The sequence below is a fragment of the Diadema antillarum genome, unplaced genomic scaffold (genome assembly GCF_040938485.1).
Source record: "Diadema antillarum isolate AM-2024a unplaced genomic scaffold, OU_Dant_1.0 seq00001584_RagTag, whole genome shotgun sequence".
NCBI lineage: Eukaryota > Metazoa > Echinodermata > Echinoidea > Diadematoida > Diadematidae > Diadema > Diadema antillarum.
This window is the reverse complement of record NW_027272302.1, coordinates 996,001-1,118,477: the sequence shown is the minus strand read 5'-3', so window position 1 is coordinate 1,118,477 and position 122,477 is coordinate 996,001. Positions and strand designations below refer to the sequence as shown.

Sequence of the window (122,477 nt, the reverse complement as noted above, 5' to 3'; positions counted from 1 at the left end):
AGTCTTACCCAAAGAATGATCTTTCCTTGATCTTCTGCCATTTAAATGCCGTTACCATGGCAACGCAGCTTCCGACACGTCCGAAAAATATGTCTTGCACATCTTCCCACCAAGACTATTGTGTGTGCCACATTTCATAAGCTTTTGTCAAAAACTGAGGAAGTAGTTCAATCCACAAGATCTTTCCTTGATCTTCCGCAATTAATATGCCGTTACCATGGCAACGCAGCTTCCGACACGTCCAAAAAATATGTCTTGCACATCTTCCCACCAAGACCAATGTGTGTGCCACATTTCATGAGCTTCAGTCGAATACAAAGTAGTTCAATCCGCAAGATCTTTCCTTGATCTTCTGCCATTTATATGCCGTTACCATGGCAACGCAGCTTCCGACACCTCCGAAAAATATGTCTTCCACATCTTCCCACCAAGATCAAGGTGTGTGCCACATTTCATAAGCTTTGGTCAAAAAACTGAGGAAGTAGTTAAATCCGCAAGATCTTTCCTTGATCTTCTGCCATTAATATGCCGTTACCATGGCAACGTACTTTCGGGTACTGTCGAAAAATGCGTCTTGCACATCTACAACCAAAGGCACACATCTGTACCAAGTTTCATGGAAATTGGGCAAAAACTGAGGAAGTAGTTTGCAACACAAAATTTTCCATCATTTTGGTTCATAATATGTGAGCTGTTACCATGGCAATATACTTTTTGTCACTGTCAAGAAATGTGTCATGCTGACCTATATCCTAAGACAAACATTCAATATGAATTCCATGAGAATTGGAAGAACACTGATGAAGCAGTTTTGCCATGAAGCATTTTGCCCTATATTTTACCAATAACATGCCGTTACCATGGCAACGCACTTTTTGCCACTGCAGAATATGTGTCTTGCACATTAACATATTCAGATGAACATCTGTACCTAATTTCATAAAAATTGATCAAAAACTGTGGGAGGAGTTCGCGACGCAAGATTTGTACCCATTTTTGCCCATAATATGCCGTTACCATGGCAACGTACTTTTGGGTACTGTCAAAAAATACGTCTTGCACATCTACAACCCAAGGCACACATCTGTGCCAAGTTTTATGGGAATCGGTTGAAAACTGAGGAAGTAGTTCGCGACGCAAGATTTGCAACGGACCGACCGCCCGACCGCCCGACCGCCCGACCGTCCGCTGATTCCTATATACCCCCTTCAAACTTCGTTTGACGGGGGTATAAATATGGCTACTCCTCTAAAAGGATCACTGGAATTTGACAATGTGAAATTCACCGTTTCCTTCATTGAGTAGATGTTGGCAAGGTAAGAAACCTCTAGGTGCTTAAGGGTTTAAAATAGCAAAGTTAGCAACAATCACCTTTATATGTTTATACTGACAACATATTTGGCAAGTGTAATCCAGCCATGCACTGATAATGGATGAGACAGAGAGAAAGAAAAAAAATGGCTCTACTGCTCTCCATGTAACAAAACACATAATTGCTTATTGATATCAGAATAGTTTAACAGAGGTTTTCATTTCAAATCATCACCAGTGAGGAAAAAAATTCCGCAGATAAGTACTCACCTGGTCTTCTCTGCTGGACCCCTTCTTTGCTATACTCTTCTTCATGGCTTTAAACTTCTTCTTCTGCGCATGGAACTCAGACAGCTCATCTCCACCCTGCGATTTGCTTTCGTCTGCAAAAAAATCCAAGAATTCCACAATTCTTTTTGAGCATCTGATTATTGTTTCATCAGTCCTGAATTATCCAGTCCTCTTTTAAATTCCTACAAAACACACGATTGCTATAGCAGACCCAAATAATCCAGATGTTAAGATAATTTTGCTTGGGAGAGTCAGCTCAAAGAAAAGAGGAGACCTCAAACTGCAGATCAGTAGCTTTGATGTTGGAATCATTATAATATGATGAGAAAGACTTCAAAGAATGTCTGAACCACAAAATAGTCATCATGGTCATGCAAGCAGGATGGCACTTATACCATAATTTCTATTTGTTTGTCTGAAAGAAAGAAAATTTCAGAGAAATCAGTAAACTACACAGAAATTTATCTACACTGTAATTCTTAACCCGTTGAGGACGGACTGATTTTGATACAACACGCATTTAACGTACACACTTGCCAGTCACCCGTGTTTACTCGGGACTCATTGTCAAAGGGTTAATATCAGTCAAGATATCAGACAGGGTGAAATCTCTTACGGCTAAAATGTCTCAGGAGTAAATTTCTTATTTTAAAAAAAGTAAATTTAATACACTGCACAAAAGTAGATGTTCAGTGTACTTTGGACTGGCATATGGGATATATTGTACAGTAGTGTTACAAATACTCCATACCAAATACACACAGCTATACTAGTATTTGATGGGTGACTGTTGGCTACAATGTATGTTATCTCCAAAATGACTTCTAAGAATATATTTAGATACCATTCTCCTCTTTGTCATTGTCTTCCTTCTTGCCATTCGCTTCTCTCTCCTTCCTCTTTTTCCCCTCCCTCAACTCTTTCTGAAGTCTTCTGGATTCTTCCTTCAGCTCTTCTCTGTCGGTGAAATTGAGAAGAAAATAAATCAACTAAAACCGTCAAGTTAAGGCAAGCTCCTCCTACTAGTGAGCAGGTCAAAAAGAAAGAAAAGTTTTGACACAGAAGAAAAGAGCCAAAGAAAAGGTCAGGAAGGCTGATATGGTAATGTAATTGTATCCATCTCCTGATGGAGGATTACAATTCTAAAACAAAAAGTTTATACAGCTTGTGACTCTTCTCTTTTTTCCCCCCTTCTTCTTCTGGTTATTATAATTTCATTATTATCACCAGCAGCTGCTTCAAAATCACTATCATGACAGCAGCATCATTGTTATTATTGAATAATGGAGCTTACAGAGGTAGTTCACAATTCTGGATTTCTTCTTCTACTAACATCAATGTCTACACATTACAGTCAATTTTCTTGCATACATGTAATGTGATCATGTACAACTGTATATAAACGTATACATGATGCCATGCAGATATTATATGATATATGTTGGCTGGGTACAGCGTACATCAAAGTCATTTCACTTTATTTTCATTATTGGTGTCATCATCACCACCACCACCAACATCACCACAACCACCATCATCATCATCATCACCATCATCACCATCATCATCAATAATATCACACTAAAACAAATATCATTGAAAACACAGACACACCAAAAACTATGAAGATTATCTAGCAAACCAAACCCACTTTCTGGACATCATCTGATCCCTGGGCGTGGCAGACTCTTGCTCTTTTTTAGAGTCCTTCTTGTCCTCGGAGAGCCTAGCTCGGACCCTGTCTGCCATCTCCTTGGACTCCTTCTTTGCTCCTCTTTTTCTTTATCCTCCTTCAGATGGGATTTCTCTGTCTTCTTACTCCCTCTAAATGGCATTAAAAAAAAATAGAAAAGAGGAGGTATGTTTCTTGAAGCACAAAACACAATGATAATTCAATTCAATCCAATTCAATTTATTTTCATATTTCTCAATGAAGGAATGTACATCAAATTGGTAGATGGGTTGCTAGCATCAGCAAAGTGACATTACGCTAAAGACTATCAGTTAAAATCCCCCCCCCCCCCCAACAAAAACAAAGTATACATATATTCAAGTGTTAAGAAGTATGTACACACCTAGCTTAATTGCTCCAGATGTGGTTACAGCCATGAATTTGTAATTTCCTGTGCTCAGTTAGCACAAGAAATAGAAGGCAATACAAAGATAAAAAACATACTACATGTGACCCTTTAAAATGATTTTGTTTTACCCGCCATCTCGCAAGGCCCCACTGAGTCTGTTATTCTTCAAGGTTTCAAATACCACCAATCCCCTGCTGGCATCAAACTCACTGTTCCTGCTCCACGGCTGGCACCGAGCTCAGCCTGGGGTCATCCACCAGGTCATGCATACTCTTGCTCTTATTCTTCATGGCCTGGCTGGCCACAGAGATCTCTTCCTCATTCTCCTCCGCCTCCTCCCCAAAGGACAGCAGGCTGAAGTTCCTGGGTGGGTGGAGGATGGATTTCAGGAGGACTTATTACTACTTGCAATTTTCAGGCATGGGACGAAATAACTTTTGGAGGCATAACATACAACTGTATATAAATTAGAAATGACAGAGGTGAAACAGTGGGTAGCATTAGATTCTGAAGTGAGAATATCCCTGTTACGAAATGTAAAAGGCTTGCATTGGGAGGTTACGCAGACAGTGTCCTCGTCTGTAAAATGAAGTGGCATCTGTGAGAGTTGGCTAGAGAATGGAGTAAAATCAGATACCTAAAAAAACAAACCTGCATCCACTGAAATGTCTTTGCATCATCCAACACAAAATCCTTTGGTCACCTCATAAGTGCCACATTAAGTATTAAATCATAAGACATGTAACCTTTCAAGCACAATGAATAAACCATATCTGAGGCCTTCTCAGTCGTACACTGTGAGCTATGCTTGAAAACAAGACTGAGCTGGTGACATTTCTTTCCACGTTAGTGGTATTCTTCTTCTTCTCAAACAACAATGACATAATAACGTAATTCTATTCACGTCTTGTGCTAAACATGCTTGGACTTACTTTGTAGCCTTTGACTTGCTCTTCGCTTTCTTCTCCTCCTTATCATTTTTTGATTTCTTCAGCTGACGAGGTTCAATATCATCAAAGGGGTTTGCTAGGACCTGGAGAGATAATTGGATGTGGTGAATCAATATGGGAATGTGGCACATTGACTATGTCACACTTGGTGATGTCTAATTTCCTGTTAGAGTATGACACGATGATGTAATTTTATCCCGTTGAGGACGAGTACTGAGTATCCCGAGTATACTCGGGCAAGTATCTATGGGCAATATGTGTTGTAGCAAAATCAGCCCATCCTCAAAAGGGTTAACTTCACCTGAAACAATATTTTAATGAAATCTGATGGCACTTCAGTCGCATAAAAGTGACCAACATTCTGAGCAACAACTCTAAATTATATGGTAAATTGTTAATTTTGATAACAGCATTGTAGTTTCATTAATTTCACATTTGTCCAAAAGCATAACTGGGAATCAGAAGATTAAGCTTACCTCTAGGGGTACGGAGAAAAACTAGAGTTTAGGACTTTTTATTTGAATTCATATACATTTGAGAAGGTGATGATTTTGGCATGAAATAGGGGATGAAACAATACAAGACTGGTAGACTAACCTGGACCCTGTTTCATAAAGCTGTTCATAAAGTTATGCATGACTTTACTTTACAAACGACTGGACTATGAAGTGCCAATATGTGTGCCCAGTTTTTTTTTTCCTTACGTTTTAACAAAGTAAGACTAAATTAATGTCAATACGTCATCTAAATTGAGGCCAAAATACTTTTTCAACTAAAAATGTGTGTTAAAATGTAAGAATAATCATTATCATCTGAAATTTAAACTTTAGCTATTGAAATAAAAAAAAAATGATTGGGAAACCTACTTGGCCTGCCATATTCAAGTCATTTGTAATGTCATGCGTAACTTTACGAACAGCTATATGGACTCACTGAGTGAGAAAGAGAGGAAGAAAGGGAATGTAGTTCACTTCACATACCTGTGCGGATTTGATCTGTGGTGGATAGAGCGGCCTGTCATCTTCCCCAATCTCAACCTCTCCAAGCTTCATAGCATTGAAGAGAGTGTCACCTGCAATCTGTACGTCATTGGTGTAAAGGCGTTTTAGTACACTGGGAATACACTACTCTGAACACCATGCACAACACCCTAGAAGTTACACTCCTCATCTGTGCATCATCATACGCACCTTGTACACTGGGAATTACACCACTGTGAATGCCATGTGCCACATCCCTAAGGTATCTATGACTGTCTCATTCACAAGTTTAGTCTTTGGGGTACTTTCATGGCAGAGGGGATATATATGTAAGGACATACGAAAATTTGGAAATGGTAATCATTGTCTAAGTATACATATACACATGACAGAGCTACAAACTTGTCTGCAATAAAATCAATGAGACTGAACTACAAATGTAAAGAACTCGATATTCACAAGTACTGTAAAGTCTAAAAATTTATAGGCTATATATTTGAACACATATTGCAAGGCAGGCATGCTATCCTCCTGAAAGATAGTTAAATTGCAATTTGAGTTAGGTATTTTTACACAGTCGGCCCTAAATAAAATCTATAAACTGGTTACCTTGCCAAATAAGGTGTGCTTGTTCCGCAGGTGTTCACAGGGACCGAGTGTGATGAAGAACTGGCTGCCATTGTCATTGGGACCAGCATTTGCCATGGCGATGAGGCCTCGCCTCACAAACCTCAGTCTGGAGTGGAACTCATCCTAACAGCACATGGATTAAAGTGTGAGGATAAAGAGTTTACAATTTATGTGTCTTGAGGTTGCTACATGGAGTCCCAACACCACAGTGCACCAATGGCTACAGGGCTACCAACAACAACAAAAAAGAAAAAGACATTTTGACGGCACAAATGATATGTTAATACTAAACATGCTATAATCCATATTTCTCATATCAAAATCTAATTTGCTGTTAATCTCTGATGAAGAAAAAAAAATATCATAAAAACATATAAGCTGGCAGCTTTCCAATTATCCAATATCAGATGTGACTCAGTACAGTAGAAAGGAGAGCAAGTTACAGCTGTAGCTCAGTGAACAGCATGTCTACTTTATAATCAAGATGTTCAAGGCTTATTGAGGTTAGTTAGGACAGTATTGTGTATCTTTAAATTTATGAGGCACTGTCAGTAAAACATACAATTGTAAATGTATATCATACACACACAGCCTCTTCTCTAAATGGGTAGATAATGCCCAGGCCAAATCACATTCCATTCTTCTTTTTCTTCCCAATATGTGAAGAAATTCCCTATGAAAGGTCCTTATCTTACATCCTATCTTGACAAAACTTCTACCATTCTGTTAATTTGTATACAAGTACTCTGTTTGTTTTTTTTTTTTTTTTTCAAAGGCAACTGAAATATCTGTCTGGTCTTTGAGGGATCCTGTTACTGTACATCTCATGCATGCAAACAATTCACCAACTTTGTGTGAAGAGCAGGATGCAAACCAAGCAAAGTGGTATTCCAGTGCACAATAAACAAGTGAACTATACTAACTTTTGGAGGCTCACTCAAGAAGAAAAAGAAGAAGAAGAGAGAGAGAAAAAAAAAGAAAAAGAAGGAGAAGAAGAAGATGATGAAGAAGGAACAAAAGCAGGAAGGAATATGTCATAAATGTTCAATGACAAAAAAACAACAACAACAACACACACACACACACAAGAAATTGTACTCTTTTACATCTGTGTTCCGTGGCTAAAACCATCCTTTGCTGTATAGTGTGATTTGATAATTGATCTGCTCCCTATTATAGGATTTTATATGAGCAATACCTTGAAAGGATGCCCATAGATAGACTCTCCTCCCTCTCCCGTCCCCGTAGGGTCTCCACACTGGGCCATAAAGTCCTTGATGATGCGGTGGAAGATGGTCCCATCGTAGTAACCCTCCATACACAGCTGCACAAAGTTTCTGCATGCCTTGGGAGTCTCCTTGGACCACAGCTCAATGTCAATGTCACCACAGGTGGTCTTCAGTAGAACCTGGGTTCATAATGCAAAGTTCATGGGATATTCATTAAAAAACAAATGCAGGATCGATGCACTGATTTGCATCAATTCGGTCACAACTGATACATTGTCTACTTCCCTCGATCCCCCTTTCCCCGGGGCCTTTGCCAGTGTTGAAATGCATTGATCTTCCGTACCACAATGTCCACATGAACTGATTATCTTGCTTGCGTGTATGTACATCTTTAGATTTCTCTGCTTCTTTTTTACTTGCTCTGTTTAACATTAACAAAAACAAACAGTAATTTGATAAAGACCGAATGCCTAAAGTGATATTCCATCATATAATCATAAGTTCCAAACAATCACAAGTGAAGTGGGCCATGGGAGTCCTAACAAGGTTACAATGACTGTATGCTTAATGCTATGACATGAGGTGTATGACTATGAGTACGAGTATAGCCAGGTGCCCGCACCTCGTCAGGGGCCCGAATACCGTCACCCCGCTTAAAATCGTTTTGAGCGCACTGAACAAAAATGTATGCCCGGGACTGTGTTCTGTACGCTTGAAACTTGGTAGGACTACCACAACCAAGCAAATTGTGGTGAAAACCGAACAGTTTTTCGCGAAAATCTGAAATTTTAATAGGGCTATAGGAATACGTGTTACATGTCACCCGCACGCATCTTTTACGTGTATGTCTATGGGAACATCACGGTCACCCGCACACGTCTTTTACGTGCTAAGTCTATGGGAGAGCGGGTGACGAGTTGCGGGTCCCTTCCTTAGCGCGCAACTTTTTCGCATCGTTCGCCTTTGACGACGATAGCTGCAAATTTTCAATATCGATCAGTGAACTTGTGATTCCATTGGAATTTTCAGCATTTTTCCTGTATGTGAGTTGGATTTCAAAGAATTTCAGTGGCGAAATGTGATTCAATCATGGGCAAACATTAACTATGACGAGGTGCGGGTCACCCAAGTATACTGCACACGGATAGGAGCCAGTTCTTGCAATACAAAATATAGTCACATAATACTAGTAAATAGGTTTAGAATCTATGTGCATTACACTGCAGAGCTCTGCACTGCACTGTAGCTAATCATACCTTAACTACACGCAGCCGCTGTCATGTCGCGAAGCGACGCGGCTGCACCTGTATTCCTTCGCAGACGTTGTCATTTTTCAGTAGGGTTGTGCGACTCCTTCATGAATATCTTTATTAATCATGGAAAACTAAAATACAAGGAATTATCGTAATCTATGATAATCATTCAATAATCGGTATGCGATTTTTTGTTTAATTACGTCAAAAACTCACCGAAATCTGTGGCTGAAATCAGGTCTGTAAACGTCCTTATTGCTTCACTCCTCATCTGCGTGTTATTTGAATAGCATTCACTCTCGTATACTACAACGTACAACGTAGGTAGTCGGAGAGCTAGAGGGCGCCTCTCCGACTACCTACGTTGTACGTTGTAGTATACGAGAGTGAATGCCATTCATAATAACACGCAGATGAGGAGTGAAGCAATAAGGACGTTTACAGACCTGATTTCAGCCACAGATTTCGGTGAGTTTTTGACGTAATTAAACAAAAAATCGCATACCGATTATTGAATGATTATCATAGATTACGATAATTCCTTGTATTTTAGTTTTCCATGATTAATAAAGATATTCATGAAGGAGTCGCACAACCACACTGAAAAATGACAACGTCTGCGAAGGAATACAGGTGCAGCCGTTGTCTCTACAGCGGCTGCGTGTAGCTAATTATACCTATACAGTCAAACCTGTCTATAGCGGCCACACAAGGGATACGGAAAAAGTGGCCGTTATAGACAGGTGGCCGCTATAGACAGGTGATCCAACTTTGTGTGCATTGCCTACATGTACATGTATGTGTGTACGTAGAACTCTATGCACACGTGTGTATCATGCATAGAACAATGCCGGTGTTTATGAAATTGTCGCACAGTAGTAGACCTCTAGCTCTAGATACATGTAGCATGTGCACAGTCATGAAGAAAGCTTAACACTAGTGCATTATTGTGACTGAATAAGTGATGAATGCAGCGGTAGCGATCACTGAACGCTGCCCAGTAATGACTGGCACGGCTAAAAAGCAGAAAAACACGCTGAATTATCGGCTCGGCTACGGCTCCATCGGGTTTTGGGCCGCTATAGACAGGTTAAAATCTACCGCGGGAAACAAAATTTGTGGCCGCTGGCCGCGTTAGACAGGTGGCCGATATACACAGGGTCTTTAACATGGCTTTTCTCTCGGGGGGATTTTTCAGTGGCCGCTGTAGACAGGTGGCCGCTATAGAGAGGTGGCCGCTAAGGCAGGTTTGACTGTACTAGCTAGATCTAGATGGTGGGGATATGATTCCTGTGCAGCTGTGCAGTCCAATCCAACACATATTTCACCGTATGGGACACGCTGTTTAAACTCCTCGTATCATAGGTCATTTTTTATGTTATTTTTCGAGCAATCAAGATAATACTTGAATGATTTGATATCGAACCTACCTTTCCATTAGTGGGAGGTTCTTGAATATAGATATTGCTCATGTCAAACTTGTTTACTTGAGACAAACTTGGAGGACATCCACTCAGTAATCAGCAATTTCCAAGGCACCAAATTCCAAACAGTGGAAGCACGCAGAACATAAATCCTACCCTGCTGAATCAGTTTAAGCAGTGACGTCATCTAATGCATATGCATGACCCTGCGGTCGAGCAGCGTGAACTTGCTAGCTGAGCCGCTAGAAATGACATGCAAGAAATTATAGAGCGAAACATGAAAGCAGGAGCGAACGAAATGATAATTTCCAAAAGTACATGACCATTTTACATTAACCCGAAACTTTATAAATTTTACAGGAAGGGGAAAAGTTATCATTTTGCATGTTGCGATTCATCAAAATCTTCCAGACATATTTTCTGCTTATTATACTGTATTTCCAACATGATTTTGAAATGGTAAGATGACACCATATTTGGGGTCTAGAGCAATTACCCCCTGAGCAATTACCCCGGACCCTTCCCCTGGCCCTAATCCTAACCCTAACCCAAACTCCTAACCCTAAACCTAACCCTAATCTATACTCTAACCTTACCACTAACCATAATTTAGCCGGGGGGTAATTGCCCTCTGTAGGGGTAATTGCCCGGATACGCATATTTGAACTGGAAAGTTCAGAGGGGAAACACTTTTATATTTTTCATAGTTGATGTATCATCAGCGATTGTTGGCTATTTTATGTATTTAGAATACAACAAACCTTATTAAGGCAAACGATGAAACAAATATAATAGTAAGAAGAATATAGTCTTCATTTTGTCGTTGTTGGTCAAACAGTTATCCAGTCACATCTTTAGCATTGACTGTAATCATCTACTCGAATAAAAAAAAAAGAAAAAAAAACGGAAATCATGGAGAAGTAAATGTCACCTGTTTTGATTTTCGCTCTTGTTAAAAAAAAAAAAAAGAAGCCTGTCATGTCACTGCATGCCCGTGATTGAATATCATGCATGATTAAATGAGAGATGATATAGACTTAGCTATCATTCTAGCCTATAATGTGAATCAAGAGGAAGATCTAAAAAAGAGTCTTGACACTATTTTAGTACCTGACTTTTCCCAATAAAAAATAAATAAAAATAAGTGACAAATGATAATCATAAGCCTAAATTTGTTTGTGACTCCGCTGTTTGTTACAATCCATGCACACATCCGGGGTTGAAAAGGAGAAATACAAGGCTGCTGAAATACATAAGTAAGAATGGCTCAATATGAATTTAGGGAAAATCAGGACCAGTTGACAGTTAGTCTGAAGAGAAAGTACAATTTTACACTACGATGTACAAAATTGAAAATTGATTCAAAATCGAGTAGAAATTAGGGAAATCATGAAATTTCATGACTACTTTTTTTTCTCTTTTTTTTAAACAAAATCATTTCTTGAACAGTCAAAATAAATATGCAAATGACGTGATGATGTCATCGCCTAACAACTTGTCATATTTCTTGTACATAAAATCTTGAAATTTCCATTGTTGTTTTTTTTTTCAACGCAATAATACTGTTGTGCCCATTCATCTCAGATCTGAATATCTCTTGCTGATAATTATCTTGAAGTGGACACACTATGAATAACAATAGCCCTATGTTTTAATGGTAGAAGAATTGAATTTTCGTCAGTTATTTTGTATGCGATAGAAAAAAAATATGCGAGGTGATGGTGACATCAGCTTACTCATTATACCATTTTAGAACTGATTTACTAAAAAAAGAAAAAATCTTGTTAATCCTATTTTTACAACAAAAAAAAAAATAATCTCTGTGCTTACATATTTTTTGATCAAGTTAATTCTAGTCAAGAATTGTCCTAAAAGATTGCAACTGCATTGTATTAGCACAGCATACTACCAAAATATCCTTACAAGAAAAACGGCAAGAGAAGAATAGGCCTGGGCCTATGGTCCCAATGTCAATGTGTGAAGGGGAAGGTGGTTTGCAAAAGTTGTCTCTTGGGTTTATATGATTTAGGCCTTCGAAATGAAAGTAACCATTCCTTTGATTTCACACCCATTTTGTATTTTCACCACAAGTAATATAATTTTCTGTTTGTATTACTAGTATGTTGAATTGCCAAACTGATAATATAAGATGATGATGATCATATTAACATAATAATAATAATAATAATAATGATAATAATAATAATGATAATAATGATAATAATTAATTAATTAATTGATAAAAATAACAAAATAGAGGCAACCTCACAGCTAGAGAAATTAATATTAATTTAATGACGTCTGAACCCATTCTGATTTTGCTCGTCAGGAACTACGATAGTACAGCCTGCAAGCAGGCCCACTCCGCGGGTAACACGTAAACTTTACTGCACTGCACTGGTCTAGACTGTAGTGGGGAAATAAGACGAGAGGGAGCGTGTTCTCACCGCATTGTGGCACCGTCCTTTTCCATATTTTGAAAACTATTAGTAATTGAATCAGTGAGGAGAGGGTTTCTGATCACTTTCCTACCGAATTCTGTGGTCTGTTTATGTTATTTTACAAGCATAGACGTCATATGCTGGCCCTCCATCGAAAGAGTTAAGGTAAGTCCCACATATGTCAACTGGTGTAAGTCGACACCAAGCATCGCACATTTTCATTTCTGAATTAATTTTTCAGTAGGCCTACTCAGAGTAAATCCCAATTAATACATCCTAGTATGGCTTTGTAAGTGAGCTTAAGGGATTGGATTAGGGGGCCGAAATCAATTTACTTCCTACCTGAACATTGTCTGTTCGGGCATGAAATTGCTTGTTGAAGTTTTCTAAATAAATTTAGATTTAATTTACAAAGACTTCTTCTTTTCTTTTCTATTTTTAAAGAACAATCATGACCTAAATTTAATTGAATGTAAGATACATCGTTATTTAAGCAATTGTATTGATTTTATTCATCTTTTTTTTTTTGGGGGGGGGGGATCGAATTAATTGAAGAACTTAAGAAGCTAACATTAAAAAGCTAGTTTAAGGTGCATTGTACTTTGTACTGTACTACAGGTACCGGTAGTACATGTAATATTTCTCTTTGTAGGGTCTAAATGTCATTAGATTGTTATTTTCTCACAATAGAATGTAACTGTAATGTTGTTTTACAGAATGTAAATAAAAGCAAATCCATTTTGAATCTCGGTTGCCCGATCAGGCCACCAAAAGATAAATGTGGTGGCCCGACGTCAATTTGTAGTGACCTCCAGCCACCGGGCAACCGCTAATATCGAGCCCTATACTGGTGAGCTGATTATCGGAGTAATGTGACTCTTTTTCTTGTTTATTCTTCATTCATATTTTCTTCCATAGTATCTGGCGGTGATGACTCAAGCACGCACCCTAATCCTTGTCGTCTGTGTGGTTGGAGAATTCCTTGGCTTTGCCATCTTTCTGAAGGGCTTTTTCCCACTCACGACAGCCCGCTATGGCCATGCCACATTCAAGCACCTCCCTCCCGAGCCAACTGCCAAAGCTGCCGATAACTGGTCGAGAAAGGAGCTTGACAGTAATGATATTGGGGATGACTTCCTGAGACCTGACGTCGACCTCAACGAGGATGAGCAGACTGATGCGGGGGCGGAGGAAAATGCAGAGATGGCCCCGCCCATTCCGCCCAAGTTTGGCCAACTTGTCATCATGCTGATTGACGGTTTCAGAGCAGACTTTGTTCTTGGGGATAGAGGTCCAACCCTGATGCCTTACACCAGGGAGTTGATTGACAAAGGGGAGACCAAGAGCTTTGTGGCAAAAGCTCATGTTCCCACTGTGACAATGCCAAGGATAAAGGTTGGTATCTTGTTTGTTACATGATGTAACTTGTTTGAATATCAACCCGTTGAGGATGGACTGATTTTGCTACAACATGCATTTCCCATAGACACCTGCCCAAGTATACTTGGGACTCGTCCTCAATGGGTTAAGTCTTTCAGACACGCAACTTATGAGAAAGCTTTCTTGATAATTACTTGGTATCTGTAAAAAATGCTTCCTGCCATTGAATACCTGTTTTTAACTTTTCCTGTTTTAGTCAAAGTCAGCAATAAAAACAATCTTGCTTCGACTAGGAAAATGAGTATAATTATTCATTGTGTTGATATGTTCTTGCTAGATGCTGGTTGAGATATATATATGTTACTACGGCACAGGAGCAATTGTAACTATAACACGAGTCCATGAATACTCTTTTTTTTTCATCATCACCTTGAGTGCTCCAAGTGGTAGTCCTTTGATGGCTTTATCAAATTTTTAGATTTTTATTTGGCTGACTATTATATAATGTGATATTCCTGCATTTTTTTATTTTGATGCACACATGTACAAATTCATATTGACAGGAGTATCGAAAGTCTGGCTAAAAGAATATGATGCATGGCGAGTGAGATAGATTGGCTGGCATGGCGTGTTCAAAGAACTACGCTGATTGGTACTTGCATATTTGTTCTCAGCCACACATGTTCTCCACTTCCATTTTTTTTTTTTGTATACGGTTTCTTTGTTTTTTCTAACAAGGCCATTACAACAGGAACAGTGCCAGGGTTCATTGACTTCGTCATCAACTTGGACTCCAAGGCGATCCACGAGGACAACATCCTCCTCCAGATGTACCTTAGCCAGAAGAGGATCCATCTCTATGGCGACGACACCTGGCTGCGTATGTTCCCGGGTCACTTCCACAAGTCTGACGGCACAACGTCCTTCTTTGTTACAGACTACACTGAGGTTAGTTTGTCAGACTACACATTATGAATGCATGCTGGAAATGTGAATATAAAATTCAAGAAAATGTTCACATTATTTCCATTGCCTTAGTTTTTGTTTTCATAGAGCAGAAAGAGAGTTTTCTCAATGCATAGTAGACATTGTGGGCATATTTAAGATTACAAAGTGCATGTGAGAAATAGATTGATTGATTGATCAATTGGAAACGAAGTGATTTCATTACATTAGTTACTGTCAACATGTTTAGAAGGTAATGATAAGGAAAAAAAATCCTTGTTCTTTCGTAGCTCTTAAACTAAGAAGACTACTACCTCGCATCAAAATATTTCTCTGATTTTCTGTCCTCATGCAATTTGTAGAAATGCATGTCTTTCTCTCATTTCATCTCATATATTTTCTGAATCCTTGAGGGATCTTCTTGTTGCTACGATATAAAAATTTTAAACCTACAATGTACCGTGGCAATTTTAATAGCATGATGACCACAAGCCCAAATGCCACAATGCTTTTACCAGACAGTTACCTTGTACCAGACAAGTAACAACTACCCGGCAGTATGAAATGGTCCTGTCCTCAACTTTTTTCTAATGTGAAGTGGGGCGCTGTTTCATTGTGGGCGAGATTCTTGACCTCCAATTGGAGGTCCCAAGTTCAAATCCCATCAAGTTCCTATGCATCCCTGGACAAGAAGTTTTCACCTATAATGCTCTCTTGACCCAAGTGTTTAAATCTATACCCGGCAATGCTGGGATTATAATAACGGCAGGGTCCTCTGGAAGAACAGTGGCAACACTGAAGAGGCTACCCTGGATAAAGAAGACTTTATTGTTATCATTATTATGAGTATCATTGTGATGCATTTGCTCTGATCACAGGTTGACAATAATGTGACCAGGAATGTGGAACCGGCCCTTAAGAGTTCAGACTGGGACACCATCATCCTCCACTACCTTGGCCTGGACCACATCGGTCACCTGGGTGGACCTTACAGCCCACTGGTCCAGCCCAAGCTGAAGGAGATGGACCTGATAGTCAAGACCATCCACCAAACCCTTGTCCAGCAGGTTAGGAAATTTTACCCTTGTAAGTCCCCAAATAGATTTATTGAATGAATGGTATGTACTTTGGTACCATTAATAATAAATTAATAGTTGTCTGCACTTAGCTGCGATACATTGCAGTAGTTTTTCTCCGACATTGGTGTTGGGCGTCCGCGTGGAATCTTGCAAAACTGGCTGCCACAGAATTAAAATCATGTTACCATTTTCTAAAACAAGTAATGTCCATTACATGGTCGGACTTTTGTAGAATTATCCACCCACCATATCCTTTGAATAGTCCATAACACATTCGGCATCATCTTTACTATGAATTTTTGACTGTTCTGAAGTTATTGTCCGGTGGACGATTCTTATTTACTGATGCCCTTCATAATTCACATTGTATACTGATGTTTGTATGCAGAGAGGAAATATGAAACAGTCTGTCCACCGTGTACCAGAAAATATGACGTTGAGCCAGCTACAAGCAGCTGTTGCTTAACCCCTCTGAGTACTCTTGTATGTTTGGCAGGACTTGGACAACACCCTCCCCTCCCTGCTGGTCCTGTGTGGTGACCATGGAATGAGTGAGGGTGGTAGTCATGGAGGGGCCTCACAGGGGGAGGTCCTTACCCCTCTGGTCTTCATCAGCTCTGCCTACTCAGAGGGTCGAGGTATGATGTGTTCTCCTTTGCTGTGACCTCCAGGAAAATTAGCTTTGAAGCAAACAAATGAACAAAAGGAAGAATTGCTTTAATGTAAAAGCTTCATGGTTGACATTATAATTAAGAAGAAATTAATCTTTCATCTTTCTGGCACAATAAAAAACAGGAGTCATATCTTTTTTTTTCTCTCTTACATGTACCTTGTTGAGAACGAGCTGATTTGCCAAAATGCACATTTCCAAGAGACACCTGGCCATGTATACTCAGAATTAGTCTTCAAAGGGTGAAACACTGTAAATCTGTTGTGCCCTGCTCATCTTCAATTGCCTTTTTGTTTAATTTTCTGAACAAGGACTTTATTGTATCACTGGTAATAATCTGTTGTAGATACAGTAACAAATGAAGGTTTACAAACACAGTGATAGTAAAACTAACACTTTTGTGTCAATCATTTACACAGTGCAGCTACAGATTTCTAGGTCACTCTACTCATCAGCTGATATCTGGTTTGATGAATGTGTAGGAGAGTTTACAAAAATAACCATTTAAAGTGTAGCCATTAGTATTTGGCTGCACGACATATCCTGCCAAAACATCCCTGATTTACCTCTACCTCCAATATTTTACTAATTTGATCATTTCCCCTTTATATCAGGAATGCTAGAGGCGAATCTCCAAGTGCAGCAGATTGACTTTGCCCCAACCATCTCTCTCCTCCTGGGCCATCCCATCCCCCAGAACAGCCTGGGGTGCGTCATTCCGCAGGCCCTCGATGGCAGCCTGGCAATGCAAGAGCAGTTGAGGGCGCTGCAGCTGAACGGGTATCAGCTGATGGCTGTGCACCAGATAAATTCAGGCAGGGTTGATGAAGGTGAGAGGTCAGCAAATGGGCAAAGTAAACAAATGAAACAAACAAAATTAAAATTAACCCGTTCCTTATGGGAACCTGGTATACCAGGTTCCTGTGGGAGCAACTGATATACGGGAACCTGGTATACCAGGTTCCCAAGATAAAGACAAGAGTGCCTGCTTTTGTGGCCTAAATTCATGTTTTTTTGTGTGTGTGTTAAAATGCCGAGAAATGTTGGTTTGATAAAAAGATCAGAGTTCATTCTATCAGCATTTGTTCTCCTTCTGTTTGAAAAGTGCATATTCCACCGTATTATTACCTTTTTTTCTGATTTAGTTGGTGCTTGTTCTGCTGTAAACTCGTACGAACATGTACATAGCGATCACTGGCACATGTAGTTGACTGTGGAAAGGGGGATACAATGTACAGCTTGACTGCTTTCACACAGGTGGATTACCGACCTGTCTGCCTTTTCTGTCAATGGGCAAAAAGAATCTCGTTTGGAGGCATTAAAGGCACTCAGAGAATTGTGGAAGGAATGGGTTAAATGATGCAGCAATTCCCCCTGAAACCACTGTGTCACGCTAGTGAAGAATTAAAAGAAGACATAAGTGTTTTAAAAGAATACTGCAAGATGGAAAAGATCATTTTCTGTTTCACACGTTGAAACTAGCGTATTGTGAAAACAAGAAAAGTATCTGAAATGTTGTGATAACTAGAATGTTGGATGTTTGTTGCTTTTGCTTTCATGGCATTTTTTATTTGTCAACCAACCCTGAAATGTCAAAATTTAAAGTTTCATTTTCAACAACTCACTATGGATACTACTGAATAGTGTGGTCTACTGCAAAGGGAATCATGCATACAAAAACTTTGATGAGAAACATGATAGGTTATTAAATTAACGTGTGAGTACAATGCATTACTTTTCTCCCTCAAAGACGCCAAGCTACAGTTGATGCAGGCTGTCCGTCTGCACGCCAAGTGGCTGCAAGTAGAGACTGGTGTCACATCTCAGGTCCACCGTGACCTCGGGGAGAGAGCCGTGGAGCAGTATATGAAAGCACTACACACCATGCGAGATAGGATCATGGCATCACTCTCCCAGTATGATATGCATGCAATTATCTCTGGCATCCTACTACTGTGGGTGGTGAGTCCGCTTTCTGATTCTTTAGAGCTTACGGCAAAGTCTGCAAGCGATTAGTTTTCTTCACCTGGGAACTTTTTAGATACAGCATTCTGATCTTGTGTGAGCAGCAAAGCTTAAAAAAACCCCAGAAAGATGGCTTGCATTTGTTATAGATTTTTCGGGGGGGGGGGGGGGGGGGGGGGGGGGGGGGGGGGCGTGGTGTGGGTAGCCACTTGACACATGATTGCTAGCAGGTAAGACAATGGATTGCCCAACTGTGTTGTAAAATTATGCAGAGTGGCTTCTGTTTACATATGGATGAAAAAGAAATTTAAAAATTCCAAAATTGACTTTGTTACCATAAATTCAAGTTGTTTGTGGAGGAGGAATGGATTTAAAAATACTTACCCAAAACTCACCAACTCCTTTTCCTTTTGGACAGAATCTTTCAAATTTCTGTTATGTGAACAATGATGCACATTTACATTTCTAATTTGCTCAAAGATGCATGACTTGGTTATGGAAATAGAAAAAGGAGCTCTTCTCTGATGTAAATGTGTATTAAAATCTCTCATTCTCATTTCAGTTTTTATTTGCAATCTATTATTTCCTTTTGCTGTTTTTCTTTTCTTTTTTTATCTGTCAGGTTTTCTTTGTGTTGATCCTTGAAATGGCATCCTCCCAGGCCAATAGACCCAGCTCTCACCTCACCAATATGGCCGCCGTCTTCATGGTTTGTTGCCTGGTAACCGGGGTCGTCCAGGTCGGGCTGTGTGGTGGTGTGGGGGGCACCCACAGAGACGTACTGTGCTCGTCATCTGGAACTTCCATCTTTTTGCTGGTCGGCTTTGTGGCGACGTTTGGTTTTGTAGCCTCACTTTTAGTGTCCTCCCCGCCCACTGTCTACACCCACCTCATTGCCATGTGCAAGGTTTGTCATTCTCCATCTTCTCATTTGTGTTTTCTCAGAAGTCTGTTTCATTCTTAGAATTACATTAAGAGTAGTTAAGGTATCTCTTCATTCTCAATGTGATGGAGATACACAAAGGTCAAAGCAAACAAAAATTCACATTGTCTTTTTTGTAGTCTGTGGAACTCTCTACCAGTCCAGCTTCGGAATTGCAACAGCCTCAATACCTTCAAGTCTGAACTGAAGACTTATCTTTTCCAGCAACTTTGTGAATGATGTGTGACACTTTGTGAGAGCTGGGCGCCTTTGAATGTTTCTACAGATAAATGGCGCTATATAAATGCTGTCATCATCATCATCATTATTATAGTCTTCCCAATTTTCCGTTAATACGGATATTGTTGTTGTTGTTGTTGCTGTTTGTATTGGGCCTATAAATTATATGCATGTAATTACAATTGAGGTGTATGACCTTTCATAATACGGCGACAAATTATAGTAATTGTTGTGCAAAGACACAAGTAATGATGTAATGAGTACATGTTTGAACATTTGATAGAAACGAGGTCTCTGTTTGGGAAAGAAAATGTTTCCATAATTGTCTATTGGTTTCAAATTTGATGTTTCACTAATATGTCAATCTCCAATGGGAACAGTTAAAAACTTTTTTTCTTTTGGTGCATGCAAAGCAGTTAGCAAACTGAATGTGCCTACCCTGTATTTTTCTCAGAAAACATGAATGAATAAATGAATAAATATATCAAATGAAACCATAGCCATATATGTAAACGATTGTTCCTTTATGTTTCAAAATCTTCTGTCAGTACCCCACACAGACTGGCACGGAAATCTTTTTCATATTGGGGAGTGTGCTCCACACGTACAGCCTTGCATCCAGCAGTTTTGTGGAGGAGGAACACCAGACGTGGTACTTCCTGACTACTACCCTGATGCTTGGGGTTTGCGTGTCTGGCTGTATTTCCTGGCAGCCAAGTCTAGTTGGGGGTGCCCTGGCTTGTGCCGTCCTGCTGAGGTTACTGAGAGGTTGGAACCAAACAGGGGTGGAGTGGATCAATGAACCAGACATAGGGGACTGGTTTGTCAGGTTGGTTACTATTCTAAAGACAATATATTTCACAGAGATTATTTTAACAAATTTGGTGATTTTGTAGATTGAAATTCATTGATTGCTTCTTAGCAATAGTGACAAAGCAAGAAAATATTGCCTCCCATAATGGAAATGTAATGTGTATAGCCTTCAAGGTGAGAAATAGCTCAAGATTCTCTATAAACGGACAATAGCGTTTTCTTATATGAATATAATTGCAGTGGTTCTTGAATGCATATTCAGCCTCTTGTGACATTGTCTTAAGAGTCTGGAAATGTTTGTATGCTCACAAACATATATGGTGAATACAGTATTTGATTCTTTCAAGCCAGTGTTAACAGGAATCTGGCTTCATGTTAGGGTGCTGTGGTCTTGTGGTTTGCACATATCAATAAGGTCCTGGATTCAGTCCCTGCCACAGCAGTGCTGTTCTTGAGAAAGACATGTAATTTACGATGCTCATTTCTACCAAAATGTGTATGCGGTATGATACTGAATGGTATTCAGTGTGGTTGAGTCTAGCATGTGGCCACTTGGCTAGAATAAGGTGGAGTCGTGTGAGACATTATTGATGTATTGTAAAGCATTCTAAACCTGGTACACACTTCCTGTAAGGAACGGGTTAATGACACAAACTTGAAGAGCACAGCCCCAATCAGCATTCAACTGTTAGTTTTTTAACCCGTTGAGGACAGACCGATTTTGCTATTGCGTGCATTTCCCATAGACATCTGCCCGAGTATACTCGGGACTCGTCTTCAACAGATTAAATCAGATAATTTCTTAGGCATATTGACCATGGCGCGATTGTTTTAGAGAGGCAATTGTCCAGTCAGTAGCCATTCAAGCTGTGTTATTGTGAGATGGGAATTTGTTTTCCACAGAACGAGTTACACTGTAAGAGTGATTTTGACTCTATCTCACAGTATATTCATTTGCTTTGTTTATTCCAGGCCAGAGAACAAGATGTACCTAACTCTCCTCTTGGTGATATCACTGACTATCATCTACGTAATGACTGCTCTGGACAGGGGCAGACAACAGCCATTCCTGGCAGCATCGCTGGTGGGAACACTCCTCTACAGGAATGCTGTGGGCACAGTTGCCTTGCCCATCACTCTCCCATCGTCACCCAAGTAAGATCATGATTTTATATAACTCTGTATATTAATAAGCACTCCAGTGAGATATAAAGAGAGGTTTTAGCTGGTTTTTTTTTCCCCAGAGTTATCCCATATGATAAATCTCTCTGTTTACTAAAACAGTAAAGGAGTTAAATGCAAAAAACAAAATAAAAAAAACAACAATTGGATTTCTTTATTTGTGTGTTTGTGTATGAGTCACAGTATGACTTGATATAGTCAACTTCTGTTCCACATAACATTTTTGTGAGCAGAGTTGTAAAGAGTAGAATGAAGATATCTTAAAGTGTTCTTTACTACCCATAACATCAGATTTTACCATTAACTATGAGAGAAATACATGTACATGATCTTCATATGTAATAACAAAAATTAAGTGATTTAGTAATAAACGTTTAGCAGTAGATGTTGTGGTTGTATTCCAAAGAAACAAAAACTAGGTCCAGGGTCAGCAAACCCATAAACTCCTCAGAACTCAAAACAAGTAACAGGTGTTTCTGTGTCTAAATATATCTACATCCATGAACTTACCCTTTTGTCCCTCCTCAAAACTGTAAACAGGCAACAGGTGTTCTGTGTGTATGTGTTTGTGTAAAACAAAAGAAACAGATCCCCAGACCCTGCCATTGTTTCTTTTGATTTTTTTTTTTTCAAAAAAAAAAATCCCCAAACAATAGAAGTCACAGGTGTCTTCACCAAGTTATGATCTCTATCTAAAATTATGACCACAATTTCCATGCAGCTGCTAAGGAATCAACAGAAAATCAATACCTTACCTGTCCATCAAAGCCAAACACAATTAGATATTGATTTTCTTTTGTTCCTGCCAGTCAAACTGAGCTAAGAAATGAACATTGTTTTCTTGACATATTTGACAAACAAGTGTAAGCAGGCTTGTTTTTGTTTTGTTCTTTTTGTTTGATTTTACAACTACATGATTACATCTATATGGGATTCTGACAGACTTTCAAAACAAATCTACTAAGTTTGTCAACCTTTTAACCTCTTCAAAAGCAGGATCTCTTGCATGATCTCTTGAACTGATTCTTAACCCTAAAAAGACTGGGGGGGGGGCCTAAAAGGCCCCCCCCCCTCGACATTTCGCGCGATTACTCAGCAACACGCAATGCTCTCGCCGCGATGCTCTATGACTTTTTTCTTTCGAGTTTCCCGCACATTTTGACATGAAATTTGTGACGCCCGGGGGTACGGTTCTGAAGTTACATAACTTTTTGTACATGCATGTGAGACCGAAAATGGCTCAAAAATGTGATATTGTGTACAAAGTCAATACAAATTGAGTTTTATCACATGGTTCATATAAATATGCTTATTTTTACTCTCAATGGCTAAAATCAATTTGTTTTAGTAGTATTATGCTTCAAAAAGGGTCTGCCACAAATTTTGCTGAAAAAAACAACAAAAACAAAAGGTCAAAAAAACAGAGAAATACATAAGAAATTCATAAAACAATAAAATTAAAAAGAAATTAATTTTGATACCAAATTTTTTTTCAAGTACATTTGCTAAGAATGCTACAAAGAATATCTAGACCAAAAATGAGCACTTTTGGAGCTTTATTTACTGATTTAGATAAAAAAGTCTGATTTCTCGCATAAATTAGCATGATTAATCAAAATAAAATAAAAGAAGACTATTTTGGAAAATTAAAATATGCGATCTTGTAGATTACATCGCACACTACCATTGTGCAAATTTCCGCGGCGATCGCGCGATCCACGGCCGAGATCTTAAGGGGGGGCCCTTTAGGCCCCCCCCCCCCAGTCTTTCGAGCTACCAAAATAGCCCAGTCTTTTTAGGGTTAAGCAACATGATTTTACCTACTTTTGACACATTTATCCATTTCTGTGCAGACATGGATATGATCTGTATATATCATGTCATGCTGTAATGATAAATATGCTTAGCATTTTCAAACTTATCCCTTTATTCATCTGTGGTGTCAAGTACGTGTAGAACATACACTACTCAATATTCTTAGATTATTATTCTTATATTTGGCATTCATGATGCAATTTTTTCTGAATTCATCATATTTATATCCAAGTATTCGCGCATTTTGGAGCTTCTTTCACCTTCCACAAATTGAACATTGCTACCGTTAATATGAAATCATCCTTATTCTGTGTTTCTCACTTTAATTCACCCTGCAGTGGAATCTTAGAAGCATGGTTTACCTACGCTGTGATCATATTATCACTGGTGGTCAGTGTCGTAAACTGTGGTAGGATCTTTGTGTCGAGTCCCCTCGCCCCTCGGACACACGCTGACCGCCTGAGAGGGTTTCTTGACTCAGAAACCCCGCCCCCATCAGGGTTGGATGTTGCTAGTATTCCAACACTTCTCCTTGGCGATTTCCACATGGCCCTGACAATGCTTGCTGCCCTCATACTGCGGCCGCACAACAGTGCTGTACTGGCCATCTTGGTTCTACTGCAGTACGCTGTCCATTGTTACCTGTTGCCACGGTTACAGTGGAAATTGTGGGTGGTGACACTGCTGCATGTTTGGATGGGGCAAGCTGCTTTCTATGGACAGGTATGTCTTTGTCTCCATATTTGGCTATTTTGAATCTTCCATAGCTGTTGATGACTAAGTGGCGTATGTCACTCGAGCAATAATTGCTGATTTCACGGCTGTGTGTGTCAACTTAACATTGCGTAGTAGCAAAGTTGAAATGAAAGTGACCACCATGTAGATACTCTGATTAAAGTAAGCTTGCATTTTGAGTAAGAATGAAAAGCAAACATAAATACAAACAAAATTAATTATAACAAAATTGTAGTCAATTTACATTATTTGAAGAAGAGAGTACTGGATGTATAAAAAAAAAAAAAAAAAAAAAAAAGAAAGAAATTTAGCTTTGCGATCTGCCTTTTCCAGTGTTCTTTTTTTTTTCAGACACACTGAATAAATATTCCTGTGGGGTTTTTTTTTCCCCTTGTTCTGTGATTTTACCAGGGCAACCCTACTTGTTTATTATGTAAGTACAGAGTACTGGTATTAAAGAATAAACCCCTAGTTTTGTGATATGTTTTTTGTTTCCAGACAAACTGAATAAATCTTCCTGTGTTTGTTTTCTCCATGTTCCATAATCCTACCAGGGCAACTCTAATAATGCAGCCACCATGGATATATCAGCTGGATATGTTGGTCTGGAAGGCTATAACCTGATGTTGGCCAGTGGTCTCACTTTTATTGCTACCTACTCTGGTCCTCTGTTGTGGTTGATGAGGCTAGCTGTGTATGTGGTCACTCAACACCTAGATAGGTAAGGGTCACTCTCTATGCGTGCATCAGTGGTAATTCATTTCTCGGCAGAAACGTATTTGTCAGCAGAAGTGTATTTGTGTTTTAAATGTTGCAGGACACTTTTAGAGTTGTGGCTAAGTACAAAGTACCTAATATTCGCAGTAATTCTAGTTTTGTGGCTTCAAAACAATTGAAACTCTCTCGATTGTCCACTTTGGCACAGCCCCTTATGTGCCCTTGTACGAAGCCCTGGCTTGACGAAGGTGTTTTGTTGGCATTTTTGCCTTAATTCCCTCCCAACCATGGCAGTAATGTAAGGTAGACACACCAAGTTAAGTTAAAAAAATAAGAGAAAAATGAGATCGGGCTGGTATTTGCCAAATTCACAGTATGCTAATATATTTCTTCTCGCAATCCAAGTGCCATGTACAAGTGTGTATATCATTGCCAAGGTGGGAATTTGTTATTTGTGTGACTTGAAAAAAAAAAATGCTGATTGCTCTTTCTTTTGCTGCGTTTTTTAATTGCAAATGTAGCCATGCATGAAATTGTCTAACAATTTCCATTTCATGAAATTTGCTCACAACATGTGTAGCATCCTCATTAGTGTGTGAAGCAAAGTATGAATGAACACAAAGAAGTGTATGACAATGCTCTTGATTGGTGGGATAGACCAACAATAGGACTCTTTTTGTGTATGTGTCCATCTACAGACTGTCCAGTGCTGTGGAGGAATCATGTTTCACCCTGGCCTTGAGTAGGGCCCTTCCCGTGGCCTCCTACACCGTCCTAGCAACCGTCCAGCGATACCACCTGTTCGTCTGGAGTGTGTTCTCTCCAAAGCTCCTCTACGATGGCGTGCACACAAGCCTCGTGTGCGTCTCGATATTGGTGTCCGTTCTCTTCTGTACGTTACTGGAGAGAGTGGGGATACTGCGGACTTTCAAGAGTGACCTACATTCCAGATGAGAGTGACTGTAGAGGTGGTTGAAAGCCAAGATTAAGTGTCACATGGTGGTGGTTATTTAACCTGTTGAGGACAGACTGATTTTGCTATATAAACACACATTTCCCATAGACAATTGCCAGAGTATTCTCAGGTCTTGTCTTCTTCAACGGGTTGAAAAGAAACCACAAATACTGAAAACATTACTGTGTGTATGTGAGTGTATGTGTGTGTGGGGGGGTGTGTGAAACAGAGTTGCAATAATATGTTATAGAATGATCTGTTGACTTTCAGTGAATTCACCATGTTTTCATTCCAAATTTTACTACATTTATCCTTAATACAAAGAGTAATGTTGCAATAGTTCCTCATACTTGTTTATTTCACATTTCTTTTACAAATAATTTATTTATGCTTGGTTGGTTAGTGTTTACTTCCATCATGGTGGAGAAGAACAGAAACTTGGTTTTTTTTGTATTTCCTTTACCTATGGGGAACACAAAGGACCTTTGATCCTTTCCCCATCAGTATCAGTCAAAATTAATTTCTTGTTTTTATCCTTCTGACATTGCAACAATCTTGAAACCAAGACAGGATTTAATCACACAGAATCAGTAAGAATGATTTCACTCTCTTTCAGCATTCATTTATTTATCTAATTTCTGTCTGTTTGACATCCATTGCATGGAGAGTTGAGGTCAAATAGCATGATGTACAACTTGAGTGAAACCAGCTTGTGTTTCATTGCAACTCTCACAGTCCATTATAATTTATACAGTGCACTTCCATTATAACAAACACAGTCATAATGAAATTCTCCATACAACAAAGTAAAAACTAAGGTCCCAAAAGTATCATCTACAATGTATGTACTGTATAATGAAATTTTGATGTAAGGAAAGAAAACTGGCAGTCCCAAAGACTTTGTTGTAATGAGAGTGCTCTGTACTTGAAACCGCCATGAGATGGGACATTTGTGCAAATACAGCATGGCTGGTTGTACCATAACAAGGTCACACAACATTGAACATTCTAATGCCAGTTACATGATCGAACTATGAAGAGAAATCAGTAGTCACACTTGTCTTTCAGCACACTGTAAGTAATCAGTGGAAATACAGGTAATGATGTTGCTGTGCATAATATTCAGATAAAACTGCAACATAAAAGAAAGCAATTGTGAACTTTTAGTTTCTCAGTTTGTCCTACCAGAAAAATCAACTTAGTTCTATATTAGTTAGTTGCACATGCTTGGCTCAAATTATGTTTCACATTGATATTTAATACTTTGATTTCATGGGAAAGTTCGCCATTTAAGCTGTACCTCCAGAACTATTCTTTTTGTTTTACATCACTTTGATACACCACAACTTAAGCCAAATACTACAGTCACGTATTTTGTTTTTATTACAAGTCCTCTTACTTTATCACAAATAATTTCACATGTAGACAGCTGTATCACAAAAGCCAAGCTTTTGATATGTTCCTTGAATCTAAAGAGAGAAATAATTTGATGTTTTAATTTTAATTTTGGGTACACAGGATGCCACACTATGATGAATTGATTGATCATCTTGTTTATGATTTAAAATGAATTCAGAATAACAAATATATCTGTTTCAACAGCAGTATAATTATTGACTTATTGATTGATTTATCATTATGATTATTTTACAGTTGTGATGATTCAATGGCGGCAATCACTATTTGAATGGAATCATAGTTGAAATATTGACCAAACAATAATTCTTGTACACAATAAACCAATGGGAGAGTTGCAAAACCATGTCATCAGGTAATCTAACCTAATCTGTATATCACATGATGGTGGTACAGTATTACTGTTTCATACAAGCATATGAAAAGTTGTAATAATTTTGCACCTGTCTCATTCATTTGTTCCATTTAGTTAGAACTCTTACTGCTATGTTCATTTAAGTTCACTGCTTGTAAGAGGAGATCAACATGCCATGGAGTTAGCATGTAGTGTCACAGTACACCAAATTACTGCTCAACGGAATACATTATGTACGTAGCCTCTTTCCAGCCACAAAGCTAATTGGTCTTCTGTCCAAAGTAGCTTGCAGGTTTGGTTGTACATGTACCACTTAATAGCCAAGATGTCATCTTGGTTCTGACTCCTGTTATGTGATTGAGAGAATATTTGGACACATTCCAGTGTGCATTTCCTTTGAAATTTGATGTACATGTACAGCTGTAATTAAAATTCTGGGGACATGTGCACTTCAAAAATGGTGCTAGGCCTATTTAATAGTTTATGTATATTTTTGTTGATTTGCAGAGGTGCCTTGTAGAGTATGATTTAAATATTGCGCTTTATAAGTGAATTAAAGGCATTACTTCCAAATCGTGAGTCTGTTTTAAAAGTTGCCCTTTATTTACAATGTACTTCTGTACCTAACCCATTCCGTACGGGAACCTGGTGGCCTGTGTATTAAGTCTATGGGCATTTCAGAATTCAGTATGGAATGAGTTTATTTAAAAGAAATGAGACAAATGGTTGCACACTCCCGAGAACCCATCAATAAATTGTTTCGCTTTCCTTTGCCCAATAAAATGTGTGAATAAAAGGTCATATCCAGGTAGATGAAAGATACATTTTATATCCAACAACTCATGATGTCTCCAAAATTAGTACAGAAGAGTTCCACGCTTAGCACTGATTTGGGCAATACACATATATTTGTTGCACATACACAATATTTAATTGCATCTTCATACAAAATTTCGTCAAATAAGCACCAACGGATGTTTTATGGTCACAGGTGCAATATCTCTGTATGCTCTACATTTTGTCTATTCTTTTTCCCACTGCTACAAAAACAAACACTGAAAACTAGTTTACCTTGGCTGATGCTTGAACAAGGCAGAGTTCAGCTACTGCTTATAGTGACAACTTGTCTAAGGAAGCAAGGAACATACTTTAAAACGAGGAATGTTCGCATGCATTTTAATTTCACGAGCGCTAAAATTCGCAAAATTAAAATGCACGCGGAAGTTCTTGCCTGACACAATATGCATTGGATGCCAGTGGCAATTCATGAAAATTTCATGCTGCGAGAAAGGCCATCGGCTCCAATTCGCAAAATTTTCATGCTGCGAGTATATCGTGTTTTACAGTATCTTTGCCTTTGGTTGTTGCGATTGTGACAAAAGGGAGTAACACGCCTTGACTGATACATTTTAATTTACTCTGTACATGCACAGCATGCATTTTTTTGGCTAGCTCAAGTACGAATCTAAATGAATGATGTCAATGCACCCTGTGCCAAACTAACAAACATCCAATCATATCATTTCTCTCTTTCTGCTATTAGAACATATACATGTTTGAATTAAGCTTGTATCAAAGGGCTATGAACTCAGGATTATAAAATGATACCAAAGCAGACATACTCCACTAAGTGACGATGCTTATGACTGCTAAAATAAACCAAATGGACTATCTAGTAGAATGCTGCCGGGGATTTCCAGTGATTATGAGTTATGTGCCGCAATAAACCTTTAGCAGTCAAAACTGGAGCTCAGAAAAGGAGAACAACATTTGCAATGACTGTGTACTGCTAGACAAGCATGACCACTCATTGATGAATGGAGTGCCATTCTTTGAAAACTGTACTAATTATGGCATGACATAGATTTAGACATATAATTCCATAACTATGATGTGATATCATGAAATAGCATCACTCTGTAAATTCACTTCTAGACAGAAGTACGGCAATTTTCACGGAATGGAGAATTTAAATGCTTGGCCCTCCATGAATTCTTTAACTTATGTATGATAAGATGATTTTAAGCTGGTCCACTTCCGAGGATAAAAGCCACAAAGTCTTTTGATTTTCATAGTAAATGGCTCAAAATGAATCATATCATCCTCAAATTGCATCATCCTCAAGTCCTGCTGCCACTTGATTACAATCTGTCACAATGTTCTTCTGCCCATTAACAAAATGAGAAGTCACACATGTGAGCTCAATGTATCTGCACAGTTTTTTGAAGCAAATATTTGCCATCCATGCCACAGAGGTGTGTCCCTGCAATCCTCCAATCAGAGAGAAGGTGGGCGGGGCTTCATTCATCCCATGGACTCATGTCAGTGTCAATGGCTACACAGTTGTAGGCAGCATACCGCAGCTTTTCCTCAGTTATCTTTGCACTGAAGACAGAAGGAAACAAAAAAAAAAAAATTGCATTGCTAACGTTAAACTTCAGACCCTAACACCCCTCGGGCAATAAACAATGTAAGACTTGAAAATAGATGAATATGAAATGTATCCCTCACAAAAAAGAACAAACAAAGAAAAAGACAAAGGAAAAAGGGATGACATGCATTAATTTTTTCATCAAAAGTTATTTTTGAATGATGTGATAGAGTTCACTGTACTGCTATACCTGCTATAACTTGACTACTTTTGAATATGTATTCTTCACTATTTACCATTCATTTCTCAAATATGGCTTGAAAATATCATAACAGCAACAATTTCAACTTGAAGACACCGCCTATACATTTTTAGCATTTTGGAAACAGCAAGCAATTATATGAACAATTACCTTGAATATACTGGCAAGAATAAGGTGTTGGAGCAAGTTGAAGATTCTGGTAGGGCATCAACCTTATCCCTGCACAAGAGAGAGAGAGAGGGAGGCAATTACAAGTATACTGTAAAATTCATCGAAGCTTTTCATAGTCTCATACCCATTTCAAAGATCTTACATTTGAGTATATACCTCACAGCACACAAATCCACCTAAATATCTTACTTCTCATCCTAATATTGTGATCTTTACACTTTTCCCTACCAACAAAATACCCAGTGTTTACTACTTTCCAGATTGTGAACTAAGAATGTCACAGATATTGCTAACATGTAGAGAGTTTGCTGATGGAAAAAAAAAAGAGAGTAAATGCTGGTATGTTCTGCCAAACACTTCTTTGTGGCTTTCAAGGCCTCAGTTCCACATCTAATACTGATGATAATACCATCTATTATTAATAAAGCACAAATTTCAATAAAGTCTTTAAGTGCTTTAAATAAGAGGAGGTAAGCAATTCAAAGAAATGAAAGCTTAGAGTAGAGAAAGTACATAGATTTGCAAAACATGTCACATAGAGTGAAAAGAAGAAAACAAGAAATAGAAATAGAGTAAACAACCCAGTTTGCGGTAGGGTGCCTATTTCTGGCAGGGGCACTTTCATTCATCAATAAAACAGCTAACGAACATCATGTGTGCTTAGTCCCACTTTAAAACACAAGCAGGAGTTACTCGCAAGTGTTCAAGGAAGTGACACCTGATTGGGCCTTTTCATCAATGAATAAAACGGCCCCTCCCGCAAATAGGCACCCTATACATAGCCTGCGGCAAACGGGGTGTTTTACTCCAGAACAAAAGAAAATGAACATTAGATTCTAGACGATTTATTTGCAGGTGCCTAACATGATTGCCAATTTCAGCACACATACGTAAAGCATAAAGTATATCTGGAATTACTTCAGATTGTTTTCTTGACATTTTGAGTAATATCAACTTCATAACGTCTGCCAAGAAACATTGCTTCGAAGAACTTTTTTTTCCCCCCATGTGTTGCTCTAATTTTGGAAAGTCAGATTGTGACTTTTAACTAGAGTAAATATAAAAGCAGTAAATATAAAAGCAGTAAATTGTGTGTCACAGCCCACCGATGTACCTGACATTTGTGGTTTGATGTGATAACATTCACTGCTCCTAAAGCTATGTGAAAGGCACACTGGGAAATATTAGACAAAATGATCTCAAGATGACAAAAAATCCACATAAACCATATTTGTAGACTCGTTTTCAAATAATCACTTTACATGTGCCAAATGTTATGGAAATATGTAATGAAAATTTCAAATATATAGCAAGGAACATAAACAGAAAATCAAGTTTTAAGACAGTTCCCATTGACTGTGGACACATGTCCAAAATCTGATTAATTCACAAAAGGGTGTTTTTGAATGACTAATCAGGCAGAGGCCAGTGTTTATTATAAAGTTATCATAAAAAGCAAGACACAAGGAGTATAAAGACACTCAGGATGAGAACCCAAATGCCTCAGTGCAAAGATATACATGTATACCACCAATGAGATATTGAGACATTGCAAAGCACAGAAAATCACGAGCAAGAACTCACCCTCTGTCTGGGCAGATATAAAGAGGAGCTGGAAGACGTCTTCTACCAGTGACAAACCTCAGGAAACGACTCCTGTCCTCTGTGAGGAATAAAGATAATGGGATTTCCAATCTTCTTTGGAGTTTCCTCATATACAAAACATTTAGAACTCTTTGGTGTGTGCTTGCTGGCTTGCTTCATTTCATTTTTTTTTCTTTTACTCATATATTTCTTTCTAATCACAATAGAATCCTCTGAAGAATAAATAGCAATGATTCGTATTGCTACAGAATAAATGAGAAGAGTCTTTTCATAATACAAAATATCAATTAATGATGACAATGCTGATTTTCTGCTTTGTACAAATATCACATTTACATAAACATTGTTATACCAGAGACTCCAACTCTCCCGCTTTCGACGGGAGATCTCCCGCCGAAAGCCCATTTTTGTAAAATCTCCTGTTCTCCTGCTCGAGATTTGATTTCTCCCGCTTGAAATGATTTCTTACTTAGTGTCATCGTATGTTGAAAAATAAGACTCAGATAGCACGAGGTAACATCTAAAACCCTAAAGCTGGACCCCGGCCACAAGGAACTTTGTGCTTCGCGCACATCAAGTTGGAGTCTCCCGTTTGCTAGGGGTTTCAGGCGGGAGAATCTACAGATCAGAAGGTGCTTGGGGTTGGAGTCTCTGTTATACTTTTATGCCACATTGCATCATGGATTCAATGACCATTGCATTTTGCATGCCAATAGTGTCCTTGGTGCCTGCAAAGTAATTCAGAGAATGAATGCAAAGGTGCTATTTTCCAAATGTATTCATACTATCTTCTGAATTACAACATTGAGATTATGACAAACTCACCGTGAGTGAAATTACCGAGTGCCTCCCACAGATACTGAACTCTGATATCTGACTCTTCAATGTCTTCATAGAAAGCTGCAAATAATGAATTTGAAAAGAAAAGAAAACAAACATACATTCAGCAATTGACAGTCATCAAATATCTTATTTCTCCAGGTGACTCTCCTAATCAATTTCATATTACTATTGCATTTTCATTGCATCTACTTATCAATGAAACTTTGCCTGTTCCATTATACATACATTGTACATGTAATTACGTGTATCCTTTGGTTATGCTACCATGATATGCTTTGTCTGCTTGGAGCCATCTTCTTTTGTGGGAAAAGCTATATGGTGCTATCAATATCAGGCATACTGTTGAATACAATATGATCTTCTTTCCATGAAAAAGCTATTCAAACTGTAGTAAAAATACAGAACACAATACTTGGATGATATGCAATTATACTTTTTTTTTCCTCTCTCTAGTACTCAAGTGGCGCTCCATTACATGAATTCTTGTATAACTTGTTGAGGACGAGTCCTGACTGTACTCGGGCAAGAGTCTATGGGAAATGCATGTTGTAGCAAAATCAAACCGTCCTTGAACAACAGGTTAAATTAGTGGTTTGGAGAAAATTGTTGTTGTTGTTGTTGTTGTTGTTGTTGTTGTTGTTGTTGTTGTTGTTGTTGTTGTTGTTGTTGTTGTTGTTGTTGTTGATGTTGTTGTTGATGATGAGAAGTAGAGCCAATGATGGACTATAAACTCACTTGTCTTCTTGAGGTCCTCCACAGTGATCTCTGGGTCACCACATATCCTTCTCTCTAGCTCCTGCCAGGTCAAGAGGTCAAGGACTGCTTGAGGGATGACCTTGAGTAAACCCTGTCGCAGCGACTCTACCTGTGGTCAACACATGTGCCAAGTACTGTTACAGAATCACAATAACAAACTCAGTGCATAGCTGATACTTTGCATGTACAAGTGAATTACACTCATAAAATGTTACTGACAGATATGCACTTTTTTGGTTATTTTTTGAGGGGAAAGGGTAAGAGGTGTAATAGTCATTGCATGAGAGACCACTTTCAAAAACACACTGCCCATGTACTGCATGAGCTGAAATTTTTGCTTTCAGATGATTGCTACTCATCAGTTATTCTCGCATGTAATTAATTTCATGGTTGTGAGGGTTTAGTGATTGTTACTTCACCTTTCATGAAATATATAAGAATGAGTAGCAATCGACAATACTAATGCTGAATGTTTCTACCTGGTGATTTTCTGTACATGGACAGGTGAGGAAGTAGTATGCTCTGCATTTGAAGTACTAGCGTGTTGCTGTGCCCCGATACTGTATACGCCATATATTGTGCGAATCGGGAATTCCCCACGATTTCGCGAGTGGTTAAATTCGCGATTGTGGAGTCCCGTACTGAACGGAGAAGTGTACACGCATACGTCACATTCACATCGGGATCAGAGCCAATATTTTTGCGTGTCTTTAATTTCGAAAATAGCACCTGACTCGCGAAATTCGCAAAAATAAAAGCCTCGCGAAATATTCGGCGTATACAGTAAATTATGCTCATGCAGCGTGCTATACCTCCAGTAGTTACTAGTTGCGCACAATCCAGCTGTGAGTACAGCCATGGCTTTTTTTTTTTTTTTAAAAGAAATGATATTTTCACGTATTGTTATTTTTGCTGCTCAAATGCAATTCGCAAAATTCACAAAAATAAAACAGGAGCAAAAATTTCAGCTCATACAGTATCTATCCCTTTACAAGGGGAATGTAATCAGCCATTGTGGATACTCATGACAATGAACTTTCCTGTTCCATGCACTCAGACATCCTAGCCTCTTTCACCAGCCTGCAGTACTCCAGCCTGTCCTCATACTGCACGTGGGTGTCAGTGCAGCCATCCTTGAGGGGTACAATTGTCTGGTCACTGAGGCTAGTTGTGTAGGTCAGTTCACCAGCAAATGAAGCTTCAAATGTCTCCCTGTCCATTGATTCTATCAGCTCTATCATTTTCACCTGTGGAATATATCAAATATATTTTGCATATTTTATATTTTCACTGTCACATAAACTATTGTAACACCAGAAACATTCACGAATTGGAGCCGACAGCCTCTTTTGCAGCATGAAACTTTTGCCAATTGCCACTGGCATTCAATGTATTGTGTAGACAAGAACACTCGCAAGCATTTTACTTTCGCCAAACTTGGCTCCTCGCAAAATTAACATAAGTTTCACGCACATGAAAATTTCTGGTTTCACAGTATATAACAAAGAGAAAAACATGGCATGTATATAAATACAAATGACCCAAAAGAAGATTCATAGAATTGACGACTGGATTTCAGAATCTTGGATGCTTGGATCCAAGATGCTTAAATGCTTGGATGCTTGGATGTTCCCAAGCTATTAAAAAAGTACGGTAATGATTTATGTTAAATGCTTGTAGGAATGGGCAGGTATATGGCAGAAGTAAAGAGAAGCATCCACAGGAAGTATTATGGTACTTTGGCTGAAATTGGAAATGCTTTATGAGCTACAAAAGCCCTTTCATTCCATTCTTGAGTCTTGATTCAGTTTGATTTTTCTGTTTCTTTGAATGCCTGGGAAACACAAATTCACATCTGTCTGTACTATCACAAAAATTCACAAATTAAAGAAGCTTCATATATGGCAACCCTCATGCACAAATTATGCTGAAAACTAGGAATGACAAATCCATGTCACCTATTCAAATAATATCACCTGTCACACAATCATGTATTTTTGCACTGAACAACAAAATAGACATCTACTCAATTTCTGATAACAGATAGATCACTTGTTTGCTTTTGTAGGCATTCTCTTATCCTGGCTTTATATACAGAGAATAAATATCAGAAACAAAATTGCAGTTTATGGAAGAAATAAGGGTACTCACAGCTGCGGCATCAACTGTCTTGTAATCTCTGGACCAAGTCACATGCTCTCGCCCCAGCAACTTCCACATGAATGCTGGAAGGGAGAGCACCTAGAATTGTAAAATAAATAAAGTCAGAGACAAAATCTTGCCCTATCAAAACAGAGGCTCTGTGTCTGGTTGAACAAGAGTGAAAGGGGCCCGGGTGAATGTGAATGGTTGGTGGTGTTGGTAATCTAGAAAGTTGTGTAGGAATATGTTGAGCGACAGAGTGTATGCTGTCACACAATAAACACAGGGCAGATGGGGCTGGTACATAAGAGTTGTGAAAAGAATGAAAGGACAAAATTTACAATCCTCAAATAATGTTATCAGCACTATAATATCTAAGGAAAACCGTTTTCCCCATCATCAATTGCTGTGAAAGAAATATACAGTAAACCTCGCATGAGTCGAAGCTCTCGGGACTGACAAAAATGCGTCGACTTAAGTGAAATTCGACTCTCGCGAGAGTCGATTTTTTTTCGACTCACAGTTATGTACATGTATTATAGTACATTTGCATGCATGTGTGCATGTGTGTGTGTGTGCGTGCGTGTGTGTGTTTGCATTCAAATTTGTCTGTTCTTGAAGATAATGTTCTTATTTTGTTCTGAATTGAACATGAAATTTGTATCAATACTAGTAGTTAAACGTAGTTCTGAGAATGTCTGCGCTAATGTGGCAATGTGCATGTGCTATGTCTATGGTGCAACATAAGTAGCCATCTCTGTCAACCTACCCTGAGACAAACACTCTCCCAGGTCCATCCCACCTCCATTGAACAAAACTATACAGCCAGCCGGGCACGCACAAACAAGCTCCGCCCACTTGGCCTGTCACTAAAATATTAAAGCAGTGATTGGTTGACCAAGGAGTTCTGGCTTGACATGGATAAAGTATGGATGTGCTGTGTGTATGGATAAAGTATGTGGATCGATGTGCTGTGTGTATACATGTATACATGTGTATGTATTCGACATGCGTGCAGAGCGGTACGGTGAGTGTGCATGCTTACCTGCAGCAGGCCAGGGACGGGGTTCTGCGACATGCCGATTTTTTTGTTCTCCTCTAAATGTAATGAGAATGCAAGACAAACCTTCTTCGGCTCAAGTGATGTAAACTACGTGTATTTTGTACAAAAGGCACTGAATGTTTTACTTCGACACAGCCGAAATTCGACTCTCGTGCTTCGGCTTATCCAAATATTTCTTAGAGAAAATACATAGGGAAAAATCGGGACTTTTTATTTTGCTTCGAGTTAAGTGATTTTCGACTCACTCGACGTCGACTTATCCGAGGTTTACTGTATATTTCTCATTCAATTCACAAACATGAAAATATTGGGATATTTAAACATCATAACAAGAAAGCCATTAGATTTCATTTATGCGTCCCACTCTTTTTTCCCCTACAGTTATGGGGCCAATGAGATTTGACAAAGAAATGAGATCTCCCCCCCCCCCCCTCTCTCTCTCTTACCAGATGTTCCCTGCTTCTAAGACAAGCACCCATCAGCATCCCGATCCACTCGTACTTGGCAAACTGCCGACATGATGGGTTGGGAAGGTACACATCTCGGTTGATGTTGGAGTCATCATTGTTCTACAACCCAAGAAGAAATGAAAGAGACATGCATCCATTTGTTTTCTTTGCCCAACAGTCCTTAAAATTATGGGTTCAAAGCCCACAAGACACAATGATTGTATCTTCTTCCAACATGCCTCATTAGAATGTCGTTCCATTTCTCATAACGCATAAGGGTAGAGATAGGTTTCCTGAGCCAGTCTTTTTTTGCTAGTTGTAGTAGACCAATTCCAGATTTAGCACAGAAATGGTATCATCAGCAATTCTGGTCTTCCTCTTTGACCTTCACTAGATATACCCTCAAATAATTTACTATGTTGTAGATTATTCTTTTGTAAAATCAAATTTGACCGAGCAATTCTTACGCTTTCATGCAGGTAATGCATGTCCATTGTTTGATCTTTCCTTGTGACATTTGGGTTTACTGTCTCCAAATCCAATCAATTCAAGTTTGTATGGCCAGTCATCTTGAAGTTACAGTCTTTAGAGAATCAATGATAATGGGAAAAAACAATGGCATCAATGAATGATAAACTGCTTTTATTATTTCATGACTTACTGGTTTGTCTATTTTCCTTCATTTCTATACTTTCCTTCCTTCAATGTGCATTAGAGTCTTTAATTTATTTTCTGTGATATGTGCTCTATAAAACTGGTTTAACATCATTACAATTATACCACTAGCGACAAACACCACCTGATTTTTGCCTATCCAAACACACACCATGCTTGGTGGGTAGACTACGGCGCCCTCACCTGGTTTGGAGACCTGATAAAGAAGGGAAGAGGGATGGGGTCGTCACCTCCAGTGGGGCAAAGCTCCTCTGCGATGTCAGCCAGACTGTCTCTGAATCCACCTCCTTCATGTCAAGCAATTAGAAAGTGTACAGGAGCAGTTAATTCAAATCAATGAATTCTTGTTTTATTGCCACTGATTGACAAATTACCCTTCATCGACATACAGTATGAAGAAGCACTGATTATTTACATGTAGTGTTTTAGTAGTAGCCACAACAGAGAACTATGCGCATACAGCTGTACATACCTTGGGCTGGATTTGAGCCAACAATCTCCTCATTACCAGGCAAAAGTCGTACCCTCTAGACTACAGAGCTGCAGCCTTACAGCCAGTGCTGGGTTTAATCCCTACAGCATGCAGCAGGTACACTGGTACTGCGTATTTAATCAAACCACTTAACACAAGTCATAATGCAGTACCCGCTGTGCTGCATGCTTACTTACATACCTCAATGAAGGGCAATTTGTCTTTCAGTGGAAATGAACAGTTATTCTATTTACTGGCTTGCTTACTTGCAAAAAGAAAATGCCATCCTTACAGTGTGTATCAATTTTCCCATTTTCAATGAATAGTAAAAACATATTGTATATTCCAAAATAAGAAAAAAAAAATCTTCAGAGGCACAGATGGTTCTCAGTTAATATGCAGTTAAGGTATTTTCATGTAATATCCAATGCTTCCAAACACCTAGTCAATAAATTGTTAAACTATTGTAAATATTTTGTTTTTTCATTCATCAATATCCAACACACTCACTCTCATCTTCATTTTGCAACTACATGTACCTTTAGTTCTCTAACAAACAGAATATTTGTGTACTGCCCAAACAGAAACACACCACGTGTGCTCTTTCAGTTAAGACATGTGCAGCATCCCAAACCAAACAAATGATGCATGGAATTATCCTTTCATGAACCTCACCCTGGTCGATGATTCCCTCTGAGAGAAACTTGCATTCCCACCACTGGTCGTACTGCTGTGGCCACCTGAAGTCCAGCGGCTTCTCATACTTGTCCTTGGGTTTCAGCCCCTCATACATCTTTAACAGTGAGAGAAGTAGAAGTGGTGTTCAGCATATATTTCTTATTATCCATGTGACCAAGGCATTTACAAGATCAACAACAGAATTGTTCAATTAAAGTAACTTGCAAAATGATTCACATGCATTTTTATCAAAGATACAATCAGTACATACCTCTTCATCTAATTTATAATTTTTGTTTCAATGTACTGATACTGTCCACTACACAAGGAATAAAAGAAGAATGTAGAAGCAGTCATTCATAATTACATGTAAATTCATCATTTTGAATGCAAAAAAAGTAAGATAAAGCAATCTATCATCCACATCGGTATGTATGCTACAAACATTCCACTCAAGTACAAGTATGCAATGTAATTTTTTTACAAAAGTTTGTTTACAAATCAGATCCTGTACATGAAGCCTTTTCAAGGTGCCCTGTGCTGGATCTAAAACATGTTCACACAACCATACATTTTCAGATATAACAAAAATAGACTACATAAAATAGCATCAACAAAATGAGCAAAACTTCATATATCCATATTTTCACCTGAGAGAAGATTGCATTCTTAGCTGAGGGGTCCTTAGATGGATCTACCCTGTGATCCGCTGCACTTCTTCGATTGATATACAGCTTGGGCATCCTAGAGGGTCTCCTACAACAAGTAAACAATGCAATAACATTGAAAGTATGCTACCAGACCACACCATATTTCCCCTGCACTGGATTTTTGTCTTTTACCTGTTATTAAGAATAAAATTACGTATTGAGAAACGAAAAACATTGTGCATTTCATTAAAAAGTCCCCCCCCCCCCCCCCCCACTTAATGCTCACAAGGTCCAACAATCATTACATCAAGGCCCCATTTGATGAAGAACGTTCCTATTGCAGCCTAACCGAGGTTGATATGGCAGCAGCATGGCAGGAACTGAACAACCACAAGAATTCTAATCACTGCCATGGCATGTCAGTGGAATCTTGGCAACTGACGATAATTGAAACCCTCTTTACAGTATTGACCAGTGGCATCTGACTGAATGTGTGCTCTATTATCCACAAACCGAAGCTGTCAGTGTGCATCATACGTGCATCTGTCAGAGCACTCCTCATTTCATGCTAACAAAGAGGAAGCTGCCCCAAGAAATAACCAGAAAATGCATTGTAAATGATAGCAATACTAGAGAAAATCATAAGTACGAAAACAGGACTGAAGGGCGAATATCAATCACCACTGTAGTCTTGGCCAGCATAGGACTTTAAAAAATTTGTTTGAATGCATCAAGTTAAAAAAAAAATTGTGACAATCAGAAATACTAACCCTACCCAACACTCTTATTTCCATCTAGATGAGGGAAAAGTGTCAGTTTATTGAATTGGCCTTACCCAGTCTCAGACTGACTCAGAAAGTGGTAGATGAGACCGTTCCTCTTCTTAGAGAGTGGCAGGAACTGACGGACCACCTCCAGGGAGCGGAACGACCCCACGGAGTATTCCCAGGCTGGCACGATGAAATGGATGACGCTGTCCAGCAGCTTTATGAATCTGTGAATGATGACCATCACATGCAACAAGGGTCAGCTATGACTATGACCTTCATTTAGGAACAAAAAGGACAAAGCTTCCATTTACATTCCATCATTCTTTCCTACTTTTGACTGGTGAAAAATAGCAATATTTACAGGGAAACAGGAGATTGACAGATTACATTGGAAAAGCAATCTATTTTCCTTCAAATGGGAAATTACATTTCCAGTTTATCACATGATACTGAAAATATGGATCACTGTGATAGTTATGATGATGATAATTCTAATAATCATCATCATCAATATCCTCATCATCATCATAATCATCATCATTATCATCAAATATTCACAGTATAAGATAATAACAGATGTCATCAATTATTATCAACAAAACCAACTAACATGAACAATTGTGATCATCATAAAACGGTTTCACAATTATAGATGTACCTTTGTAGTACTAGTGCTCTTCTGTATAGCTTCTCCTTGTCCACAAGCTCTAATCTTGGGTACCTGTGGGAATCAGAATCAAAACAGGGAAAGTGTGATAACATGCCATCAAGGAACACAAAATGGGTTAAAAGAAAAGAGATGGATGGATCATTTCCAGCGAAGACTGAGGTTTTTTGGTTTTCTGAAATTGACTGCATGTCACTTATACACATTTGTTCCTAATGACAGTGGAAATTATCGTGATATTATAGTTATTGGCAGCATGTCATAACTGGTAATGAAAATCAAAAGAAATCTTTTCTTGCCACGTATCACTAACCTCACTAGCTCCTTCTTGTCAAAGAGATCAATGTTGAGACCAAGATCTCTCTCCTTCAGTGACTTTATCTTGATGCCATGTATTCTTGTATCAACGCCATCGTCTGTGGTACAAAGAATGCATACATCGCAAAGGATTTATTGGAACTCTATACACAGTCACAAATATTCATATAATAGTATTACATTGCTTACATCTTTACATTATCATGCTACATCTATTGATATTGTCGTCCAATTAACAGAAGGAGTTGCAAAGAATGAAAGAGGATGCAGTGTGATAGTTAGAGGGATGTTGTGTTTCAAAGGACACATTATGACGGTCATACAACAAATACACAAAACAGTGATAACAATGATACTGAAGATAGTGATGATCAAAATGATAATAATAATGACATTAAACATCATCATCATCATCATCATCATCATCAACATCATCATCAATGTTTTCAATCATGTTTTCAAGTTTGTTGAGTGTGTGCTTTAATTGAACACTGATGTCTGGCTGCAATAACTGCTACGTCAATTATGACAAAATCTACTTTTACCTCAGTGCTAGTTCCAAAAGTGCCCTCTGGTGGTATTGTAAATACTATGATAATTTCTGCTCTTCTCCTCTCCACCTTCTTCTTTCCTTCTTTTGTACCTACTGTGCTTGCCACAAATTACTCATTCTAACAAGTGTCCATATCTGGTCGCTACTGCTCTACACCCTATGCAGCCAGAAGGCTGTGAAAAACACTTGACCACTATCTCCCTCCCCTGTGAATGGAAGTTGATAGCTTTAATATACAGCTAAAATTAAGCCATCGTATCGCTGTCTTACCTTTGCACGCCTTTATTCTGATTTCAATCGTAGAGTAGAACTGTGTCATGTCCTCTAGTATACACATGTCGCCAGAGAAGGTCCTGCATAGGGTAAGATGAGATGCCACAAGGAGTGTGAGTACATGCCATCAAAATTCCTTCAATCTTAAACTTCCTACCATCACTTGATCTTTTGTCTAAAGCAATCCTGCCAACCCAGCCTCTTCCCACCCCCAACTCCACCTCCCCCCCCCCCAAAAAAAAAGAAAGAAAGGGGAAATGCCACATTTTCTGTTAGAAAACAATATATCATATATTCATTTCAGTATCTTTATCCTCAAACTATTATCTGATACTGTCAGATAGTGAATTCATCCCTGAACATTCAAAATGGGTTGAACAATAATGTTGAAAGTCATTGACATCACGCAGTGTTTTTTGAGTACCAGTACTAGCACCAATGCCAGGGTGTCCAACTAGAAATTTTCACTAGTTGGTGAATATCTTTTCTGCCTACACACTATGAATACAGGCAGGAACAATAACAATGAAACTGATGATTATTATGACAAAAATGGTGAAAATATCAATAACAATAATCATCATCATTGCCCACATTATCAGAACAATGACAACAATAACAATTATCATAACTGTAATCACAATTTTCATCAATTATCGTAAGTTCTTCCACTGCAGCTACCCTGTGCCTCCAACAGAACCATCAGTAACTTCTACGATGATATCATCAAGCACAATTCTGTTGATATTTTCTGCTGATATTTTCTACTGTGCTCTGCAACAATGAGGAGAGACCCTTACTGTTCTATGGTGATGTCGCTCAGCTTCATCAGGTTTTCCACCTCACCCGCCATCACCACCACGTGGGTAGGCATGTAGTTATCGTCATGGGCGTTGACCGTGATGTACAGCTTCCTGTGTTCAGATGAATGATGAAGAAGATGGACACAGAGGTAACACAGACTTCATTCTGAAGATATGAGTTTGCTTGGGTCAGTCAAGAAGCCATTTCAAATGCTGCTCTTTATTCAGTGAAATGATGTTACCACACAAGCACAATCTATCTCTTATGGTGTATAGAGAGTTTGGGGAATTGAAATGAGTTTGTGCCAGTAACAGTCTGCTGTTTGCTTAAACAAAAGTTCGAACAAACAAAAATCCTCTTTTGAATCATGGAAACCAGGCTGGGCCAGACTTTAGCAAGACTGACAAAATTTTAGTTATTTAGTTCATCCATTTATATTGCTATTGCTATCGTACAACATACCAAGAAAAAACAACAACAACAACAAACAAGAAATGAAAACCCCTGACAACCATAATTAAACATTACAGTAGGTTCGGGACCAGTAGAAATACTCAAGAAGAATAGCAACAAAATGCATCTTGTTAATGCATACAGTGCAAATGAAGTGGAGAAACTACTCAGTGTGATATGCATACCACCCATGCTACTGTGCATCATGTAAAGAGCCTGCAAGAGCAGCTCTGTGTTTGTTCATCATTTTTGGATTGAGAATCCCACTTGAGACACTCACTTGATGATGGTTCCTCTTCTCATCCTGAGTCGTATCCAGTGCTGGCCTTGCCTCCCGTCACTCTCCCAGTACGTCGTCGGCTCTCCATCTGTCAGACATGATGCACTCTCATCATCCTGTTGTCAAGGTAACAGAGGTACAGTCAGCTAGGTGTGTCATAAGAGTCAACCTTACATTACTCTCCAGCACAGCTACAGCTGTAACTTAGAGGTCCCATCAACAACAAATGAACAAGGACAGATATGCATATAAAACTCTCCCATATTTTGGATTAATATTCGACTTGTGCACTGTCAACAGGAAGCCTATTGATTTGGTCCTGCTACATTTGACTTTGGCAACATCATCCACAGAACATGCAAATGAATCTGGGCAAAAGCAAGCCTGTAACTGCTTCTAAAACAAACTCAAGGTTCAAATGTGCGAGCTTAGGCACCTACAGTGCCTAAGTGCAAAGCCCAGAAAAGTTACACAATATTGTCAAATACCCTTCACTTGTTTAAATCTACTTGTATGTAATGTACAGCTTCAAATTCAATGAAACATTTTCTTCTTCATGTGGCATGGTTTATAAAATCAGTAGCATGATGCATCAGAACACCTGTCTCACTACAGATGAGAGTCCATGTAAAAACATAACATAGTCTATAAGAACATCTACTTGTCATGGAATTACTGCAATTTGTCAAACAGTTTTTTTAATACATTAGCAATGTGTGTGTCCAACTCAATTACAGCAAAAAGAATTGTACATCGGCCACCATTTTGGAAGTTGAGAGTGAGAGATGTGGTAATCTTGTCAGTGGCACATGCCAAATTCCTCCAGGAACTCTTATACGAACCCAGCTAGACGATACATCCACAGCCTCCACGTACTGCTTGACGCTTCCAAGCTTTTCATTCTCGTGGTCTGTGTGTTCCCCGAGGAAGCGCGCCAGCTCCTCGTCACATTCCAGGCTCCAGTTTGGCGGCACAGCCCGGAGATCCTCCACACCATCCTTATAGACCGGCCGGATCTCTGGCAGCTTGCCGATGCGGAGGCTGTAGCTCACCTCGATTACTTCTTCCCAACTGAGATGGGTGGAAAACGTATTAAAGGGTAATGGGAAACAAAAAGGAAAATCACTGCTGTAATGAATCAACCTCTTTTTTTTTTCTTCAATTCATTTAAAATGCAAAAATGGGGAAACTTCTGTAATCACCTAATGATTTCAGCACATCAGACCACACAAGAACAAAACATCATAGGGATTCTAATTAACTATTGAGAACTTGTTTATTCTGAACTTCAGGTCATTTCATTCACTTTGTTTAATGCTTTCAACAAGCTATAATACTATCTAGTATAGTGTATATAAGGTGAAAAGACATCATGCTACCTCAAAATGGTGTTAGCAAAATACATGACTTTGAGTTTCAAGTTCAATGTGGTTCAAACCATCAGTCTGTCAGATTAATAACTAACATTTCTTAAATGTCACTATTCCCACTAAAAATAAAAACCAAACAAATCTCAGTCAAGTTTACCCATTGTTTATGGGATCAAGGTGAACCAAGTGTTATCCCCACTGATAATTCCAAATTTAAATTTTAATGGGTTAATTGTTGGCAAAGACTTTTGACACTTGTAAAGACGCCATACTCACTCATCGATGGGTTTTGCTCTCTTCCCAAAGAGCAGCTGGGCTGCTTCACTTGTTGGATCAGGTTCCACTGCCTGCAGTGATGGTGGGTCTTCTTGACTGGCTTTGCTGTCGTACAACAGCACCCAGCCTTCCACGGGACTCTGGAGAGTGCATTATCCATTCCATGAAAATTAGATTTCAGCTCAGTCATGTACTCAACTGGTTAACATTTCTAGGTTTGGATAGTTCCTACTGTACCTGTACATTTACACTTTTTCTACTGCAGTGTCCTCTATCATCCTAACATTTGTTTTCAATCAAATACATTCTCTTTCCATCTTACTAATATTTCTGTTTGAGATCACAGTTCAAGCAGTAGTGGAATAAGGTTGCTTTTACTTGTATTGAAATCCTTACACAAAACCTCCACTTAGGTTGGTTGTTAACTACGTACATGCATAAGGTCCTACCAAATTTGTAAACTCTTCAAAATGAGTTTCAAAGATTAAGTTAGAAATGCTTGTTTACAGGCATTTATTGATTATAACGCAATTCTAAGAACACAATTAATATCCCAGATTCAGGTATTGTGTGACATTGATTCAATTACCAATTCAGAACCACTAAACAGATATGGATGTACAAGACTAGTTGACTAATTAATGCTTATTCAATTGTGTAATACAATACCAACAACTGTACATACTGTACGATACAGTCGCTAGTCTATTTGTCTCTGCCCCAGAATTCCTGTTTTTCCACAGATCTACTCCCTGTATATGATATGATGTGCCTCCGCCTGTCTGTTTGTCAGTGTCTTTATGCGTTCATGTGCGGTGCTCGAGGAAGCCTCAACTGACTTTATTCAACTTGCCATAAATCATTCTTACTTAACCCCTTTAGCTCCCAGGTAGTCTAGAGATATTGATTATTATGAATGACGCATTATAAAAATGGCCATGGCTATAAAACTACATCGTGCATGTGTAGGTCTGCTGTAAGTTTCATATTGTGCACACAGAGCAAATCACGATCACTTGTAAAGAGTGAGATGTTATGAGTGATGTCATGAAAGTTGATATCAATATCGACATTATCCCATGGTCATATACATGTATAGGGCCAATTTACATGAGCGACTGGAAATAAGCTCTAGACTAGTGAGAAGTATTTCCTGCATTTGACGATTGTGGAAAATGAGCTATCAGTATCATACAAACTTAACCCGTTCCTTACAGGAACCTGGTATACCAGGTTCCCGTGGGAGCAACTGATGTACAGATGAAGACAAGAGTGCCTGCTTTAGTGGCCTAAATTCATGTTTCTTTGTGTTAATATGCCCACAAAAGTGGGTTTGATAAAAAGATCAGAGTTTATTCTATCAGCATTCGTTCTCCTGTTTGAAAAATACGTATTTCACAGTATTATGTACCTTTTTCCTGATTTAGTTTTTGCTTGTTCTGCTGTAAACTCGTAAGAACATGTTGTATGTACATAGCGATCAAGGCCGAGATCGGTTAGATATCTGTGTTCGCTGACCCCAGTCACCCCATTCAGGTACCTGGTTTTGTATAGAACAAAAGATTTTGTGAGCTCATCAGCGCATGCTCTATTTATACCTTACACCCGATCGATATTTCCATTGACATTGTTCACTGGTACATGTAGCTGACCTTGGAAAGAGGATACATGTACTAGTGCCTCCTGACTGCCTTCACAGAGGTGAATTACCAACCTGTCTGCCTCTCTGTTGACAGGCAAAAAGAATCTCGTTTGGGGGCATTAAAGGCACTCAGAGAATTGCGGAAGGAATGGGTTAATCTAGCCAGGGACAGCAGGGTCTAGACACTAAATCTGTAGACATGGTAGAAGTATGTATTGTTATATATGCAAGGACGTAGTCATTTGCGCCAGCCCGTAAACACGGTAAATACCCATAAATTTACCAATATAGATATGTGTAAATTTTGATGTATAATATGAAAAGTTGGAGTATAGTAATTGGTATCATTGAAACTATCAACCTATCAATCAATGCCAGGAAACTGCCCCTACACGCAAAGGCAATGGCACAGCACATTAGCAGTAGCCATTGACCACTGTTTTGGTGGTATCGAATTGGGTGTGTGCTGTTAGTTGGGCGCGTCGAGAATAATGTAGTCCCACCTATTCATTGTCATGATACCATCACGACTTTTGCTGTGTCACCGTTTGTAGCTGATTGGGGATAAATTTACATTACCTCAAGCTTCAGCCATTGTCCTTGGGTATTGCACATCGACACTCCTGACGCAAGAACTACACTGTCCTTGTAATTTGCCGCCAACAAATTCGCAATGCATTCTGCATGTTTATCTGGTTGGGTGTACACGTTCAGAGTCAACGAGGGAGATGCAGCCTCCTGCGAGTGACGAGGTGGGGGAACGCGAAGCTCGGCGGCGGCAGCGGCGGCGGCAGCCCAGCTTCCAGCAACATAGGACGGAGGTAATCCCTGCTGCTGCTGCTGTTGCTGATCCTGCGATGGTGTTATCGTGTATTCCAACTTACTTGGTACATAACAGAGGGCTTCCGGTAAATGTTTCGCATCCCGAAAGCATTCGACACATTCTTGTAGACATCGTATTCGGGCTAAAGTTGCCCTAGTTGGTGTGTAAACTGGAGAAAACATGATCTCCTCCAACAAATTCGCGTGTGTTTAGTAATTTCGTGAGATGACCACCTGTCGTTGATGCGTCAAGAGAGGGCGGAGTACCGCATACTACTGAGTAGTTCAGTGGAGTTCGGACTTCAGAGCGGGTGATTAATGTCCAGATCACTAAGTCAATGTCCGCGCGGTGGCAGGAAAACAAAATCATGTTTAGCATGATTACCTTTACATAATGCTATTTAAAGCCGAGCGCATGGTCATGAAAACGCTGATGCTCATGTTTTGTGCGTTCACAAAATGATTCTCCTTCCACAGATAGTCAAGTATCATAATACCCTGGCACAGGTCAACACTGAAAAAAGTATAATAATCGTTGAATCTAACGTCACATCTTTGGATTCTCTGTAGACTCTGTTTGTTTGCTTGTTTGTTTTCGGGAAGGGGGTAACATTTAATGCAATACCTGGTAATGTTGTACACAATGATATATGATCCATTCTTGCAGGGAATGAAGACACATCTTTCCATAATAATAATAATGATTACATGTTTTGTTTTTAGATGTTTTTTTATTATAATGCGATGATTATTACAGACCGATATGGACAAAAACTCAAGTAACCTACGGGCTACAATAGGCCTACTGACCAATGATAATAGGGCTTAACCTCCGATGACAGTATGGTATCAGGGGAAATTACCGACTCTTTGAGATAAATGCATTTAAGTTTTTTTTTTTTTTTGAGCGATCATAGTCTGGGTGCAAAATCATATTTTGGGCCTATAACCGCGTTTTATCATCCCGCTGATGTTTTTCATGGTTTTACCTTAATTTCGAGGATACTGAATCACGAGTCTCGATATTGTGCACTATTCTTAATCCTTGAGGATTTTGAGAGAATCAAGGTGGCTGCCAAAATCTAAAATTCATACATAATTCATTTCCTTACAAATGGTGAAAAAAAAAATGACAATCCACTTCCCCTATTCCGACGTGTTGAATCTGAATCTAGCCGATTGAATATTCATCCTTGAAATGTTGAGAATATTGAAAATGGCCACCAATATAATTGCAAAGGATGGCCGCTAAGATGTGACTGACGATTGAAAAAAAGAAAGTTGGCTTTCAAAATGACCGCCAATAAGTACAGACTTATAGAGAATTCTCATCACTCAAGTCCGATGAAGTCCGTCACTTTTCATTTATTCTTCTCCATACTACTTCTACTCCATGTAACTCACTGTATTGCCTATGACTGATCTTTACAACCACGGCTACAATACCTCTTAGTCTATGCAAAATCACAGGTCCACAACGGAAAATGCCCCATGTTAACGTCACTATGTCATTCTAGTCTAAGGCCTCCCAAACTATTTTGGGAGGCAAAACGAGTTTTTGCCCCCCCCCCCCCCAGTGCCCCCTGTAACAAATATTAATTAAACAATTATTCAAAGACCAAAATGAACAATAAAGGCACTTTTCATGTCTAAAAGATTTCAATTTCATAACTGAAAATGCGATTTTTTTTTCACGATGTTTAATTTCCTAGAAATTTGCTTTTAAATGCTCTATAAACGCGACTTTTGTACTCTGTTTTTGCAAAAAGTCCCTACTGTGGGAGGGGGTATCCTCCTCCCACACCCTTGCCGAGGATCTCACACCGTCACATAATGTGCCCCCGTCGAAATTTTGCCCCCCACAAAAAAAGAACACAAACAAACACAACAACAACAAACAAAAAAAAAAAAAAACAGAAGTGCTCCGGCGCGCTTGGAAACATGCTTTGCGTGTGTGTGTGTGTGTGTGTGTGTGTGTGTGTGTGTATGTGTGTGTGTGTGTGTGTGTGTGTGTGTGTGTGTGTTTGAATAATTCGTGGGTTCACATGTTGGTCAATGTAAAATGTTTTGCTTTGTTTTTGTGAATGTGAATTTTGTGGCATTGAACAAAATTCGAAATAAAGAATATAAAAAAAGTGTTGGTCAAATAATATTATCAATATTAGAATAAAACTCCAGAAATGGACATGAATCATATTTTCAATACTAACACTTTATTTAAAGAACACCAAATAATGTTTGGGCTACCTGCCGTTTAAGTGATTATAATTCTGATCGAGAGAACAATCATTTCAGACATTAATAATTGGGATATATACTTATATATTTTTTTGTTGTTAAAACAAAAAGATTTATGATTGGAGATTTATGATTGTAGAAGCCATTTTGGATACCATTTTTGTTGATTTGACAAATTCGCTCAACTGAACTGTTGTAAATGAAATGGTAATTATTCAGGTTCCATGACTCGAATCACTTTAAAGGAAAAGATTTTTGCAGCAGCTATCTTGAGGATCTCAAAACCTTAGGCAAGGATACATCATGGGTTGCATCATCCAGATTTAGATTCAGCTTCCTCGAAAAAGGGTTAAAAATAATCATAATTTTGTTCTAGTTTTCAACATTTACAAATATGAAGGAATTTCAAATATTGGCTCCGCTTAGCCCACCAATTTCACGGGTGATCAGAGTAGGCGGTCATCTTGAGTATCTCAAAATATTTAAGAATGAAAGAGCTAGCAGCATCATCCAGATTGCTTTGAATTTTAACCAAGTAGGCCTATAAGGAATATTATGGAATTTTGGTTTTTGACAGTTTTTGACAGCATTGAGCTTTTAACCGTTTTTTTTTGTGAGATATTGAGAAAACACATATGAAATATGTGTTTTCTACACTACACTTAACAAACTCGCTTTTAAGTAGGTTCGTATTTCTTTAGCGTTATCCATAGAGCCAAATCTACGAAGATTGACCGCTTTGTTTTATATTATGTTTACATTAATTTACTGTGCATCCAAGCCGGATATTATGATCCACTTCATTTTATCATATTTGATGTACATTCCTTCATTGAGAAATATGAAAATAAATTGAATTGAATTCAGTGAATTGAAATGTTTGAGAGCATAGGCCTACAATTCTGAGAAAAAACACATTTTTAAAAGGCTGCTATCCAAAAACAAATTAAAACAAAGTGGTCCTATTTAAAGGTGGGCTTCTACCTTTTCTTGAGATCCCTGGGATATCTCAGTCATTTCAAAACCAGGGCCCTGTTGCATAAAACCCTTACCGCTGGATTTACCGCTCCTTTCTATATAGCGACAAGTCTTCAAATTAGTGGTAAATTTTATAATCCTTGATGCTGATTGGCTGTGACGCCTAATTTTGACAGTAGTTACCATTGAAATTCAATGGTAAGTTTTATACAACGGGCCCCTGTTTTCATCAAATAAACTTTGAATCCATCTAGAGTTACATGTTCTTTCATACTTCGTATGGGGTTTTTCGATCATTATCTAAAAAAGTTGGAAACCTGAAGCCCCAACTCAACCCTATCTTTTCCCTATCTTTTCCTCGGGCCGGCCATCTTGTCAATCAATGCTTATAATGGCGGCCCTCTGCATAATCGCTTCTTAACTACAATTGTTATTGTAATCCCTGCTGCATAGACATGCATACTGTATAATAATAATTAATTTCCTTTTATATCGTTATTTATGCAAGTGAAACGACTCTGTGTTAAAGTTACTTTGTATATTTCCTATATGTTCATGATTATGTAACTTATGTATATCGTTGTTTATGCAAGTCAAACGACTCTGCGTTGAATTTACTTTGTATATTCCCTACATGTTCATGATTATGTAACTTATGTATTTTGATTTGCAGAAAATAAAGTATCTATCAAACAAACAACCCTTATCATGAGGCCCTTCAACCTATCCCTTTAATTTTTCTTCCAAACTTGCCAAACATCGTTATTAACATCGCAACATACAAAGATGACGCAGGTCCTCAACTCCATTTTCTATTTTAAAAAAAAAAAAAAAAAAAAAAAAAAATGAATAGATGCAGTCACCGTGTTTACCCTCCATACTGCCCCAAGAAAATCAAACAAAACATAATCAATTTTGAATTTATGGGAAGATTATGATGAAGGGCAATTTATTGAACGCAACTATCTGACACAACTGTGTTGCTAACAAGTATTACTTGTAGCAGACGTAGTACACTGTACCGGTATTTATGAAAGATTAGTGAGTCTAAATATCCCACGTGTTATTGCTGAACAGTTTGTATTCGAACATCGATCATGCTCTGCCCCCGGCCGCGACCCCGCCCATTCCACCCTGTTTGATAAACAAAAGCAAAAGAGCTAGACTCTTGAGTACAATAAGTACATGAACATGCGATGTACTCGGAAATCGAGAATGGGGTGTTCCACCATACACCTGTTACTGACAGTACCCAATAAAGAGCTATGTATGTGTACACACAATTCAGCATTAAATGAGGAGTCATGTGAAAAAAAAAAGTGATCTTACAACATCAACCAAACGCATCATAATTGGCATTGACAGTCCTCTCAAAATAGTTTGATAATTAATTAGGATCTTCTGCCGATAGTATCATAGTATCGATGTATCTATCGTGGGTTCGCTGTGTTACACGTCGGGGTGGTGGGATTCGGCGATCGCTACCGACCGGTGTCCACTTGTCTGTCGCCACCCTTCCAGCCAGGACGTCCAGCAGGTGCTCCGCTCGCCGGTTATCCTCCACATTTTGGTATACCAGAAATCCGTGCCTTTTCTCCTTCATACTACCGACCAGACTCAGCTCTACAATGGCGTCTGATCTTCAGCGAGTTTTTGTTGTCGGTGTTGGTATGACCAAGGTGAAAACTTATCTTTGCATGTAGGCCTAGACGTAGTTCTAGACTAGATTGGTTTTAGATGCGAGCAGCAAAATGGTGTAGACACTAACGTTAGTCCAACCTGTTCAAATATGTGTTGGTAAAATGTTTTTACTCTAACCCACGTCCACCTCAAGGCCTAAAGGCTAAACAATGATGATGGATAGGGAGGGCGAGGGGTTCTGTGTAACGTTAGACAATAGCTACAAACGTACAACATAATTTGCAGGAGTTCCTTAAATAAGTGATACCTTACCCTGGATTCCACCCTAGCGAGAGTAATACCGTCGCACTTAGTCCATAGAGTTCGTACCGGTATCGCGTAACGCGGTATAAACTCTATCATAGAGTAACAGATTTGTATTTCTAACAAGAATGGAAGAAAAGGTCACACTAACACTAATGTTAGATCTAACAGCAACGCGAATGGCGAGAACATGATCCACAATTTCTGTAAAAATTTAATTGTTATTTGTATTGTTTAGACCATTGGAAATGCAGACATTGATTTCTTACTTTTTGGATCAAAAGACAGCCGTACCGGCCATCGGCCATCTAACCAGTACCAGTAAATCTACCCTACCAGTAATTTAAATCTAGTTCTAGTCATTGTTGTGATGTTGTAATATGATTTGATGATGATGAGGCAATCATAAACATTATCATAGCAAGACTTCTATACAATACAATGCTGTTGTTTATACAAAACTTCTACCCTATCTGATAGCCATTTTGCAGATCTGCAGTGGAAAACTCCCATCAGATCATAATTTTGAGACATCTTAAAGGACAAGTCCACCTTCATATACATTGTACATCTTGGATTGAGTGAATGCATCAATATTAGTAGAACACATCAGTGAAAGTTTGCGGAAAATTGAGCAATCTGTTCAAAAGTAATGCATTTTACCTGCACAGTCGCTCCTGGATGAGAAGACTACTACAACCCAAGTATAGTGACATGCTTACAACAATATAAGTAGGAAATATAGAAGTCTAAAGAGAATTATACAATTTTTTTTTCCAAAAAAGCGCACATTTCCTTGACTTGAAACTGAAGTACATTGTATGTTAAGGGTATATCATTCAACCTGCTTTCTTTAGGAGGCAAGTCAAGCGTTCTGTTATTATGCGAAAAAAGTGAAAATATGTCAAATTTTCTTTATATTTTCTTTATGTTGTACAGTTGTACACATGTGATATCACAAGCTGTTAGTAGTCTTCTCATCCAGCAGTGACTGAGCAGAAACTTCAAAAAAACTTTTGAATGGATTGTCTGATTTTCCTCAAACTCTCACTGATGTGTTCTACTAATATTGCTGCATTTACTCAATCCACATGTCTATGAAGGTGGACTTGTCCTTTAAATATGCTAGGTAAATCTAATAGGTCTCTAATTTACTTGAAGTATGTACATTGTCACAACGAACCGTTTATTTTATGATGGCTATATAGACTACCTAGCATTCAAGAGTGTTGCTGATCCATGTGCTAAAATCCAGGGTGAATATTGTATTGTAACAGTTCTTCAAGCCAGGTAAGGCAGACGGGGACTACTACGAGCTTGCCACACAGGCTGGGAATGCAGCGCTGAAAGATGCTGGGCTCTCCTTTGGTGCAGTGGAACAAGCCGTGTGTGGCTACGTGTATGGAGACACCACCTCTGGCCAGAGGGCAATCTACGAGCTGGGTATGACTGGTATACCCATCTACAATGTGAGTGATTCAGCTCCTTCAATTGTGCTCATATATAGTACTTTTCCATGAGTGGCCATTTCAAAACTGATGTGCTTTCTGCCCTTTGTACATTATAGTAAAGAGTTTACTGAGCACTAGGTTTCTCTGTTGGTCATCTTTGTGTGAATGGTATGTACTGAGCTCTTCACATGTGGCTAATTTGTTTACAATTACTACAAGACATTGTGTCGATGTGGGGCAATTTGTCAATTAGTTGCAATTAAAAACAACTTGACGGAAGAATTTCATAAATTTTAATACTACATGACAATTATTCATGCTAAGGTGAGAAAATCCAAAATCTTATGCTTTAGTCCCTTTGATTCAGGTCGCACTAAATGTCGCATTTGCTGGATGTGTGATCATTAAAAAATCTGTGAAAATCATTGTTCAAATAGACACTGAGTATTGTGATGACAGTATTATGGCGATTGTGTGAAAAAGATATTTATAACAAAACATATCAGGGCAAGTCCAAGATAAGGTCCCCTCAGAAGGCAAAATTTCATCTTTGCTCAATATTGACATGTTTGGTATCATTTTGAAGCTTATGAGTTGAAGTTTTGATTTCCATGGAGGAAAATATGATATTACGTAAGTTTATGCAAATTTCAAGGGCTTCATTTGCATAAATGTGAAACACAGCGTTACGTATGGGACATTTATAAAAATTCATATTAATTCAAAGGAAAGCAAATTATATTTGATTAATATGTGGACATAAGAAGTTCATCAAATAGTTTAACTTGGTATAAAAATTTAGGGATTATGCAAATGATTATGCAAATTAGCTCGTGTCCTATCATGAGATGTCCCATACGTAACAAATTGAGGTCTTTTTTTTAGGTTTTTTCTAAAATTGCTAAGGATATTTTAATGCCCTTTTGGAAAGTTCTAATTTATTGTTTAGAGAAATTAAATACCAAAGAAAAAAGAAAAAACAGTAAAAGAAATATATTCTATTAGGCATTGAAATAATGTTACGTATGGGACAAATGCGTTACGTATGGGACATCCTCATACATATTGCATGTGAATGCATGTAGCTAGCTGGGAAGGGCTCTCAGTACACAAATGGTAAATCATCCTGAAGAAAGCATCCCAATATTGTATCTACTTTATGAATTTTAGACACTTGAAACAATGCATGCACTTGACTGAACAATTTTCAGAAAGGGGGAGGGGAAAATGGCAAAATACAAAATGAAATATCAGCATTAAAGGGATGGTATAGTTTTTGTAGAAATGGGGATTCAGTTTTCAACATTTAATGAGATGATTGGAAACCAATTATATGAATTACTAAAGAGCATACAATCCTAAGACTGGAGGAATTCAAAGTTTATGTGACGGAGATCCAATTTGAAATGATTGTGATATATACAAAAAAAAATATATAAAGTAAAATGATTCCTTTTTATTGCAAGTGATACACAAATTGCCCTTATTCAGTTTCAATAGTACACACAACAAAATTCATGGGTATACATACTGAGGTGTGACTCAAATCAATGACCTGACTGCTAGACAGACATCATATATCTACTTGATCGCTGGGGTTCCACGCAGCTGGTATTGCTTATTTATTAAAATTATTATTTCTTGTGTCAAGTCATTTTTTATTGAAACTAAATGGCAAACTGCCCTTCATCAATGGAAGTAAACACTTTAAACTATTCAATTTTTCAGTAGTAACTATCCTGATAAAAATAGGGCATACATACTCAGGTTGGTCATAAAAAAAATATAGAATATGATTAAATATGATTATGATGGTAAATATATGGGGAATATTGTTCCCTTGTCAATCTGGAACAGCATTTGAGTAATTTCAACTGATTCTACCTCAATGATTATGCAAAAACTTGTTTATGGGTATTTTGTAAAATTATTTTGCAAAATACCCATATAAACTTGGTTCTCCACACACTAAACGAATGGGGGACAAAGGGCATGCATACTCAGGTTGGTCATGAAAATATGAAAATATGATTGAATATGATTATGATGGTGAATATTTGGGGAATAATGTTTCCTTGACAATCTGGATCAGTATTTGAGTAGTTTCAACTGATTTTACTACAATAATTATGCAAAATACCCATAAACATGGTTCTTCACACACTAAATGAATGGGGGACAAACTGTCCCATACGTAACTGTCCCATACGTAACACGTCATGTCTGTCTTTAATTAGAACCTGTAATTAGAACTTTTTGCCTAATGACATGAAACTTAGCTGTGATAATCTTGAGTGTTGTGACTTTCATCATAGTGAGTTACAAGTTGTAGAATGAAATACTTTCAGAGAGTTTTGAGGTTGAAAAAAATGTTCAAAAAAACAAAAGTTTTCTGGTCCCATACGTAACGGCACATATTTTATCTTCTAGAATATAATTGTCAAGGTCATTTTTCTCAATTTTTTACATGTTTATACTTCTCCTAGATATCAATCACCATGATGAAGTTCAATATGATCAAAGGCCATTAACACTATTTTTCAGGTCATAAAAGTCTCTGAATGTCCCATACGTAACGCGCGCATTATCTTGGACTTGCCCATCAGATATTTATCCTCTAAGTGGCATGACTTATGACTGAGGCCTAGAATGAAAGTATGCAATGAAATTCTGGGAATAGATTCATTATCATTGTATAGACCGCTACTACACTTGCAGTCAGTCAGAACATACAATTTTGCAGATTATTGTGAGTAGCATCTACATCTTAACCCATTGAGAGCGAGTCCCGAGTATACTCGCGCAGGTGTCTAGGGAAAATACGTGTTCACTGTTGTAGCAAAATCAGTCCATCTTCAACGGGTTAAATTTTTGTAAATTCGGAAGGCTAAATAGAGAAAAGCTATGTTCTTCATCATTCAAAAGAAATCTCACTGTCATAACATTGGTATAAAAAAGAATGTCAGAGTTACCGACTTACCAGTATGTTCATAATGTTCAAAAGATCTACTTCAACAGGTTGTTATGGGGGGAAAAAAAATCAATCATAAATCAATTGATATTCAACTATTTATTCCCAAACTAAATTTGATGTAACTTAGGATTTCACTGAAACTTCAAGAAAAAGCATTGAGATTTTGAAGGCTTATGATACAAATGAAAACCAGATAGTTGCAACTTAGTTATATGTGGCAGTGCCTTAACTCTTTGATGCAGACAAAATAGATGAAATAAAGAGCTACATTGTATGTATATTAGGTTGCCCCTTTCTATTGTCATAGGTGAATAATGCCTGTGCTACTGGATCTACAGCGCTCTTCCTAGCCAAGCAGCTGATAGAAGGTGGAAGAGCCAACTGTGTGCTTGCCCTTGGGTTTGAAAAGATGCAGCGAGGATCTCTCTCATCCACTGTAAGCATGTTTACTTCTTCCTCTACTGTAAAACCACAAATTTTGGCGTGCATGAAACTTGTTCAAATTTCGTGAGGAGCCAAGATTTGGAAAAGTAAAATGCATGCAAAATCTCTTGTCTACACAATGTATTAAATGCCAGCAGCAATTCTCATAAACTTTCATGCAGTGAAAAAGACCATTGGCTCCAATTATTCCCCAAAGTTTGGTGCTGCGAATGTTTGTGGTTTTTACAGTAATTATCATGTGTTTTTATGTTGTATTGCAAATTTAAATGCCATGTTCTTGTGTGTGTGTGTTTTTTTTTTGTAGCAGTTTAGTCAATTAGTTTTTATTTTCATTGATGGAATGGTTTTGTTTTACTGCTTATCTTCAAATATAATCCTCTCCCATCAAAGTGTGTTATTGCAGAACCATTATTTGGTATCTTTATATAATTATTTTATGCAGTTGATATATTGACTACAAAGCATTTTCAACATTGTGTAATTTGGCATATGAATATATGAGACAATTGAAATGATATGTATTGTGTATATTTCAAACTTCAGCGCATCAGTGATGTTCTACTGGATTTACAAGCATTGTTGTACTGTACTTCCTGTGCATACAATATAAGTAATGTGTTTTGCTGATGACGGCTCTCTGGATGATTGATATGACAGGCATGCTTGCAATGGGATTCTCATTATTAATATTTCCTTCATGTGTGTAAGTGCCTTGCATGAATGCCTCCCAATTTAACATTGTTACCATCAGAAATCAAAGGCATAATGCACCATGATAAGTGAACTACCTGTAAATGAAGTTCATGAAGAATTGTGGAATGATAATTATTCAAAAGTGAAAAAAAAAAAATTTCTCCTGCAAATTGTCTCCTTCTTTAACAGTGAAATCATAAAATAACAGTTGTGAAGAATTTCTTTTTTTGGAGCTACTACCTGTAGGGGTAACCAGCCAATGTAAATGAATACTGTAAATGCGTACATCCAATACTGGCCCCAAGAAATCTGTAAATATACAACAGGTGGATTTTTAAAACAAGTTTTTGTCTGCCTGATTTTGTCATTTGTTGCTGAAACTCTCTTCCCAATCACATACCACATACACCCGCGTACTCGCGCAGACATGCACACATACGTATACACATCATGACATGCACACAAAAGTACCCCTCCAGATGTAGATTGTTAAAGTTTACAAGTTTTTTATCATGTATTCATATCAGCAGATCATGCAGTCTTGTTCTGGGTCAACCTCCACTCCTCTTACATCGCACCATTGTTTGTGTGTTGATACCATATATTTCTTTCTTTCTTTCTTTTGGCGAGGGGAGGGGGAGGGTTTTTTAAAGCGTGGTTTAACCCGTTGAGGACGAGTCCCAAGTTTACTTGGGCAAGTGTCTATGGGAAATGCGTGTTGTAGCAAAATCAAACCGTCCTCAACAGGTTAAGAGTATGATTATTTCATCATTTCTTGTGAACAGTACACGGATCGCTCCAACCCCATGGAGAAATTTATTGAAGTGATGTCGGAGACCCACGAGATCACAGCGTCCCCATTGACAGCCCAGATGTTTGGGAATGCAGGGAGGGAGCACATGGAGAAATATGGTATGAACATACTCTCCCCAACATGATGCAACATATATTCCCTGTCTTGTTCTCTATCAGTCTCGCTCTCTCCCCCTGTGTCTCTGCATGTGTGTTTTTCTGTTCTTCTCACTCCTCTGTCTGTTGGCGATAGAGTGACGAAAAAAAAGAAGATGATTGATACACATTTTTCCTAAGCTTGTAAGCTAAATTGTGATTTGGGTTTGTAAGCATTAGATAAACTATGAAATAGGATGCTGAATAGAGGACTTTATTGGCAAGGTTTGTAAAAGAAAAACACAAAATATGTTATGTGCAATAAAAAAAAAATAATAGTACATTGAAAGTACCTGGAACAATGGGGATATTTGGTTGGGTCAATGTAACTTTACACCTCTTCCCCTCTCTTTTCCTATCATCTCTTCTGCAAACTGCAGGAATTTTATTTCTAATTTCTTCTAAAATGGAACAGAACTCAAACAAAAAATGTGATTTAGTTTGGCTATTAAAGGATTTTATTTCTAATATCTCCTAAAATGAAACAGAACTAAAAAGAAATGTGATTTAGGTATTAAGGGATTTTATTTCTAATTTCTTCCAAAATGAAACAACTCAAAAAAAAAAAAAAAGATTTAGTTTGGCTTAAAGTGTCAAAAGGGGCTTATCCATGCTTCCTATAATGCACTTTGCTCACGAAACCATTGCTCTTCCTGTATGGGATGTCATCATGTCAAAAGGTGAATGATTAGCCCATTAGTTTGACTAGAACCCAATTGCAACTGGCTTGATTTATAACATTTTGAAAAAAAAAAGTAATGGAGGAAATGTGATGTTGAGAACATAAGATGTGATCAGACCCAGACCATGAGGACACACTGTTACAATAATAAGTTTAACACCTCGCAGTCAACAGACCAACATGTTCCTTTTTTTACCATTGGTCTTTACCTGTCATTACAGTGATTGCATGGCGTACCAGTAAAATGTATTTATCAAGGTGTCAGTTTAGCACTTAGATGTGCACAAAGAGTCATGGCTGTTTGGCATGACTGTGTCCAAATGTCCTGGTATATTGTGCTTTTATCTTTGCCTCCGTACCAGTGCATTAATTCAAATCCTCTTGCCCAGACTTTTTAATCAACCTCTCGTTTCTCTTTGTTTGTCTGTTTGTTTAATAGTTTGTTGTAAACTTGTATTTGCCAAATGTGTTAACCAATACATATTGCACAGATGAAACTCATCACACTTTATTTTATACATATCATATACCACTGAAGGTTCAAACTAGTGCCAGCTTGGCATTGAATAGCAGGCTTGCAAAGCTGTAGATTTACATATGACAAGTCTTTTTAGCACTTCAGGCATTTAATCCGCTCTGCTGCTTTTCATCCCGGAGTGAATACATAATACGTTTGTGTAAAATTAAAACAGTCAAAGTGCAAAACAGAGTGTGGGGTGTTAATGGGCCATGACATCTTCGTTATGTTTCTACATGACACAACATTGTATATTGGCAGGCAAACTTAATAAACTGTACACAAGTGAGAAAAAAGTACCCGTAATTGTTTTATGCAATTCTTTAGCGTCTATCATGCTGTGTTGACTTTATTACCTACATGCTTGTACTTGAAAGGTCAAGTATCACGTGCCTGCGTATCTTGTGCACTCTAAGTGGTCAAAGTGCATGTACAGATGGATAAGGTGTACTGAAATATATGCCGTATCAAAGATATCCAAGATAACTACGTGTTTACAATCCAGTGGATGGGTTTCAAAGATTGTTATTGTGTGGTGATCATCACCAAGTAGTATACAAAGTATACATGTAAATTTGAAACATAGGCTGTTGTTATGCTTTGTTTTTAAACCTCTTTCATTTGTTACTCTTACTAAATTAAATGCTGACCATAGATTGCAGCTAGAAGATTTATGCTTCCACTCCTCAACCTTGAATATCACTGCTAGATAAGAGTGGTAAAACAATCCATACAATAGCTTTCAAAATAGAACCAAGTCTGGGCATTGTGGATGAAAACAGACAACAGACATAAGTTGCCTGACCTCAATCAAAGGCCAACATAGACACACCACATTTAATGTACATAGGATCTGCCTAGTTTTGTTGATTAGGAATAAGTACCAGTTGACACAAGCTAGTATTCTGAAATACACATGCCTGTGATTCTAATCTTTTTTTTTCTCTCTTTTTTTTTTTAAATTACTGCATGTCTCCATCTAAGACATTCTTGTCTGTAAACAATTCTATCATGTGGAAGATTCCGACATGAACACATAAAATGTGAACGTCTTGTCATTTTATTTCTCGTGTTCTAAACGAACATTTCGGTTGCATCCTCATTCACTGTCCCTCTGATGCATGATACGTTTTCTAGTTACTTTTGATTATGTTCTTACAAGGCATGTGATACTGTAAAAGTGGAAATTTTTGCGGTGTTGTAATTTTCGCGCATTTCGCGCAACCAAAAACTAGCGCGAAAATAAAAGGAAGCAAATATTTTTGCTTGCCATATGTTCCTGTGCGTGATTTCTTGATTCTGCGGAATTAAAAACACGTGAAAGTCTTCTTACTGGGCCAAGTGTGAAAAATTAGTCACGCGAAAATATTCACTTTTACAGTATGTGATCCAGACACTAATCCTTAGAACCATGTTTTAGTAGCAGGAATTCGAGTGTCTGGTCAGTTTGTATCAGATTCACAACCTTATTTCTTTTATGGCCAAACTATAAAGATTCAGATTTCCATGAATATATTCAAATATTTCATGATAGAGCCACCAAAGAGCTTATAGTCTTGGATACAAGGTGTATGTTATTCTGTCCTAGTTCCAAGTTGATATGCAATCTTCCTTCCCCAGTATAGAGATATTCAGAGACATATAACTTTTTTGTTTAGAAAAAACACGGAAATCCCTACAACCTGTCTTTGACTTGTGTGAACATTTTTCTTGATTTCTTGATTTCTTTATCTCATTGAATAGGAACCAAGCCAGAGCACTTTGCCAAGATTGCGTACAAGAATCATAAGCACTCAACCAACAACCCGTAAGTTGATTCTGCTCTTCAAAACAGCCATGACCATATACAATATGTGCATCAGAGAGCCCTAACCAATTTAAAGTGTGCTTGTTTGATTCAGCCTAAAGAAAAAGATAAAAAACAACAATGTTCGTCTGGTATTTAGAAAACTGACAAAAAGTCTCAATCTTCCCATCATAGTTATTCATCATATTGACAAATGAAAACTGATGGGAAAGGAGAATTATGGGAGGAAATTGTATTGTCTGTCCTTCTGTATACATCCAGTGAGCAGACCAGATGTTGACTGACGAGTGAAGTTATAGTGTTTCACGTACAATTTGGGGTAATAAATTCTGTGGAATGGTGGTATTAATTCGTTTTTGCTGTATATTAAAACTAGAGGCTGACTAATTTTCTGACAACAAATTTGCTATGCCAGACAATGTTGCACAATATATTACCTAATATCACACAATATTACCTCAGAATTGAATTAAATTGAATTGAATTAAAGTGGTATTTGCTATATTGCTTCTTTGTCCAACAAAATGTCTACAAGATCATATGGATTTTGCTGTAATATTACATTTCACAATGCTAGTCCAGATGGAATTGCATTATGCAACAAAGCATGCTTTAAGACGGAACTATGACAACCGGATAGCTGGGAAAGCTTACCTTGTCTTTTTTGTTATGTTGTGATCACTTACTAAAGTTACGCAACCAAAGTTTCAGGAAATGGGTTTTATATTTGACACATACCAAACGAGTTTAAGCTTATACATATTGCCAAGTGATGATGCATGTTTAACTACTGTATGTGTACTGTTTGCTGACAGTCTCAACATCGCAAGGCCAATATTGTAATAATGTCGCTTGTCTCTCTTTTTCTTCTATAATCTCAGGAACTCCCAATTCCAGAAAGAGTACAGCATGGATGAAATCCTGAATTCTCCCCAAATCTATGATCCTTTGACCAAGCTCCAGTGTTGGTAAATCCTGTGAACATGAAATATTCAGCAGTGTGGTACTTTTCACCAATTCCGCACTCTACTTAACTAGCATGATATGAACAAGCAAATATTTTTGCAATATAAACTGTGTTGAAATACACTTTCCCATGGATTAGTAGGTATTATAAAGCACTTATAGGTCACTGTAATTGGCTCAACATGAAATAAATCATGCAAAAGTTTCCTCTTTTATAGTAGAAATGGAGGACATGAATTTGATTTTTTGAACCCACCACTACAATTTCAACATTTAAGGACTATTCATGTATGTGTCATTCAAGCAAACTTCTGCCACTTATTCTGTGCAGAGCCATTACAAATTGTCATCAGTTTGCGTAAATGTAGGTTTTGAAGCCTCCCATGTAATTCATTTTGAGACTTGTAGGGCATGTGTTTACAGTCTGTCAAAGGAAAAGGGAAGGGGGGGGGGAGGATAAGATTTGAGGATAAACAGAAAGTGTCCTTGAATATTTGTTGTCAGTGTAGAGTAAAATGGAACATTTTGGCATACAGTCTAGCATACAGTGTACAGTGTAATTCAAGAATATGATTGAACTTGTGTGAAACAAAGGTGATTTTTAAAAATATTTATCTATTGCCAGTACTTTGGTGATCGCTGCGATGTAAATGTACTTGTGTACTGTAAAACATGATATATTCGCGGCACGAATTTTTTGCGAATTGAAGCTGACGGCCTTTTATGCGGCATGAAATTTTTGCGAGCTGCTACTGGCATTCGATGTATATAGTGTAGACAAGAACTTTCGTGTGCATTTTAATTTCGCAAATCTTGGCGCTCTCGAAATTCACGAAATTAAAATGCACGCTAACATTCCTTGTTTTACAGTATTCATTCTGTTGTTTGATTTAAAAGCTGCATGTTCAGTTTACAAATATGTTTTAATGAATGCTTACCATTTCTTTCCCTTTCAATGCACAACTGGTCATCTTACCACCATGACTGCTCACCATTAGCCCCACATCTGATGGGTCAGCAGCAGCCATCCTGTGCAACGAAGACTTTGTCATCCGGCACGGTTTGCAGAGCAGGGCAGTGGAGATCGTCGGCATGTCGATGATGACCGACAAGCCCAACACCTTTGATGAGAAGAGCTCCATGAAGCTGGTACATGCAGCTTGATTATTGAAATTCCTCTAACTTTTCGACCATACTTTATTTCCATGTAGCAAAAAGGTCATTCATAATGCAAAGTATACATTTGACAAATGTACCAATTTGTAAGTAGTACAAGTATAAAACAAAATATAATATGTACGAATGAAAACAATAAAACCTGCCTTAGCGGCCACCTGTCTATAGCGGCCACTGAAAAATCCCCCCGAGAGAAAAGCCCTGTTAACGCTAACTAGGCCGGGGGGGGCCTCCGAGGCCCCCCCCCTCGACGTTCCGCGCGATGTATCGCAATTGCAAAAAGCTATCGCCGCGATGTTTCGTGACTTTTTTCTTTGGAGTCTCCCGCATCTTTTGACACCAAATTTGCGACGCCCGGGTGCGTGGTTCTGAAGTTACGCATAAATATGTACATGCATGTCAGACCAAAAATTGCTCAAAAACGTGAATTCGTGTACAATTTGAATGCTAACTGTGCTTACAGGCAAATTTCATAAAAGCATGATTATTTTGGTGTTTTATTGATTAGAATCAATGAATAACATATTTTCTTGTTCGGAGCGATGTCGCGGACAAATTTCATCGAAAAAACAATGGAAAACATAAAGTCGAAAAAACAAAGAAATACATAAGAAATTCAAAAACAATAAAATACTTAAGAATTTTTTTCTGATATCACAATCTTTTTTTATTACATTTGCTAAGGACACTAAAAAGAATATTTACACAAAAAAACGTGCCTGTTTTGAGCTTTATTTTGTGATTTATATCAGATTGTCTGATTTCATGCATCATTATGCATAAATTAGCATAATTTAGCATAAATGATAATTTTTTGAAAAATTAACTTCGAGGTATTTTAGATTACATCATAGGCAATGTGTGTGCCAATTTTCGTCGCGATCGCGCGGTCGACGGCCGAGATCTGGAGGGGGGGCCTGGGAGGCCCCCCCCCCGGCTCTATCAACTACCTAAATAGCCCGGCCTAGTTAGGGTTAAAGACCCTGTGTATAGCGGCCACCTGTCGAACACGGCCAGCTGCCACAAATTTTGTTTCCTGCAGTAGATTTTAACCTGTCTATAGCGGCCACAGAGCTGATAATTCAGCGTGTTTTTCTGCTTCTTTGCGTAGTAGCCGTGCCAGTCATTCATGGGCAACGTTCAGTGATTGCAACCGCTGCATTCATTGCTCATTCAGTATAAAGCTTTCTTTATGACTGTACACATGCTACTGTGCAACAATAATTATTTCAAGAACACTGGCATTGTTCAATACGTGAAACACACATGTGCATACGTACACACATATATGTACATGTAAGTGTCCCGTACTTATAGATGTATACAACGCTGATACATGTACATGTAGGCAATGCACACAAAGTTGGATAACCTGTCTATAACGGCCACCTGTCTATAACAGCCACTTTTTTCGTCTCCCTTGGGTGGCTGCTATAGACAGGGTTGACTATATGAAAGACACCAGCTGAAGTAATACAAATGTAGCTGTGCTCTATTTTTTGATTCATCAAGACTTTCTTCTCCACTCCCTCCCCCCCCCCCCCCCCCATCAATCCCTTACCTGCAATGTTTTTGTACAAATTAATGCAGATCATCATGAGACTGAACTTCAGTGTAGAGTTACTAACGCCCATCAATGAGTATATAGATTGATTAAATATATTTGAGAGCTACTGACTTAGATTATTAAATCATTACACTTTCATGTATGGGGGTTTGCTTGTGTAGGTGACAATCCTTGAGAAATATTTGAATTAAAGCCTTTTATGTGTTCAGTTACAAAAAAAACCCATGCCAGCCGGGACTTGATTTTTTTTTTCTAAACAATGTGAAAATTGTGTATTTATTCATTCATTTATTCAAGCATATGGCACAATTTGCCTGGTTGATTCCATTTGCTGTCTATAGCTAGTCACCTGGGGCGAACCACTAGGGGTGATGATAGTATATACATCGTATGGTGTGGTTTAGCTTACACAAATGTGAAAAATTTGTAACTCCTTCATAGTTTAACCCATTGAGGATGGACTGATTTTGCTACAACATGCATTTCCCATGTAGATGCCTGCCCAAGTATACTTGGAACTCATCCTCAATGGGTTAACCTGTTGAAGACTAGTCCCCAAGTATACCCATGCAGGTGTCTATCATGGGAAATGCATGCTAAAGCTAAATCAGCCTGTCCTCAGTGGGTAAAGTACTGTAGGTCTACCCCTTTTCCTGTGTTTTCCAAGTCCCTCAAAGCAAGTCAAAATAATATGACCCCCAAAAGAGAGCAAAAAGGAAACAACTCCTAGATATTTACTTTTGCGTATTGCAGGTTGGCTACGACATGACCAAGAGGGCTGCTGACGCCCTCTTTGGCAAGACTGGTGTCAAGGTTGAGAACGTGGATGTTGTGGAACTCCATGACTGCTTTGCTGCCAATGAGCTTATCACCTACGAAGCCCTGGGACTTTGTTCTCCCGGTGAGTACTGTTTGGATTTCTGGATGAGGTGACCCATTAGTTGTTATGGAACAAGTGGATGCTATTCAGATTAAATTAATTGCATTGGGCAGTCTTTCTGTATGAATGCATGTAACTGTTTCCTTCGTTATTCTGAAATTCACAAAGACTCTACGTAGAACCCACCAGTTTCCCATAGGCAGTGGGATCAGAAATGCATTTGCCATTTTATATGTGTTTTGTTTGCTTTTAATTGTTGTTCATGTGTCTGTGTGATAGACACCCCAAACCAATCTGTTTATGTGTTTTTGATATTTTCCTAATCCCATGTTTAGATATTGTATCTATTTGCTGGTATTTCATTCACTTGTTTGTTTATTTCTTTTATTGGGGCAGAGACTTAAGTCATGATTTACGTCACATCTTAATGCAGCACTGAGGAAATATCAAGAAAATTTGTATGTATTCATGGACAATCAATGGAGTTTCTGTAATATATGCTGTGATGGGCTTACGCCTGACAGGCACAGCATACTTTATTGACAAACTTTCAATTTTTCTTTTCATTTCAGGTGAGGCAGGCAACTTCATTGACAGGGGAGATAACACTTACGGAGGAAAGTTTGTTGTGAATCCCAGTGGAGGTCTAATCTCTAAAGGCCATCCACTAGGAGCTACAGGTGGGACTAAGACTTTATCAGTTAATTCTCAAGGGAGGTCTATGGCATTCAGAGATACATTATACTATACTTCCTGTATGACTAACTCATTGAGGACGGTTTGATTTTGCTACAACACACATTTCCCATAGACAATTGCCTGAGTATACTCGGGACTTGTCCTCACTGGGTCAATCAATGCAGTAAATACATATACCCCAAGAGAGCTGCTTGTTTGATATGGATGGATTGTTTTTGACATAATGATTCCACAAAGTTCTTGAGCTCAGTTTTCACCCTTACTCTGCCCTCTCACACCTGTATTGCAGACCTTCCCAAACATTCTGAATTTGAAGGAAAGACTCTGAAGTTTCACTTTTCCCAGTTCTTGTTTCAATAAGAGTTTCCTGTTTTTCATGAAAATTTTACTACACACTGATATTTTTTCTTTCCCACTCTTGAGCCAAATCATCCCTATTTTTCAGTCAAAAAGGTTGGGAGGTCTGATACGTTCATTTTCTGGTATTGATGCCCCCTGAACCCTCACCTAAAGCTGTTTAACACCCATTTCCTCCTCCTTTAAACACCCAAGGTTTTCAGTGTGGAACACAGTGTTCCTTTCCCACTCTCTCACCTCTTCATTCCCATACCATTCCTCTTTCTCTCTCTCTTTTGCACCCCCTCGCTCTCTTCTTCTTCTCGTGCCCACTTTCTTGCCCCCCCGTTTTTTGCTCCACAGCTCTCAAAATCTATTCTCCAACCTAGCAAACTTAACCCTCCCCCTTGCACTATGCTCCACACCTCTAGCACCTAGCATACCTCTTTTCACACACCTCAACTTTCACTCTTTCCTGACACTCTCCCTCTTCCCTCATGACTTCCCCTAATCTCAAACAATTTGTCTCCTCCCTTCTCACACCCTCATTCTACCCCTTCATGCTTTCTCACTTACCTTCACACTCCTCTCCCAGAGTGTGTTCAATCACAGATTTCACTATTGATCTATGGTTAATAATCAACCTCTATCGTTGGTTTACACACTTTGTTCTTGATTAGATTAAGCACTTGTAGGGTCCACACAGCCAACAAGAACTTTTGGGGTTTGCTGCAACATAAAATTTGATGTGCTATTTTCATCCTTTTGTGTATTAACAAGTCTAATGATGTACAGCTGCCGAACATCCTGTCATGTAAAAGTATGAGGAACAATAAATAATTTCAACACCTGACATTGATAATACTCAGTTATATTTTACAAATTATGTATAAAAGTGATGCACCATTTCAGGCTAGTCCAAAAGGCAATGCCCAGTTTTGATACGAAGTGCCTATTCCATGGCATCTTTAGGGTACGGAGGGATTATCTCCTCAGTTATCGAGGGACTTCATGTAGCTTCCTAAAGATCAAAGGTCATTCCCAATTGTTTGCTAAGACAAGGTTTTGGATATTGAGCCACTCAATGAAGCTCAAGTTAAGTTCATGTAGTAGCACCTGCTGTAACCGATACTAGCTGTAGACTGTGATTCACCACATGTGAGTTTGAATTTGCTGAGGTGAGAAGTAACCAAAATTTTTGTGTGCTTGCCAGTGCGCTATGTCTTGTTTTGTTTTTCTTTTATCTAATGTCAATTTCTGCTGCATGTTGCCTTACATCATGACTATGTGCCATGGTAATTTTTATCACAAAGATTATCGTTTGAAGTCTTCATAAACTCATCGTAGTCAAGATTCTCATGACTGTTATCAGAGGAGGATTGCTCCTTTTTTACTCTTTCAGTGCAGTTATCAAGTAAATGCTTCAGATAAAATTTTGTTTTCTTGAGGTTCAAGCCACAAACTTGCCTTTAATTACTTGCCTTGATAAAGAATGTTTGTGGCAATTACCCTATTGTGATGAGAAATATTGGCTGGACACTCATAGCAATGTGTGTGTGATATGAGAGCCAAATCTACCAGGTCATTGACAACAACAACAACTACAACAAAATGATTGCAAAAGGTGTGAAGAATCCAAGCTCTTCTCTCAACCATAAAATCATGTGTGCATAGGAGCTTCTTTTGTTGTTGTTGTTGTTATTGTTGCCCTTTACTCGTCTCTTTTCTTCTCAACTTACATCCGTTCTTCAACAAGGAAGTTTGGTAACGTTAAATCTATGGAAACTTTTGTGTGGTGATGAGAGTAAATTGAAATTCTTACACCTGTTTTGTACTTTTTATGAATCTTTTTTTAAAACGGTCTGAACCAATTTATAGTCATTACTGTGGGTAGCTGTTGCTAGTTAGGAAAAGGACATGTTTTCTGGCAGCTGAAGAACTTCTTTTGTTCTTATAGTAAAATCTTAATGCAATGCACTGCACGCTTTCCTAGTCTGAAGATTCCTGCAGTGTATGTGCATTAGAGATTGCATTGTGACCCTGTGCCAGTGTACCTTGGTCTCACCCTCCACCATCTACAGCAGATTCTTGTTTAACCCGTTGAGGACGGTTTGATTTTGCTACAACACGCATTTCCCATAGACACCTGCCCGAGTATACTCGGGACTCGTCCTCAACGGGTCAAGGACTTTGTTGGTATAGCTTTCATTGATGGGATCCATGCATGCAGCATGATATGTTCCATTGATTCTGAATACCAGCTATTCAGCAGTTCTGCCATTCAGTCTTTTGCATTTTTGAATGTTTCTCACAACACTGTGCTTAACATTATTGTCTATTATTGTTTCACCATGCTTTCATCTGCCTTTTCATGTCTGTGTCTGCACCTTCCAGGCTTGGCCCAGTGTGCAGAGCTGTGTTGGCAGGTTCGTGGTGAGGCAGGCAAGCGACAGGTCCCCGGAGCCAAGCTAGCCCTTCAGCATAACATTGGTCTTGGTGGAGCTGTGGTCTGTGCACTGTACAGGATGGGCTTCCCACAGCGCAATCAGCCTAGGTACAGTCTATATTATTTAAAGCCCCCCTTAGAAAAGACAAAGACAAGAAAACAAAAAGCCATTACAATATTACAAATCTGCATTTATTGATGATATAATGAATAAATGTCAAGAAACTGTTAAATTGTGACCCGCCACAACAAAAGGATCCGAAAGTGGCTTACGGCTGAGCCGAGAAAATCAAGCTTGAAGTCAGATCTTCAAAATTGGTCAAAACCAAGAAATTTCAGTTTTTTGGCATAATGTTGCAGTCTCATAATCATCTATCATCTGCCAAATTTCAAAGCTAAATGATCACAGGAAAGGTAAGAAATTAGCATTTTTCTGGTCCATGATTTTCCAACTTTCAACAGAACAGAAACGTGTCCAAAGATTTATCCCCGCAACTGGGTACTTTTATGAGTCATGTTATATATCAAATTAAAGCAGAAGGTTGAGGGAAAAATGTCATGTCATTTTCAGAAAATCGACCTCCCTTGACTTTCGGATCCTTTTGTTGTAGCTGGTCACAATTGTTCCTTATGGGAAGTGGACATGTTTTGTATGAAACATGACAAATTACTCTATCTTGGAGGCAATGTTTTAAAGAATTAAATGTGGTTCAGTGGGTGCATTTCTTAAGGAGTTGCCAATTTTCTGACTATGTCAAAAGTGTCAATCAGTACTTGAGCTTTCAAGGGTCTGCGTTCACAATCTGTGAGATCTGAATGGAATTCCAATACATGTTGCTATGATGCAGGTACAACCTCCAGGCTAACCTGACAGCTGCCGAAGAGTTCAAGAGTGAAGCAGTCTTCAGGGAGATTGAGAATGCCCTCAAAGACGTGAGTTCTAATGTCGTGGAAGTGAAAAGTCATATCAAGCTTTTTGCATGCAGCTGGGCTGAACCTGAAGTGGGGAATGAAGAATATCTATTTATGTGTACATTACTTTTCTTGAATCTGTTACATATGTATTACATAACCAGTATAAAATAACTTTGCTATCATTTCATATCACATAGATTCAAGTCTTGAATGGAGGATTACCTGGAGTCTCAAAGATACAAAATTTCATGATGATGAAAAATGAAAGGGCATATCAATACTTTTGATGAGGAAATCCTATTATTTTATGTTTTATATTGTTTACAAGTAATCCTACAACACACTGTAGCATGAATTCAGTAGAATTTACATTCCTCTAGTACCAGATGCAATAAGCTGAATGACTATAGGTATTGTTGCATGTACAGTGTAGTAATCAGCTTTGACAAGGCATGGTACCCTGGTAGTTAACTAGTATTTATTTTCATCCAAGTGTTCAGTGTGTCTATTGAATCACATCAATTAGAATGTCTTGTTATTTTATTGTACTCTCTAGATATACTTAAATAGCCCAGAATGTACAAACCTGCACACTAATAAAAGGGAAAATTCCTGCATAGTGACTTTAAAGTAAGAAAAAAAAATGGAGAAATACTTACCATTGGTAAATGTGTATTACTTTGAAGCAGAATAATAATATGCTCCTCATGATTCTCAAGAGTGTTTCTGTGAGTAAAACAAAGACCAAGAAGTCATTACATTTTTCAAATTCCTTTTGGCAGTCTTGGGTTTCAGTACACAGCGATTCATGAGTGCAGTATAGTAGCATTTTCTTTCAAAGGAATAACTCACCAAACTGTGTACTAGTATATATAAAACACTTTCACAAGCACTTTGTCAGGGCTAAACACTAGTATGTTTCTCTGGTGGCCCGTTTGGGGCTACCAAAATCTTTAAATTTGAAATTTTGGTGGCCTGACAAAGAAATGTATTGGCCCAAAATTAAAGGAAACATAAGAATCCATTTTGAATCTTAGTTGCCTGATCAGTCCACCAAAAGATAACCCTTTTTAAAATTTGGTGGCCTGATATAAATTTTTAGTGGCCTAGGGCCACAGCTAATAATGAACCCTGACTTTCAATTATGACAACAGTGCAAATTAGCATGTATGCATTGGTATTGTCTGAGGGAAACAGAAATGATACTCTCACACTAGGCGCAGTCAGACTGGCAAAAGATCGAGAAGTTCAAGATCGTGATCTTTAAAATCTTGGAAGTTTTGCCAGTGTGACTGCAAACTTCCCACGAAACTTCCCACCCCAACTACAGATATTTCCCCCGATGCCACCCCTGCCAAACTTCTCGATCTTTTGCCAGTGTGACCAGATGACAAAAGCAAAAGATTGCGAAGACTTCGCAATCTTAAACTTCTCGATCTTTTGCCAGTCTGCCACGCCTATTGATGAAAATATAAAGCTGCAGGAGGGTTAGTAAAATACAAATGCATGTGAAGTATACTTCCATAATGCTTCAAATGTATGAGTGACTTTTCATTGCCACCCACTGCTATTGAAGGTGAGAGCTATTACAAGACTATTGCAAATGGTGTGCCTGTCATCAAACTCATATGAAAATAAACAAATAAACACAACAATAACAACAAAACTTGGATACTAGTACCTGTTGTATAGATAGATAGATAGATAGATAGATAGATAGATAGATAGATACATGTAGATAAATAGATAGGCAGATAGATAGATAGATAGATAGATATATAGATAGATATAGATATAAATAGATAGATATATAGAGGTAGATTGGTTGATAGATAGATAGATAGATAGAGAGATAGGTTGATTGGGTCAAAAGAGAGAGAAATATATGCATCTCTTAAAGATATGATGTGTTCTGTTTCTCTGACAGCAAGGACCAGAGATGGTGAAGAAGATCAAGGCTGTGTATGGCTTCAAGGTGTCTGGAGGACCAGGGGGAAAGTCTTGTACCTGGGTTGTGGACGTCAAGAATGGCAAAGGCAGCGTGGAGAAAAATTCTTCAAGTATGTCCCCCATAATTTTTTTCATGTACCCATGACATGATGCTTGTCTAATGAATGTGCTATGGCAAATTTTTTCCTGAATCCTGTGCACTTACAAACGTGGGGATATGTCATCTTAGAGAACCTTTCACCTAACCAAGAAGTTCACATCATGTGATACAAGTGTTCCTAAGACCTTTTTCTCGGGGCTGAAGCAGTTACAGGAGGGAGAAACATTTCTCAAATGTTTCATACAGAATCTTTCACATGCACAAGATTAATGGTCTGTAATCAAACTTTCAACTTTTTTTCAGTCTTCCATTATCAATTTGGAGAAGACTTCCTCAATTACACCTCACACAATTTGTAAAGGGCCCAGTATGACATGAGATTACAGTGTGACTTTTTTTTCAGTGTCCATTGCTAGTATAATATAATCTAAATTTGGATTTTGCCTTACATATCTATCTCCTCCTACTTGAGGAGCCCTTTTTAACATCTGTTCTCTTCTCAGCTCATGATAGAGCTGAACTTTGTTAAGATATTTTCTTTATCACGATAATTTTCATTAATGCGGATACCACGTCTTTACTGATAAGGCAATAAGGGAGTGATGCGCGAGTCAACTACCATAGGTCTGCTGCTCGGTGTGACTTCATCTATACCGGCAGTGTTTGTATTCAAACAAATGGATTGCTGAATTATGTAGTATTGTGAAAATACAGGAATGGTTTTTGAATTTTAGGTTTACTGTTGACTCTTGGTATGCTCTTTGGGAAGATTTTGTTTTTGTTTGGTTTTTGTAAATCGCGATATTTTTCATATTAATGGGGTAAAACAATGAAATACAAGGAAATTTTGATTCTCACGATGAAGCAAAAGATACTTTATTTATATTGACCGATTCGGGTTCGTTGAGGGCAGCAGACATTTCATGGCACTGGGCGCAGCCATAGTGGGTGTCTTAGCTGACCCCCCTGCTCTCCCCCACCCCAGGCAACATGTTTATCACGCACTTGTAACAAAGGATCGCGCACTAAGCAAGCATTCGCGCACTCAGTACGAGACGCCCATTGGCTAAAGCAGTTTTCATTCTGCGCGCTAGGGAGAGGGGTGGGGAGTGGGAAGGGGGGGTCGGCTAAGACACCCACTATGGCTGCGCCCATGCCAAAAATACACATAGCGCGTCACAGAATCGGTCAATAAGATTTTGTTGTATCAGTGTTCTGAGATCCTGCTTTATATCAGGGCTTATCCTGGATCATAACATTTCTTTTTTTTTATGTGGGGGGGGGGGGGGAGTGGATGGGGTTATTCATTAATTGTTTTGCAACAAAAGAGGTGTTGTGTTTGTATTTTCTCGCACACTTCAATATACCCTTCTCTCCTCCCCCCCCCCAAAAAAAAAAATAAATAAATAAATAAATAAATAAAATGAAAAAAAAAACCAGTGAAAATCTTCTAAATGAATGTGCCCTACCCACTTCCTCCTTCCCCCTGCCTCCCCACAAACAAACAAACAAGCAAACAAACAAACAAACACACAAATTTTACTGTGTATAAGAAAAGAAAAGTTCTTTTACTGTGTAGGATAATCATATACATGCATTCATCTGTGGATGAAGCTCTCCTTTTATTCTGTTTTCTTTTTCTTATCACTTACCTCATATCATCAACAGAGAAGGCCGACTGCACATTTACCATGAAGGATGCTGACCTGGTTGACTTAATGATGGGGAAACTGAACCCTCAGAATGTGAGTGGTGAAATTTGGCCAAGTTTTGATACCACAGTGTTATCTTTTCATTTTTTTGTTGTTGTCTTGTCTTGTTTTGTTTTTACATAATTTTGTAGAGATAATACATTAGAAATGTGTGCCAAGTTGAAAGGTTTGAAGTTCAATAGGAGATTTAGGCTTCTACCAACCTGTAGTGATTTGCTGGCTAGCTTTCGTCCACTCCTGTGGACTTCTTCAGGCAAAGTGATGGAACTGTTCCTCTGACACTGCCTGCTTGTTTCTTGATCATTGGACCAAAGATTGGCGATCTTAAAGCTGTATCAAGAATCCCTATTTAGTGTGGGTTTGATTCTGTTTATCCAGATGGACTCTTTCACTTTTCTTAGCCAAAAGTTTCTTTCAAATGCTAATATTGTTGCATCACTCCATCCAATATTATGTCCTGTGTTAAGGGCGTGTTCAGCTAAGGCTGAATGAGAGGGATTGTTTAAACTAAGGGCTCTTTTGTGCTCCTTTAGTTGATCTTGCAGAGTTTGCCAGTTTCGCCAGATTTGAAGTTAATTGTTGTTAGCTAGAGAGACTATGGCATCGACTTGGAGGATTGTAGTCAGGGTTTAAACCATAATGGCTTTAGCCCATCAAAGTCTGATAAATGGCTTTTAATCTGACCTCTGATTCTACTCAGACCTCTGTTTTAGTTGTATTGTGAGAGTGTGAAATACAGGGTGCGAGACAAGGGAAAATAATTAATCTGTATTTAGCTCAGTATGAATTCTGTTCACTGATAATTTGTTAGTACATTGTAGATTAATGTTGCAAAAGTGTTTTCATCAAATCTTTGTGAATCATATGTTGTGTAAGATGATAACTGTTTTCCTTCTCTCTCCATCTCCTTTCCCTATTCCCATGGATCTCTGTTTGAACCCTCAGGCCTTCTTCTCTGGCAAGTTGAAGATCACAGGCAACATGGGCCTTGCCATGAAGTTGCAGCAACTGAAGCCACCCACACCCAAGGCAAAGTTATAAAGAGTGGCAGCAACGCACCTCCCTGCCACATGACCATTCCAAGACGTCCCACTTCAAATGTCTTTTCTCTTGAAACACTAACTTTTTCCTAATATGAAATGAAGAGAATACTTAAAAAAAAAAATTTGATAAGAAAAACAGTATTGGAAGGAAAGGAATCTCTTTTTTTTTTCTTCTTGTTTGCAAGGGAATTTCCAAACTGGATTGCTCAAGGAAAAAGCAACATGTGCAACTGTAAGTTGTGATCAACAAAAATACAAATGCAATACCAGTATGTATATTGAGACAATGTAAAAGAATAACATTCTCCATGTATTCACTCCATTGAAACTGCAAAGGAGCTGGTAATAGTACAGAACATTATCCACTGATGTGAGGGGAGTTGAGTTGGATTGTTGTGCAATCTGCCAAGGAAGCTTCAACTCCTAGTTGTACAATATCTATTTCAAGTCCACTCGAATGACTTGATGGACTTCTGAGCGATGGTAACTTGCACACAAACATAGTTTGTCCTCAAATTGTATGCAATTGTGACTAAAGTGTATGTTAAATGTGAGTTTGTATGATACAGTCAGACCATTATGTTATGTTACTCCCGCACGCAGTGCGCACGGGGCTGCTTCGTGCGGTTTCGCACGGGTGCGTGCGGCTCCGTGCCATTTCGTACGGCCTCGTGCGGGTGCGTGCGCTTCTGTACGCCCCCGTGCGACCCCGTGCGACCTCGTGCGCCTTCGTGCGCCCTCGTGCGCCTCCGTGCGGCTGCGTGCCAGTCAGTGCGCCTCCGTGCAGCTGCGTGCCACCGTCGAGTGCGTGGCACGGTACCGTGCGAGGTGTTGGCACGGTACCGTGCGTGGTGTTGGCACGCTACCGTGCGAATCCGTGCGAATCCAGCATCCTGCTAGTCCCGATGCGGGACTCTTTTCTTTTTTCTCATTCTCTCATACGCCATCATTGGCGGTAGCGCGAGGTCTTCTCGATCGCGACAGTCCTCGCATCGCGCGAGTCCACTAAGGCCCCCCCCCCCCCAAAAAAAAAAAAAAAAGAGAGAGAGAGAGAGAGAGAGAGAGAGAGAGAAAAGTTGTATTGGCGTAACATGAGATTTTCAAATAGGGTCGGGCGGGCTGATTTTTTTTTTACGTGCATTTTACGTGTACAACTCGTGCTCAGTAAACAGTCACAACTGCCGCACCGAATGTGCTGCGTTCCTCTATTCTACAAATCATTTATGGGGCCGATTTTACTGGAATTATACCCCTTCACAGAATTAAAAGATGTTGAAATCCCTATCCTGAATGTTATCACTTCATATTTTACTATTTTGAATGAGATAAGATAGGTGCAAATTGACCTCATGTGTACGATCTTTTCATCGCACACGGCGATCTCTATACAGTCCCACATATAGAGATGCGCGTAAGTTCTCCACAGAAGAACCTATGGCGAAACGCTGCACAATACTAGTACATTGCAGTCTGAATGCAAAGTATACACTGTATAAATCTTGATAGAACTAGCAGCACCCGTGGAAAACCACGGGTCTTAGGGGTTTTATTATTTGTTCCCCTCATAATAAGGATTATATACGATTTTGGACATTTCTATTGATGAAATAAAAGAAAAGTTTTCTCATCCTTTCGTTGGTAAAGTGTGCTCTCTTCTACCCATGACCACCACCCCCACACACACATTTCCACCCCCCCCCCCCCGAACAAAATACAAAAACAAATATTCAGAGAAAAATAACCAAAACGACAAAAGCAAAACGGTATAGCTGAGCTGAGCAGGACCTCATATATAGACCCCTAGTGTTTTTGTTGCTATTGTACTGAGAGAAATAAAATATATTCGTCTTCATTTGCTCTCTTCTTTTTGTTTTTATCACCAAACCTTGGTTTAATAGATCATAGAACACCCCCCTTTTTTCCCCACGTCCGCACATGTCTTATGAATATGTATGTCTACATATTCTAACCCGTTTATCTCCTTCACCCTGTACATTATCATTACTGTAATTATTATTATTATTGTTACGATTTATATTATTATTATTGTTGTTATTATTATCATTATTGTTATTATTATTATTATTGTTATTATTATTATTATTATTATTATTATTATTATAATAGCAGCACCCGTGGAAATCCTCGGGTCTGAGTGGTTTTATTCTTTTTTCTCATGATACAATTTTGTACATTTTTATTGAAGAAATTGAAAAAGGAAAGTTTTCTCATTTCGTTAATTGTGACGCGCTGTCCTCTAAATGACCACCCTTCCCAAAAATTTAATATTACATTTGTAGTACGTGCCCTGCGATCCAGTCCATTGGTTGGGATCGTTCCCGCCATCATTATCATAGTTATCATTATTATTATTATTGTTCTTGTTATTGCTATTGTTATTTTGTGGGAGGGGAGATCATAGTCATTCGGTTTTATCATTTTATATTATTCATTGACATGGGGATGAATCAAGGGAATTAAGGAAAAAAGTTTATCGGTCAAGGATAGTGAATATCTTTTTTTCCGTCATGTCAAGGTTACTCTACGACTGATATACATTTCAAATAGCTTCATTATCATTGCAAATTCATTTTAAACATCAAAACAATCCTGTACCTGTTTGTGTCTCTTCCGCCCACCCTTAAGTTATAGATCATAGCATCCCCTCCCCATTCATTTGCATTGGCCTATTGTTTTATCATCATTATTTCAGTGTATTATTGTCATTGTTATTATCATTATTATTACTAAAATTATTAATATTATTTAGGAGAGAGGAGAGAGTAGACAGATGGTAGAGTCATAACATAGGAATGATCAACCAAAGGAGGCGGAAATGTTAATTTGTTAAGAATTGTAAAAATCTGTATCCCCCATTTTTCTGCTCTTGATAAAAAGCTTTTCTGAAGACAGTCCTGCGCAAACTGTCCAAAACTGCTCACTGCACTAACATACGTAATCTTGTGCTGAGGACTACTTCATATATAGACCCCTAGTGTTTTTGTTACTATTGTGCTGAGAGAAATGAAATATTTTCGTCTTCGTTTGCTCTCTTCTTTTTGTTTTTATCACCAAACCTTTGTTTGATGGATCATAGAACCACCCGCGTATCTGCTTCAGACTGTACATTTTTGTTATCATTATTATCATAATCATGAATGTCCTTCTTCTTCTGCTTCAGACTGTACATTATCATCATTATTATCATCATTATTGTTATTATTAGTATTATAACTATCACTATTATCATTTTTTTTTATTATTATGATAATTATCATCATTATAATCATCATTGTTATATTTGAGGAGGGAGAGATCATTGTCATTGGAATCCGTGGGTCTCAGGGCCTCATATTTTTTCTTTAATATTTCTTTTCCCACGTTATGGGAGAAAGAAGAATATTTTTGTCGTCATTTGCTCCCTCTTTTTTATTTTTGTCACCAAAACTTGGTTTGATGCACCATAGAACCACACATTTGATGTCCACTTGTAACTTCAAAAATTGGCGGTCAGCAAAGCGAGGGTTTCCCCCGCGTCCGCTTGTCTCATGAATATTCATGTTTACAGCAGCCATGCATGCATGCTGTGCAGTAAACGAAAGAACAGCGGCGCGTGTACTCTGATATGGAAGGGTACGATCGGCAAGGACAAAATTTAAGTGGATATTTAGCCGTCCTGAACAGTCTGAGTACAATGATACCCGACTTGAGAGTGAACAAAATGACATACCTGAGCTGCATAGTATCCTGCAGTTGTGCAAAATACAATAAAATAACAGCGTTCGTTGTTTTCATTTGGGCACGCCAATAATGGCGAACGTCGCTGTACGTAAATGCCCTTGTACTTGTATGACCGCGCCGTGTATTATACCATAATGAGTGTACATATCACGCGCACCCAGATAGTGTTTCGTGTGACCATCGTCAATACATACACAGGCGCAGGCCACACACTGGCATACCGTACCCACCCGAGAGTACATTGTGTGCATGCCTGCGTGTCCGCCGGAAGATGTCAGAAATTTCGCTGCACCCATTATCTTTAGTATCCCACTGTCTCTGCAAGCTAAAAGATGCACTACTGTGTATCGAGAAAGTAGGAGTCCAGCGCAGGATTGGTGAATATTAAAACATTCGGCTCTTTCGTCACGCACAAAAATGCATTATGCATCTATCTGATTAATTTTTCTTTTTCATCCTCGACGTCGACACGGAGGCTGAGAGGGGACGAAACCCGCGCCATTCGATGCAGGATACTCTCCTGCGGCCGACGGCACCGGTCGCAGCTGCCCGGAGCCGACGGCTCGGGAGGAGATAGACAAACCAGCAACGCCGGAATAAAACAGGAAATACAATGTACATAAGGTCGCGACAACAACAACAACTTCGCGTATTATATATATAGATACGCGTCCGTGTGGGAAACAGATGACATACTAGTACTTAGTACTGATCAAGCGAGGCTATGCGAGTCGAGTCGCAAGCTAGATCTCTTCCTCGTACATCCGATGTCCCCAGAGCCTTTTCCACTTCCGGGTTTTTGCGATCGTGATCGCAATCAACAAGATACTTGATATCGATAGCAAAAAAAAATAATAATAAAGAAAGTAGGGTCGGGTGTGTTACGCCAATACAACAATTTTTTTTTTTTTTTTTTTTTTTTTTTTTGGGGGGGGGGGGGGCCTAATTGCTGCCCTCGAAAAAAAAAAGATCTGCACGGGGTCTCTCCTTATACTACACGCCCTCAACGACGGTATTTCCGTGTGCGATATTGCTCATACCATACACACCATACTAGTACACACCGTATACGAAGGCAGTCCAGGTACTGGTAGTGGACTAGCATCCTGCGTGCGAATCCATTGGGGGCCGTGCGTGCATGCATTGTACATAAATATCCCCTTTGTAAGTGTGTGCTCATGATCATGACTACTACTACTAATAATAATAATAATAGTGGCTACTTGTATAGCGCACAGGTCCACTTTTCAGTGCTCATGGCGCTTCAAAAATGAAAAGATATCATATATTTACATGCATATACATATTCAAACATTTCAACAAATAAGAAAATGGTAAACAAAAACAATCCCATATATACCAAATAAAGAATACAACATATACCAATTAAAAATACAATATTGATCCAATATTAATGACATACAGCAATTACAGTCCTCAGTATGAAAGGAACAGATAAGTTTTAAGTTTGGATTTGAATGACTCTGTCGATGACAGTTCCCTTAACTGAAGAGGTAACTGATTCCACAATTTTGGTCCCATAACGGAAAAAGCACGATCACCATACCCATGTTTTACTCTGGGTGTTTGGAGTAAGAATGCATCTGCATCTGCATCTGCATTACTAGTATGTGTGCGCCTGCGTGTGGCTCCGTGCCCATGCCTGTTTGCCTGCAAGCGATCGCGAGAAGACGATACTGCAAATATATATATATATATATATATATATATATAGATGTGTGTATATATATATATATATATATATATATACGTATGCAACAATATGTGTACATGTATGCATATATGTATATATATGTATACATACATATATATATACAATATATATATATATATATATATATATATATATATATACTATATATACTCCACGTGTTGGCAAAATTTTTAAATTTGTTTATATGAAATTGTCATATAATATGCTTTGGCCGGAAATGAAATAAAAATGAAATGAAATGAAATGAAGATGAAAAGATAATTAATAAAATTGCAACAGAGTTCATGCTGTATTCACCGATGGTTTATTTTTTGACACAAATTTTGACCTTTCTAGCACTCAAGTATCAACACTTGAGAAAGGGCGGCGAGACGCTCGAAAATTTGTGTCAAGAAATAAACCGTAGGGGAATATAGCATGAACTTTGTTGCAATTTTGTTACTCATCTTTATATATATATATATATATATATATATATATATATATATATTTGGGTGAGAATTTTGTATGTAAATACCTATAGTGTATTCATATATGACTGTGTATGCGTATACTCTGCTTTATATATATATGTATCGATATATATATGTATATATATATATATTCATATATATATATATATATATATATATATATATAACGTTCAGCGGTATGTTAACCTTCATTGTTAACCATAGATGAAGCATTCCCCCATCTTGCCTCAACACACACACACACACACACACACAACACATCAGACATTCAGTGCATGCGACCTTACACCCAACAGACTCAGAGATGTATACTCGTAATTATTAAACCTTCTTCTTGGCTCCACCAATTTAGTTGATTGGTATTTATTTTTCTCATATCATTTCATAATGAATTCGAAATGTGCCTGAAATCTCAAATGCACATATTATCATTTCGACTTGTACATGTAGGCTACATACATGTATGTACTTGCATGTTAATTTTCTGTTCATGTTTTCTTCATAAAACGTCCATTAAACAACTACAGTGTAATAAAGAAAAGTATATAGAACATGTTTTCAAAGGACTTCTGTCTAAGTCACCCACTAGTAAGAATTGTGAGTATCTACATGTACACAAACATTAACTCAGGAACAACCATTGCGATTCACAGGTTACTTTATACGAAAGAGGTTTCGAATTATATCTCAAATTTATATCGATATTGTTAAAGAAAGGTTTGCTTCATTTTCAAAGTGAGGATACATAATTATATACAATATGCAGCACAGGTCTCTCATCCAAAGTAAGAAAAAGTTTCGTAATGAAGGATATGATTTAAGTGACATAGGCAATTCCAATACTTATCACAAGTAAATACAAGTACGGGCAACATCCCAACCTCGTCTCTCAAACCCGCACGTGCTACTTTATCTAATAATACATGTGAATTTCAGTGTCATAGCGAACAGATATCCACGATAAATGTACAGTAGTTTTGTTATATACATGTCATGTGTAGCCTCAGTGCTCGTGTGCAGATGAACAGTGTACAATGTAGAAACACACAAGACTAATGCTAAATAACTTGATTTCGTGAAAGCAATTTCGTTGGCTTTTCCATGTACACAAAGGTACTTCTTCTTAACTCATGTGCACCTTTACTATTGTGAATGTACTTGTGTATAATGCGATGAGTCTTTGCAGTAGTTTGTGCATTGATGTTTACCTTAGCAATTTCTTGTCATTCATTGCATGTATACGTAAACATAACAGTTTGCAGTTGTGAAACTTCTACATGTACAGTACTTCCGCCTGTCAATGGCTAAAGTCTTGTAACATGCCGACAGAAATGTTCTGTATTTTGATGGACTAAACGTTGGGTACTCATGCAAACACAGCTACCCTGGTCAGCCTGATACTGAGTTTCCCGGGCATGAACGTACAGAAATGTAAACAATCCACACATTCATCAATCGCATGCGAAATAAATTGTATCAAAGTTTCATTATGTTTCACTGAAAATTACGTTCATAACAGATTCGAAAGTGCAAAAGCAGCATTGTAAAATTCAACAGACAATTATGCCAAATTTTCGAGGAGTGATGGAAGAATGCTACATAAATGATAACACGTTCATGTACACAGTATACTACATTTTACTCATCGTAAGCTGTATAAAGTCAACAATCCACAATGAACATCTTATTGTACACTATAGTACAGGCTTACACTGCACGTCATACGTCGTAGTTTAGTTTACAACTCAACAAAACGCTTTTCCTGGTCAGTCAACAGGTTCGAAAGCAGAAGTATATCGTAGGCCTACATGTACATTGTAAAGTACACTTGAAATTCATATTGCACTACACGTGTACATGAATTTCCTAATCAGGTTCAAGACATACAGCTACATGTGTATCTGTCTATACATTATGTCTTTCTATCTATCCATCTATGGAGCCACCTCCCTACAACAACAAATATGTTTCATTACACTGTATAACAATATACGTCTACAAACACTGTTGGACGCACCCTTCGTTGCTGGTATCGTACATGTAATGCATACTGCGAATGAAGTTTGAATCACGTCATAAAAGTATATTACAGTTCATTAAAAGTACAGGAGAACAGTAATGAAAACTCGTAAGATACACATCGTCTTTCAATGGCAATAATAAGAATAATAAAGATTAGAATCAAAATTACCATAAACGTGATAAGAATACTAATAATTTGATGATAAAAATTGCATAAAATCACAATGTCATAACTACTGACATCAATTTCAACAATAACAATTATAATAAAGAAAAAAACTAGAAGATTCCTTGCAACTCGACGGAGTTTTCTCACATCAGCCTTTTGACTGCGTACAAAGTTACAATGCGGTAACACGTCATGACAAAGTGTATGCAAAAAATCATACATTCCACAAGAAAAATTCACGAAAAGTATAAATGATTCACGTCAGTTAATGTGTGCAAAGTACAATTGTGTAGATGCGTTTAACTACGCGAATTGTCCCTTAGAATTGAAAATGAGGACACCCCCTCCCCCGTCAATATTCTCAAGGAACAATGAAGGAAAAAACACTCCTAGTAGTGGGTGGAATCCCCACCACATCGTATTACCTCGGGAATTACATGACGTAAATTCCCGATCTGCCGATCGATGAGTTCTTGGGTGAGTACCTGCTGCCAGTACCTCTCCAGGCCAACTTTCAGTTCCTCCTCTGTTGTCGCCTTGACGTGTCTCCGCACAAACCACTTCATGTGGGCCCAAACATGCTCAATTGGATTGAGGTCAGGAGATTCGGGTGGGGTAGGGAACCATGAAATGTGGTTTGTGCGGAGAAATTCGACGGACTTTTTGCTCCGATGTTTCGGATCGTTGTCCTGGACGAGACGGAAATTCCCGTCAGGGAATGTTGCCTCGGTGAATGGCAGCAGGTACTCACTATATAACTTCTCGATGAGAAATTCCTTCCTCATTATCCCTGTGAAGATTGCCAGTCGCGTCGCCCCATGGTACGATATTCCTGCCCATATGTTCACCTTGCCCATGTGCTTTGGACGATCAAATTTCCTTGGGGCCTCTGTACCCCTGCGCCAGTAAAATCCCGACCCGGGGCGATTCCTCTCAATGTACACAGTACATTCGTCTGTAAACACAACGTTGCTGAAAGTTTCCTGCGTCTCCACCATTCTCAGGCAGTATGACAATCTCGCAGCCTTGTTCTTCTGGCGGATCAATTGACCATAACATGGGCGGGTCCTCTTCCAGCCAAGTTTCTTTCTGGCCTCGTTAATTGTCTGTTCAGCGACACGAACCCCGAAATCAACTTCCAACTTACGCTGAATTTCCTTAGCGGAAGTTTCGTGATCTTTTCCCATCATTTCGTCGATGAGCATCCTGTGCACCTCCGTCAACTTTGAGGGTGCACCGGATTTTGGACGGTCACCAGTTGACCCGGTCGCGAGGTACCTCTTGATGGTTCTCCGCACTGTCATTGAGCTCACTTCGACCAGGGATTCTCTTAGTTTTTGAAAAATCTCTTTGGCCGTCAATCCTTCGTGCCACCAGTGTATGACCTTCTCACGGTCGGCATTGTTCAGACGTGGCATGGCGGTGCCACGTATAAAAGTAGAGTATGTTTATAACATAGAAACGACAGAGTACACGTCACTCGCCCTGCGTTTTTCGATGAGCAAGGAAAAATAATCCACGAGGCACGCTGACTTCCAGATAATAAAAAAGAGTCACGCCGGCTTTTTCTTTACAAGTTGAGAAAATTATACACGAGTCGCGTTAGCTTTTACAAGCTGAGAAAATGAAACACGTGTCACGCTGGCTGAAACAAGCTGAGAAAATGATACACGAGTCACGTTGGCTTAAACAAGCTGAGAAAATAATACACGAGTCACGCTGGCTTAAACAAGCTGAGCCAATAATAAAAGAGTCACGATGGTTTTTACAAGCTGAGCAAATGATACACGTGTTACGCTGGCTTAAACAAGATACACGAGTCACTTTGGGCGACAAGCTGAGAAAATGATACACGAGTCACTTTGGGCGACAAGCTGAGAAAATGATACACGAGTCACTCTGGCTTAAGCAAGCTGAGTAAATAATAAACGAGTCACGATGGCTTTTACAAGCTGAGCAAAATCCCGGTAATTATACACTTGTCACGCTGGCTTAAACAAGCTGAGAAAATGACACATATTATAGTCACACTGGCTTTTACAAGCTGGCCAATTAGCGCTGTCCCTCGAATACAGTAAAAGGGCAATTGACTTTGAAAACGCTGTTTATAAGGTGTGCGAGATCACGAGAAAAATCCATTGTTAAAAGGTGGATAAAGCAGAGATGAAGAATCAATAGCGTCTTACGTGTAAGACGGCCAACAATTAGCTGGACAATGAGCGCTTTGAAGCTCCACTTTTTATACTCCGTCATACTAATACACTGAATGGGCCATTGATTTTGAATACGCTCTTAGGTGTCCGACATCACTATAAAAGTTCATTGGTGAGTGGTTGGTGAAACAAAGCAAAAAAAAAAAAAAAGTCAAAAGCGTCTTAGTTTAAGTCGGTCCCAAAGCTGGTCAATTAGCGCTGTACTTAAGATGCTGCACCTTTATTTCTCCCTTTAATACACTGAAATGGTAAGTGATTCGGAATACGTTCTTCGGTGTCCGACATCAGTATAAGAGCCTAAGCGAGTAAAACAAAAATAAATCAATTATCGCGTCTTACGTGTACTCGCGAGAAGGTAGCACGCTTTACCGTCCTCACAATGGAGGTGAACGTACACGTGTATCTACAGCGTCCGGCAATTCAACTGCTTATTTATATAATCGGTACTTATGTCCGGACGCCAAAAGCAAAAGAAAAACAAACAAACGAACAAACAAAATAGAACAAAACAAACAAACAAACATAGAGGACTGAATCTTGGGAACATGTACCATTTAATAATTGAATGATTCGAACTACAAATTTTGTTCGCTAATGTACGTTCATACTGCCTAATGAACACTTTTGATATACTATTATAAAGAGAAACAAAATGTTCGTTAACGTTTATCAAAGTCATGAATGGATAAGTGTTAAAGTTACACGTGATGAGAATTTCCACTCGAAATACTAATTCTATTCAGGGGCGGATCCAGGAATTTCATACAGGGGATCACGCCTTTGCAAAATTAAAGGGGCGCGGTCGCATCGGTCCTTCGTGTTTATTTCTTTTGTTTAAACCAAAAATAAGAGGAGTGTCCGCCCGGTGCACCCACAGCACTGAGTTCTGTGTGCGCACTTACTCTAGATCCACCACTGCTATGAGTAATGGAACAATAACACTGGACTACTCAGCCCGTCTGTCTTTTTCTTCTCATTTGTCCTTTTTTTATATTTGTGTATGCCTGTTCTTTGTTCTTCATTTTTTCTCCTTGATGTTCCCAATCTTCTTGTGGGTTGCTTATCCACTTATCCAACTTACCTGCCGGCGATGTATGCACTGCAGTCATGATTAGGGTGACTACAGGCTATCCGCAAAAATAAAATTCTTTCATGATTGAATGATATCAATAGCCACTATAACCCACTCGGCTGGGCTCGCTACACCATACAGCGAGAGGGCCTTGACAAAAGGCTACCGTGCGTGGTGCTGGCTAGCCTTTTGGCAAGGCCTCGTGGCTGTGAAAGAGACTAGTTGCGAGAGAACCGGTGAATGCGAGACTTTTTGGCAAGGCCTTGTGGCTGTGAATAACAGCGAGACAACGGATGAACGTGAGACCAGGGAGGTGGAACCCACCTCCCTGGTGAGACCGAGCGCTACTCTCTCTTGCGTTCATCCGTTTTCTCGCAGTTCTCGGTGTGCCGAATTAGACTCGATCTTCAGCCACGAGACCTTGTCAACACGCTAGGTGCTGGCCAAAGAGGTTCTAGCTGGCACGCTACTGTGCGGGTCGCGATTTTTGTTTTCCCCAGTATGGGAAAAGAATTTATTAGTCTTGGTGACTTGGATAGAGAATAACTATCAAGTCTTTGACTTTATTACTCTCTCTAAGCCTGACGGAATACAGCGTTACAAACTTAGCAAAAACGAAAACAAGATGTTGTGCAAAACCCAAACTGGGGTTCGAACCACCGTCCATCTTTTATTCAGTGGTAACTCCATGATCAGAGCCCTAACACAGGGCTCCACACTAACTTTTTTTTTATTTGGTGGCCCGATGGGGCCACCAAAATCATCAATGTCAAATTTTTGGTGGACAGAGAGAAAATTTGGTAGCCCCCAAAAAACAATGAAAAACATTAAAATTCCTGCCCCCCCCCTTTTTTTTTTTTTTTTTTTTGATGTGTAGAATATTGAGTTTTATCATAGTAAGAATTGGAAGCTGGACATATCTACTCATAAATAAACCTTAACAAACTCGCAACACTCACTCTCACCTCCCTGCTCTCAGGCACTCATTCAGTCCTTTTCATCCATCCTTCTGCTGAATGAATCTAGTATACGTAACTTTTTTTTTTTTCCTCGGGCAGGTCATCTTTTCAGGGAAGAATAACTGGAACCTGGTAAGGCAGGTTCCCGAGGGAGCAACTGATACCAGGTTCCCAAAATGAAGACAAGGGTGCCTGCTTTAGTGGCCTAAAGTCATGTTTCTTTGTGTTTTAATGCTCAGAAAAGTGGGTTTAATAAAAAAAATTAGAGTTAATTCTATTAGCATTTGTTCTCTTTCTGTTTGAAAATTGCGTGTTTCACAGTATTATGTGCCTTTTCCTGATTTAGTTTTTTGCTTGTTCTGATGTGAACTCGTACGAACATGCACATAGCGATCAAGGCTGAGATCAGTTAGATATGTGGGTTCGCTTTTAGTTCCCCAGTCACCTCTTTCAGGTACCTGGTTTTGTGTAGAACAAAAGATTCTGTGGGCTCATCAGCGCACGCTCTATTCATACCTCGCACCCGGTCGATATTTCCATCGTTCATTGGCACATGTTATAGTTGACCGTGGATAGGGGGATGCCATGTACCGCTTGACTACCTTCACAGCTGGATTACCAACCTGTCTGCCTCTTATCGACGGGCAAAAAGGTCTCGTTTCATGCAGGGAGGTGAGAGGAAATCGCCTCCCTGTTTCATGTAAGCACCCAGAGAATTGCGGAAGGAATGACGGCCCTCTGCATAACCGCTTCCTAGCTACATTGTTATTGTAATCACCGCTACATAGGATTGCATACTGTATAGTAAATCAAATCATTAATTTTCTTTTATTACCATTGTTTATGCAAGTCAAACGACTCTGTATTAAATTTACTTTGTATAATCATTTATTTCCAATATGTTACTGCTTATGTAAGTTAGGTATGCTGATTTGCAGAAAATAAATAGTATTATATCAAACAATCAAACAAAGATCACCTTACAAGCCTACATCCTTATCCTACAGACGTACGTATGTAGGTTATTAGCACTTTCATCATTATACAGATTGATTCAAACTTGAAGTTTTTAAAATGTCAGCAAAATACTTGCAAATGGGCCCATCAAGGAGCTTAGACACATGATCAACTATAACCTGCAAGGGTCGATGAATTCAATTAAAAATTAGCTTACGCAAGATTTAGATTTCAGTCGTTCTGGAAAATGTGCACTTTTATTCAAAATGTTTAATAGCTCAATGAATCAATAAACATTCATGCCTATTATCATGTTTACCGTGCATTGTATCTTATCTCTTTCTTGTTGGGAGCGGCTGCAGTGCAGTGGAGCGTGTAATAGTCTTGGCGCACACAGACTTTACTACACACAAGGGTTTCTGCCTAGTGCGCCTGTCGTGCCTGTAATACATTGGAAACTTGTACTAGGTGTTTCAGAAAACATCTTCCACTCGTGATTCTTAATAATTCATAAACTATATATCAGATAACACTAGGCGTTTTCACATCAGCCCGATGTTTCGAGATAGCGCGCTATTTTCTGACTTGGGAAATTTTCCCGCTAGCGGTATAGCGCACCAGTTGATACTGTTTAGCGTTCTAAAATCATTGAGAATGATTTTCAAGCTTTAAAAGTATGACGAATAATTGTGTAGGACCTGTATTTCCAGTCGAAAAAACACACATACACACACACACACACACATACACACACACACACACACACATACACACACACACACACACAAGCACATTCACAAATTTTAAAATGAAAGAGCAAGCTTTATGGCACACTACAATGCATTTGCCATTATATGCGGAGATGACGCTGTTCACGTCTGTCAGTGTTCCACACTCTTTCATAAGCTCATTCAATAAGGTAATGGCATACAAATATTAACTGCAGTTTTAGTTTTTAGTTTTGGATACATGACACTTCAGCTAGGAACCGAGTTTTTCAGTTTCTTATGCATATCATAATCACACACAGAACAAGCGTTCTCATTTCGGAATTGCGCGTAGACATCCCTATCTGCCTATAGTCTATACGTCACCCACATTGTTCATTGTAATTTGTTAGGGTTTGTTTTGTTTTTGTTTTTCCAAGTATAGGCTCATCTGCTCAAGGGTCACATTGATCTGTTCATTTATGTACATACATGATGTGAAATTGAAAAAATTGTCAGGACTGCCCCTCTAAAAAATGAGAGGAAACAAGAATCTCTCTTATACACTCCGTTCCGTCGAGAAGTTACATGTACAGTCCAATGTATACGTGCGCTTTGTCCAAGACAATACTTCCATTTGAACATGAATCCTTCTTGAAATACAATATGCCTAGCCAGCACAAGTATTCATCAATGATTTCGACAGATATGACAATGTTCAGTGTGCACAAATGAAAAAAAGGGGGGCATACATTATATACGCAAATTATTTTTCTTTGAAACCTTCTTTACTTTGTTCGCTTTTCGTGAGACTGGATCTCATCTTATTCTCTTGACTTGACTCTGCCACTAATCTTGATATTTTTATACCTTTTTTGCCAATTACATATACCCAAACTTAATATGGCATGTGTAGTAATGTATCTAGAGTTCTTGCCTGTAGTAGAAAAGAGAAAGTGTACAATGGCCTCCCATTGTAAATATGTTCTTACAAACCGATTGCTATTTAGCCGTATCCCATTTACTATAGTGTGTTCGTTTTGTTAAATTTACCCACGTGTGTGCACATGTAATGTTGCGATGTACAGCGACACAGGACTCCCTGTAAAGCAGGCCTTTGTGGCACTGAATGGGACTTACTTGACCTGCTTTTAAAGAAGACTTAATAAATGAATAAATAAATAAATAAATGACACAATCTTAATGATATTACCTAACCCTCACTAAAAGAACGCCCTGTGCGATACATTGTATGAAGGCGGGTTTACGCCTCTGAAAGCCGTCATTCGCGTCCCAGCCTTCTAGAAAGTTTTGTTATTGGAAACTTTTCTGGAACTACAAAATTAATGCCTTACTCGAGATTTCCTCTTCTTATAAAGCTATTCCAAGTCCAACACAATGGACGATGTACACATACATGTATAGTAATACATATGCATATACGAGTACATACACATACATTATTTCAAGTGCTTTATAGTAAGTGTGAGCCAAATCGGCTTTGGGTGAAAACCAGCGTTGATTTTTAATAGTGCATACACTTATTGCTGGTGCGAACACTGCCTATGGCCTTATTCTGATACTTAGCCTCTAGCGAAATAACTAGGCCTACAATCTTCAACTCTCTATACTAATGCCATAATATTATGTTACCCTGATCGATTACATGTCTAAATGACTTCAGTTATTCTTCGAACTTAGGAGACGAACACTGACGACAACAACACACGAACACACAGCTGGGGAATATACATTGTGCGTGTGGTACCACCTCACTGGCGGCATAGTTCAAGGGTCCTTTTCTGCTCTGTTCAATGTACGCGTGGCACGCATAGACAAGAACAAAACGTTTTCTTCTTTTGTGTTATAGCATCGGGGACGATTAGTGAAATTCATCAAGATGAAAAAGCATAAAAGAAGGGGTGCTGTTCGTTATTCCGAAGGTTCGTTATTCTGAAGATTGGTTAATCCGAAAATGAAATAGTAGTCTTATAATGCGCAGACCTTTTTTTCGAACAATAAGATCTTGATCTTGTCGCTTCTAAGTGGACTGTAAAATTTCATGAACACCATAATTTGGAATCACATACTGCCTACGGGTGTTCCAGAGGGTCCAACCGACCACCCCATGCAGTCAAACCATTTCTGCGGGTACCGGGTTGGATCGAACGAAGGCATTTTTTCTGTGTCCCGCCTGCTTTTTTTTTTTTTTTTTTTTTCCCCTAGACGGCACAGATTGGGGCATGGCGCATATTAGACCTATGGGAAATACGTTGGGTTATGGTTAGCGTTTAGGGTTAAGGGTTAGGGCCTAAGAGTCTGAGTGTTAGGGTTAGGGTTATGGCCAGGGTTAGGATAAGGGTTAGGGTTAGGGTTTGATGGTTAGGGTTAGGTTTAGAGTTAGGGTCCCCAATCTGTACCGTCTAAAACAAAAGGCGGGTCGACTTTAGGACTGACCGCAAATGCACCGTTAGCAAACCATACGGGACTCTGGATCAGATCTGCCCTTTGCTATGATACATCAATGCCATCCACAGATAAATTCAAAGCCGCTTAAAATAAGTTGTAAGTCAAATCTCCACCTGACCACAGCGTAATGGAACTTTCGTTCTGTTGCTGTGTATTGTAGTTATCCGTGCTGCTGCTGATGATGACGATTTGTGCGGAGGTAGTCCCATACATTGAAATTAGCGTTGCTAATTCGTCAAATGAAACTCCGTGGCCGGCGATGGCCGTGGCCCGTGGTGCCATGCCCGTGATCATTTACCTACTAAACCTTTACCGAAGATACTGGAAGATTGCTGTATAGCAGCAGTCGAGCTTCCAGGTCTATCCTCATCTACACTGTATCGTCAGTTCAAAAAAAAAAAAAAAAAAAAAAAGGCAAGGCAGACAGGCTGGTACGCCTAATTACTGCTCATCCCACATCCAGACATCAGAATTGACTATTGCCAGTATTGGGAATAGGGGGAGAGGATGTGGGAATAGGGGGACAGGGGACATCATGTGTGATATTTGCATACATGTGTAATCTATGTGGCGATGGCATGACCGAACATCTAATTTACAATTACTTTAGCGCTGCTCATTAGCCGTACAGTGTGCAAAGATGTACTAGAATCTAGTACTAGTAGTAGTAGGTTAGATTTCATGCCAACTGCAACTCTCACTCACATTGAGAGTGAGACTCGCTCAACTCTGCTCATTTTGGTCCTTTCTCACAGCTCACTCACCTCATCATCCTCAGACTGACTGCTCAGTTTACACGTCTAAAGCTTCATTTCATTTGCATGCATTTCTATTGATCTCACTCATTTTGACACCCAAATTATAGCATGGGAGTCTAACACTGAACTACAACTAGATCTACTACTAGTTTCCAATGTTGGCGGCCCTGAGATTATGGATTGGATTTTACGGCTCATCGGGATCACCTATACTAAGAAAGAATGATCAGAATTACGCTGCCGCTGTATACTAGTATACAGCTAGGGTGCCAGTTTTCGTAACTGCAACCGGCAGCCCATTCTATCATGCACAGCGTAGATGCGTATGGGGCTGCTTGTCGTAGTTAGTTTTCGACACTTTAGCACATTTCCTTGTTTACCATCAAAACTGCACCGTTTTACCTGAGAATTTCGATATGAAATTGAGCTATTTAAAAGGCCAATAATGATATGCCTTAAACAAATTCCCATTTGAATGCGCTCCTGTTCAATTTTAAGCGATTTTTCGCACAATCATGCAGCACGCATCACACATAAAACACATGGTGCATACAGTACGCATACACTACATTGTAAACGCAAACCAGCAATCACACCAGCGCAAGAACTTGTTGTTTCATTGTCGAAATCTGGTGCCACATTCTCAAAGCCAACGCCTTCTACAAGTTTGCTCATTAATTACGAATTTCAGTCATGCAATTGCTTAAGGCGATTACAGAAATCAAACATCAGGATATGGCAAACAAATTGATACTAAAGTAAAATAATGGTCATGAGTGAATTTCATTTTACGGCGTTGTCATACAAAATGCATCATATTGTTTTGAACCCCTAAAAATGGCTGATATCAGCATTTCTGCTGACACTGTGTTGCTTTTCCCCTAAATATTCCACCATCAGATTAGGATGACAAGTGACAAACAGGGTTTATAAAAACTAGAAATGTGATTGATAACTTTGTTGATTGTTGAAGTCAGACGTTTGTATTGAGTATAAAATTTAATAAGAATTATCTGCTGGGCGTCGAAACCTGGGTCCTACCTGTAGATGTGGCAAGCTGGTGCCCTGACTAACGGTATAGATAATTTTCAGGAAATCATCGAGTGCTGTCCCTGTTGCAATGGACGTATAGTGACTGAGAACTGGGTGGGCTTTTTTAATTTTTCATATTTTAATTTTTAAGTACCCGGTATATTTGCAGTAAATCATAGAGATGTAGAGTCTTCCACACTTGTGACAATTAGGTTTAAGAGAGTGTAGTCTGAATTATTCTGGTAGAGGTTTCAATTACAAGGCGTGTGAGCTGAGTTATCAATTATTACTTTTGTTTGTTTGATTGTTTTTTTGCTGTCAATGACACTGAGATAAAAAAAAAAAATATGTTATGATTGATAATTCTCAGATCACACTCCTTGTAGGTAAATGTGTGTATAGTACGTGTACATGTTTAGTACATGTACATTGTACAATGTCTGTCTGTAGTTGCCTCTGCTTGAATTGGGGTTTACTCCAACATAATGTTAGGGACATGTTATTATGAATAATGGTTTAGAATATCATCTAATTATGATTAATTTTGAGTAATGGTTGGAAAAATTGTTATGCATTTTCTAATCCTTTCTCTATTTGTGTCGCATTGTACACTTGCATGTAGGTATCCCCAGTACTAACCCCGGCGCGGGGCGTCGTAACCAGTAGCGTTGGGGTCGCTGCTGCGGTTACCACAGTACAGTACCGGTACCTGACCGTGCATATTTATGATGATTCTCCTCTTTATGGCCTCCAGGATAACCTGCAGGACATAAACGAGAAGATCTACTTATCATATTGCACACTGCTATATTTTGTTTCCCTGGATGAACACCATTCAATCTCTGACAGATTTTATCAAGTACCGTAGAGCACTGTTGTTGCAAGCGCTTAATGACTTTCTAACAAGAACAGAAACATTGATTAAGAGACTTTGTCAGTTCATTGAAAAACCTAGAACAGCATGGCCGGCACAGCATTTTCAAAAAAGTGTGGGGGCCCACTTCCGGGTTTCATGAGCTAGCAAGCAGGAAAAAAAAAAAAACAACCAACAACAAGATGACAAAAAAAACACACAATATCTTTTCTTACCATCCACTTCCGGTTTTTTCGGCTGACAAGCGAAAAAAAAAAAAAAGGTCCTCGGCTCACCTCTACCAGTCCACTTCCAGGTGTTTTCGCCTGACAAGCAAGAAAAAGCTATTCAGAGAAAGAACATAACCTTACCACCACCATACTTCAAGGTGTATCTATATTTTTCTTAGTGCCACTTACCGGTACCTATTTCCGGGTTGAAAAAAGTGTGGGGCCCAAAGTGCTGACACCTTCTGTATGGTGCACAAAAACTGAGCCCCCACGGCCCCCATGGCTGCACCGGCCATGAACAGTATGTGATCACGATAATCTACCTCACAAAGGTGCTAAATATGTGGTATGATACAACAAGAAGAATGAAATTGATAAAACATATATGTTCTATCAACTTAATTCTTCATTCATCTTTACAAGAACATTTATTTTACTTTTTTTTTCAAATTTTTAGTAAAGACGATGGTACATTTATGTCCTTTGAAAAGCAAAAGGGTGTTGTAGTAAATGTGAAGTTCGACCATTACAGATATTCAATGCATGGAACTATGATATCCTTGATAAACGTTATGAAAGCGAGTACATTACTGTATATGAAGTAGTAGCTGCACTTCCAGCCAATACTCAACAGGGGGCATGTCTTAATTGCCGCTGAAGGTATGTTTGTACATCACCAATGAAGCACTATAAGAGGTTTAGTGAGTATTCATCTTGTATTGTTGATATCTGGGTTCTGACCCATTTCAGAAGAGGTTTCAAAGATGTAAGAATTCTGTTTTTTAACAGGTAAATACACAAGGTCTGTCACCAAAAGGAATTGAACGGTCAAGAAGGGATAAGGAAAATGAAGATTCTGACACAGCAGTTAGACAGATGATAATACATTACATGTGCAAATGTGTACAAAAAGTTTCCACCAAATCTGCCTGTATGTTCGCATGAACGAACTTGTTCTTATCAGTTATGTAGGCCAATTAATACTCCACAAGTCGAGTGTTGTTACTGGTAACGGGGTCAAATATCATTCACTTATTCATAAGGTCCATGAAAAAATGACACACATTCATTGTGTACATGTATACATGTATTTTAAATGTGTCTGATACTGCTTGTCCACATGTACTGATACTGTAAAAGTGGATATATATTTTTTAGCGACATATTGTTCGCATTTGGCCGGATAAGAAGAGCTTCACGTGTTTTTAAATCTGTGGAATCAGGACATCAGGCACAGAAACATATGGCAAGCAAAAATATTTGCATGCTTTTATTTTCGCGCTAGTTTCTGGTTGCGCGGAAAGCGTGTACATTTCGAACCACAAAATTTTCACTTTAACAGTACATGTGTATTCAGTTAATACAGATGTTTGGACGATTAGATTGCCTATGGACATTTCAGATAAGATTGTGTACAGTATAATGGTAAAGTTGGGATGAAAGATCTCTTCACATAAATATTTTGCCAGGTGCTACACGTATAAGGGTCACTTGTACTGAAATTTTTCTCCTTTGATTTCTAGTAATTATCGATGTTTTGAAGTGTATTCAAAGTTATATCCGTTTTGTTTCCAATAAGCATGCTTCATATTACAGACAACACCTTCAAAAATTCTTTGCTGTTTGGACTGTTGATGAAGTTCATATTTTTTGAACATGTTTTATTTTTTTTACAGTAAATACACTTCATATGTAGTCATGCACATCTTCAAATTTCTTTTGCAGCTGTTGGTTTATGTGACCCTCTATTTGATGTATATGTGTAACCTTGGGGGTGTGAATACACTGTACTAGTAGATACACATACCTGCCTTCAGAGTACTCAAGGGCATTTTTACCCCCTCAAACCTTTATGCAGTTTGGACTGTTATTGAAGTTATCTCTGTCTCAATTAAGTAAAACCTTGCCAAAAGTGCAGATGGCATGTACAATGTTGTAATTTACATGGTATTGCCTCAAAAGCATTTGTGATATTCTAGCTTTATTTTTCACTTACAAATATTCAAGCAATATTCAGAATCCTGTTTGTGTAACATGATATAGTGTAGTTTATTGCCAGTGTGAAAACTTGATGGCAAATTATTTGCATAGATCTGCTTGACACAGTGTAGCTCTGCAATTGTTCAAACTAGCTGGTACATGCCTTTGCCTTTTACATGAGCTGCACCAGACGAATATATACACGGTGTATATATATATATATATATATATATATATATTTTTTTTTTTTTTTTTTTTTTTTTATGTTCACTGTACATCACTGTCGTAGTCGAGACAGACTGTTCCTACTCGCATTCCTACTCACAAGATCGCCGACAGTTGTACCTTAATTGCATAAGGGTCTTACATGTGACTTAGCTGGAGACTGAGACCAAGGCCACCACCAAAAAATTAATCAACAAAAATAAATGAATGAATAAATACATAGATGAGTAAATCAATTAATGAATAAAATAGTATAAACCACATTTGACTATGCTGCTAAAGAGTAAGAAAAACTGCTTATACAGCTCTTACTTTTGGTAACATACTATACATATTTTTGTTATGTGTACTGGTATGATACATTGCCATGAAGATTGATGGATACCTTGAAACTTTACTACAATGTAGTTCTTTCAACACCTACATGTAATAAATATATGGATACACGTGTATGTATATACATTTATAAAGGAAAACAACTCGTCGATTGTGCTCCTTTCTCTGTTATTAATAATAATAATGAAAAAGAATGTACTGGTATTTTACTAAATAATGATAAAGGTATGTGTAATGATGTATCAAAGGTTCTTTGCCTAGTTTCATATGTAGGCCTACTAATGTAGTGAGAATAGATACAATGGCCTCCCATAGTACCAGTCCTTGGGATCAGCAGTTTTCTTTTGCTACGTCAAAATGTTGTTTTCACCGAGAAAAAACAAACAAAACAAAAAACAATAACAGAGTGGATAATGTAAGCGGAATTTCGATATACGGGTAATGTAACTGTGTTCACGGAAGTGAACGGTATAACTAGTAGTTATAGTATACTGGTAATTGAGTGTATGCCTAGGATGCTTTGAATTGAGAGAGGGTGGACTGAATGATTGGTGGCATTATTTTCAGTGGGAATTCAATTGGATTTTCACCGTGGAGAAAGAAACTGAGAATCAGACAGCACTTCCAGTCGAAGAAATCATCAGGATTGACAAAAACAAACCAAATAAACATACAATGTATTATGAATTACAAGATCAAGGGAAGACAAACAATCGAAGAAAGAGAGAGAGAGAGAAAGAGAGAGAGAGAGGCCAAGAAAGAGGCAGTAGGCTACTTGTACATAATGCCCAACCACAGACACAAGTACAGTATATCACAGCTAGTAGACGCTTATAACTGACCATGTCAGTTACGCTGGGGTCGCTCATAACACACAAACAAGGGCATCCAGAAAACGTCAATTTCTATATGTGGGACAGTACGATATTTTCGCGATTTCGTGCAGAGTAAAGGCATGATATCCCGATATCCCTATGATTTCAGCTGGCTGTTGACCCATCTAATCATCACGCACGTCACACCTTGTAGGTATCATCTTACATAATCTTCCGTTTACATGTTACTATATACGTTCGTTGGTGCCCTACGATGAAAAAGAAGACTTGTGGGAGAATTTTAGACGAGTACGAGAACCCATAATTTCCGGTGCCGTACATCGGTAATGAATACAATGTAATTGCCATGCTCGAAGTTGATGGTCTTTCATGTCGTTCGTGGAAAATTTGAACAGTATTGCATTCAGGTTCTAACCGTAACCTGTCAAATCAAAAAAAAAAAAAAAAAAATCATGTGAAAACGTAATTCACTGATCATCTTCTGCGGGGTCAACTCGTGGTCACGCGTGCGAGAACTTGGATATTCTAGACGGGGTTTTCGGCTTGCCAACTGACTGGCAATGCGCAAATAACAACCCTTGTACGCACATATTGTCGGGAATCGTCTCATTTCATAATTATGCCGACCGAGGGGAATGGCGCATGGACTCGCACGCGGTACACGCCTGATAACACACACGTACTGTACATGTACCATGTAAGCACTGCGCGGGAACCAGGGAGGTTGGGATGGGATCATGCGGGAACCAAGCACTGGCGGCACGGGGCCGTGCGAAATCGCACCCCAAAGCCGCACGGGTCCGTGCGGCAGAGCTGCACGGGTCCGTGCGCCACACTCGCACGGGCCCGTGCGAGGGAGTATGGATCCGCACGCGGGCGTACAGATTCGCACGCAGGCGTGCGGATCTGCACGGGGGCGTGCAGATCCGCACGGAGGTGCACGACTACGCACGGGCGCGTACAGGGGCGCACGGAGCCATACGCTCCCGTGCGAGATCGCACGAACCTGCACGCAGCCGCACGAAGCAGCCCCGTGCGCACTGCGTGCGGGAGTAACATAACATAATGGTCTGACTGTAACTAACATCCATTTGACTATTATTAATGCTATGCCTTTACAATTAAGATTTTTATGTGATAATCCGCTGTGGTATGAAGCAAGCACCAAATGCACATTCGGGAAACCTTTTTTCTTTGAAAATCTTTGTTGCAACTGAGTTGCTATTGTGTTGTAATTGTTATTGTTTCTAACTGTTTCTGTTATGTGTGAGCTTTACTTATTAATTATATTATCTGCCATCACTCCACAATGGAATATGATGTTGAAGGAGTGATGTATCTTTTGTTACTCAGTCATTTCTGGATAGGAAAAATAAGGTGCCTGAATACACTTTTCATAATATCTCATGTTTTCACTAATGATAATGTTGATGAATTGTTGATAAATGATAAGAACATATTACATTTTTATCATACATCGCATATTTCAAAAGAAACACAGTTAAGAACATACCTTCAGATTTATTTACATGTTCTTTCTCTTCCTACTTTTCTTCATGTATACCTTAATTCACCACATATTTTTCTTTCTCTGAACAGTAAAGTGTGAAATATTTTTTTGCGTGTGAAAATTTTTGCCACATACATTTGATTGATATATAAAAAAAAGAAGAAGAGAAGAATGTAAAGAAAATTCTACAAAAACTTGTTCTTTAGCCAGGGCAGGGAATTATCTATCTTGCGTACAGTTGTACATGTTTTGAAGAGGAAGAGTGCGTTGCCATGTGTTGTAATTATTTGAAAGCATATGGTTGCGTTACTCATAAACTGTTTTAATGTCGGTGGGAAAAGTTATGTTTCACGTAATCTGAAATATGTGTATTGCTGGATCATTTAAAAAGATGCATTTAACACTGCTTTCAAGGGAGAACTAGTATGATTGAATATATGATATAATCAGAAATGAATGGAAGTAGTGAAAAACCAAAGCTGGATTATACAATATTGCTGCATTCTCAGAAGTAAATCATTCATATTATAATTATGGTGTGATTGCACACTTCATTTTTAACCAAAACGTAACTTAACTTTATTGTTAGTTCTTTACAGTATTAAAGTCTTTATTGTTTTATTGTGATTTAAAGTTACCACAGTGATGATATGTGTGAATTGTGATTCACAGTATCCATGAATTATTACATAATTCATTACAATATTTCATGGATTGTATCAAGCACAATCAAATTTCTGACACTTGTTGATTTGTAATGCTTCTTGTTGCAGCTGTTGATTGACATTGATGGTGATGACCAGAAAATTAATGTTTCAGCCTCTTATAATGCCCAGCTTTATAAAATTGCTTAATTGTGGCTGTCATATTGGTCTTAAGTCTTGATTATAAGGGCTTTGTAAGTTGCTGTTCAGATACTCTATCACTCATTAGGACCTTTCTTTTCATAAGTTTGATTGTTGCTTTCCTTGATCTTGAGTTCATGATTACCATCTACATTTAGGAAGATCATCACCAAAATAAGTGCTTCCATTTTCATGTGTTGGAAGTGAAACTCTTGACTGCTATGCCTAGCAATTCATCGCACGAGTGGAAAGCCATGAGTTTCATAAATTTGATGCTTTAATTATTCATTTTTTCTTTCAATTGACTTTCTCAGTATGAAGCATAATGGGTTTTGTATCAAATTAACACCTGAGTATTAAAGATAAACAGAAAAAGCAGACAAACATAAAAACAGGTGAATCGAGATGGCTAGAATGGTGAGAAACATCATGACTTAAATCTAGTACATTTACAGTGACAGAATCCTTTTGTTTATTTAAGGAAAAAGAATCTAACTTTCAACTCGTGTGTCTAGGGACACTCCTGCAGGGGCGGATCCAGGAATTCTGTAAAGGGGGGGGGGGAGGGGGCGTGACTTATATTTCTGGTGCCCCTTCCGGGTTTCATTTCATTGTTTTTCTTTTTATTTCTTTTGTTTTTTACGAGAAATAAAGGGGGGGGGGCATGCGTCGGTTGCGCCCCCCTCTGGATCCGCCACTGCTCCTGTACGAGGCACATTGTGTTTTGAGTATTTTCTTTGAAAACAGCACTTAATGGAATAAGACATTTTATATGTTCTGTGAACCTCAGAGGTTGTTATCATGTTTTACCCATGGGTACAGATTACTGTGAAATGCAATGATATACATCTATACATGATTTGAAATGATGTAAGATTTCAATAAAATATTGAAATTGATAACTAGTGGGTGTATGACTTATGTATTGATGCTGCATATCAAGTCTTGCTAGAGTTGTAATGGAAATTCTTTAAATTGCTTACATGTGTGTAGTAAAAAGATGTAGGGTCTTAATACATGTACCGGGAACTATGAAAAGACGGAAAACAAGTCGCAACAACTGTGATGCATTGTTGCGACCAGTCTAAAACAAGTACTATTATATTGCCGCAGTTACCTGTTAATAAATAATCAACTTAATAGAGTATAAAGGGCAGTACCTACGAGCAGAGCAAAATGTACCCCACTACAAAAAAAGACAGATAAAAGAAAAGAAAAGAAAAAAATCACAAAAATGGACAAACAAAACAAAACTAAATCCACGAGTTTCGGCGCTCTCGGGACCAAACCACACTCGGTGTGTGTGTGTGTGTGTGTGTGTGTGTGTGTGTGTGTGTGTGTGTGTGTGTGTGTGTGTGTGTGTGTGTGTGTGTGTGTGTGTGTGTGTGTGTAGAGTTCTGTGGACCAAACACTGGACCTTCCGTGTAGCGCCCCCTCTCACCCCCAAACGACGCAGGTCCGATACTAGCGAGCCCTGTCGTGCCTGTGGCGGCGCCACCGATCTCATGAGTGTAGGTACATGTGGTATCGTATAGAAAACAAAATCCTACATGCACCACTGAGAGGATCTAATTGAAATTATGGATTCTGATTACGTAGGAATAGCACAACAATGTATTTTGCCAGCGATGAATCCATAATTGTCACCTGTGGCTCGAAACTGCATGATATTCTCGTTTTAGATAGCTCCATTGCCGCACATCTTCCCGGCACATCTGAAAAGGAATGAAAAAAATCTTCCTTTTTTTTTAAACACAGTCATTGTACCGCGTTAGATGCGATTCAAGTACTACATGGTCTATGGGACTGATATACAAAGCACCAGTACACTACCGATGAAAGACATTGATCAATAGCATGTTATAGTACACTATCACGGCCGGCGCCACGTTTTCAAAAGACAGAGTGTGTGTGTCGGGGAGGGGGGGGGGGGGGGGGGGGGGGGGGTGGGGGGCGTTTTATATTTCTGGTGCCACTTCCGGCTTTCATCGGCTGACAAGCCCCACCCCCCCCCCCCCCCCCCCCCCCCAAAAAAAAAAAAAAAAAAAGAAGAAGAAGAAAGAGAGAGAGAGAAAAGGCCTTCAGCGCAACTATCTGAATCCACTTCCGCCACGATATAGCAATTTTCTCTATCACCATTTTGTTTTCAATATCGTCAGCATCATCGAATAATGATGATGATAATGATAATAATGATAATAGCAATAATTATAATACAGAGTAGTACTAGTAGTCATAATGATAATGATGATAATAATAGTAATAGTAATAATAATGATAGGCCATAATGATGATGACAATGACGATGATGATGATGATAATAATAATAATAATAATAATAATAATAATGATAATAATGATAATGATAATAATAATAATATATGACTTATATTGCGCCAAATCCACTCTGTAGAGTGCTCAAGGCGCATACTACCCCGGCCGGTCACTGGATAGGCCTACATTATTTCCAACAGTGCTCACTCTCCACTCCCTGGGGAACATTCCAGCCAGTCGCCATCTTACAGGCGCGCACAGTGGAATTTCATAGGCGTGAAAAAATATATGTATCAAGGGTCGTTGCCTTCAATTATGTATAACGATATGATCTAAGGTCAGTGCTTTCATGGCCTTTGGCTGATTCTAACTCGGGAGAGAATCGAACCTATGATCTGCAGCCGAGCTCGTGTTTTGGCTCGGCTGCAGTTCGCTCTGTTTTTATCATTGTCTACGCTCAATTTACTTGCAATTTCTCCAGTGATATTTGGGGCATTGACAGACGCTAGTATACACTATGTTCACTTAAGTTAAGTTCATTTCAAGGTTACAATCTTTTTTTCTCCACCTCCAACATAAACAATAGCACATAATTATTTACACAACATACGCATAATACACACGTAACTTCGTTCTTATGTGTAACCTCTCTCTCTCCCTCCCCCCTCCCCCCTCCCTCTCTCTCTCTCTCTCCCTTCCTTACGTTCGACACCTGGTATTGGGCAGTCAAATAAGCAAACATCAATATCTCGCTTTAGTAGGCCTACTTGGTTTAGTCGGTCATACAGAGGCCAGTGACAGATTAAGAGTTACCTTCATTTGTTTTCAGTTTATGTAAATAACAAAGACCCTTATCTAAATGACTATACAGTATATTTTTATGACGAAATACTCATGATTTTATTGAGGGCTGGCGAAGAACCATATTTTCCTTTCTCTTTCAAATTTATTGAGCTCAATCCATTGCAAACTATAGCGAAATAAACCTTGATAATACAATACATGTGTTTGCATGAAATCTTGCCCACTACACGTTTTAATCCAGTGATGGGGTTAAGTTTGTCTATTTTCTTTGTTTGTCTGTCTGTATGCGTTTTGTTTTCTGTTCTTCTCTAAGTATTACTGTGTGCTATTGTCGTTACCATGCATGACATTGCGCATGGTGTATTACTAGTATGCTTTATACCATTTGGCGCATTACACGCCAATCATGGTATAGAATAAACTATTCATATAACCAAGCAGTTTTGACAGAGCCTTAAAAAGAAACAAATTCGGTTTCAATTTACCACTATAATGTTCTAATATGTCTGTAATTCACGGTCACTAAAATATGTTTCTAATGAGAGAACACAAAGAGAAATGTTAATGCTGTTTGAGATACAGGTTGGAAAATATGACACAAACAAACAAACAAACAAACAAACAGATCAACAAAACACAAAGAAAAAACACAAACACAATCAGACAGTGAAAGCGAAACGCACAAAGACGTCACAGAACGACTTCTAAAGGATTAGCAACAGGGAACACCTTTACTGCCAAAAACACCACCACTAACAACACAACAAAATGACTAATTCAAGCATTCTTCGCAGCGCACGCAACACGGAAACATACATAAAAGAAAGGAATTAATGAATACATTCAATACAATTTAATTCAGTTTATTTTTTTCTTTTCTTTCCGGGAACATGAAATAAGAGTTAAAGAATGGTCTTGGGTGAATACAGTTGGTCAACTGTAAGATGAAAATGAGTAGTAAATATTTAGTGAACATGGTGAAAAGGAGGTACACAGAGTTTCAAACCAAACTTATTTCATTAGCAATGTTCTGAAAAACAAAAACGAAGGGTCCATTATAAGAGCAGTATTTTTATACTTCAGACAAATCAAACAATCGATGCAAAAAACTTGGACTTTTCGCTTTTCAATATCTAGCGACAAATCGTACTGCGTCATCTTTGCTGTGCATGCCTTTAAAGAATAGCCTGCGTTTGGTCTCCTCTATTCTCTTTATTTTAATACGTTGTTTTGTTTTATTTTGCTTTGTTTTGCTCAGTGTGATTCAATCACATCTTTTGGCATTACTCTAGGCACGTCAGTTAGGTGGGTTCATGTTTGTCGATGTTATCATATCCGGCCCGATAAGTAATCATATCAGAAAATTACGGAATGTAATTTATTAACCCAGCATGAGATAAGGTTAACAGTATGAGTGCACTATATCATTGCTTATCAGATATGATATTTCCCCATAAAAATCCATTGTTTTGTTACACATGTATCCAAGATAAGCTTAAATGATAAAACCTTCGAATATTTTACTCTCTAAAAAAATCGAGTGAAAATGTTTACTCTTAAAAGAGTGAATACAAAAAAGAGTAAATTTAGAGTGAAATTGGAGTAAATTATGAGTGAAAATGTTCATTTTCACTAATTTTGGAGTGACCTCAGGGATCACTGGAAGATTTAGGAGTGATCCCTGAGGTCACTCTAAAACGAGTGAAAATGAACATTTTCATTCAAAATTCACTCCAATTTCACTTTAATTTATCTCTTTTTTGTATTCACTCCTTCAAGAGTGAATATTTTCACTCGATTTTTTTAGAGACTATTTCTGAATAAACATTGAAAAATTCAGTGCTCGGTGTGAGTATGAAATGTTAAATTCTTACGCGCTTTGATGCACTGCGCATCGAATCGAAAATGACATAATAATCATATTATAGCCTCCTCCATGAAACATACATACACCGACTCCTCTCTTGCTTTCTATTAGTATCATGTTATGTTATATCATATAGTATTATAGTATGTTATATTATATAACATTATATCATATCATAGTTATAATGTCATATCATATCATTTTATATTTTTATTATACTACATTATATTGTATATACACTCAACAAAAACCACATAAAAGATAATTTAATTGGCTATCAACCTGGTATATAGGTCATTTAAAGGGAAACTTGACGCATGAGTGAACACATGCGATTTTCTCTTCCAAGGCACAAAAGTAAAAATTGCAAGAACGGACAAGTTCTCATTCATCTGTTCATGCGAATGTGCTCTTTCATACAACAACAAGAACAAAAGACAAACTTAACACAATAAGAAACAAAAATCAAATGGCGAAATTCACCCACTAGATCTCTACAATGTTTTGTAGCCCCCAAAGATGAAGAAAGGCAAAAAAAATAATAATAATAATAACGGAGAAAATTAAGAATCTTCTGTCAAATCCAAATTCAAATGACAGCAGAGACATTAGAGAAGAGGCAATATTAACAAAAATGGTAGAAATTTGAATTTTTTTTCAAATTAAGAAAATTTAACATGATATTTGGTTGTTGCATTTGTCTCATGAGTTCTAAAATTTCCAAATTAAAAGAATGATTGATACAGAAATTCTTCCCATTTTATCACCTTTGCAGCTAACTCCCTATGTCATTTGAATTTGAAGTGACAAAAAAACGTTTATTTTCACCCCTTTGTATCCCACTTTGTTTTTTGTTTGAGGATATAAAGAGATACAAGGGAAATAATTTTTTTTTTTACTATTCATTCATGTCTCTCAGTGTGCTAAACTGATCTTTGGTTATGAATGCTATCGTGAAGGGCATTTGCAAATAAGGGACAAATGTCAATTTCTACAATTTTTGCTTTTGTGCCTTGGAAGACAAAAACGAATGTGTTTACTCATTTGTAAAATTTCCGTTTGTTCTAACCTACTGGGTTGATGGCCAATTAAATAACCTTTAATATGGTATATGACACAAAGATTTTTACCAAAATCTTCTATGAGAAATATGTAATGGAAAAAGTGTTTACTTTTTTTTTTTGGTGAGTGTATATCCTTATCTGGCTATCTATCCATCTATCCATACATATACATTCTGCTTGCATACTTACACACATGCGCACGCACACACACAAACATCCCACTCAATGATTTACATCAACACGCTTGCTAGGTATAACACTGACCTTCCTCAAGGACAATACAAGCCCCTTTTCCCTCACACAACCTGATCCGCCTCCGGTGTAAAATAGACATCTTTGATGAGAACGAAGATTGAGACGACCGAGGCATGTTCTTGCTATTTTTACTCTATCTCTGGCAGGTGCTAGAGATTCACTGAGTATACACAGTTCTCTATTGTAAAACTCTGTTTTCTCAGTTATGTGTATTGAAACGAGCTCGGGCGACCATTTACTTTGCATTTTGCTCAATAGCAACAATAATGAAACGGAAGAAGAGTCAATAACGAATAGTGGGTTCACCTTGATATGTGAAAATTGTAATTGTATTCTTTTCTGTTTTGGCCGGTCTTAACACTTTCCTAACAACAAGAAACTATATATTTGAGGAATGCAATACTAAGTAAGTCGAAATATTACTACGCATACTGACGGAAAGTTTCCTGCATAACCTTTTTAACGACCGCAGGCATGGAGTTTTGCAATGAACGTGTGTCTGGTTGGAGAATAGGATCAAGATTTTCCAAAGAACTTCTAAGTCAGGAGCATCCCCTCTGAATTAACAGACAACGCTTTGAACAAAATTTCTTCACGACTAAAATCACCGTTTACTGTATGATGACGTTCACACCGACGCTTTCCAAATAAATGTTTTATAATAGGCCTTATAAATACAGACAGTCATAAGATAATTTGTTTGTATAGCTTTCTGTACAAGGAATTCCGGGATCTGTGCATAAATATGGCAGATGGAATCTAGAATTATAACGAAAGCAAAGAAAGTTAATCAATAAGGTCCGGTTCTATAATTTCCTTAATTTAGACGTCTTCAAAATTAACGTAGACATGCGGAAGGGAAATTAAAGTTCAATGTAATGTCTGACAACAATTGAAGCACGATCGATATTTGTGCATTTTTACACCACTCGTTGTGTCGATCAAAATTTCGAGTAGATGACTTCCTTTTGACACCATGTTTAATTTCTTTGCAAACAAGGGCTATAGCTTTTGACAAGTGACAGAAACTGCTGACAGTTCTTTTATATAGTAAATCATCTTCTTCACAAATTTTCAGTTACAGCCATTTATCATTTGATCAGACACTGGTGTCTAAAATAGATATACCTTTCTCAGTGCCCCAATATTACCAGTGGAGTGGGCCATTTTCCTAACAAAACTGTACATCTTGTTATCACTATTTCTGTTTGCACTGGCCTGGAGAACCTGAACTTTGAACGGTGTACTTCTAATTCTACCTATTGACAGACACGCCCCTAAAACGCTTGATGAGTTCGGCGTGGTGTGTAATGTCGATGGTTTGATGACACCATAAACCTTCGATCGTTTGCCACGACAGGCCTTTTTCACTAATCAAGCCATAAAACATGGACTTTGCACAACTCTTTAAACAACAAGAACAAAGTCGTCTCAGGAAACCAATCGAGTATGAACTGTCATTATTTTGGAGATTACTGTCTTATGCAGTGGTCAGGTCACACAATGATAATGGTTGTTGCTGACGCAGTTGTAACTGATCAATAGATGAGCAATAAGACATTTGCATCAGCTAGATAGCTCATCTCTCGATATGGTTGTTTGTGTTATTTTGACAATTTACGTTTTTATAATTTTTCCATTTGCGTGGATCATGACTGTTGACCCCAATTCACACCGATCTTTGCTTATCCCACTTTAAGGCTTAGGTCAATTCTCATGGATATAATTTGATATGTTCTTGTATAAATACACTTACCGCTCTGGCCAACGAAAAGACCTTCAATAAAATGCACATTGCTGAAGAGAAAGAAGCGTAGAAGTCAGGGAATCTGGGCACCCCGTGCACCTATCCTAATCATCTTCGTTAATATCTTTAACCATTGATTTCATCAACCATTACCGCTCGCGTTGCCAATACCAAAAGTACCATCATTCTACCAATGTTCTCATCCTCATCAGCATCCTCTTTCTCCTACTCCTACTCCTCGTCATCATCATCATCTTAATAATCGTCATAGTTTCTTCAACAATTTCTTAAGTCGATTCATAGTGACATTCATCAATCGCTTTATTCTTCGACAACACTATTAGGTGTATTGTTTCATCCGTTCAGTCCTTTTTCATTTTCATTTTCATTTCCAAACAATGTACATGAATATCACAAGCGTTAGATTTTTTTTTTGTAATTACCATATCAAACACCATTTTTTATCAACATAGTCCCCAATTACCATTATCATCAAAATCATCATCACCACCAACATATTTCTCATCAACATTCTCCTTCAATTTATTCGCCCTGTCATCACTATCTTGTTGTAATTTGTATATTTTCTGTTAATAGCTGTTCACCTATTTTTCAAGTCGATTATAACAGTGACATTCATCCGTGTCTGTTTATTCTTGTTTGCCATCACCATGATCTACTGTTTATGTTTCCTGTAATTAGGATTTGCCACACAGTTTTTATCAACAGAATCCTCACTCCCTATCATCATCATTAAAAAAAAAAATCAATCGAAATCATCATCATCACCAGCTTCTTCACTTCCGTCGTCATGAAAATTTGTGACATTCTTCCACATGACTTCAGGAAGTCCTCCCCTAGTCTCGCCTTTCATTCATGTTGACTTCCGGCTGCTGTATTCTAATCCTTCAAGTATTTACTGAAAGCTTATGGGATTTATTCATTCATCTTTTTCAAAGCTTGCTTGGTTGTATGTACATATATCCACCATCATAACCAACCCTCGATCCACGCATTTCCTATTCCTTTTCTCTTCTTCCTCTTCCTCTTTCTCAGTTTTCTTTTTTCAGCTACCTGTCTGTCTCTCTCTAATATGGCGATCATTTACATCATTTCAACAAACGATAACAGAATGCGTGCCATATTCGACATGAATAACAATTTTATTTACATACATATAATACATTTCGAAGATATGACCACGGCCAGCCATTAACAGCCATGCAGTCTATCTCGGCATTTCATATGCTTCATACTTGAACAAAGCACATTGGCTGGAACAGCTGCGCAGAGAAATCATTGATGATACTTGGTCCATTCAAAAGAGTGGGATCAGGAACCCCAACTGGGGAACGCATATGTATCGATATAAATTGCACTATCTGCTTCAAAGTGCTGAAAAAAGAACAATTAAGAAATTGTGATACCTATTCAAGGCTATTCATATGCGGTGATCAAAGAATATCTAGTCCTGAACCGCCATGACCTCAGTTTCGTCTTCAGTCTCTGGAAGTTTTGTCAAATAGATAAAGAATCAGCTTTTAAATTTGGTTCTTCTACGAAGTCTTAATGTTATCAGTAGGAAACATAGTAAATTGCTTCTTTTTGCCCCAGGGAAAATATCAATCAACTGGAAGTTGAGAGTTTCTCGTTTTAAACTGGTGACACCAACAGCAGTTATTCAGTCCCAGGGGAGGGGGCAGTCTGAATGCAATGACCATCTGATGTTGTACGCATATTCAGACATGTTTCTTCTTTTCAAGAAGACATTGGAGCTAAAACCTTACGTTGTATAAACTATTGTCATGATTGTATGCGACGATTAATCTAAATCGTATTCCTTAATGGGCAATTTCCCAGACAGAACAGATGATATGCCACCTTCATTTTACTCAATAACATTATTTACATGTGTTAACTATACGCTCCTTTGGCATGCAGGGGATATTTCAATAAATGAGATTTATATCATCACATTCGAAGGGAAAAATGTGACAATGAAATGAATGGCGTAAGGTTTCAAATTTGGCCCCGCCCCAATGCGAAATGTCATTAGTTGATAACGATTTAACATGAACGTTACATAAACGCCCCATTGTCACTTCTAATGATAGGGAAAAAAACATTACTGAGCTACTTTCATACGGTTAGTTTGAGAGTAACAAACGCCTTTAACATATTTGCTAGTGAAACAAAATAGAGGAAGAAAGAAATGAGAAAATACAATACATATTGTGCTTATTGTTATCTGGTGTAAATGACAGTATTTACAACGAAAATGTATTTACACACGAATATACCAGTGTATACTGCACTGGAGTATTCGAAAAACCACCAGAAACAGTAGTACCAAAGATCAGCACTGGAAATTGCACAGTCGCTGAGAAAAGGCATCTCGCAACATAAGTGCTGGAAATTTAAGTATTTAAGCAGAAAAGCTGTGTCAACGATGGGGGCTTTTGAAACTTATTTTGCAGAAGACCTAAATAATTCAAACTTTAGGACTGAGTATATGAAATTGCAGCTTCGCAAAACTACCCGAACTTGATAACACCCCCTTGGCATCAGACTATTTCCCTATTCGCACACAGGCGAGTTTGCCCCGTGATGGAATTAAGCATGTGATGGTCCCACAGTGTAAACTACAATGAGAAACACATTGTAAAATCTCTTCACACTGTTATCTTCGAGTATTTTAACAGTGTGAACACATCGTTAATCATCAATTTACAATGTGCAACAAAACATTATTATGTGAACACTAAGTGAAAAACCATCCCTACTGGAAAGAACACATTGCCCCACAGTGTGTTTACAGTGTGTTCACATAGGCGACTATGTGAAAACGCTCGAATTTAACAGTGTGAAGTTGATCTTACACTGTGGTGTGTTCACATAGTAATGTTCTGTTTCACACTGTGTTCACAATGTGTTTCACATTGAGTTTCACACTGTGGGACACTGTATTCTCTCCAGCAGGGGTAACAGAGTGTGAAATCTTTTTTTTCACACTGTTGAGTTCGAGCGTTTTCACATAGCCGACTATGTGAACACATTGTGAACAACACTGTGGGACACTGTACTCTTTCAAGCAGGGGCAGTACATTGTTAAACGGGCAGTGTATAATACATGATTCTTAAAGTTGTTGTAGTACTTCTCTTATTAACAGGACGAACCTTTATAAAATCTATGTCAATGTGTAACGTCTAAGCAGCGAGTTTGAGTATACATTATATCAAACAACGGCCACTATTCTTTTTTTTTGATAGTAGATCGCTTGAGATTTAACAAGTATTGCTGAACTAAACTGAATTGTATCAAAGTTACCGGTTAGTACTAGTAGACATTTTGATACGATGTAGGATACAGAGAGAAGATATATCTTCTCTTTCTTTTTCTCTCTCCCGAAAAAAAAAAATGGATTTATTGAATTGTTGCCAAAAATGATATCAAGTTGATATTTTGGCCTTTCGTTTGAGCCAACCGTTGCTCCTGCTTATCTTGAAAAACAAATTATTCTCGTGACAATAGTGACCTTTGCCCCCCTAGTGCTCTAGATGCCACGGCACTTTACAGCAATGACAGTTTGCGCCACAATGACAAATCATCATCACTAATTCTTATCTTCGTTTGTGACAGATAAAGACATCGACAGATAAGGTATTTAACGACTTATAGGGAGAAAGACTGACAGGGAAGCAAAAGGTAATCATGGAAAAGACGTGAATCTGTCTTCTTATTGCCAACTATTGTATGAGTCAAATCAGTATGGTAATGCATGGGCACAAACTTGCTATCTGTGGTTGTCTTATAATTACAATCACTCGGCACGTATTATGATTAAGTAAAGATGTGTGAGCTAATGAGCTCAGTGTCAACTATATCTGAACAATTTACGAACACACCATTGTTATCTGTAGAACAGGTGTATACGTCTTAATCACGTTGATAATTCGATAATATATCACTCATGAGGTTATTGTGGAGCTTTTTTTTAGATCTTTTATTTTGTTACAATATAAATTGTGGCTGTGCATTTTGAACACATCATGTTGAGCTTAAGCTCAATATGGTAAAATATTCTAGCATTGTTATTGAACGATCGTCGATGAAAGGGTTGTTTTTTAGTTAGACAACTAATCAAACTGAAATATATAGGCCCTGATGACCCATAGATATTTGTTGGAAGCTCGGCCAAAATACATGTCTCTCATGACTTTCAGCCTGGTACAGTGTGAGAGAGAAAAGAAGAAGAAGAACAACAACAACAGCCAATAAACGAAATAAAAAAAAACAAAAGCAAAAAAAAAACAAACAACAAAAACCATTAACGAAAACACCACAAAAATAAATACTTCACCATATTCGGGCCTCGTCAACGGCTTGTCAACTTCACACCTGCGCAATAACACGCGAAGCATTAAGTAATTGGAGGGAACATATGATTTCGTGTGAATGAAAAATATGACCCATATTGATAACATCATTTTCTCGCTGATACAAGACTGTCGATCAAACAGGAGAGTGAATTCATCAATTAAGTCCAGATTTTTGAAGAAGAAGTGGAAAAAATAGAATCTTTGTAACCATTTATGTATATATAATGATGCATACACCTATATTGCATTGATAGGCAATCTTTGATCTGGCCTTGTAACCCTTATATACTTCTCTTTCTTCTAATGACGACTTGAACTGACGACTTCACTGTGCTCATCACTTGGTCAGTTTTCCGGACGGCTGTAAAGTGGTCATTTTAATTTATTTACTGCCAGACGTCAGATTAGACATTTGGGTTGCATTGTAATGCACATTTTACAAACGTATAACTGTATTATTGTGCATTGTATGATAAACAGACCGACGAACACAAATCTTGGTCAATAGATTTACGACGCCATGCCGTTCCACTTACGAAAGCGTGGCCAAAATGCCTCAAATGTATCGTGCATGGTGTGATAAACGGCAAAATCATGGCAAAAACGACATCACGCATGCCGACAACTTTCGACGGCCGTTCTCATCGAACCACATGTGTGTTTCCTAACATGCTTCCTCCCTGTACACCTGCAAGCTGCAGCTTATCAATTAGCCGGGCTAAAGGTGTCTTTGAGTTATTGGTGGACAGGCGTGGTTGAACAGCTGAAGGCACGAGCATCGCTGTGGGGATGAATGATAATAGCTGAAGCTTTCTGATCTTTCCCGTTCTTCTTCTCCCCAACCAGCAGGCCTCATCACGCCACATGCTATTTCGTCAGCCAACTGCTGATTGGATTTCGCCAACTTTCACTGTCCGCCCCTCCTCCTGAGCATCATCGAGGTTCATACAGTCAGTGGATGTACTTTCGTACAAACTTGTCATCCCCGGACTAGCTATATCTCATGAGCGATGCGCACGATGTTTTCACGCTTTACCCTTTTTCGACACGCGCTAAATGTCCGACCTCTCAAAGTCACCTTCTTTCATTCGCCACATTTCATAAATTTGCAGGATTTCTTATTTTCTTTTTGTTAGTAGTAGTTGGTCATAGAGTCACACATGGCATCATAGCATGCATGACATGCAACAGAGTGTGATGATGCAACAGCTGCATAACAGAATGAATGATATCTCGTAACTCGTTCGTGATTTTCTCTTATCCTATCATTGTGCATGGGACAATGCTGAAGGTGATGAGATCGTCTCTTAAGTTGATCACAAAATAAAATAAAGGAAGCAAGCAACACGAGGTGCAAATTTATAACGGCGTGTTTATCTCCTCATTTGGAGTGTAGACGCCGTTCGTATAGGCGTGTATAACGCCTTCGTCGTCGGTGATTTCGTACTTTTTGCCATTCATCGTCGGTACGCTGCCGTTCGAGTGCGGTTTTCCGTTCACCTCTTCTCGGTCCAGTTCATCTTGCTTCTCCAGGTCCTTCTTGGACAGCTTGGCCACGATACCCGCGCCGAAAGAGTCGCCCTCAACATTCACCATGGTTCGGAAACGGTCCCTATAGAATTTCAGATAGAAATACAGAAAAATCCAAATCAAACTCAACGTTTGATTTCAATTCACTCTGAGACATCAACTACTGCAAATGAGTGTCCCGTTTATCGATGAGAATACTACAAAAGTTCGTGTCGTCACTGCAGGACAACTATGTAAAAAAAAAAATCAAGAAAACAACTATTCATTTTTTAATGAAAAGTACACATTCCCTCCACTTTTTCCTGACATTGTGTTAAGCAGTTAAGGGTAACATCATTCTCATTTCTTTAAGAGGCAAGCCAAGTGCTCTTTTCTTATAGTAGAAAAATTGAATATCTCTTTATATTTCAGTCTGTCAGTTATATCGTTTTCCTGCATTGGAGTAGGTGGAGGTGCCAAAACATAAAAAAAAAACCTCATAACTTTTTAACGGATTATCCGATTTTCCTCAAACTTGTCTGATGACATTGAGTTCTCCTAATATTGCTGCATTCACTCAATTCACATAATCAGGTATATGTTCTTCTAAATAGAATAAAATTGATTTTAGAATATCAATGTCAGTTGAAGAGAATATTGCATAACAGTAAACTAAATGTTTGTTTGTTTGTTTGTTTGTTTGTTTGTTTGTTTGTTTCACTCAAGCTCACTTTCAAGTTGCGTTCTTCAGGTACATCAAAAGATTAAAACCAACGTTACTTAATTGGCAGATAACAATGTACAGAGAAATAAAAGAGGGAAAATAATTACAGAATGAAATCAACGGCGAGAATGAGTGCGACGTCGTCGGTTGGAAGGCCCACTGCGGTAAGGACTATGACGAGGGTGACGAGACCGGCCTGTGGAATGCCCGCAGCGCCAATACTAGCGAAAGTAGCCGTCAAGCTACATCAGAAAGAATAGGAAGACATCGACTCTTTGTAATTACGATAATTTCGGATAACAAGCCCTTATTTCCCATGTTCTTCAACTCCTTTTCACATAAAAAGCGACCACTCTACTTGTTTCTCAGTTATCTACTCGGCTGGGTGGTTTCAATGGATAAGAATCTAATTAAACATGGTGAAACTTTCGTTTCATTATTAGGCAACCTATACTTGGCAAAAGATCAACTATCATTTTTAATGAGGTGTGGCGAACTAGACACTAAATAAACTCACAAAACACACCCCACACACAAGACACACGCACAAGACCATTAGCTACACACAGGAGTGGCGGTAAACACCTTTACAAAAGATACGCCGGGAGAACCGGGGAATATATCAGCAGAGATCGACACAATCCAAATAGAAATTGATCAAGGACGCCAGCATAATCAGATAATGCATCTTAAAAGGGTGACCAATCATGATTATAACAGAACATCAATATGAGTTTGTATGGACATTTTAATGTGAGTATAGCATAATTATGATAAACGAAAAGCATCAATGATTACAAATGCCGTTCAAATGACAGATGGAAGGACAACATACACTGTAAAAACATCGGTGTTAGATTTAACACCACGGGTGTTAAATCTAACACCGATCAAACTTCAATAAAGGACCACACCCACAGGTGTTAAAAATGCACTGTGATGGTGTTGAAAAGTGTTCACCTGACACTTCGTGGTGTTAATTTGACACTGTACCTGGTGTTATTTTGACACTGTACTGGTGTTAATTCACAAATGACACCACATGGTGTTGATTTGATATTTGTTGGTGTTAATATCAATGGTTTAACACCCGTCCAGCTTCAATAAGAGACCACACCAGCTGGTGTTACTTTGGTGTAAATTTATTTTCACATTTTTTCAAAAATCTAGTATTTTAATGTAAAATTCTTGATCGTCTTGTTTAAATTAATAATCAATAAGAAGTGCAGTTACTAAGAAACTCTTCAAAAAACAGTTTAGAATTTGGAAATGACACCCGGAGGTGCTAATTTAACACCACAAATGAGCACCGAAAATTTAACACCAGCTCGGTGTTCACTATTTAACACCGGACTTTTTGCAGTGTAATTACGTTTGCTACATCCACATTTCAAATTCAAGTTTTAACGAAGAACATGATTGCGAGAATTCCGGGAATCCATTGCTTCCTACCTGATCGTTACGATGTCGGCGAAGCTGAGAGGAACGTCGTTGATTTGGGCGATGAAGATGGCCGCCACGGCTTCGTAGAGGGCGGTGCCGTCCATATTGATGGTGGCACCAACGGGTAGGACGAAGCGAACGACACGAGGGTCGACATCTAGTCCTTCCTCCAGACACCGGGTAGTCACGGGGAGAGTGGCGGAACTACGAATGGGAAGTGTTACAATCCGTCAGTATCCATTCTGATCCGATTCAATTGAATGATTCATTTATAGATTCAATCTAATGATTCAATCTAATGATTCAATCAGATTCAATTAGATGATTCAGTTAGATTCAAAGCAATGATTCAATTAGATTCAATCAAATGTTTCAATAAGATTCAAGTTGCTATTCATTTCACTTATATTCCATTTCGAACATTTGAATTCCATTCAGTAACGTAATTCATAGTGATTTGATAGTGATATAATTGATCCTTCATCCCACGCTGTTTGAACAAAGGATTTCGCAAGCAAATAATATCATCAGGACAACGTTCTACATCTTATGGTTGGTAGTAAAAGCTGTTTATGGAATTTGCATGAGTGGGTTCTGTTGATATCATCTTCGGGAACTAAACGAGTCGCATTTGGAGAAGGAACTTGACAGGAATAAGACAAACCACCTTTCTTAACGATGAGATTAACTCTGTTCTCAACGTTTCTCTTAGAAATATGCTGCGTAGTGTTTTTTGCAGCACACTCAGTAAAACTGGTAAAATGGTCAACACACATTTTGTTGCATAAAGCGTAAACTAAAAGCTTTTTGTTCTTTTGACATATAAACACGTTCTCTGATAAGTAAACGTTCAGTATAAATGCACTGATATTGATCGGAACGAAATTGCAAAATACGTATCTTCCCAATTATTTCATGACAAAGACAATTCTGTAATGCTCCTTCCAAGAAGGATACGAATATACGAAATAAGAAAGCGCGCTACAACTAGATACAAATTAACTTAAAAGTAATTAACAATAATTTCGCCTCAAACAAACAGCATCACCATCGAGTGCACAGAGTTTATTGTCCTGGTTACAAACACACAAACTCACAAACAAACACACAAACATGATCGCAGTCAATGTTATCACTACCATTACATGATAAGCCTTTTGCAAAGGCAGCTCGCAATGGGCTCGCTAGCGAGCAGTGAACTAGCACGCACACAGCGATCGGATCGGAGCGAGCTCTCGCAGCTCGCCGGTCGCGCGCTGAGTGTGCTAGTCCATTGATCTCTGCGCGTGTGCTGAAAGTTTAGCGAGGTGCCTTTGCAAAAGGCTACTACATGATCATCTTCACCAGTACCATTAACATCACTGTCACCCCTGCCATCATCAACATTGGAGGCATCATCTTTATCATCGACCTCGTCATCATTGTCATCTTCATATCATCAAAGTCGTCATCATCACCGCTTACCTCGACGAGGTACCCAGAGCAGTGAACAGGGCCTGTGTCACTCCGGCAAGGTACTTGTACGGGTTTCTCCTGACGAACAGCAAATAGAGGAGGGGGAGGATGATGATTCCGTGAATTGCCAGGCCCGAGAGCACGGTGGCCATGTAGAGACCGAGCTGGGCGAAGATCTCCTCCCAGTTCTCAACGCCAACCATACTTCCGGTAATTAGAAAGAGGATACCAATCGGAGCGTACCTGCACAAGCGGGGGAGTAAGAATAATTGGATGGGTAAAACAGACGTCGAACCACGGAACAATCATTTGATATCGATATGCGATTTCGACGAAATGATTTGCTTCACACTAACGATGATTTTCCATATATTAAACATGCGAATTATTATTAGAATACAGACAGATTAACAAACAAAAAAATCAAAAAAAAAACCTGCGCGACAGGAACTAAATAAATAGTGTGAATCCAGTTTCCTACATTTGACTGACTGGAACGTTTTCTATGTTGTCCTGTTGCGAGTTTTAGTATTGGGTAACAGTGAAACGTAGCATTGAGCAAAGATGATTAATCAAGATGATTAAATGTGACATTAAGACAATAGCGGAATAAGATATGCTGGGAATTGATACTAAGCCTATGAGTTCATAGATCAATCAATGACTGTATGGAAAAAGGCAGAATGTTATACTTTACTTTAGTAACTACAATTCAGAGACACATTTCTTAGTGAAAGAGAAAAGATGGAAAACAATAATATGTCAATCTTGACACGAAAATAAGAAAGAGCACTCACCACATGATGATCATGACTAGCTTCATGACAGCCTCGTTGGTCGCAGAGAAGAACTTCAACACAACCTCGCCGTCTTCGCCCATGCGACCGATGACGATGCCGAAAGCAATGGAGAAGACCACCAGTCCAAGGATGTTCATGCTGTAGTCGTAGGTGCCCTCCCACGTGGTCACGACGACGTCCGAAGTGTTTCCACGGTAGAAAACGGCATAGTCGGTGGTCTCCACGATGATCTCGGTCATGGAAGCCGTGACGGCGTTCATCTCAGCAACTATCTCATTCAACTGCAAGAGTGCATCGAACTTGAGCGTGCGAGGCGTGTACAGGAGGGCGGAGAGATCTTGAAGCGCGCTCGTCATACGGTGCAGGAGGGCGATGAGTTGGTTGAGTACATCCAGGGTGTAGACGTCTTCGGAGGTGTCCATCAAGTAGACGAGGTTGGTTGACAGCTGCTGCATGGAGGCAGAGAGGTGGCTGAGCTCAAGACGATCACTGCCTTGCATGTCCTGCATGGTCGCCAGCAGGAGATTGATCAAGTTCACATTCATGACGTGGACGCTTCGCGTCAGCTCGACGTCTTCCGGTTCAAAGCGTGCGATGAGGTCAACCATGGTCACGACCTGTCCGTTGGTTGTATGAAGAAGCCCACTGAACTGCAGAGGATCCACCATGTACACGACGTCATTCATGGACGATATAATCAAGCTCAAGGCTAGAGAAGTTGCGTTCAGGGTGTCCGTGCCGACATTTTGCTGAGATGATATCTCCCGCAAAAGCACACCTTGTGCTTCGCTCGCCGCGCCGAGAACCATACCAGTCATATTACCAAGTTGTTCCATGTTCATCTTGCTGAGTTGTCCAGTCTGCGGTAGTGTGTCCACGAAGTCCGAGAGAGACAGGAGGGCATCGTTGAACCCACTAAGGTCCAGGCTCGGGGAAGCTGCCGACATGTAATCAGAGCTCATCTGCACGTCGCCTATGAAGAAATCCATGTCTTGGACCACCGTATCCGCTGCCAGCGACATCGTCCTGAACTCGCTCGTCTTCTGTCCGATCGCGAGCAAGCTGGTGTTGACGAAGCCGAGGGACTGGCCGACGGTCAGACCGGTCATCATGGTCAGGTTCAGATAGTCCTCCGAGGTCAAAGATGGAGGGGTGACCACCGTCTTGACAGCTGCTGTTTTGTACTGTCGAGTCATAAAACGGGAATGAGGAAAGAGACTGAACAACTTCTACACAGAACACTGCATGGCATGCCTCCACATCACGTCAAAACATCATTTTGAATTCTGTAAAATGAATATTGTAGTAAACAAGGATACTAAAAAATTGAGAACGAGATTGATATGCTCGGAGTTTACAGCGATAATCTTAAATCATCGCTGCGTCTTTGTCTCTTTCCCCCAATGATAATGATTTGAATATCAAAAAAAAAAAAGATATGAAAACTTACAATAATTAGGCTTACTGAAAAAAGAAATGAAGATTTCGAAAAAAAGTATATTTTGCTGAAAGACTGACAATACGAACTAAGACCTCACGTTATCACACAGACACAGACACATGTAACACACACACAAACACACACACACACACTCATTCGCATGTATTATCCAGACGCAATCAAATGTTTCGACTTGCTGTTAGCACCTGATCACATGGGCACAAATTTACACAAGCATAAGTTCACACAATCACCTAACAATAAACAAAGAGAATGGTCAAAGAAAAAAGAACATAATGTCTACAAACTATAGACAAGAAATTGTTCCTTCAAATAGCCTTCAGATGTTGGATAACTTCTTCGACGACCATTTTAGAAAAAAAAGAGTGACAAAATATCCTAGATTTGAGGTATGGTTTCTGCACAGTCATGTAGACACATTTCATCACATATCGGCTGTTTGGTAATCTCACTCTCAAATGGAAAACGCGTTTCAGTGTTCTATTGATAACTTTGAAGAGAAGCAGTGTAAGAAAAACCAGATAAAAAATGAAGAGTTTGTTTGCAAAAACCGATAAGTCCATATTTGCCAAATGAAGATATTTGCGATTAAAGGTCAGGAAAAATAAAGAGAAAAATAAGAAAATATTTGCTTCTTTTGACCATAACTTCAAAAATGTACCTTTATATGTGGGGACCAATATGTCATTCAAAAGGTATTATTTTGTACTTTATGACCGAGACCGTACTTCAAAATCTTTAAAAATGGACTTATCGGTTTTTGCGAACAAACTCTTCAGATATACTTGTGATTGAAATCTACGTAAATAGACGATGCGACCAAATCTTCCAGATTCTAAGCGAAACCTTGAGACCCTTTCTTGAAAATTAGTCATATTACGAACTTTAAATAGTGCACATGTTCACTGACAATAGTAAGTGCCACAACTTAGTGCCGCAAATTGGCAAAATTCATGGCAAT

At 38.6% G+C, this 122,477-nt stretch overlaps 5 protein-coding genes across 5 annotated transcripts in view; 2 read left to right on the top strand and 3 right to left on the bottom strand.

Moving 5' to 3' along the window:
• Window positions 1-1,581: 1,581 nt before the first annotated feature.
• LOC139710893 (spliceosome-associated protein CWC27 homolog) lies at window positions 1,582-10,278 on the bottom strand (the record flags this gene model as incomplete). The annotated part of the gene is given in 10 exon segments (XM_071622816.1): window positions 1,582-1,694; window positions 2,447-2,559; window positions 3,254-3,364; window positions 3,367-3,426; window positions 3,894-4,046; window positions 4,616-4,716; window positions 5,614-5,712; window positions 6,223-6,366; window positions 7,442-7,651; window positions 10,156-10,278. Coding segments are annotated over 10 exon segments (1,146 nt in total), but the record flags the coding sequence as incomplete, so codon positions are not given.
• Window positions 10,279-13,778: 3,500 nt separating this feature from the next.
• On the top strand, window positions 13,779-26,007 carry LOC139710894 (GPI ethanolamine phosphate transferase 2-like). Its single transcript, XM_071622817.1, has 12 exons — window positions 13,779-13,985; window positions 14,709-14,918; window positions 15,794-15,982; window positions 16,491-16,632; window positions 17,279-17,494; window positions 18,415-18,626; window positions 19,252-19,536; window positions 20,340-20,620; window positions 21,577-21,759; window positions 23,940-24,324; window positions 24,891-25,057; window positions 25,752-26,007. The coding sequence occupies exons 1-12, from the start codon at window positions 13,794-13,796 to the stop codon at window positions 26,005-26,007; spliced, it is 2,718 nt and encodes a 905-aa protein (XP_071478918.1). The 5' UTR covers window positions 13,779-13,793.
• Window positions 26,008-30,079: 4,072 nt separating this feature from the next.
• On the bottom strand, window positions 30,080-48,375 carry LOC139710879 (E3 ubiquitin-protein ligase HECTD3-like). Its single transcript, XM_071622803.1, has 20 exons — window positions 47,902-48,375; window positions 45,681-45,820; window positions 44,877-45,105; window positions 44,035-44,150; window positions 43,298-43,411; window positions 42,495-42,577; window positions 41,667-41,769; window positions 41,345-41,407; window positions 40,752-40,910; window positions 39,917-40,022; window positions 39,264-39,381; window positions 38,300-38,403; window positions 37,439-37,561; window positions 35,939-36,028; window positions 34,824-35,034; window positions 33,767-33,892; window positions 33,014-33,088; window positions 32,168-32,246; window positions 30,563-30,631; window positions 30,080-30,164 (listed from the first exon to the last, which is right to left on the bottom strand). The coding sequence occupies exons 1-20, from the start codon at window positions 48,325-48,327 to the stop codon at window positions 30,080-30,082; spliced, it is 2,619 nt and encodes an 872-aa protein (XP_071478904.1). The 5' UTR covers window positions 48,328-48,375.
• A 4,479-nt stretch (window positions 48,376-52,854) lies between these two features.
• LOC139710880 (sterol carrier protein 2-like) lies at window positions 52,855-76,686 on the top strand. The gene is made up of 14 exons (XM_071622804.1): window positions 52,855-53,039; window positions 54,582-54,773; window positions 58,037-58,165; window positions 59,652-59,778; window positions 62,757-62,820; window positions 63,702-63,788; window positions 64,785-64,935; window positions 67,283-67,430; window positions 67,982-68,089; window positions 70,839-70,998; window positions 71,739-71,823; window positions 73,733-73,865; window positions 75,524-75,600; window positions 76,513-76,686. Exons 1-14 carry the CDS (start codon window positions 52,989-52,991, stop codon window positions 76,606-76,608), a joined length of 1,608 nt encoding a protein of 535 aa, XP_071478905.1. The 5' UTR covers window positions 52,855-52,988; the 3' UTR covers window positions 76,609-76,686.
• A 36,374-nt stretch (window positions 76,687-113,060) lies between these two features.
• Window positions 113,061-122,477, bottom strand: part of LOC139710901 (excitatory amino acid transporter 4-like) — a 16,153-nt gene continuing 6,736 nt past the window's right edge. The window contains exons 3-7 of the mRNA XM_071622824.1: window positions 120,052-121,238; window positions 119,264-119,497; window positions 117,809-118,003; window positions 116,464-116,598; window positions 113,061-115,735 (exon numbers count right to left, since the gene is read on the bottom strand). Coding sequence (XP_071478925.1) covers window positions 115,483-115,735; window positions 116,464-116,598; window positions 117,809-118,003; window positions 119,264-119,497; window positions 120,052-121,238 — 2,004 coding nt within the window. The 3' untranslated portion in view covers window positions 113,061-115,482. The remainder of the gene's footprint in view (window positions 115,736-116,463; window positions 116,599-117,808; window positions 118,004-119,263; window positions 119,498-120,051; window positions 121,239-122,477) is intronic.

Coding starts and splice junctions, on each gene's coding strand:
- LOC139710880 (XM_071622804.1), top strand. CDS start 52,989: ATGGCGTCTGATCTTCAGCGAGTTTTTGTTGTCGGTGTTGGTATGACC. Junction 68,090..70,838: donor CCATCCACTAGGAGCTACAG/GTGGGACTAAGA, acceptor TGCACCTTCCAG/GCTTGGCCCAGTGTGCAGAG. Junction 71,824..73,732: donor TTGAGAATGCCCTCAAAGAC/GTGAGTTCTAAT, acceptor TTTCTCTGACAG/CAAGGACCAGAGATGGTGAA.
- LOC139710894 (XM_071622817.1), top strand. CDS start 13,794: ATGGCCCCGCCCATTCCGCCCAAGTTTGGCCAACTTGTCATCATGCTG. Junction 16,633..17,278: donor TGCCTACTCAGAGGGTCGAG/GTATGATGTGTT, acceptor CCTTTATATCAG/GAATGCTAGAGGCGAATCTC. Junction 24,325..24,890: donor AAGCTGCTTTCTATGGACAG/GTATGTCTTTGT, acceptor TAATCCTACCAG/GGCAACTCTAATAATGCAGC.
- LOC139710879 (XM_071622803.1), bottom strand. CDS start 48,327: ATGTTTTCTCCAGTTTACACACCAACTAGGGCAACTTTAGCCCGAATA. Junction 39,382..39,916: donor AGAATGCAATCTTCTCTCAG/GTGAAAATATGG, acceptor TCACTGTTAAAG/ATGTATGAGGGGCTGAAACC. Junction 38,404..39,263: donor AGAGGGAATCATCGACCAGG/GTGAGGTTCATG, acceptor CTTGACATGAAG/GAGGTGGATTCAGAGACAGT.